General features: G+C 34.9%; 10 protein-coding genes and 2 long non-coding RNA genes across 17 annotated transcripts; 8 read left to right on the forward strand and 4 right to left on the reverse strand.

Annotated features, from left to right (window-relative positions):
* Window positions 1-6618: 6618 nt before the first annotated feature.
* LOC110806033 (uncharacterized) lies at window positions 6619-8110 on the reverse strand. The gene is made up of 3 exons (XM_056834504.1): window positions 8107-8110; window positions 7010-7906; window positions 6619-6698 (listed from the first exon to the last, which is right to left on the reverse strand). The coding sequence occupies exons 1-3, from the start codon at window positions 8108-8110 to the stop codon at window positions 6619-6621; spliced, it is 981 nt and encodes a 326-aa protein (XP_056690482.1).
* A 5493-nt stretch (window positions 8111-13603) lies between these two features.
* On the forward strand, window positions 13604-21270 carry LOC110775217 (protein tesmin/TSO1-like CXC 5). The gene is made up of 8 exons (XM_021979817.2): window positions 13604-14088; window positions 15251-15361; window positions 17324-17501; window positions 17920-18270; window positions 18622-18713; window positions 18828-18922; window positions 19754-20179; window positions 20865-21270. The coding sequence occupies exons 1-8, from the start codon at window positions 13871-13873 to the stop codon at window positions 21107-21109; spliced, it is 1716 nt and encodes a 571-aa protein (XP_021835509.1). The 5' UTR covers window positions 13604-13870; the 3' UTR covers window positions 21110-21270.
* A 7332-nt stretch (window positions 21271-28602) lies between these two features.
* Window positions 28603-32521, forward strand: LOC130466183 (uncharacterized). The gene is made up of 4 exons (XR_008926201.1): window positions 28603-28707; window positions 28904-28956; window positions 29140-29215; window positions 32006-32521. It is a non-coding gene; the product is annotated as an uncharacterized lncRNA (long non-coding RNA).
* Window positions 32522-32729: 208 nt separating this feature from the next.
* On the forward strand, window positions 32730-38691 carry LOC110775206 (uncharacterized). 2 transcript variants are annotated; one of them, XR_002529692.2, is made up of 14 exons: window positions 32730-33113; window positions 34276-34352; window positions 34465-34545; window positions 35072-35203; window positions 35292-35378; window positions 35544-35597; window positions 35909-36002; window positions 36090-36160; window positions 36239-36308; window positions 36390-36442; window positions 36649-36742; window positions 37588-37706; window positions 37797-37894; window positions 38247-38691. XR_002529692.2 is itself a non-coding variant. In XM_021979809.2 (13 exons), the coding sequence occupies exons 1-13, from the start codon at window positions 32795-32797 to the stop codon at window positions 38328-38330; spliced, it is 1314 nt and encodes a 437-aa protein (XP_021835501.1). In that variant the 5' UTR covers window positions 32735-32794; the 3' UTR covers window positions 38331-38691. The 2 variants fall into 2 exon arrangements, 1 of the variants encoding a protein (XP_021835501.1); XM_021979809.2 differs by lacking the exon at window positions 37588-37706 and having other exon boundaries at window positions 32735-33113.
* Window positions 38692-39569: 878 nt separating this feature from the next.
* On the forward strand, window positions 39570-42774 carry LOC110775197 (protein NONRESPONDING TO OXYLIPINS 2, mitochondrial). The gene is made up of 3 exons (XM_021979798.2): window positions 39570-39840; window positions 39989-40107; window positions 42489-42774. The coding sequence occupies exons 1-3, from the start codon at window positions 39701-39703 to the stop codon at window positions 42506-42508; spliced, it is 279 nt and encodes a 92-aa protein (XP_021835490.1). The 5' UTR covers window positions 39570-39700; the 3' UTR covers window positions 42509-42774.
* Window positions 42775-43878: 1104 nt separating this feature from the next.
* LOC110775187 (TOM1-like protein 9) lies at window positions 43879-54055 on the reverse strand. Of its 3 annotated transcripts, XM_056843164.1 has the most exons (11): window positions 53686-54055; window positions 53481-53608; window positions 51182-51260; window positions 49676-49774; window positions 49456-49569; window positions 49118-49278; window positions 48511-48592; window positions 47600-47685; window positions 46586-46777; window positions 45440-45909; window positions 43879-44835 (listed from the first exon to the last, which is right to left on the reverse strand). In XM_056843164.1, exons 2-11 carry the CDS (start codon window positions 53579-53581, stop codon window positions 44222-44224), a joined length of 1998 nt encoding a protein of 665 aa, XP_056699142.1. In that variant the 5' UTR covers window positions 53582-53608; window positions 53686-54055; the 3' UTR covers window positions 43879-44221. The 3 variants fall into 3 exon arrangements, with proteins under 3 accessions (XP_056699142.1, XP_021835483.1, XP_056699144.1); XM_021979791.2 differs by having other exon boundaries at window positions 53481-54054; XM_056843166.1 differs by lacking the exons at window positions 53481-53608; window positions 53686-54055 and having other exon boundaries at window positions 49676-49815; window positions 51182-51236.
* A 2078-nt stretch (window positions 54056-56133) lies between these two features.
* On the forward strand, window positions 56134-72296 carry LOC130472401 (uncharacterized). Of its 2 annotated transcripts, none has more exons than XR_008932562.1 (2): window positions 56134-56527; window positions 67673-72296. It is a non-coding gene; the product is annotated as an uncharacterized lncRNA (long non-coding RNA). The 2 variants fall into 2 exon arrangements; XR_008932563.1 differs by having other exon boundaries at window positions 68170-72296.
* Window positions 71312-74223, reverse strand: LOC110775167 (D-amino-acid transaminase, chloroplastic). Its single transcript, XM_021979775.2, has 5 exons — window positions 73984-74223; window positions 73776-73819; window positions 73327-73505; window positions 72531-73207; window positions 71312-71744 (listed from the first exon to the last, which is right to left on the reverse strand). Exons 1-5 carry the CDS (start codon window positions 74168-74170, stop codon window positions 71650-71652), a joined length of 1182 nt encoding a protein of 393 aa, XP_021835467.2. The 5' UTR covers window positions 74171-74223; the 3' UTR covers window positions 71312-71649.
* A 1185-nt stretch (window positions 74224-75408) lies between these two features.
* LOC110775159 (uncharacterized) lies at window positions 75409-81430 on the forward strand. The gene is made up of 3 exons (XM_021979767.2): window positions 75409-76057; window positions 79807-79887; window positions 80521-81430. The coding sequence occupies exons 1-3, from the start codon at window positions 75676-75678 to the stop codon at window positions 80943-80945; spliced, it is 888 nt and encodes a 295-aa protein (XP_021835459.1). The 5' UTR covers window positions 75409-75675; the 3' UTR covers window positions 80946-81430.
* A 1142-nt stretch (window positions 81431-82572) lies between these two features.
* LOC110775153 (uncharacterized) lies at window positions 82573-89943 on the forward strand. Its single transcript, XM_021979760.2, has 7 exons — window positions 82573-83224; window positions 87333-87664; window positions 87745-88084; window positions 88867-89015; window positions 89101-89194; window positions 89464-89535; window positions 89642-89943. The coding sequence occupies exons 1-7, from the start codon at window positions 82694-82696 to the stop codon at window positions 89684-89686; spliced, it is 1563 nt and encodes a 520-aa protein (XP_021835452.1). The 5' UTR covers window positions 82573-82693; the 3' UTR covers window positions 89687-89943.
* A 1287-nt stretch (window positions 89944-91230) lies between these two features.
* Window positions 91231-101966, reverse strand: LOC110775142 (putative disease resistance protein RGA3). 2 transcript variants are annotated; one of them, XM_021979747.2, is made up of 4 exons: window positions 98328-101966; window positions 97625-98218; window positions 97440-97524; window positions 91231-91370 (listed from the first exon to the last, which is right to left on the reverse strand). In XM_021979747.2, exons 1-3 carry the CDS (start codon window positions 101795-101797, stop codon window positions 97494-97496), a joined length of 4095 nt encoding a protein of 1364 aa, XP_021835439.1. In that variant the 5' UTR covers window positions 101798-101966; the 3' UTR covers window positions 91231-91370; window positions 97440-97493. The 2 variants fall into 2 exon arrangements, with proteins under 2 accessions (XP_021835439.1, XP_021835446.1); XM_021979754.2 differs by having other exon boundaries at window positions 97400-97524.
* A 14328-nt stretch (window positions 101967-116294) lies between these two features.
* LOC110805864 (kirola) lies at window positions 116295-118126 on the forward strand. Its single transcript, XM_022011490.2, has 2 exons — window positions 116295-116537; window positions 117673-118126. The coding sequence occupies exons 1-2, from the start codon at window positions 116348-116350 to the stop codon at window positions 117948-117950; spliced, it is 468 nt and encodes a 155-aa protein (XP_021867182.1). The 5' UTR covers window positions 116295-116347; the 3' UTR covers window positions 117951-118126.
* Window positions 118127-121774: the final 3648 nt, after the last annotated feature.

Raw genomic sequence — 121774 nt, forward strand, 5'->3', positions numbered from 1 at the left:
CAGAAATAAAAAAAGTCGTTTATTTTATTAGCAAGTATTTCCTCTTGAATTGGTGCCGTTTTTTAGGGGTTTTTTTGGCATGGCTTTACAAGTCTCAATTACTTATGGTTCAATATGATTCATATGTGGTCAAAGTGCTATTCGCATTGAGCTTCAACTCGTGGTATGTATAAAACTCTTAAGAGATATTCTCCGTTATACTCCAATATGATACAAAAATGTATCACAATTTTTAAAATTGGAGTAGACGGGGACTTATGCATGCAATATTAGATACAATTCCACTTGCATGGACCCGGTCCACCATAAGATTACCATGGACCAGGGTAATTAGGTAATTTTAACAATGAGTAATTATAGAAACTGTAGGTTCTGTAAAGTAACTATATCTCCAGAATAATAACAATGAACATAATAATGATAAGAATAACTATTCTATCCAAAGAGTAACTATATCATATAGAAAAGTAATTTTAACTGTAAAACAATTACTACTATGTATTCATTCTTGCAGACAAAAGGAGTAAATTATAGAAACTATAGGTTCTGTAAAGTAACTATATTTTCAGAATAGTAACTATGAAATAAATAATAATAATAATAATAATAATAATAATAATAATAATAATAATAATAATAATTTCGATGAGAACAATTATTCTATCCAAAGATTAGCTATATTATATAGAAAAATAACTTTAGCTGTAAAACAATTACTATATTATAAAAATAAACAATATGATATAGATGGTTTAGAGGTTATATAGTAATTTTTTCTATTATATATCACATAATTACTGAAATATAAATATGTAGTTACTATTATACATGATATAGTAACTCTTAATATTAATGATAGTCATATACGAGCAAGGTTGTAGATATAGTTATTGTTATGATCATATAGTTGTTGTGATCATAACATAGTAACTCTTATTACTAATAACATAGAAGACAACAAAGAACATTATAATATACATAAAAAACTATACCAAACATATAGTTACTATAATACAAGATATAATACCTATAAATATTATTGATGGTCATTTAGTCACAGAGTTGCAGAAATAGTTGATGTGATAATAATATAGTAACTATATCCATAATACAGTAACTATATCATTAAAAATATAGAATAACATAAAAACATGCACATAACATAATAAACTAACATAGTACCTATTTCAAAAATATAGTAACTATATAAAACGTACAATAACTATTAAAGAAAATAAACATATGAACAAATCATGATAAAATAAACATAATATCTATTTCAAACATATAGTAACTATATAAATAATATAGTAACTATATAAATAATATAGTAACTATTGAAGAAAATAAACATATGGTAACAAATCATGATAAAATAAACATAGTACCTATTTCAAACATATAGTAACTAATATAATAATAAAGTAACTATTGTACACATATAGTTACCATTATAATCACACAACTACTAGCTTAACATATAGTGACTATTATTATAATATAGTAACTATTGTACACATATAGTTACCATTATAATCACACAACAACTAGCTTAACATATAGTGACTATTATTATAATATAGTAACTATTGTACAAATATAGTAACCATTATAATCATATAGTCACTATCTAAGAAGCGGACAAATACATACTCTAAATAACATAGTACATAATGTAATCGTATAGTAACTATTATTTATCAAAAAGTCACTATAAACTGTTCATAACATAATAATAACTATCTTAAACACATAGTTACTGTTTTAAACTAATAATAACTTTCTAAAAAATATAGTGACTATTTTAAACTCATAGTTACTGTTTTAAAGTTATAGTAACTTTTAAAAAAAATATAGTTACTATAAAAACTACTACTAACATAAACACAACGAACATTCCAGTGACTATTAAAAACACTATTTCGCAACATAAATTAAAGGTGACTATATCATTTATATACTAACTATGTGAAACACTAACCCTAATTTCAACAAACAACAAACATTTCGAATCACTCAACAAAATAATAACTATTGTACACATATAGTAACTGTTGTACACATATAGTAACCATTAAAATAATATAGTAACTATTGTACACATATAGTAACCATTAAAATTACATAGTACCTCTTTAAATCATATAGTTACTGTATTACTTATATAGTTACTATTTAAAATCATGAAGTCACTGATCGAATTTGCGAAGTGAAAACGATACTTCGGTAAAACACAAACATTAATTTCTTCAAACAACAAATATTTTCAATTTTAAATAAAAGTAGACTTAAAATTCTTAAAAAAACAACAAACCGAGATGTGATCTCTAAAAATTCTTGCGAAAATTTGTAGGCGAGCGCAAATTCTTCGATTCGATTTCGGCAACGACGAACCTCCTTCTTGATCTACTACTTCCTCCAATTTTTCCTCATCTAATAGATCCAATCATAAGAATTACAAGATAATTACAAAGAAAATCGAACAAAACCTAGAAATTTGGGCTAAATTTTGAAAAGCATAGAGAGAAAATGAAGAGAGAGAAAATGAAAGAGAATGAACAGAATGTAGATCTGAAATTTTGAAAAATAAAAAAGTTTAAAACGTATATAAAGTGGGCTAGACACAAATCGCATTAAAGCTCTTCAAAACACATAGTAACTCTTTAAAATACATAGTTACTGTAATACGCATATAGTTACTATTTAAAATTACAAAATAACTGTCACGTGACAGTTACATATGTTACCCATACAAATTACTCCGTTGCCCTGGTCCACGCTAAGTTAGCATGGACCAGGTTTATATTAGTGTAAATGTATTAGATATATTAAGTACAAAAATTGTTGAAAGTATGATATAACGGTAGTTTTAGATGTCGGGTAGATTAGTTGGTGAAAGTCTTTGATAATGTATACAGGATATGAGATCAATTTTTGTATATACATCAATGCTTTTATTGCTCTATATATACAAATAAAAACCGACTACAAAGTAGACACAAGTTAGGGATATATATCCATGTTATTTCGGCATGTGACATAAAAATATCATAAAGTACTCCATGTTAATATATATGTTATGCTGTGTAAAATTAGATATTTGATAATATCAGGTTCTAGTAAATATAGAGAAAGTATGTGAATATTGTAAGAGGAGAAGGATTTAATTAGTTATTTGGTTGCATTGGGAAGCATACAGTTATTTTTGTGAATTGGTTGAGAGTCCGTACCAACAATTTTCGACCTAGATTCGGTTGCATTAAAATATTAATAACCGTATGGTCCAGGTTATACATGGGTTGTTGGATTGGCGGAGCAAGACAGTGACGCTCAATCAACACCCACACAGCCACACTCACTACTCACTACTCTGTAGTCTACTCCTAAACTTGGTCACTTGGTCCAAAAACTCAAAAGTTACTTTGGGCTTGTACTTTGCGACATTAACCCCTTTTTTTTTACTCATTTACCGTAGATACGTAGTTTAATGTTAAACCTATTAACATACGGAGTATGACGAGTTACTCCCTCCGTATTTATTGAATGGATACACTTGCCTTTTCCGGCCGTATTTATTTAAGAGATACACTTGTTATTTTTAGTAACTCATCAACCCCACCATCTAATTAAATAATACATCTAATATACTCTATCACCCACCATCCTATTAAACAAATAATTTCATAAACCCACCCCACCCTCCACCCACCAAAATGACATGGTCCCCACATATTTAATTATTAAAATATCTATTCAACCCCACTTGCTTTATTATTTTATTTCATTCAATTATTCTTCTTAATACCCGTGTCCGACCAAGTGTATCTCTTAAAAAAATACGGAGGGAGTATTAGCTAGACGGAAAAACTAATTAATGGAGGGATCCTGATTAAAATAGAGGCTGACTACATCGTTGGTGGACAGCGAAATAACGATCAATACCCACCCTTTTAAAAATAAATAAATTAGAAAGATGGCCCACCCTTAAATAAATGTGTAAAAGTGTTGCTACCTTGTTATATATTGTCAAGTGTCAACGGTAATATAAGTATTATCATTGTTGTATATATATTGTCATTGTTGTATTAAAATACTGTCACAATCACCCAAAAAAAAGGAAATTATGTATACAACTGTAATGAAATAAAAAAAGTAAAGGGACCACTTAAATGAATGAGTAAAAGTGTTGCATATTACTCCGTAAATGAATGGGTAAAAGTATGTATACAAGTGTTATATAAGTATTGTCATCATTTACATAAATATTGTCATTGTTGACGATACTTAGTACTTTGTTTGACTTTTCAACTCATGAAGTGAAAATACCGTTTTACCCCGGGTATGGGGTAATTGTGCCGCTGTCCACCAACGACGTAGTCAATCTCATTGAAATAGGCTATATGCGCTGCAAGAATGTTCTATTGTACTACATTCGTTTCACAATACAAACATCATTTTTTTTCAAGTATTCCAACACTTTTCTTTGAACATTTATATCTCTAAATGCGTATAAGTAAAAATTATAAAAAGTTGATAGTTGGAATCCTCGCATTAATATGAATTTAACAAGATCTCACTTGACTGTATTTTTTTTCTTACGTAATGATGAAAGGAAGATTTTCAAAGTTGATTGATGAATAGTGCGTAAATGAGAAAATGCCTGTATTGTGGAACGGGGGAAGTACTATAAAGAAGAAGTAAAGAAATGAAGGAAATTTGGTGAAACACTACATTTAAATTTGATGAGACAAAATAAGTTCAGTTAAGTTCAGATAAGTTCAATTAAGTTCAAATAATATAAGTTCAGTAAAAATAAGTTTTTTTAGACATTTTCACACACAAATGAGTGTATTTCAGACAAAATAAGTTAAGATAATTTTAGTTAAGTTCAGATAAGTTAAGATAATTTTAGTTAAGTTCAGATAAGTTCAGATAATATAGATTCAGTCAAAATGAGTACAATAAAATGAAGTTTTACCTCATTTTAAAAACTTTATTAAATTTAACAACTTTATAAGTTTAGTTTGTTCGCCTAGTACTAATATTTGACGTTTTAAACTTTATTACTCCGTGTGAAAGCTTAATGAAATGCAAAATTTGTAGAAGGTGATCGAGTACAAAACATGATAGTTTTCGTTGATAATCCATCAATCAGGTCGTAAACCTTGTTTGGCTGTTGCGCAGAGAAAATAACAGTAAAGGACTGCAAGAGTGGGGCCCACTAATTTATTTGGAGTAATTGTAGAGTAACAATAATGGCCTGACCTGTACCCGTATAAAAGTCGAACAATTCTGGAGTAGATTTCTAGGGCTTTCATTTGGATGGCTACCCAAAAACTTCCTACTCCTTTGAGTCCTTTCTTCAATAGTCTAGCTAGTGCCGTACCGGCACTCCCTTCGTCACCAATTATTTTGAAAATTATTACGTGTTAGGTGTATCGTACATTTAAGGGTATTACTAGTGGTCATTTTTACATTTTCTCCTCATATATAAAAGGAAAATGTGAGATGGTACACGGGTGCATGCACCCGAATATACCTAATATGTTCACAATTATTTAGCTAATTCCAATATTAGCCTTTCATCAACTAATTGGTACGGAGTACATCATTCATCAACTAATTGGTTTATATACCCTCAATTTAACTAACAAGAAATTTCAATTGTGCACGATTTGGCCTCCCATTAAACAAAACGATCTTCACCGTAAAAATAAGGAAAATGATATAGCCATATATAGGTAGTCGTTCGGGTATATAAGAAGCTGAAAATAAAAACATTAACCTATACGGAATAGTAAATAATATTTACTATAAGTGATTTTGTCTCACATTCCTAAATTAATTTCAATTTAAGAAATGTATTCAATCTTATTTTATTTTATTTAACTTTTTTGGTGCCAAAACGAGCTACGAATGGAAGGGAAATAGAATTACAAACGGGGAAGGGGGAGATTCGAACCCGAGAACTATCGTACAACACTTGACGTGTTGAAATCCTCACTTTACATATCATTACCTTCAAAATAAATAAAGAACCAAAAAAATCCAACATGTTTTCATCCATTAAAATGTAAATTAAAAATTGACAAATTAAGCTCGTCGAGACGGCATACTATGATGAATTAAACAATCTATCACATGGGTACGCTGGTCATTTCACGCGCAATTTGAATAAATTAGAACAAAAATCAAATACTATTGGCATTTACGAAGTATTTGACTATTTGATACCATTGGTTCATTTGTTGATAAATGGTATCATAAAAAGAGCAAATGAAGCTTGTAATTTTGGAGGCGATCCCGCAGGATTTTCGTGTAGTGTTATTGGAGGATCGACTTAAGTGGTGGTGCTTGGCCGCGAATGGTATTGAGAGAAGCTGATGGGCTAGGCTAGCGTCTTTGTTTTATTTTCTTTCTCTGGTAGTGTAGTGTTCGTTGCTTTCATTTTGGTTTCTAGCTTGTAATTCTTCTACTTTATTTATGCGGTTTTAACTTTTTATCCTCCTTTTTCACCAAAAAAAGAGCAAATGGTACAAAATAGTGATCTACTATTTATGTTCCACAATGATGTTTCTTTTCTTTCTTTTTCTTTTTTTTTTGACACTGGCAAAATACTTATATTCTATTACTAAACATGAGACCTTCTTTTCTGCATTTGTTTGCGATGTTGTGCGCTACACCAACGTTGTTCCTGTCTGTTTTCAAGAGCATACACGTGTTAAACCTTGAACCTATTTCCTTAATTCCTTGTAGAATCCAGTGAATGTCGGTCGATCGTGTTCCCGTGTTTTCCTTTCAAGTTTGTAATCAGATTGGAAGAGTCCGTAAGGGCCATACTGTCCCTAATTCCCTGTTCCTCGGCCTATTGCAAACTGTGAAGGCAGGCCTTTGCTTCCGCGTGAAGAGCTGTGCAAGTGTAATTAACCATAATCTCCTCCTCCCTCACGAAAGGTATTGTTGTTGTTGTTGTTGTTGTTGTTGTTGTTGTTGTTGTTGTTGTTGTTACTTCTCCCGTCCTTGTAAGCCCAACCCCACCCAGCCCGCTTGGTTTCCTTTTCCCACGAACCATCAACCTGCAGAACAAAGTTAGTATAAAGGTGTTTGTTCTCCCCCAAGTTTACAAAATGAAAGCCTGGAGGGCAGCTAGGATCCTTATCCTCAGCTTCCACAAGTGACCTATTCTTAAATGTTTGCAAACATTTCATCGCTTCCTTCGCTTGAAACAAAACTGACGCCACATGACCCCCAATATTTCTAAACACTCTTCCATTTCTCGTGACCCACAAACTCCAAAGCATGATCACGAATTCTTCTAGTTTCTTGTTATCCACTTCATCCTTGCTATAAAACAACCGGATATTTCTCTGAACCCATTTTACAACACTCATGGGCTCATCATCATCTGTTTGAACTTGTGGTTGATATAGCGTCCAAGCTAGCCTGGCCACACTACAAGTTCGAAAAATATGGTGGGAATCCTCTTCCTCAAAGCCACAATAGTCACATTGACTGTCGATATCAATTCCTCTCCTTTTCAGGTTATAGTTAACAGCTAAAGCATCATACGTTATCCTCCATATAAAGACTTTCCATTTGGGGAGGATATTGCTTCTCCAAATAATTTTAAGGGATTCCAAAGCTCCCTCCTCCATTTTGTCTTCCCCCATAGACCTCCTTTCCAAGAGCACCTCATAGCCCGATTTAACCGTATATTTCCCCTTAGAGTTATGTTTCCAATAAACAAAATCAGAGGTTGGGCATCTGGGAAGGTCCATTGCTAATATATCCTTTGCATCCCTCCACTCGAAACGTTGTCGAATCACAGAGCCTTTCCAAATGTTGTTGTCCTTATCAATGAGATCCTCTACCTTCCATTTCCTTGCTTGAGCTGATGTTTCAATTCCTACATTTCACGTTTTCTAATACACATTTTTTTTATCATTTATATATTTAATTATACATTAGCAAAAATCATAAAATTTTAAGGAATTTTTGTCAGAAAGGACCTTTTAAAATCAAAAAATTGTGACAAAGGACCTTTTAAAAAAAAAGTTGTGAGGTAGGACCTAAATCAGAATTTTTGTTGTGAATAGGGACCAAGACCCATTTTACGGTAGTCAAACCATATTCTCCGGCGTTGACCAGCACGTGCGTGGCACATACCCCATAAAACGATTTTTTTTTAATTTTCCCCTCCAATTCCCCCTTGCATGCCTACTGAAAATCTAAAATTAAAAATCCCCTTTTCTCTCTCCTTCATTGCTCTGTTCCTCGACATTACCTTCTCATGGCTTCTTCATCTTCTTCATCAGTCCGTTGCATATTGCTTATGGAAAATAAAATATATTCATTGCTTCCCTTGATTTTCGTTGCAATTCGTACCAGGTAAGAGTAAAATTCCTAATTGTTTTGGTCCAATTCCTCCAATTTCGTAACTTTCGAAATTAGGGTTCATAAGCTAAATTTATTTTCAGGCCGTAATTGGTTGTTTTTAGACCATACTAGAGGGTTGTTGGGCCCTTCGGAGGCAGCAACGACGACAACTCGAGTGTTAATCCTCTTCAGGCCAGTGGTGTCGGTGGTTGCGTTTGTTTGAGTTACACGGTCTAGTAGGGTTGCAGATGGCTTTAGGCATTAGTGCAAGGATTTTTTAGTTGAGTATGGGAGTTGAAGTATGGGAATGGGGTTTTTTGAATTTTGTTTAGGAAGTACCGAATTTTCTTTTTCCAGAAGCAAAGAGCAGGTAATGTCGAGGAAGAAGAAGCAACGAGGAGAGAGAAGAGAGTTTTTTTTAAGGTTTTCTATAGGTACTTAGTGGGGAAATAATTAATAAGTCGTTTTTATGGGGCACGTGCCACGCACGCGCTTGTCAACGCCGGAGAATGTAGTTTGACTACCGGAAAAGGGGTCTTGGTCCCTATTCACAACAAAAATTCTGATTTAGGTCCTACCTCACAACTTTTTTTTTAAAAGGTCCTTTGTCACAATTTTTTGATTTTAAAAGGTTCTTTCTGACAAAAATTCCAAATTTTAATATTAATAAAGTATTTATTGAGACAAATCAAATAGGACCTCATATAAATATGTTTTTTTTTCTTATATATTGAAAATAATTTAGAAGATTCATTTCAATTAGTGAATAATATCAAAATTCAAAATTGGAACTATCATATGAAAGGGAAGGAGTAGTACGAAGTATTTGCAATTCTCTATAAATATGAGTTGTGATTGAAAAACACGAACCTCCAAATTACACAGTCCAATTCGAACCTCCAAAAATTACACAGTCCAATCCGAACCTAGAAACTAACAACATACACCAATCAATTTATTCACAGTTTTATTTCTTCCTGTAAGAAAAACTATAAATATTTCTCCCGAAGTTGTGCGCTTGTAAGTTGTAACTTTTGACAATCATAACTAGACCTGTCAAACGGGTCGGTCGGGTCGGGTTGTAAAAATTTACTTTCTGGTTCGGGTTGAATCGGGTCGGTCACTTTTGGGTTCGGGTTTACAAATGCTTGTTCAAGACCCAGAACTTTCGGGTTCGGGTCGACCCAACGGGTTGAGAGATTTTAAAACGCGCATTATATTTTCATTAATTTAGGTGAAAAATATACAAAATATTGGCACAAGTTAACAAATTTTCCTACGAAAGTTTATATTTTGTCAAATTCAATCATAAAATGGCGTATAATTCAGAACAATAGTAAAAACAACGTGTCTTTTATACTTAAATTTTCTCATAATCTCATTTATTACTATAAATACAATGATTTTCAATCGGTCGGGTCTAAAACGGGTTCGGTCGGGTTTTGACCCATTCCTTTTCGGGTTGTTCGGGTTCGGATAAAATCGGGTTACGGGTCACAAAATCTTGTTCAGGACCCAGTATTTTCGGGTCGGGTTCGGGTCGGTTTTCGGGTCGGGTCGATTTTTGACAGCTCTAATCATAACTGTATTAGACCTTACGCACCAAAATAATAATAATTATATTAGACTTTTTAAACACCGCAATTTAGAAGGTGGACCATGGTGCACAAGAGCATGGTACACCTTAAAAACATTAGTATATAATTGAAAGAACATCTTGTTACAAGAAAAGAACATGAGTGTTTTTTTTTTAGGTTTTTAATAAATAGTAAAATCATATATTATTTTTATAACAAAAAAATGAAATATTATATCGCATGTTCTTTTGCCGTAGTGTCATGTTCTTTTGCTTATGAGAACACATATGTTCTTTTGGTGCACCATGTTCTATGTGCACCACGGTCCATAGTCCACAGATTGAACAAACACTCATAGTGTAGCATCAAAAGGAGCAAAACATTATTCCTAGATTTTTCTTCTCTTTCCTTTTAAAATAAAGTTATAAAATTGGGATGATTTTCAATTATGTTCAATCAGGTTTAGTCAGGTTGATAAGGTCAAATAACTTTCACGGGTCTAATAAATACTCTCTTGCAATCATATATTACTGGATTCAGTAAGTTTCAATTAAACCCAATTAAACAAGTCAATAAATTCAGATAAATTCATATCTAATCCGGTGAACATACTACAACTCAAGAAAAAAATCATTTAAGTATCTATGGAGTAATAACTCAAGAAAGAAATTAAACGAAAAAATAAAATCTTTTTATTGGTAAAATGCCACCCTTACTTTTATTTATATTTATGTATATTATTAAAGCAAAATGATGAGCAAAGAGCCTATGAGAGAGCTCCAAAACCCTAATATTATCCTCTCAGGGTCTCATCTACTCTCCCATGCATGCATTTAGGAAATAAAAAGGCAAGAATAATAATTTCCTAAGCAAATGAAATAAATAAATAAAATGGAAATATCAACCGGTAAAAAAAGAAGTAAAAATCAAGTAAATTAATTAAATTGACAAGCAAATGAAATGGAAAAAAAAGTAACAATAAATAATCACACTCAAAATCAGTTGAAATAACAATGCATAATACATTTGATTTATAATAATAATAATAATAATAAGGAAAATTTGGTAATATTAATCCAACCTTTGGCCGATTTTCTTTTATAAAGCCCACCTACGACATATTTTTTAATAATCCCACCTATACCACCCAACGACTTTTATTGGGCCTAAAACGTCATAAACCTATTGTAGGCGATAATATGTCCCTACGTGGAAGTACTCTCCCTCGATATATTCAGTCATCATCATCAAATCATCACCATCTCGATGATTTTTTCACCGGTTATCGGTCACTTAAGCCCAATAAAAGTCGTTGGGTAGTAAAGGTGGGATTATTAAAAAATATGTCGTAGGTGGGATTAATAAAAGAAAACCGGCCAAAGGTTGGATTAATATTACAAAATTTTCCCTAATAATAATAATAATAATAATAATAATTCATTAATACGAAGTGTTATTTTAGAAAAATGAAGTTCATATATTCCAATTTTATATGCGGAGTGGTAAATTTCATTCACATTTTCTTAGAGAAGTATCATCTAGCAAAATTAGAATCACTTATACAGTTATACCCTCTATAACATTAACTTAACAATATAAAAACTTAATTAAAAAGTGGTGTATTATTTGCTAGATATATGTTGGATATAATTCTTTAAGGTAAATATTAAAAAATATTTTATGCATAAAACTGTTTATTACGAGTTGCAGTTTGGTTTGGTTTGGTTTCAAGTTCCCCGAGATCTAAACCAACCCATAAATTGCGGTTTGGATTTTTTTTTCCCCATACCAAATGGCTAAAAAAGGGATTGGTATTGCTAAGAACAAACTGTGAACACCCTAATTATTTTAGAGAAGGAGAATAGTTAGGGACAATAACATATCATACAATATTGAAGGTACTTGGTTCAACTATATATGTTTTGTGAACTTTACACACTAGTTTATTAGTTTTATTTGAAATAAGGTAAAATGAATCACTGCAAAATGAAATACATATATGGAGGCGTTCAAAGTAATATCCATTTGCAAGTACTCATTTTTATCAAATAATTTACTAATTTACTAATTGCACTTTAATTTATGTCACAGGCTAAAAGTTATGAGATTAACTTTAAAGGATAGTTGTCACTTGTCACCGATCAAGGTCGTTTATCATTCGATAAACTGAAACATGCATTTCTGGATGCATCTATGTTAATAGTCATAGACTATTGTAGGTAGACTTAATTAATAGAATCATAACTAATACAATTTTCTTAAAATTTGTTTCAATAAAATCATACTCCTACATAACCATTCTCTATTTATAGGCTTACATCTTTTCACACCTAGACGTACTAATATGTATATTGATCCAAATATATAAAGAACTAGTGTTTTAAATGGTTAAGTATATATATATATATATATATATATATATATATATATATATATATATATATATATATATATATACAAATTTAGTGTTGGACCTTTTATCTCTAGTATACCTCTCGAAAAAAAATTCAATTGATATAACATTTTTTGAATAATTTTTAAATGAAAATTATTCAGAAACATATAAATAACATTTTCATTTAAAAGATTCCACTGATGCCAACCTTAATTTGGTCAAATATTTTCCAATTGATAGTACTAACTCACAGTTATCCGCTACTCAACCGCCAAAAAATTCATTTAAGTAGGGTTGCGACTTTGAGACCTCTATTATCAAATCCAAATAGTTACGGAGTAATTGTTTTTGGCTTTTGGGGATGTGACTTGGCCTAAGTAGTGTTTGTTAGCATTTCTTTAGTCTTTGATTCGACTTTTTGACCAATTATAGCTTGACCCAATTCATAATCCGCTTTATAAGTAGCTCATAGCTAATTTGAAGATCTTAACAAAATTAAATTAAAAACACTCTTAAACCCGTTTAACACTTTTCACCATATGATCCGGTGTGCCCCAACCAAAAACAACCTACCGGTTACCACCCAAATACAAAGATGACCATACCCGACCCGCGACCCGTTTACTAATTTCCCATCCCTAACCTCCTCTAACTAAAATATAAAGCTAGTAAATGGGTGGATAGTTATCCGGGCCCACAAACCTGGCTCACCTCCCCGGATCCGCCATTGTAGCCTAAACTCTTTAATTACTCTGTTTCAGCTGCAGGTGGCTTTATGAGTTGACGACAATGTATTTAGACCCCACATCTTATAACTCCCACGTGTTTAAAACCCTCCTCAAAATCATGCAAAGACACGACGTCGTTCCGCCTTTTAAAATTCAAAACAAATTTCCAAAAATAAAGAAAAAAATTTATTTAATATTTTACAAAAGATTTATTCGATTCCCACTAATCAGCATTCCCCACGTTTGAAGAAACATCAGCACATTTAGCGCCAAATTTGTAAGATTTTTTCTTTAATTAAATTACCCATCAAATTTTCGAATAAATAAAATTACAAACCATGACGTCATTTCCCCGGAAAAAAATTACTCATTCATCTTTCAATCCAACGGTTGTCAACACCCTACCCGAAACTACCCGACAATCTAAGCTGTTCATCTAAACATTTCAAGCTACGCCGTTAGATCTGGAAAGTGATGATCTAACCGTCCAAAATCACCGGAATTGAAATTCAAAAGGTCTGGGGTGTACGAAGTGAGGGAGGAAATGCCATGCCCACTTAAAACTCTCTATCTCTTTCTCTCTCATCTCCGGCATCAAACGACCACGTTTTACTCCTTTCCCCTTCGTCTCCGGCGATACTGAATTGCGTAGCGGAGATTTTTCCCGATGCTTTCCATTTATGGAGGTTTTAGCTATTTCAATCACTGAGAAAAATCTGTGATTTTTTGGTTGAAAATTGGATTTGTTTGAAATTTTTTTGGTTTTAAATTGAAATAATTCGAGGTAATTTGGTATGGAGAGAGGAGAAATGGCGGCGATGACAGCGGCAACGACGTCATCTTTATCAGAATTTGCTCCGAGGAAGTTAGCTCGGCAATTGGATTTTACGCCGGTTTTATCAGCTCCGGTTCAGAAATCACCGGCTCAACAGTTATCGGTTCATCAATTACCAGTTCAGGCGGTTCAGCGAGCAGTACATCCCGCACCAAGGCCAGCATTGGCGGTGACAGTGTAAGTTTCAGTGGCATAATCTTCTGATTTGGTGTTGATCGCATTAAATTTGAAGTTATTTTAGGAGACAAGTTTAAAATTTTGAATATTTTTGGAGTTGTGGAAGATTAGATTTTTTTGTTCGTTATTAAATGTTGAGAATATGTTTCCTATTTTGGTAATTAATTGGTTGTTGTTGCACGGGATTTGTGTGTTTGATATATTTAGCAGCAAATGTGTAGTAATCTTAAGAGTGTTTATGTTTGTTCTTCAACTGGAGCTCGATTTTTGTTGTCAAGCTTGCTTTTAACTTGCAATTTTTAGCTAATTCATGATTCATGACTCATGTGTGTTAGACATTCCCTAAATGTTAGTGAGTTTGTATCGCAGTATTGGTTGGGATTGAGGAAAAGTTATGGTCGAATCATGTCACATGATTTTGATTGTGTCAAAACATACAGAATTACGCTTATTGAGCTATTAGAAGGTATAGAATTTAGAAGCATTTGCAGTATTGTAGACACATATCACACATAAGTTGCGCTATTGTCTATTGAGTTTTAAATAATGAGCTAAACACCATTAATTAGGCTCAGGCTTGGCTCATTATTTAGAGCTGCAAAATTTTGTTTGGTGTTCAGTCATCAATTGTTTGCTTTATGAATGAGTTTTTTGACTGAAGTCACTTATAACACGAGTTACTTATGCCCCGTTCATGCATTGTTAAAGAGTGTGTTGATTTGTGTGGAACCGTACATAGAAGTACATTGTCCATCGATCAAAGGCAATAGTAGAATCAATATTCGTCATTTCATTTGAGTTAGTTTCGTCAATTTTATTTATTAAAGAAAAGCGAGGATGTAAAACATTAAACATTCAAATGTAGAAATACTTGTAAAAGTAATGAGACTTATGTATGTCTTCATTTTCTTATTTTCTGATCATTTTCTTATTTTCTGATCATTTTCATATTTTCTGTTATTTATAGTTTCGGTAAATCAACAAATTAGACAAGTTAAAACTATTCTCTTGTTCTCTATGCTTTTTTGAGCTTGTCATTAATAACAATAGTATGCTAAATTGTGTTGTATTTGATTACTTTTTGTTTCTTTTGTGTTTATATTAAAATCCACTCTTCTTCTTGCTTATCCTTGCTCACTTGTCTTCTTTTCTTCTTTGTTAGCAAGCCAGAGCCTCCAAGTTCTCAGCCACCAGCTACTGTTGCTGATGGCAAAGATGGCACTCCAAAGAAGCAAAAGCAATGTAATTGCAAAAATTCTAGGTGTTTGAAACTGTAAGCGATGATCAGTAAACCCATTCTCATATTAAACCTCTAATGTTTCCTGCTATTATGAATCTTGGAGTCCGCATAATATAGCCTGATTTTAGAGAGAAATCTCATTTTTTTCTGTTGGTTATGTCTCTGATACTTATCATTATGTTGTTGAATCGGCAGCTATTTTTTCTTGTAGACTTCACTACTTGCATCAAACCAGCTACTCGTATAATTGTATTTATTTTTAGAACTTTAATGCTCGCTTCAACTATCTTGGTATAATGACTGTGCTTTAGCAACAGATGCTGACTGCTTATGCTGCATATTCGGCTCTTCATTACTCTGTTCAGGATCTACTGAATGATCATGAAATTTCTAATCGTCGATTTTAATTTACATGCTGTCAGCATTCCTTTCCTATCTTTTGGTAGCTGGTATTTTTTCACTTTTCTTTTCTGGCAACTCAATGCAATAAAATCTAGTGCTTCAGATTAATAATTATGCCTTCTATTGTTTTGTTTTGGTTTCTGTTTGAAATATTAAAGTTATGAGCAAGTGATACAAGTCAAGGAGCTCTTGATAGCCTGTGATATGTTTCTTAGTCATACCAAAGTCATTTACTCTTCATTTCCGCCATGATACTTGGACGCTGAATAGTTGGAGCAAAGTGGTTTTGATTTGGTTAGTGATTGAGATTAAGTTCGGGAGGAAAATACTCCTTTTTGTGAAGATAACCAAACTGAAAGGTGTCTAGACATAGGATTTGTGCACGCGATGGTGCAATAAGGGAAATGTACATTTGAAACGCAGTTCCAACACAAATCTACTTTTGAATATGCAGTTAATGAATACTAGAGATCGGAGAGGCCTCTTGTAGCAAGGGGCTTAAGTAGAAAATTTGATGCCCTTCACCCAAAGGTCTGTGGTCCTTTGAGTCACATGGAGGAGTTTGATGGGCTAAGTGTCCACCTTACAAGTTGTGTACAACGGAGTATTGTAAACTAAGTGCTATGGAGCATTTCGGGAGATATAAGTCATGGAGACCATTATAGAGATAACAAACTTTGCTATGTGTTGGAATGATGCTTCTACTGTTTAGGCCTCCAGGGGGTGCCTTGAATTTAATTTATTACGCTCAAGGTCTTTTGAATGGACACTGAACTCCCAAGTGCTTGGCCAACATTAGTTGGTGTAAGGGACTGGATCTGATCAAGGCGGTTGAAAGCATGTAATATTGAGTACACGGGATAGGCTATATCGGATATGCATTGAGGGTCTGGTATGAAGCTAAGAAAAAATCCTCCTTGTAGAATTATCCTGACAAGTTTGTCATGTAAGTTGGCTAGCTAGGAGGCAAGTAGGGGTTGACTTACTCCTAGGCACATGAGCGTGATGTGCTCTCGAGCAAGAGTGACTCTTGGCCATCTCAGATAAAATAATCAATCACCAAGGAAGAGCGAGAGAGCTTGAGATTTGGGACACTTCATCGGATACAGCTACTAGGAATCTAGCAAACCTAGTGTGTCCCTTTCTACTGGCTTGAGCGAGGATGCGAGAAACAAAGTCATTCAGGGGTTGAGTGATGTATTTGGGGGTGAGAACCCTATTAGAAGACGCAGACATTGCCAAATGAAGGTCACTCTATTTTTTTTTAAATCCCATTATGCCTGGCTTTCGAGAGAGTGATACTTATTAGGCACACCTTATGAGTCGTGAAAATTAAGTTGGAGCTTGATCAAGGGTAACCTCGGGAGGTTTAAGCTAGTCACTTTGCATGGCCTATGGTTGCTGCCTAGACTCCTAGAGCCTTAGATGAAGTTACCCATAGTTTATTAATCATGTACTTTATTTCATTGATTGCATGACTTGCAATTATGTGAGGTTTTATTTATAGCATCTGATTTGTTGCCTTGTGAGCATAACATGTACATTTTTTCTTAGAACTACGAAGATCTATCAGATACTAAAATGTGTATTCAGGTACTGCGAATGCTTTGCCTCTGGGACTTATTGTGATGGATGCAACTGCATAAATTGTCACAATAGTATGGATCATGAGGCTGCAAGGCAAGAAGCTATTGTAGCAACCCTGGAGCGCAACCCTAATGCATTCAGACCTAAGATTGCAAATAGCCCACATGGATCCCGGATAAGTAAGGTATGCTTTCCGAGATAAAGTCAAAGAATACTTGAGTGTATCATTTTCTTCTGGTTATAGGATTAGTGTGCTTGGTATCCAGTCTACATATTTTTTTGTTATGAGGAATGATAAGACATGTTTTGAGTGAAGTTTTAATGGATATTAGAATGTGGTAATTTTGATTCCTTATGGTTTCCGCTGTTGGTTAGCTGTCTGTTGTTTATGTAAACTTGTGTATTTTCTGCTCAAGTGCATCAAGAAATGTTGTTTGCCACAGTAACTTTTCAAATGATGGTATCATTCGTAATTGTACTTGAGATGGAAGTTTCTGATTAATGTTTAGTGATGTAAAATAATTTTGTGATATACTGCATTTGATTTTTCAGCTTTATCTTTTTGTTATAGCACTTTTTTGACATATGCTTAATGGATGCAGCCAGAAACAGGGCCAGCACAGCTGTTAGGAAAACATAATAAGGGATGCAATTGTAAAAAATCAGGGTGCCTCAAGAAATACTGCGAGTGCTTCCAAGCAAATATTCTTTGTTCCGACAACTGTAAATGCATTGATTGCAAGAATTTTGAGGGAAGCGAGGAGAGACAAGCTCTCTTCCATGGTAACAGCTACAATTCTATGGTATACCAAGCGGCAAATGCAGCAATCAATGGCGCTATTGGGTCCTCTGGCTATGGGAACCTTCCAGGATCAAGAAAGAGGAGAAGCCAGGACCCCTTTATTGGCATGTACAATAATCAGCCTTTTTATCATAATGGACATTATATGCAGGTACCCTTACCGTTGTTACCATACTAGTGTGTTTTATCGTGGGTTTTCTAAAATTTATTTGCTAGTTTTGTACTGTATAAAAAGTTGAGTAATGATTGAGGGATTGTTTGCCATACTTTTGCACGTGTCTCTGAATCATTGAAGAATCAGTCAGAATTTGGTTTATGGATAATTGACTATCTCAAGATTCTCAACATTTGTATGTATAAGTGTGAACATTGTTCTAATCTAAACACATGCAATTGACATGCATCTCAACAGGAATTAAGCTTGTCAATCCTTTCTTCTAGATATATTTTACATTGTTATTTACCTGTCCTGCCTGAGGGTTATTTCTCCCCTTTCTTTCAGCAAAATCATGTGAAATCTACCACTTCATCTCTTCCATCTGAGCCTGCCTCACGTACGGCTAGTTCTCAAGCTGCCTCAAAAATCACGTACAGGTATTCCTAATGCAGTGTGCTTGCAGCAATGCCCTGTACACTGTCAGTTTTTGCCTTGTCTGGTTTTCTTTTTGATGAAAAAACTACTGATTGCATTTTTTGTTTTTACTAAAGGTCTCCACTAGCTGGGGTTATTCAACCACAGGACGTGAAAGAGCTTTGTTCTCTTTTGGTGATAGTTTCAAAGGAGGCAGCACAGACTTTTGTAGGTACAAGTATATTTCAAGCTCAATTAATAGTACAGTTGACGTTGCGTCATTTGCACTACTGATTTTCCCCTGAAAATTATGATTTTGGTATCACCAATTGAAATTTGAAAACCAATGGATTGAATGGTGATTTTGGAGCTTGATTTGCTTTAAGACTCTGAAAATGTTAATTTGCATCCAACTAAAATGAAAATATTCACTTGCATGCAAGTAAAATATCAACTCACCTGTGAGGACCACCTAATTCTGCAAGTGCTGATGCTATTTGTGTTTAGATAGAGTGATGTAAGATTGGGTGCAAATTTTTAAGTTATGAATACCCGGTTCATTTCAGTCTAATAGAGAGGCTCCAACTAGCCATTTGGTATGCAGAAGAAAGAATTTTTTGGAAGAAAGTAGTTAATAAGCAACTGTGCTGCCTGTAATACTCCTCTTTTGATTTAGAGTATATGATCGTTCAGAGGACAGTTAGATCACTTAGATGTGTTTGTTATTTGCAGTTCTTGCTAATGTAATTAATCATGCTAACCAAACCTTTAAGTTTGGCTTCATTCCTAGTTGGCTTGAAGATCCAAATCTTGGTGGTCGAAACCATGTGGGGATTAGGAAATCTTGGCTGAGATATAACATCTTTACAATCTATTAGTCACAAATGGTAACAATAATGCTATTATTGACACTCTTACAGCAGTCTCTTAGCATCTGCAATTAGGTGTAATTCAAATTTGTCTTTTACGTAAAATTTAGAGTCGAATGTTTTGGCGAGTAACACTCTCTATTCTTCCTTTGCCTTGCCTAACCTATCAAGTATTTTATTTTAAACATATTCAGATAAAAACAGCAACATAGACAATCAAGAGAGGGATGAAGCTAATACTTATGGTTGTATTGAAATAAAAGAGAAGGTGAATGATCAAAAAGAGTCTCAAACTGAGAAAGGTGCTCTGCAGAACGAGTCAACAGATGAGCAAGCCGTTAGAGTTTGTACAGACAATTCTGGGTTGGATGAAAGTGATGCGCTAAATGGAAGGCCAACATCTCCTGGAACAATGGCACTGATGTGTTATGAACAGGAAACTGTACTGATGGAGGAGGGTTCAACAGGACCAACTGCCAATAGCCAAAACATAACTCCTGAGAGGGCTGAGACATCCAGTGGGCAGAAGGCCACAAGTAGTTTTGTGGAACAAGAAAGGGTGGTGTTGACCAATTTCCGTGATTTTCTCAACCGGCTGATAACTTGTGGTAGCATCAAAGGTAAATTTTTTCATTTTAACTGCAGAGTCGTTGGTGAGTTGCCGTGAATTTGACTAGTAGCTGCTTATTGGTGATTCTGACCATCAAAATCAGTTAATAAACTAAGAAATGCTTACATTTTTTTTAAAGATCTGGGAGCACTTAAATGCCACAGCTTCTACTAACTATTTAGCATCTGGTGCTTAATGTTCACAGTTTCTAATTAAAAGAAGGAAAAATTGACATGAATAGTCCCAACTTTCAGTCATTTTCAAAAAGTAATCTCAACCTTGGATTATTTTAAAATAATCCAAACTTTTGGGGTTAATTTCTCAAAATAATCCGAAGTCTTATTTTCTTGTCATTACTAAACCATTTTGGGTCTATTGTACTAGACAAATTGATAGTTTTGATTATTTTAAGAAGATATACACTAAAGTTCGGATTATTCCAAAATAATCCAAAGTTGGGGATTATTATGAGAAGATGAGTGAAAGTTGGGATTATTTATGTCAATTTTCCCTTAAAAGAACCTATTTTAAAATCTAATATCATAAACTGAATCCATGCATATTGATGGTTGCCATTTCATTTTGTCGAAGCATGCATAAATTGAATAAGACATGTAAGTTTGTTTTAGAATATGTGTATTTTAATAAGACAATTTATTTTGTTCCCTGACCAATTTTTTTTTTTGGTTCTGCAGAAACAATTTGTTCTTCCCTAGTGAAAAATGAAGCAGGAAGTCAAGGACCATCCTTAAAGACTGATGCTCTAAATGATATGCCTCTCAGTAATGGCACTGTAAAACCATTTGTTCCGATTGCTAACCATGCATCAGCCACAACAACAGGTGGAGTTGCTTTTAGTTCCGTTAATGCTTTTGCGCAGCATAACCGGCTTCCTATGGAAAATGGCGTTTTAAAACCTAAGATTGAGAAAGCTGTTTAGTTCTTCTAGGCCAAAATGGCAAAATAGATCCCAAAAGTTTCCAGGGATGCTCTCCAGATCAAGGGATGAGCAACTGATGATTAGATAAGATTTGATTCAAGAGTGCCCTTTGTTAATAACTGTTGATTGTTGGTAATAAAATCAGTTCCACTGATCCCAAATATACTTCTTATATGTTCTAATGTTTACAGAAAATACTTCCACGAAACTTCACGTTGCGGTCATTTGGATCGCCCGAGATACATGGATTATTAAGTCTCTATTTAATTGATTTGGAATCAAGCTCAATTCAAATGAACGATTAAATGCTACTCCCTCCGTCCCTTAATATTCGCACCGTTTTGACTGGACACGTTTGCTAATGCACAACTTTGATCACCAATATCTTTAACTACATAATATTAATATTTTGAAAATATATATTAAGAGAAGCCAACAATATATTATATGTCAATATTTGTTTTCATATACTAGAAATAAAATAAGGTCAAAATGAATTAGGTGAATAGTGCAAAAAGTCAAAACGGTGCGAGTATTAAGGGACAGAGGGAGTACTGACTTACCGAGGAAGTGACTAGTGAGGAGTGAAGAATCTGTGTACCATTTCCCTTTGAAAATTCCGTTTGTCTAAGATGTACTCATATTAAGGTAAAATCTATATCTACGTAATATTTAATAGCAGACAAGTTTGCAACAAATGTAGAGTGTCATGTGTCCCTCCTTGAAATAATCTTTCCATTTTTCATGCATCTTCCTTCTCAAATTTCATGTTTCTTCACCACCAATATTCATGCTCTTTCACCTCCAATACTCCCCTCATATTTAAATAGGAGTTACATATGGCCAGACACGGATATTAAAGAATAATAGTTGAATGAAATAAAATAATAATTAATGCATAAATAACTCGTAAATTTTTTATTTGAAATTATAACTAAAACTCATAAAATCTTAACTAAAACTCAGAAATCTTAGATTTATAATCTAAACTAAAAAAAAAAATCATACGTGAAACCATGGTGGTATTTTGTGTAAGAATGCGTTACATCAATGTTTGTAATGTTTCTTTCCAATAAAGTTGATAATATTGAATCTAAATCCAACGCAAGTTAAACACCACGCGATCATGTCGAGGCTAACTTTTCCGAACATCTTCCATTGTTTATCATCATCATCATCATCATCATCATCGAGAATGGTGTTCAATTCTTTGCTAACCAGTCATCATAATCGAAAATGGTGTTCGTTCAATTCTTTGCTAACCAGTCATCATAATCGAAAATGGTGTTCTTTACTAACCAGTAATCATCAATGCCATTCAACCCCAGCGTTTCAATAATATTCTCCAAACAGCTGCCATCATCATCACCATCATCATCATCATCATCATCATCATCATCATCATCACCCAGAACGTCAATGGTAGAGACATCAGCAAAAGCACCAATTTGATACCCTAAGTTATTATAATAATCATGAGTAAATTCGATATTATGAAATATAAAAGACAAGATATCCTCCTTAACACAAGTCCAAACTCCAGGAGTGACATAATCTGGCAAACCTTTTAAACTCTCAGCCATCATAACACTAGCACCAACTCTAGTTGGATCAAGTGGGAACTCTAAATCAACCTGAAACACACTGGAATCATGATCATACTCTCTGGTTATGGAGGAAGGACTATTTTTACAAGGACAATTATCTTTTTGATGAACCTCACGCCAATTGTAAAAAGTAAGCTGAACTCACTAGTGGAAAAAATACCTGTTGAGGGGGCATTTTGGGTTTATTGAGGCGAACAAGGCCCGCTGCGATAGACGTAGCTTCAACAGCTCAGTGATCTGTTGAGGCGGGCTTTGTTCGCCTCAACAGGTGATCTGTTGTGGGGGGCTTTCAAAAGCCCGCCTCAAAAACCTCTACAGAAAGCGCGAAAATAAGGACCTGTTGAGGGGGCATTTAAGAAGCCCGCCTCAACAGCCTCCTCTGTTGAGGCTCACTTCTTAAATGCCCCCCTCAACAGGTCCTTATTTTTGCGCCAAAAGTTCATATGTTGTTGAGGCGTACATTAAAAGCCCCCTTCAACAACATTAATTTTTTTTTTTTCCAAATTCTTTTAAAATATAAAATAGGCGGCAATAACCACAACTAGATATATACTCCATTGAGTATTGAAACCTGTACCCAATCAACACCAAAATAGCAAAGGTATGAATCTGCTTATCTTTGATAAATAAATCATTACATTAACTTCATTTATATTAACCCAACAGAGCAAAGCGTATATATAGTACGTATGTTTACAATTTTTAAACACCTAGCTAGTCTAACAAATTACAACTAATATTAACAACTAAAGACAAAAGGCTAGAGAGCTAATCTAACAAATGTCTCTAATCCAGCCACTTAGGTCCCTTTAGATCATGCATTACAAACCTTAAGTAAGGTCGTGTTGACTTTCTTCCAATCGACTCGATCCCTAGCCTGCAAGTTGCATGGAAGGAAAATATATATGAGTACCAAAGTTTACACTCACGATATTGTCTTTACATTCCATTGAAGCATAAAATTAAAAGATATAGTTGCAGACTATAGAGATAATTAAGTACGTTGTTGACCTATAACGACCCAATTCAATGAGCCTTAAATGTGCATACGTAGATTAGAATGAGTTTTAGAAAGTTAAAGCTATGTATATTAGTAATGTAATAAGAATCAAATGAGTCCTTAGGTTCTTTAGTTCAAAGTTGGGAGCGGAAATGTCATTTTAGCTCTAAACATGACCTATAACGACCTAATGAGCCTTAAATGTGCATAAATAGATTCGAATGAGTTTTAGAAAGTTAAAACTATGTATATTAGTCATGTAATAAGAATCAAATGAGTCCTTAGGTTTTTTAGTTCAAAGTTGGGAGCGGAAATGTCATTTTAGCTCTAAACATGACCTATAACGACCTAATGAGCCTTAAATGTGCATAAATAGATTCGAATGAGTTTTAGAAAGTTAAAACTATGTATATTAGTCATGTAATAAGAATCAAATGAGTCCTTAGGTTCTTTAGTTCAAAGTTGGGAGCGGAAATGTCATTTTAGCTCTAAACATGACCTATAACGACCTAATGAGCCTTAAATGTGCATAAATAGATTCGAATGAGTTTTAGAAAGTTAAAACTATGTATATTAGTCATGTAATAAGAATCAAATGAGTCCTTAGGTTCTTTAGTTCAAAGTTGGGAGCGGAAATGTCATTTTAGCTCTAAACATGACCTATAACGACCTAATGAGCCTTAAATGTGCATAAATAGATTCGAATGAGTTTTAGAAAGTTTTAACTATGCATATTAGACATGTAATAAGAATCAAATGAGTCCTTAGGTTTTTTAGTTCAAAGTTGGGAGCGGAAATGTCATTTTAGCTCTAAACATGACCTATAACGACCTAATGAGCCTTAAATTTGCATAAATAGATTCGAATGAGTTTTAGAAAGTTAAAACTATGCATATTAATCATGTAATAAGAATCAAATGAGTCCTTAGGTTTTTTAGTTCAAAGTGGAGCCGCGCGGTGAGGAGCGGCGACTGTTCTTGCTTTGTTCGAAAAAATTGCCCAGTGCGTGTTTGGCGGTGAGAGATGTGTGTTTTAATTGATTTAAATTTTGTGAATATCTATTGAAGCGAACAACAAGAAGCCCGCCTTTTTTGAATACTACCTATTGAGGCGGGCAAACTAAAGCCCCCTTCAACAGGATCTGTAGAAGCGAACCTAACAAAAGCCCGCCCCAACCACATGCTTAAACTTTTGACCCGCGTTGACTAAGGGGTTATTGAGGCTCACTTATATATGCCCCCCTCAACAAGGGGGCTACAACAGGGGTTTTTTCCCCTAGTGACTTGTATGTTCTTTAAACTTTTATCTGGGTTGCAAGTATGGAAGGTAGTATCGGATATTGCGGCAGGATGACCGTAAATGTAATCCATGGTTACTACTTACTAGCTAGGCAGTAGGCACAGAAACGAATATGGTTATCAATATTGAATTTGATGGATTAGCCAACTCAAGGCACTTGTATTTATAAGAAAGAGAGAAATAATACATTGTTTCTACGTGGATTAGGAGAAGGAACTATGATAAAATCAATGATATTACGTATTAGTGAACCTAATTACATTAGGTTTAGGGAAGTTTTATTTTATTTTCTGGTTATTAATTTGAAAAGATTTTTTTTTTTTTTGACATGAAGATTTTAAAAGAAAATTAAGGAAACAAATATTCTACTCCCTCCATTCCTTTTTGATGTATCCATTTCAGAAAGTGGGGAGTTTTTAAGAAAATTGAAATATCGGATTGTATTGGTATAAGTGTAATGATTGAGTGTAAGAAAGATGATTGTATGTAAGAGATTATAACAATAAAAAAAAATAATAAAGAAATAAGGTAAGAGAGAGGAGTGATAATGATGGGTGATAAAGGAGGTGAGAGACTGGTTATATGGGGAAGGGAAAAGAATTAAATAATAGGGGTGGAGAAATTTAGGTGGGAATATGGGTAGAATATTTAGGTATTTTGGTAATTAGATAGAAATGTTAGAGTATTTTAGAATAATATGTATGTTCAAAAATAGAAACGGATACAACAAAAAGAAACACTTAAAATGAAAACGGATACAACAAAAAGGAATGGAGGGAGTAGTTCATAGTTTCTACTTGGATTAGGAGGAAGTTAACAATTACGGAGTGAGTACTATACTAGTGATAGAACTCCTAACTCGTTTACAACAACCGTAATTTACTTTGTATTTTTGTATTCGTATTAGAATTCACAAATTCTTATTTACAAAGGATGTACAATAAATACACTGGAGTAAAAGTTAACTCAAAATGCTTAAAAGTTAAGCTTATATATGTAAAACAGTAAAAGTTATCTATTTTTTAGTGATAAATTTTTTAATTTTAGTAAAACTTATTTCTTCAAAATGACTAATAATGTATAAAATTAATCATTTAATTAACCCTTTGTAATGTTTATCTATCAACTTTTTTATTACTAATATAAAAGTTAATCAAAACTAGATTAAAGTTACAAAAAATTGGGTAAAAGTTATCTTGATGTACAATAAATTTATTGTACACCTTGTGCGTAGCCCTTTTGATTATAATTAAGTAGTACTAATCAAGATTATGTATATAAGCGGACAAACAGAGTTTGATTTTGGCTTTGCTACGGTAATTTATTAGTATAAGGTTTATGAACTAATTAAGCCCATGACATTGCTCTAGTCCCAATTTTTTTTTTAACATGGACTTGCTGTCAAAATATGAGACTTAAATCCACAAGCAATGAGCCAATGAGTGGTATTCAAAAAGTAGTCAATTTAATTTAATACGGAGTATAATCTAATAAGAAATTATATTTGCTCAATTACTAGAGTACCACGTAGGAAATCATTAGATTTCGGCCAATAAAAAATAAGTTTTCTTATTTATTTTAGAATTAAATAATTCAAGTGCCAAGTATATAATTAAATAATGACAAATCCACATAAATATTTTGATAAATTCACAACAAGAGTTTGTATCTTTAATGACAATCTAATAACGACGGGTCAAAAATCCCGTAGCACAAGCCTTTTGGGACGGGACTAACAACCAAACAAAGATGAGAACAACCGTCGCAAAATGACGAACTAACGACGAGATATTCCATTAACGACGGCCCCTTTTATGATGAGTTGGCGACATGAATCCCGTCATTAATCAACGATTGTTGGTTTTTAGAGACGGAATTTCCCGTCGTTAATGGTACAATTTCTTGTAGTGATTGTACCACGTAAGCAATTTTAATACTGATACATTTTAAATTAAGTATTAAATGGAATATTACAATTTATTTTAGAATTAAATTTTTTAAACATCACGTAAGTGAAAACAACGAAGGAGATTTGAGAGATTTTAAATCTTATTTGGGGTAAGATAAAATTGAGCAACTCGATCATATTGCACAAAAACATCTCTCGGTATATCATTAAAACATCTCTTATATCGCCAAGGCCCTTTAATGAATGGTGAAGGGTAAACACATGTGAATGGTGAATTTCTAAAAGGAAGTTATATTACTCTTTTTTTTTTACATCGGATAAATGTACTTTAATGAAAGGTTCACAAGCTACAACATTCACACACTAGTTACGTATTTACACTACCTAAACTTTGAGGACCATTCAAGACCCTTACATATCCAAAGCTATTAAGTTGAGCTCAACTAGCTCTTACAAACCACTAAAAATGCAACCCTATATATAAACATTACAAAGATATTCGGAAGTCTGGTTTGTTAGCTCTTGATCATTGAAACCATCTTACACATTCGCATTCCCTTTTTCGTTTGGACAATAAACACTAAAGAAATCCCCTTTAACCTTGTGAATCAAACAACGAAGAAAGAGCAAGAAGAGTATGAAGTTACATTACTATGTACTACTGCTACGTACACTTTGTAAATTTTTCAAGTAGGCCGGTAATTGTAAAATTATTACTTCACATTTTCTTATAGAATTTTCAAGTAGGTACTTGTAAAATAATCTCATCCTTATAGAATGGTTACTTTGTAGAAAATAGAATTCCGTTTTAAATTATCTTAAACTATGAAATTACAGAGCATTAGATAATCATAATTCCCCAAAAAAAACAAAAAAAACAAAGTCACCAACAATTTCCTTTAATAATGGACCAATACTCTGTAGTAAAATATTTACCTATGATGTTTGGAAACTTATTTACTTCCTAGATAATCTCTATTCTATAAAGGAATAGCTGAGGTCTTTTAGGTAATTTAATATTTCGTGTCCCCCAATTAAAAGACAAAAATACCCCCCTAAGTTCTACAGTTTATTTGCCCTACAGACCTCAATTTGACTGAAAGAATGTAACGCCCAAAATCAAGAATATATGGGCCCATTACCACAGAATAAAATCCTCTTTAACTCAGTTACCAAAATTGGTGTTGATTGATGGATTAAATCAGGAAAGAAATGAAAAAAAGGAAAATAAAATATTACAATTATAACAGTTTCCAAATGAAACGAAAATTATTACAATACAAAAAAAGAACAACACATCTAAACGAATAAAAAGTTTCAAATTAACTGCAGAAACCAAAAACATTCAAAAAATCTCCATTGTAAACCAAAAGAGGCAGAAAATTTCCAGAAATCTACTGCTGCATCACTGTTCTTCCTTCTTGAAGTCGCCCACACGCAAGTACACTTTTCGTATGAATCCTTGCAAAAAAAATACACACAGAAACTAATTTTTTTTTTATAATAATAATTCATAAATTTTAATACATAACCATAAAGAAACAGAAATTAAACAATTTTTCTTTTAACAAATTCGTGATTTTCTAATTTAATTGTATGGACATATTCAAATCTGTGTATGCATAAAAATACAAGAAATGTTGTACGCATAACAATATCATTTTTATTTATACAAGACTATAAAAAATAAGAACAGAAATTAAATTTGTGAATGTATGCATAAAATAAATGTTCTTTTCTAATATTGTTGCGCTTATTTATTTTGCAGATTTCAAGATACAAGGTAGGTTATATTCTTTGCTTTTATAGATTTTAATTAATTATTTTATATTTTAATTTATGCATTTAGTTAAATAATCTCTCATAATTTTATTATTTTTTAATTGTAGATTTCAACAACGAAGGTTTGTGATAATATAACTTTTTGTTATTAGAATTATGATTTTAAATATAATTGACTTACATTTGTTTTAATGCAGAATTTAATTGGGGTTTGAAGTTCATAACGAGGTGCAACGACCAACGACATACGGTAAACTCTTAATCTTTAAAATCTGGAAGGAAAACTAAATACCTCACATCTATCAGATCTTTGCTTTCCCAAATCTAAGATGTTTTTCATTTTTTGATAAATTTAAGGAAGTCTTGCCAGATGGGTTTGCATTTTTTGTTCATTAAGTAAATCAAAAATCTGAAATAAATTGTTCTTTTGCAGGTTATAATTTCGGTTTTAAGTTTGATTTTGAGTTGGTTGTTAAGTTCATCAAGGCATACTATAACAACGGCATAAGGTATGTGGCCAACCAAGCTCTTAAACAAAATATTTATATGCATGCTTTTTATTGATTTTAATTACTTATTACAGATTACTTTTCATCCTTTTAATTGAATAAGTTGTTATACCCTTCTCATTTTTAATTATCAAGTAACTCAGTTAAACATGTGTTCTATAAAATTAGAAATTGATTATTACATCTACATATAACTTATAAATAGCAAAAGGGAAAAAAAAATACTAAATGTATACATGCGTTAACAAATTCTAATTAACTATTACAGATTTTAGATCATGCTTTTAATTACATGGAACGAAAAGAAAATCATCAAATTTCATTCTAACTAAATCAACAAATCTCACCATAACAACATACTGTCACATTTGATCCAATAACACCCAATAGTCTCATGAAAACAGCAAAATCAGATGAACAAATAAAACATCAATAAAAGTGAAATTCAAATCAGAATATAACCCCATGCACTCAAGCTATGTTATTAAGTCCGTTAAAACATGTCTTAAACCCCAACTAACAATAATATATTCCAAAACTAAATTAAACAAAAAAATCTCAAAATTCAAGCAGAAATCGGCATCAATAGTCAATCAAGAACGAAAAAGATAAGGCTGAAATAACCGAACCCTTCTGCAACGCCTTAGTTTTAACGAGTTCATTCCTCTGTGTAGCGAGCATCCGTAAATGCAGCTCCATAAATGCAGCGTTACGGATTCCATTGACTCGGCATTGTGAGCTACCAGAAAATAAGGAAATATCATTTATAAACTGATTCGACATTGTGAGATATATCAAAATATGAAAAAAGAATTATCTGGCGCTAATCAGAGTCGAGGGAAACAAATCAACTGAAAACAGCCATCCTAAATGCAGTCACCTTAATATGTTCAAACTGAAAAAACCCAAATTCTTTTTTACTCAAATCTAACGTTAAACGCAGTCACCTAAATCCAAACATTTGGTTAACTTATAAAATCAAAACACAGATAATACATCATCATCATAGAGTTAATTAATAAACTGCCATCCTAAGTACTTAAAATGTGTTTTTTAAGAAACCTAACAAACAAACAAACAAAACCCACAAATTCCTCACATTAAAAGAGATTTAAACTATTCCCATAATTTCACATTGATAAGTTTAAAGCATGTCAAAGACCCCAACACTTAACCTCACCAAATTAAAACATGTCAACAATCACATCACTGTTCTATGATCAATACTTAGAAAATTCGCATTTCGTCAAACAGTGCAATTTTTAAATTCTTAACATGAATTTCAGTCCAAATCTAACAATTTGATCATATTTGTCAACCATTTATGGTCAGTCCAAATTAATTTCTACTGTATTTTCCAAAATCTTAAGTTTTTGATTAAAAAACTCACCAAGAATTCAAAAACCAAAATTGATTAATTCAACTGATAAAGGAAACATTCAAATCCACAATTCAAAAAACATGCAGAATAAACAAGAATAAAATTCAACAATACATCATACAAAATTACACAAAAACAATCAGGGACCAGAAATTAAACGAATCTACAACAAACTCACCAGAAATCTAGATGCGCCTCCCATCGTCTCGCCCAAACGCCTCGCCCAAACGCCTCGACCAGCGCCTCGACGGCTTTCTCTCCAACACGACATGCAAATCAAAATTCCCAAAAAAATCAATTAAGCAAAAACTGAGAAAACAAACCCCAAATTAAATTAGCTAAACAAACCCTAAATAACTATCTATTCTACAATTCGATTTTGTGCATGAAGTAAATTTCGATTATTAACCCAAAAAACATGAAGTGCATAAGTAAATGTCGATTTATTAACCCAAAAAACATGAAGTAATCAAAACCTTAAAATTCTAAATCAAGGTCAAATAAGGCAAATTTAAGACGAAAATAAGGGTAATATACCTGTGAAAGGAGAGAGATCCTCCCGATCTTTAGATTTCATAGTGTTGTCGCCATTTTTTTCCTCAAAACATAGAAAGAAACAATTTTAGGAAAAAACATTTTTTGATGAGATCAAAGAAGAACCGGTTAGAGAGAGAAAGGAATGAAGAAAAGAGAGAAGAGTGATGCTGCTGTGAGATCGGCGGTGGTGAGAAAAGAAAGAGAAAGGAAAACAAACTAAAATAGAACAAAGAAGACAGAAGAGGGGATGAGCGGCGGTGAGAAGGAGAGAAAAAGTAAAACAAATCCAAATAGGTTTAAGGAGATATAAAGAGAGCAACAAAAATGAAATAGGGCAGCTGACATTTTTACTGAAATGACCCAATTAATCTATTATCAATATTTGAGAATGAAATGGGCCGGCCTATTATCCGAAATAAGTTTAAAAAGAAATTAATACTATATATCTCTTATTATTCCTTCAAATATATATATATATATATATATATATATATATATATATATATATATATATATATATATATATATATATATATATATATATATATATCTTATTAGCTTGACAAGTTATGTTTGATTATAGACCCGTTATCCACACTTTATTAAAACGCAAATGAATAGACTTTTATTTTCACGGAAAGTAAAATATAAATAGCATCAAACTAAAACATTTTTTTTAATTTAAGTCTTAAATTTTTGTTTAAGCAGAAAAGAAAAAAAAGGAAGCACAGAAAAATAGAAAAGAAAAACAAAAGGCACCAAAATAATAAATTATTTATATTTTAAAATAAAACTTTGTATTAGCAGAAAAGAAAAACTTGATTATATCTTAATTAATTCATGTTGTTTTTATATCTTAATATATTTTTTAGCGTTCATGCAATCTAATGGACGTAATCGAGTGGTGGAAAAAGTATTTGCGTGTTTCGGAAACAGAGCTTTTTCATGGGTGCTACATCCACCAACTGGAGCTTTTAATCCTGAACATTCGTATACGGTTGGTTATGTGTTGCATCTCGATTGGGCGAAGGAGTGCATGTGGTTAAATAAATATATTGCGAGCAACCGAAGAAAGTGATACTTACTATTTTTTATGTTTAATAACTTTACTCCAGTACTAATTTTGGTTTTTCGATGGGATATGTTAGTTGTATCAAAATAATGTTAAGTTTTTTAATAGCTTTTATTGGTCATAAGATTCGATCATTCGTCATGTAAGGCTACGAGTATTGTATGACCTCAATATGCAAAATATGGACTTTTTGGTGCCTAAAATTTGTAAAATTCTGCACGCATCGCTTGCATGAAACACTAGGCACAATAAAATTTCTAAAATTCGCGCACGCATCGCGTGCATAAAATACTAGTGAACTTTAGAATAAACGGAAAATGTCTCACAAATTTTATTTAGAAAGAGGTACAATATTTACACTGGACTAAAAATTAACTAAAAAAGCTTAAAAGTTACCCTTTTATAGGTAATTTTTTTTTTTTTTACATTTTAATTTTTTTTTTGGTTATATACTTCGTATTATTTAGGGAAATCGTTGTCCAAACTACCAATAAAATTCTACTCCAGCATATTCAATTTAAATTTTAGGTACAAAATAAAGGCGAAAAGTTTATGTGCAATCTTGTCGAGGAATGTATTCCTTCTAATAATGGCGTGCTCTTCCTCTTATCTGCTGGAGCCATTGTCACACGTGCGAGCTCTCTCTCACCTACGACAGACGTGCGGTAAAAGCGTGTCAACTCACCCGCCAATATTCTCTCTCCTCCCTCACAACAGTACCATAATAGCCATTTCCAATTCCACCTCCAAATACCGATTTATCCACCAAGTTATCTGCAGTCGAGCTGAGTCAACTCACTTCACAGAATCGTCGGAGAAGAAGAAGAAAATGGAAGAAACACCATTCAATCCGGACAAGCGGCGAGCCGATTTCCTTCACCTTCTTCGCAGCCGTCGATCTTCCGAAGGTCTCTCTTTCTCTCCTCAATTAATTAAGGTCCCCGTTCAGTGTCTTCAGCTTTGCATTTTTTACACTTCAATGCAATGATGTGCTCTAGATTTTGATAATTTTCGATTGCATTGATTTTTTTTAATTTCTGAACAATGAAAAGTTACAGCAGTTGACTTGATCAGGTTTTTTGATAGCAGAACTAGGTGTACAATTTGATGAAAATGCACCTAATTAGTTATTTTCTTTTAATGGAAACGGCACCGGCTACAAGTTCTCATCAGCAATTACACAGAAATGCAAAACAATTACATCCTCAATTCGAAAATTAGTAATTTTAGCTGTTTTTGTCGTTAAAGATAAATTTGAGGATATGGTAGTAATCGGAGAGAGATCAATCTCATACACATAAATTGTAAAACTGTTAACGATTGTGATTTTTTTACAAAACCGTTTTGTTGTTAGTTTTCAATATTAACATGATTAGTATGCGTTTGACGAAATTTATGTACATTATACAAACTATATGAGGAAGTATAGGCTAAAGACAAACGCTAAAGGATAAAATCAATCTTTTTTGAAAATGGCATCGGTTTTTTAAAAATGGCATCTGTTTTTTAAAAATGGCATCCGTTCTTTGAAAAATGGCACATGTTTTAATGTTTGTCTTATTCCTATTTTGTCGTTTTGTGAGGTGATATGTATCTTGAAATACATATCAGATATTGGCCTCTCCGCCCTCCAAACTATATTATGTATAAGAACGGAAAATTTGCAAATGAGCCCTATGTGTGTGATGGAGTGATTCCATTGCCTATCAGTGGTCTTACAGTTCACGCATGTGAGATTGATTAATCTTGGATATTAACATAGACTTTCACAGATTGATATTACTTCAGACTGGAAATAATAGTCATATAAACTAATTGGGGTGTTCAGAAAAAGTGTCAATTTTTCTTAAGATAGTTTTGGTTTATGCATGATTTCCTGTAACACATTCCATTTGGAATGAACGGGGAAGAGAGGGTGGGAGAGACACAACTATTACAAAGGTTGTTTTAGTAAAATCAGGTTAATCTGGAAATGTGATGGTTTGGGAGTTGGGGTAATATGAAAACCCTTTTTAAAACAAAATGAGTACTTTGGATGCAAAATGATTTGTGGTTTTCCCCTCTTTGTAGTTCCTTTGACAGTGGAACTTGCAAAGCCTGTGACGAACCCAATGTATCAACAGAGTCCACCACCAACTTTCAGTGAGGTTCAATTACTCATTGTCTTCACCCCTTGACTTGGAAGCGAGTGTGTTATCTTCTTACATCTTTTTTTTTATTACATTTCTTAATGCTTAATCCATTTCCTTATTTTTCCAGGCAATGGAATCATGTCCTAAAGCAGATATCGAAAATCTCGAGGATCTACTGGTAGAAGAAAACCTTTACTTGTATACTGAGGTATTGTGCATTTGTGCTGGGGTGGGAGTTCTGTCCTTTTTACAGAGTATGAGTTTTTGACATTTGTTGTTAGCATTTGACTTCGAGCACATTTTCAAACACATCTATGTCATGTCCTTAGACCTTTTACTATCAACCCGACAGCAATGAAAAGATAGGTTGAGTTCAGATGGATGAAGTTTTAATATATCTGCATACATACATTCTTATAAGTTATAACTATCTAGAGGAACTTGTGAATCGATTTTTAAAATGTTGGGGAAAGTGTAAGAATTGGAATTTGGAATGAGTTAGAACTTCATTCACAGGGGTAGGATTTTTTTGGAAGCCAATATATAAGGCAAACAGTGTCATATGGAATAACCCTGCATTAAGAGTTTCCTTCACCTGTTATATAAATATATAAATAAACAAATAAAGTAAAAAATAGGTGTTTCTTCAGCTGTCTTATGATTGCTGGCTTTGCTGCAGTCTGCCATGATTATGATAATAGGGGACTGATTTGCTGTTTCATGATCTTCCATAGGCCTCTGATCAAGGACGTTTACCCGTTCTGATTCTGAGCATGAAGCAAAGTGGTTGTGTGTCAAAGAGACCAGCTATAGTTTTCCTGCACAGCACGCACAAGTGCAAAGAATGGTTACGGCCTTTGCTTGAGGTGGCTACTGCTATTAACTGCTGTGTTTTGCTTGAATTAATCTTGCATTGTTGAGTGCAAGCGTTATAACTGTTCTCATATGTTACAGGCATACGCCTCACGTGGTTATATTGCTGTTGCTATTGATTCACGTTATCACGGCGAACGCGCAGATAGTCTAACGACCTATAGAGAAGTATTGTCTTTACCATGCAGCTTCAGTTGGCCTTTCTATTCCCCCTAGTTAGGCATTTTTTCTTATGGATGGTTGAAAAAGTATTGCGCTCCAGGAAAATGAACCCTTTGATTAGAAGACTCTTGACTAATCCATTAAGAATTCTCATTGATTAATCAATTGCAGGCACTTGTATCGTCATGGAAAAAGGGTGACACTATGCCGTTCATATTTGATACGGTAAACTCATCCCTTCTTATCTCCTCCACCATGAAAAGAGGACATTGAGGTCCTAGATAAGACTTCTCATCTTGTGGAAGGAACAAACAACACATATTAAGGTCTCCATATGGAAGACATTAGTGTTTTGATATAACTATGAACTGTTATTTTAATCATATTTAGGTAACTCTATTTGAATTTGTTTAGCTTCAACTTACCTTCTATCTTTTGGTAGGAAGAGGGTTGGTGGGATAACGAAAAACACCTCAAAGTTGGCTCCTGTTTTGTATGTTTTGTGAAAGAAGCTTAAGAGGGTATAAATATTGCAGGTGTGGGATCTGATAAAGTTGGCTGATTATCTTTCTAATCAGAGGGATGATATTGATTATGCAAGGATTGGAATCACTGGCGAGTCACTTGGAGGTTTGTTAAATCAGTTCACCTATCTGAACTATGATATTCTATTTGATTTTATTGAAACTCATATCATTATGGACTTATGGTACTTAGGAATGCATGCGTGGTTTGCGGCCTTTGCTGATACACGCTATGCTGTGGTTGCACCTATCATAGGAGTCCAGGTGCAATTAGTGAAAGCTACTTCTTTTTATTTCTGACTTTCCATAATCCATAGCTGAGTAATCAAATGATGTTTGTAGGGGTTTCGGTGGGCCATAGATAATGACAAATGGCAGGGTCGTGTAGATAGTATCAAGGCTGTTTTTGAAGGTGAAAAGAAAAACCCAAAAGTTTCACAGTAACTGTATATGGGATAACTTAATCTGATTTTTTCAAACTTTGCATTTTCAGAAGCTCGTGTTGATTTGGGAAAAAGTGTTATAGACAAAGAAGTTGTAGAGAAGGTCAGTTGCTGAGTTTTATTCATCTACTTGTTGCATGTGATTGGTGTTGTCGATCTCTGTGTTTCCACAGTCCAATAGGAGTTGTTGAAAATCTCAAGGAAGGCACAGCACTGAGCCACTGAAACATACTACTCTTACGGAGGTGTCAATTTATCGATGATTAACAGGAAATTTATTAACACATATTATGCTTCTGTATAAACCAGGTTTGGGATAGGATTGCTCCTGGTCTAGCTTCAGAGTTCGATGCACCTTACACAATCCCAACAATAGCTCCTCGTCCTATGCTGATTTTGAATGGTATTGCTTTTAAACTTCGGACATGTTAATAATTTAAATTGACAGCAAAGATCCCTGCTACTCAATTTACTAAAGATTTGATCTGGTTAAGCTGTTTTTATTTTTAGATACAGAAACTTTAATACAGTTGTACTGTAACTAGGGCTAGGGGATAGATACAGACAAGTACTGTTTCTAGGTGGACTGTCCTCTAGTAAATTAGAGGAGGATCATTTGTAGTGCAACCTTATCCGAAAGCATGAATGAGTGATGTAACTCTTAGATCAATAATTGCCATTGTTAATCCACCATCCAACATATGAATTCATTGCTAACCGTCTTGACTTCTTGCCATGTCTGGTAGTATTATCTACTAGATGAAGTGTTTTTCTTTCTGGGAAGCAAAGATGTCAATTTTTTAAGTCTGCCCTACAATTAGTCAAGGAAAGAAGTCCAACTGTGCAAAACTTGATTAATAAATTAAAGGACTTAATATCCTCTTGATATAGATTTGCAGGAGAAGCGCGTAACTTTAGATTTAAAGCATGAACCGTAAACTTCTTAGTCTTCTAATAGTTTGACAGCTTAAACAATATGCCCACTGTTCACTTAATATGTTTGTGTATTCACTAATTCTCATCATTCTTTCATTTATTTAATATAGTGAAACTAGTTTTCAAGTGTCCAGACATTTGAGAATATGGTACTTTGTACTTGTATGCTCAGTACATGTGTCTTCTGGTTGTCTGAGAGCTCAAAATAATTTTGGTATCACTTTGATCTTGTTAATTGTTTGAGTCCAGAAGAATTTTAACTATCTGCTGCATAAGATGACTATCTTACAATGTGTATACCTCATGCTCAAGTCACGACCAAGCCTCTTGTCACCACATACTGTTCTTCAGCTCTAGTGTTAATATCTTCTTTGACTCGGCAAGATATGGTGTTCGTCTTCGTATCTTTGACGTTTCAACTTTTCTTTGAGGTGGCCAAAAACTGACTTTTTTTTGGGTTTTTGAACTTAAGTAATTTGTGTTGGCATTTCATTGGATTAAATCACTTGGCAAATATACAGGTGCTGATGATCCTCGATGCCCACTTGCCGGTCTAGATACGCCTAAACTGAGAGCACAAAAGGCATATGAAGCATATCATCATTCTGATAATTTCAAGGTAATAAATCGAATCATGATAAGCATATTTGCATAAAAGAACTCAGAATTAACTAAGTTTCTTTTGCATGATTTCTTCGAAGTAAAATTGTTAGAAAGCATTTTCCCATGAATGATGTATCAACTAAATGGTTATTATTTTTTACCCCCAAATCCTTCCTGTGGTTCTTTCTGTAGTTACACTCTATTTTGCCCATTTACCTGCAACATTGTCTCATTTCCATCTCAAGAAATGCATGGAAATGGCACTTTTAATTGTCTCCGTAAATAAGCTACCAAAAGCTGCCATCTCCGTCTTTAATTAGCTCATTCGCTCTGTATATATCGACATCTTATAGTGTATGTTCTTTCAGCTCCTAGCAGAACCCGGAATAGGACACCGTATGACACCATACATGGTCAAAGAAGCTAGTGAGTGGTTTGACAAATTTCTCTAGAGCGAGCATGGAGGGGTATGATGATTCAGTTTTATAACCTTTTCTTAATGGTAGAGACGAGCAGCTCAGATTTCACACTAAATAATTTGAAATAATAAGTGACACCACCTCAAATGATGAAGCAGCCGAATCTGCATCTTAAAGCTGTGTGTTTCTCATTGATCAAGATTTGCTAAGGGAGCCGTATTGTCATTGCTGTCAAATGTATTAGTATGGCCTGAAGGTTCCATTTTCTTGGTTTTACATCTTTTGTATCTTCATTGTTGTTTCCATGTAGTTTGCATTTGGTACACTGACATAAATAATGAACTTTGTGTGTAATCTTAATTTCATTATTGAATAAACAAGGGAATCTGATCTAGTTCTTCTGTTACAGCTCTGTAATCTACTTGATTTTATTTTGGGCATTTATGTCTGAAGAAATTTTCAGAGGAACCTGAAGGATCTTCAGAGGATTTAAAAAAAGAGGCCTGCTGTATTTCTAGAGTATAATAATGTTTAGGGTACAAAAACATGATCAGGTGGATGGGTATGGTACATGGAAGTTTAAGGCAGAAAGTAGAGTAACCTGAGGCCCTTCTTTGCATAACAATCCCTAATAAATAATAATCCATACTAACTGAAGGCTTACTTTTTACATGGATTAATGGACACCAATATCAATACCTAGAGTATTGTATTATGGACAATGATAGTCCCAAGTCCCAACTTAACTCATGGTAAAGATTTTATTTTAACAATGTATTTTCTTTGAATATATACGCTTTGTGACGTCCAAAATTATTCTCTTTCCTTTTGCCTGTATTTTGTATTGGTCATTTACTTAGATATATGATTCACCTCTTAGTTTTGGCTGAGTCCAAATTATATGATTTCATTTATTTCAGTTCTGGTTCTTCAGTTGAGTCAGTTTTGGGCAGGTTCACAAATAAATAAATAAATAAATGACATCAACATCCAATATTCAATTCCAAAAGTATTGTAGATTTGTAAAAACAGTCCTCGAAGTAGTGGCAAACGAGTGTAACAAATTTATCTCAAATTATATTTCCATGTTCCACCATTCAATTAAGGTCAGCTAAAAATCGAGTCGTACTAGTGTTTGTTTTTTGAAAATATTAGTGTTAATAATATAAATTTTGAAGTCGATTCACTTCATGATCGGTTAGGTCGGATTGAAAATTTTGAGTTGGGTCTATTTTGCCAAGACTAAACATATGCGGCCCGTAAGCTAATAGGCAAGCCAAGTAGGAGGCACAAAAAAAAGAACTCAAAAAACCAAGAAAAAAAGACTGCGTTTCTTCCAACTTCTTGGTTTTCCGGCTTCTCCCACAGTGAAACACAGAAATTCTGGAAATAGGGCAACAAAAATGAGCTCAACAGCGATTCTTTCCAGATTATCAACTGTGCGAGGAAGATGCAAATCAATTTCCCAAATTTCTAACATATTCAAATCAACCTCCCCTTCTCCAGTTTCTTCTTCTACTAAGCGCATTCCTCGTATTTCAAGGTTTTTACTTCTTTTTTTCATTCAATCTATCGTTTGAATGTTTTCTCGTGCTTCTTGGATTGTTCATTTGGATTAATTTGGGTGATGGGTTTTGATGATTTTGACATTTTATAATGTTGATTGAATCTGGGTTTTTGTGGGGTTTTAGGTTACCAGTTGAGGCGAGCTGCTTACTCACAATGTTGCCGTTGCACAGCGCAATTGCTTCTGCTAGATTACAGTCTATATTATCTGTTGATTCCCAGAGTTGGTGTTTAGTTCCTCAAGGTTTTCTTCATTTTCTCTCTCTTATTTACATAATGATGTTTGTTATAGTTTGATTTTGACTGAGTTCGTGTGGATGTGGATGCAAGCTAGCTTATTGATAAACTTTTAAGACCTGGAATTAAACCCTTTGCGTACAGTTGTACACCCAGAAATTAAAAATTGACCAAGTGTATGGGTTTTTATCTGTTAGCTTCTATTGATTTCTGTTTGTAGTTCAAAATCTAGTAGTTGCTTGGTTTAAGGCACTTATGGAGGCTCTATGTTATTGTTTCTATGGATGATCGAGACTCGGAGGGACAAAAATGTAAAAATATAAAATATGAAAGGGAGGTGAGATTGTGTGGAGGAATGTCTTGATTAGCTAAAAGTGCGAAAGGTTTACTATAAAGAGAATTTGGGAAAGTTGTACGGGTCTTGTAATTGTTCGACTATGCCATTTTGTATCAAAAACCTCAATTGAACTTTACTGGTGTGCCTCACAAACAAAGAAAAGCTATCTATGCGTATTTCTTCCTTCAATGTACAGAGTGTACACTATTGGGTGTATATTTAGTTGCTCCTTGCTCTTGATGATTGTAGATTGCAGGTCCACATTGTATTGGTTTTTGCACATAGTTACATTGGGAAATGTTGGTTGGTAGTGGTCTCCTGAGGTTTTCTAGTAGTTCATTGCGCTGATTAGGTTGTTATGCTAAAAGTTTCGAGGAGTGCTTGTTTACTTGAGTGCTGCAGAGTTGCGGAAAATATCCATTGTTTCTTCAAGGCCTCAAAGGACTAAGAAACTTAAGCTGTGCTTTAGAATTACCATGTGTCTGAATTAGGAATGGAAGTCCCCTCTCTCCCACCCTTTGAGTAGGAATCTTCGCTTTGATGTAAGTTCAAAGTACAAAGCACTTTTACCGCCAGAATTACACCACGACTCCATGAGTTGGGGGTTATATGATGTGATTTCCTGTTCCTTTTCTTTCCGTGTTGCCCAAAAGGGGAAAGGAGAACCTTTGAGAAATAGATGGTCTATGTCATATGCTTAGTGCTCTTCTTTTTTCTCAAGACAGGGACAAGATGTTATTTACTGGGTTCTTTAGGTTTTAGTAAACGTTTCTGACCAGTCAACTGGTTTTGAAGTTGTATCCCCTGCCATTCTTATCTTGACATGGGGCAACAACATTGTTTGTTGGATGGGGAAAATTGAGTTCCAGTAGTGGAAGAAGCCTAAATTTTAAGATGGTAAAAGTGACTTGTTCAGCTCTTTAGTCACGCTAGTCAATGTTGATCAACATAGGGATGATGTGATTCCTTTATGATATTTATGGGCAGTGTGGAATCACATGTATAGCAAAGGCAATGAATTATACAAAGACGAGGAACTAAAGCATGTCGAGCATCTGTACTCTTTCTTTGGCATATAGACAACCTTTGTGGGTGTGGCTATGTGTATACAAGTAATACAACTTGAAAAGCCTGCAGTTTAGCTTGTTCCTGATGTTTGTGGGATTCATTTGTACTGGTAGTCACCAGTGACTTAATTAGGACGGCTTTTTTGCTTAGGCTGAGGAGTTGGTACTTGATGATGGTAACTTATCTTTGAATGTCTGATAAGACCTAACTTTAGGATGCTAGATTAAGATTGAGGGTTTTTAATTTGTTATGTATTTTTAGCTCGATATAGTGAAGTTCGTGTTGTTTTCACTATCAAATGGCTGTAAGGTCATATTTTTCATGTCCTCACCAGTCCAAATTAAATGAGAAGACTGTCAAATCACATATTTGCTTTGTTTTCTCGTGCTACCTGAGAACATATCTTAAAGTAGGCAAGGTAAAAGGTAAGCTTTCTCGCATCTGCCATAACCACGCTTCCAATACCACTCCGAAAGAAATCAGTCGAGGGAAGTAACCCTTATGAATTACAACTGGCAAGATTCTAGACAAACATCAGTGCGAACTTAGTAATCAAATTCAAAACATTTTATGCTGCTATTAGCATGATTTCTCTATGGGATCCACATGAGAGGTAGTTTCTCTTATGAAATTAACGGACATGTTTTGGCACTTTTTTGTGATAGATGAGCATCTTGTTATTTTGAATTTCATAGGATAACGCCGCCGTTGTATTGCTTGAAATATCAATCCTTGCTCTTCTTGAAATTCACTGATTCATAACTTATATCCACATGAGAGGTAGTTTCTCTTATGAAATTAACGGACATGTTTTGGCACTTTTTTGTGATAGATGAGCATCTTGTTATTTTGAATTTCATAGGATAACACCGCCGTTGTATTGCTTGAAATATCAATCCTTGCTCTTCTTGAAATTCACTGATTCATAACTTATATACTCTTGAGTGTTGACTAAAATCTGGGTTGTTTGATTCTTATTGCAGGCATGTCAATGCCTTTATGATAGTATCTTCGTCTGTTTTTGGATCATACCCAGGGGACCCTTCAAGTGGGAAAACATGCAGAGGCACCCCCTATTTTTCTTTTATGTAGTTTCAGGGAGAACATAACGTTCCATGTTTTGGTTGGTTAAATCCTAATTGTATGTCTTCTAAACTCCAATACATATGGAAAATCATGTTTGTTGCTCACGTCACACTCCTGTGATCATCAAAGACCTTTCAGGATAACAGAGTACAGTAATCTGCCAATGATTTTTCTTGCCTGTCATTCAATTTTGTGATTTCTGTTCTCATGGGTCATGCTCAGGAATCAAAAGAAATATTTGAGTAATTGTCCCTGTTTGCCTTGAATATGATCTTGTAGCTGAAATCTTGTTCACTTTATTTAATTAAAATTGACTTTTTCCTCTGCTCATTTTTACTTACTGATCAAATTCCCCGTAAACACAAGCTGGTTGCATGAATAATCTGAGCCCCTTTTGAGCATTATGGAATTTACAAAATTTCCTGCTTGACCATTTGGTGCAAGGTCATGCATTAAAGTTTTTTTTTTTTTTTGACAAAGGGACTACCATCGAACAAGCAAACAAAACTAAATAAAAGAACTAAAACCGATGCCTAAGAGTCTGACGCCTCCGAGCTGATCGCTGATGGTTAAAGCCCCGATGCAGCATAGGCCTCCTACCCAGCGCGAAATATTCCATTTTGAAAGGAGGGGTGGATGAGATTTGAACCCGTGACCTTTGCATCATGCTGGCTCTGATACCATGTCAAAGGACCAACTCAACCAAAAGCTTAAGCTGATGGTTGAAGCCCCAAGATTAGTTTTATACTCTATCAAAATGAATACTTGGAAGTTGGAACATCCTATTTAAATTTACATATATACACAAATACTACTACGTTTGGCTTCTTTTGGTGAAAAAAATACAGTCTGCTAGCACCATTGTTAACAGCGTAGCAATCTAAAAGATAAATCTTCTGGTAACTAGATGGGGGTTGATCTAATATTCGCACATTGATTCTAATTTTAGTTCATAAAACATAGTAGACGAAACGTATGGAGAAGAATTAGTAACTTTTCCTAAATTCTCTCTGAACAGAACATGGTTAAACAGTATTACACCAAACATTAGTTTAGTGATTTTTCTCCTCAATATTTCTGCTAACCAATTAAGTTACTTGTAACGACTCATTGTGCCTCATTAAATGAAATCAACAAAATGCTTCTATCCACCTACCAAATTCAAGAAAATATAAAGGCGAAGAAAAATAAGAGGCAAATAAGAGAGGCAAACTACACCAATGCACATACTGATTTTACACTACACAAAAGATTATTACAAAAAAGATAATTTATGAAAAAGAAGCATTAACAATCACCTTATGCTGTCATTACAAGAAAAATGTGAGAATGTGACTACAAGGAATTTATTTAAAAGAAAAAGTAGAGACCTCAAATCAATTCAACCTGACTACAAGATGATGTACATCAAATCCAATGCCCATATAGAGATACGCTCAAACATGGGTGAAACAGCGAAAAAAAGACATATATACTGGAATAACTTTTTAGTCGTTGGGGAAGACAGAAAATTACCCCGGGAAAAAGAAAAGGAGGGTGGAAGAAAAATGCAACGAAATGAATCAAGTTAGCAAAGCCAGCTAAATTTCCAAAAACATCTAGATTTAAAATGCAATAACACCCCACCACATCAGATACTCCCAGTTCTACTAGGAGTAGATTTTCCCGGCTTCAATTTCGCCATATCAACAAGATCTCCAAATAACTTGTCCTCTCCCTTAGACTGCTGCCTCATTGGGGGTAAGTATGAAGCCATTGAGTTCTGGTTGGAATTGTTCTTCAGAGAACTGTCATCCCTCATAGACAATCCATACATTCTCTGATCAAGATATTGAGCATCAGGCTGCTGTTGCGCATAACCATAGCCATAACCCGCCATTTGATTTCCATACATTTGCGCGGGATACATAGAGTTCATCTGGCCACCTGGCATTTGCTGGGGAACCATACCCATCATTCCCTGATAAGGCTGCTGAGGGAACATGCCGCCTGGCATTTGGTTCTGCTGCATAGGTTGCACATTCATTCCTGGCATCTGGCCACCTGCCATGTGTTGCGCATACATTTGATCATTTCCAGGTTGAGGGGTAAAGGGATGCACGCCACCCTGGAAATTCGCTGCTTGTTGACCCGACATTGGAGGGGGCTGCATTGATGAAGAATATTGAGGAGTGTATGACTGATTGATATCAGCAGGCTGAGACTCCCATGGCGGTGGTGGCAATGATCCTCCGTTTTGAGAACCTGAAAAGCCAAATGCAATGACATGTCAGTGACAGGCAATAACAGCAATGTAACTGCATGTCCGATCTACAACCTATACATTACTGAGACTTGGAATACAAGTGTCAGAAATTTGATGAGGAAAATTATATAAAAGTAAATGTGTGGAAACATGTGGAAATCCTTTGAGTTATATTTTGATTTTTGACTATTTAGTTTTCCACAGTTTTATTTTCAAAATCAATGGAAAAACTGTGGAAAACTAGGGATTTCTTAAATTATCTAATTAATTTCAACAGTTTTCCTCATTAAACTAACCGAACAATGGAAAACTAGGTAAATTTAACTTCTCGATAGTTATTCTCATTAAACAATCAAACAAATGAAAACCGTAATTCCTTCAGTTTTGCTTTTCCACACATTTCCATAGTTTTGATTTTCCGTACATTTCACCACTAATTGTATTCTCAAACAAAAATCACCCTTTTATTCCAAAGTGAAACATCTGGTGCTTGTATCCATGCCACAGAAATTTGATAAATACCAGACCATTATACTAGAGGTAAACTGAAGAGTCAGAGTAACACAAATGTATTGTAAAGAACAATAGAGAAGAGAAAATCACCATAGACAGGGGATGCTGGTTGTGGCTGCGGCTGGGAAACCTGCGGATTCCAGGAAGCACCTCCAGGTTGTGAATATCCCGCCTGTTCATATTGAGGCATCCCCATGCTTGTAGTGATTCCGTTTGCAAATGGTGTTGGTTGTAAATTATGCTGCTGTTGAAGTTCTGGTGCTAAAGGATATCCTTGCCCTTGTCCAGCAAAGGCAGGCTGAGAATTTGAGGATTCTGGAGAGTTGTCCATTGAAAACATATCAACAAGAGCCAAAGCATTATGCTCGGAAGGAATAGGACTTGAAGGCTGAGGTGCAGACACCGGAACTAGAGCCAACGAGTCCTGTGCAGGTGATGTACCAAAATCATCACCTAAAAGGTCACCACTCAAGAGGTCAATTTTGGAATCCGCTTTACTTGGTGTAGTAGTTGTAGAGCCATTTGCTTGGGGAGCTGGAAGAGTTGCACCTGAAGCAGAACTACAAAATAGTATTTCATAAGAAAAGTATATTTTTTCAACAAGTAGAAAAGAATGTTGTTATTTAGAATGAAAAACACTACAGTATATATACATTTGTCTGACACCGATTCTTCAATATATATAGTTCAAATGTAATTTAAACACACAAAGGATCAAGTGGTTGCTCAATGATAAATAGAAATAGCTCATTTCTAGGTAACTTTGACATTAGAGTATTAGACCAACTTTCACATTTACAGTGAATCAGTGATGCATGAGAATGCTCAAAGTCACCAGTATAATATTAAAACTAGTATTTTAAGCAAGACCAAGTTTCCAGTAAGTTCCCAGTCAAAACTTTGTTTTAACCAGCGTTGGATACAAATACTTCTTGGCCCTCCATCAGCCAATTCGGTAGGTTACTGGATGATCCAGTCAACATAGTCGACAACCTTAGTCCAATGTGTTAGTTTCATAAAAGTATACCACAAAGCTCAAAGCACAGAAAATGTGATGACCAGTAAGGCATACATGTTAGTTTAAGTCTCTACGAAGTTCAGGAATGGCACCAACACCAAATTATTAACTCCAAAAAACACAAACAGTAGCAATTGAAGTTAAGTTTCAGGAAACCCAGAGATTCCAAACAATATAAGTAACTAGTTCAGCCAAACAGATCATAAGAACATATATACCTTCCATCAGCTTGTTTGCTGGTTTCTCCTGTATCAACCAGAGGAGCATCAACATCAACTAGAGCTTTATTGGATTCAGGCTTAGAATTCTCCAGTGACAAGACAGTTCCCGAACAAATAGCTTCATGCTTTGCAAGTACTCTCTGCAAGTCATCATTTAAAGCCAGACCTTGACAAAGCAGTGACTCATCCCTGAAATCATAATGGTGTTTAACTCAACATAAGTGAACAGAATCTAAATAATCTTACTTCAAGGCACAAAAATTAAACAGATTAGTAGAAATCGCAACCAATTCCACTGGGAAAATAAAATATCAACCATACAGACACTAGCACATTTTGTCCTACGAGTTATGAGTGTGTAGTATCCAATGACAGTTTTGGTTTTGTATTAAACAAGTGATCATTGATAAAACCTTACTACCGTATCAACATCACATTTATCACATAACTAGCTCTTTTATTTAGAGAGCCAAGACTAAGAGCAAGTCAAAGGCAGAACGTAATATCTGTTACTGTGTAAACTACACCAGATTATCTTGATGGACAAATCAAAGGCAGAACTAAGGAAGATAACTTAGTTGTAAGTTGTAACTGCAATTTTATCAGGGAAAATAAGCTGTATAATTCGCTTATAATAAATCCATTCAGATATTACTGAACGAACTGATTCTATCTTGCTAAAGGCCTCTTTATACGTGCATAGCTTGTAAATTTCACAAATCTAGAGTTCTAAACCACACATTATTTCCCTTAAAATATGCAAGTAAAATTAAATTGATGAACCAATGTTCATGCGTTAAAATCCAAGAAAAGGAGAAAACATAACTACTTAGTTTCTTTGACACGTTAACATATCTGAGTAAGGTTACAAACTCTTCAATTAAGGGACTATATTTAGTTGTTTTGACATGTTAACATATCTGGAAAAACCAAATAAATGCTTCCCTTCCCCCACCCCACTCCCCAAAACTTCTTTTCCGAGAGCAGTATCAGAGAAGCAGAAGGCCTTACGAAGTGGAATTCACTAAATGCACGACTCTTTGCTTGTATGTTCGGCATTGTTCAACCAAATCAACGATTACCTCCTGCCTTAGACCCTGCAAAGATAACCAGGAAAAGACCAAAAAAAAGCATAAATTGCCGAAACCCGACAAAAGCAATAGTTTTGGAAATATGTCGTTAACAATTTAAACTCAGCCCATTGCAGTTGGAAGACAGTCGAAGATTCACCCTTTTTTGGCTTTGAATTCTAGTAACATTTTAACTAGCTATTCATAATAATAGTTATTTATTGTGATGTAGCAGTGTAGCACATAGTTGTTGCCTTTCTGATCATAGGTCTAATCACTAATGAAAACAGGCTATCTGTTATTAAGCAAGATAGTTTGCATACAACTGCAAACTATCTTGCTGACTTGGGTAATGTTTGCCGCTTGTTCAAAGCATTAGGATAATGTTGCATTGATGACGTTGATCACTAATTCATCATAAATAACAATCTTTTGAAATTATGGATAAAAAAGAACCATACAGCATCAACGATTGTCCTCTCAATACATTTTATAGCTACCTCAACAACTAGTTCTATTGAACACTTTTTAGTCAATCTATTATAAGGATCAACTAACATAGATGGATCTACCCCCTTAAAAGTACTAACCAACTTTTAGTAGATAGTAGTATGACTAACATTTATGTGAGTGCAAAACCTGCCCCCTGACTCTGTACTACTACTAACCAAAAAGTTTAACGTATTTTCAAAGAGGTGCCTTCTATTCTAGCGGAAGACCATATTTTCCAATGCCAAAAGAAGCGGCAGTGTCGACCGTCCTTTTAATATTTAGTTGTCAGTTTGACCAAAGGGATACTTTCAGCTGAAGATAATGGCCACTATAACTGATGAGAATGATAGACAACATTACCTCTTTGTTCGCTGGATCGATTGCACTTAACATTTCAGTCAGAACATCCATAATTCCCCGTGCATTCTGAATTTCCGACAAGCTAATCAAAAGGAAAAATTTAGTAAGTACAAATAATAAACGGTAATCTGCACACAAAAAAATGAACACATACTTATGCTGCAAGCCCATCAATAAATAGCAAAAGTATATAAAATAAAATTTATTCTATGCGCACAGCAGTCTGTCAGACGATACAAAGAAAATATTCTTTGGTAACCAACAAATAAAAACTAGAAAATGGAAGAAAAAAAAATGTTTTCCCTTGCTCAGAGGAAGAACACTATGTGCTCACAGGACACGAGCATGCTAGAAAGACTATAGTCCTCTGGCCCTAAATGATTTTCTCATTTCCAAAATAGTTTGGAGCTTTGGGACAGAAGGAAGAGCTGTTAACAACTTAACGTGCATCACTTGAAAGTTGAAACATGTAAAACTGCTTGTACTACAACATCAAAGCTTAAATTCTTGAAACTGGGGATCAAAACAATAAAACCTAAGGGAGATGAAGAACAAAAATTAAAGATAGGTCATTCAAAACTATGGACTGAAGAGATTGGAAATAAACCTCAAGGTGGGATACTCAGCCTCGGCAGAACCCTCTGCTGATTCTTGGCGCTGCTCTGAATTGCGCACATTTGGAGGATAACTAGATAGAGGTTGCGTTTGTGGTGGTGTAAATACAGGAGCTGACCTTTCTGTTCTCTGAGGAAAAACTGCACCTGCGCGCTGATACAAAAGGAGAAAATAATCATCGAATGAATAATGTTGGAGCATTAACATCAGGGAAGTCTCATGGAAGTATGAAACCACTGCATGGCAGAAAAAAATACTGCACCATACTCAATTTAGACCAAATTTCCCCTCTTGAGCCTAAACAAGTGAAGTCCCCAGAAAAAAACATACCAATAACTCCTGGTAAGCAGCATAGTACTGTGGGTATCGACCTCTGGGTCCGCCGAAAGCTTCTTGCCAAGTGTCTATAAGAATCAATATCTTCTCCTTAACATGAAAATCCGGCTATAATAAAAAATAAATGATAACATGAGCCAGAACTAAAAAAACTGCTTAGTAAGTATAGCAACATTCAACAGTAGTTCTTGAAAGTAAAAAAGAACTTCCAGACCTTCTTTTTAGTAATTTTCACCATCTCGTGAGGAAGATCTTTCTCTGCTACATGCATATGTACGATATCCCCACAGTTCTTTACTATTGTCTCCAGCAGCTATATTTGCAGTATGCAGACAAAATAACCAATTTAGTTTGCTGCAATAGATGAAAGACAACGTATAAACAGACATCGAGCTTTTTTGTAACTCGAGATCATATACTAAAACAAGAAAAAAAAACTTTGAGACAATCGAAATAATAAATAATCCCAACTCCTAAGAGTCTAAATCAAACAAAAAAATAGCTTATGTATTTCAGGTACATGTCTCCTCCGAACAGAAGGATACACGACAGGAAAAGCATCAATAATTGCATGCCTACACATGTAACAGGCTAACAGCCCCTCAAAAATTGTCAACAGAAAATTGTTTGCTACTGAAGACTTTCTACTCACATATGCCATTACAGTTGCAATTTTGTGATAAAGTTCACACTTTCTACTTTCTAGGTTTACACCCTCAGATTTGCCTTCCTTACTTTACAAAGGATGCTGGCATTCTGCTTTCCAAAGAGTGAAAGAGAACAACAAACATCATCTTGCCACCCCAGACTTTACACTTCTTGCTTTACACCCTCAGATTAGCTTTCCAACAAGTATAAAAAGACACTGCTTCCAATAAGCCACCATCCTGCAGCTCTTGAGTGCCACGTTAAAAGTGCTAAAAAAATATATAGCTCTGACAAAAGAGCTCAACATTCAGAATATTGTAGGTCAATTAGCAAACTCAGTGTTCAGATTTCATTTTAAAAAGTTTCAACTGAGTGGCATTGATCTAGAAACTCTAACAAGCTAAAAACACCCAGTACACTCATTCAGCCCAACAATGAAAGTACTTAACCCTGAGTTACAAAATTCAGATATTATTTGATAAACCAATCCAATAAATCTAATATTGAAGTGTCCCCAGAGGATGTTTAGCACCAAAACAAGACAAAATAAAAATCACCAAGCCAGAAAAAAGATTTTAAAAAAAAACACTATCCCAAGTAACCTAAAGCGCAGATGATACGGTGTACCAGAAATTGATACTGCCAGAGAATTTAAGATAGAACTCCGTTTCATGAGATAATTTCAAATTTCAATTTGTAAACATAAAGAGACCGACATGGAAAATTAAAAAAATCAAACAATCACTAACATACAAATTAGCCGGCAAACAGTGAACATCTAAATAGCTCATCTCTGTTCCCATGTCAATCAAAAGGCAAAATAAAATCAGAACCAAATATAAACCATGAGACAATAAATAAGAAACAAGTAGAAGGTTGTAGAACAACAAGCCAATAATAACCCCATAATTTTCCTTCCTTAGGTAGCATGAGAGGAACTACACAGTCTATCCCCTAACCATCACTACTAAAAAGGCTAGAAAACAAAAACAGACATGGGAAGAAATTAAGCAAGAAAGTTACAATTGCTCAAACTCAAGAATCACAATTAATACTTCCATAAGGAGCTCACCGTTAGAGCTAGCAGCTGAACCTTTGAGTTCTTGCTCCCAATACGCCTCTTTATGCCCTTCACAACATCCTTAGCTTGCCTGAATAGGCAAAAGCAGCAACAATTAACACCTGATTATTCATTTTAAACAAATAAAGCCATTCACACAAGAACTATGAGTAGATAGCAACAGCAGACGGTTGGACCAAGCTATAAAACTCTTGCAGCACACTGACCTTGGTGTCAAAAGCTATGCCTAAACTGCCAAGTGAAGGAAATAATTGCCACAGGAACACCTGACAAATGATGTCCTTTTAGCTATTTACATAGATCATATTACATTATTATGGTGCCTAGTTTTCTTCTAAGTGTTCTCTAATAATAAAATTAATATAATATCGGAGTATGATGCATTAATCTGAAAATGCTACTCATTCTTTTGTTGTATATTTTTAATCTGCAATTAAGCACAGAATATACTCTAAAATGAACGCCAATATTTTTTTTATTATAGAAAACTCCAACTTATCCCTTAAACTCTTCCCAGTAGATGCTAGTAGAAAGGCAACAACCACCACAATTTTAAAACCAGTTGCAGGCCTTGTAGCTTCAAAGATGTAAAATCATACATTGAACACGCAAAAAAGAATACTTCATGAATCCTAGAGTGCCATGTTTTCAAACCAATGGCAACAGTTTCTCTCCCATACCTTCTTTGGTCTACCTCCTTCAGTTCTTAGGTCGCTATTCGGACCAGTAACCAAACACACCACATGATCACCATGAAAGCATTGTCCGACAGTCTATAAGCCTACACAGCTGATAACCAAAATTAACCGAGCATTCCTCGTCCTCACAGTATTTCATGTTCAACTAAGTAACTAACCAAATCATATCACTGTAATAATATGTGTTTCATCTCTAAATGTGATGGTATTACTCCATCCCAATTCTAAGCAACTCCAACCAGAGAAATTTCCAAATAATCTCCTTGATTGGCAAAACAAGCCAATCAAGTGGCAAAGGTGTAATAAACAAGAAAATATGGGTAGAAGGGGAATTGCAAAGGGAAATCAAATTTCACAGAGTTAACGCCGATATTATCAAATTGTCTATCTCTCTTATGTATTTTTCATCCATGGCTTCTACTTTTCTGAGTTTCTCTCACCTCTCTAGTTTATATCATCAGTGGCTTCTAATTTTCTGGACCCTCTCTCATCTATTTCATCCATGGCTCTCTCATCTCTCGCGTTTGTTTCTCTCCATCTCTTACTTTTTTTCTTCTCATTTACGAACTAACAACATATTGAATATTGTCACAACTTTATTTTATACAGTTTCTCTCTATAAATCTATAATATACAATCTATCCCAACTAATACACAATCTATCCCAACTAGTATACAATTGCCCACAATTGTTGTTTCATATCGCAGCAATATCCTAACAATTACTTGAATCGGCCAAAGTCTTCGACCATCTCACATACCTACTTTTTTGTTGGAGGAAGATGACGATCTACTCACCAACATCGTAAACAAGCTACCAACTCTTTCCAAAACTCCCACCATTGTTCTCCTTCTTTTGTACTTTGTAGCTAACGGCATCTTCACCGTCGTTTTCTTAACTTTTTCTATTTTGCCTTTTATTTTAATTTAGTTTCATTTTCTTGTGCTTCTATTTACAATATTGACACTTGATATGCTTAACTTGTCAATCGAGGGGATTGACTGGGCAGCCCTCCTCCAACCATAGTTCCCTGTCACAGTACCACCTAAATTCCCCCTTGATTGTTCATTCCCACAAGTTTCAGAATCAAAAGGCGCACCCTTACCCAAAATGCATATCAAAGTGTTGGAATGTTCCGATTCAACTAAATACAGTGATATTAGTAGATTTGCATCTAATCTCAAGCACCCCTATCAGAATCTACAGCAGTTACATTACCATTTGCCCCTAAAATCACGCTCCGTTCTATGCTAAAAATAGAAAAATTCCACATAACAGTTTCACTGAATTAATATACTCTAAAAAAGCTCCTCTTAGTCCTTGCCACTCCTTTATTCCATTTACGATAACTGTTTTGCAATCAACCCTAATCAACGAGCAATACAGGTTACAACCACATGAAAATCAATCAAAACTATATCCATTTCCACTTAATCCACCAACTCTACTATGTGAATTTACAAAATGACAGTTGCAAAACTCAATATATTAACTAAAATTAATATTAACCTAGCTCTAAACATTCAAAATAATCTAATTACCAACATAAAACAATCAAACAGTAATTACACCAAAATCAAAATTGAATTACCCAGGATCATGATTCAACATATCGCAGATCTCGATATTCATAGCCCAATCAGGTCCGATCAACATATCGGACGTAGCTCTATCCACCATCGAATTCACCATTTTTTTGTCGAAATTCTTCTTCAACTTCTATAATTCAACTCAAATTTCAATCAAATCAAACTACAATTCAATGAATCAATCAAATTCCGGCGACCTGATTCCACCTGATAAACAAGTATTTTCCGGCGAAATCTTCGATTGAACAAAACTCAACTCAGTGGATCGGTTTATCAGCCCTAAAACTGAAAAAATGGAAAATCAGAGTTTCTAAAAATTAACAACTTTCTCTCTCCTCACACTTCCCTCTCTCCTGTTTTCCTCCCTCTTGGAGGATTCGTTAGGGGTAACTAATTTTGTGAGATCATCTGAAAAACAAAATTCATACTTTAGCTTGTTCAATATAGCACGAAAAAAGGGAGGAGAAGGGGATAAGATTCTGACACGTATCACTTTGTTACGTCATTTGTGCCGGTTATTCTCTTGGTGCCGTTGGATTGGAATGTTTTGCTTTTTTTTTTTTGTTTATTTTATTATCGGTTTTGTAACTATATTTTTGGAAATTGGGAGGCCATGAGTTTGGCATGGTATTTTGTAGGTGATGAAAAGAGGATCATCATATGAATTTAACGAACCAAATAGTAATACAAGTATTAATAAACAAATATGCAGTAGTGTTTTTGTTATAAATCACCTAACAAATATTTTGTTTCTATTCTTGTTTAAAAAAAATATCGCCGTACATGATTTTGTTATTAATGACTGCATATATGAGTATATTTTCTCAAATGTCAATTCAAAATTGTAAACGGATGATAATCTTGATACTAATATGATATTTTTCATTATCTAGGTGTCATATTACAAAATTTTCAATTTACTTGAGAATTAGTTGGAGTATGTTGTATCACGTGTACTTGAACAATCTTCAAGTTGTGTACCCCGGACTGGTAATTGTTCATCAATCCTATCGTGTTCAGTATATTTTGCAATAATAGTCATAATGAAAATTGTGAGATTTGGTTGTACTATATATATAGTTTTCTCGAACTTAACGTATTCTTGTTGAATTGAAATTAAATGTGATTTAATTTATTTACCGACAGCAAAGTATTAGGTGTAGTATTTAATTTAACTAGGATTGTTTGGAATCGAATCATGTATATATCATCGTTCTTTGTGACTTTTTATATTTTTTGTTTGGCTTTCTTGACTTTTATAATCACAGCTAGTTATCCGTTCGGGAGATATTTTGGATCGTTACGTATAATTTGGATTATTTTTCAACAAAAAAAAACCAATGACATATAAATTCATTATATAGCTATGTAGTTTAGGTATAAAACTAGTTACCCAACAATAGGTAAACTAAACTTGTAATTATTTACTTGATTACTTGATATTTTTTTTGTAATTCACATGTAATTTATTAAAAAAAAATCTTAAATTGATTTATATATTGAGTTACATACTCTTTTTTTTGTGTGGTAATTTACTTATAATTTATTTATTAAAGAAATTTCGTAAGTTGATTTATACATCAAGTTACAAGCTTTTTTTTGTTGGGTTGGGGGGGGGGGGTTGTGCACTTGTGCGTGTGACACATTTGGTTAGCTAAAAATTTGCAACGTTGTTCCACTTCCTCCTATTTAAACTTTGAAATGAAGGAGAGAGAAAGAGATTTATGAAGCATTAAACTATAATCACCGGTTGAGGACACGTCAGAGTTTGTTTGTCCCTACTTTTCATAGTCTTATGTAACAACCAAAAAAATATATTGCATATTTGAGAGTATAAAGAAAATTAAACAAAATGTTGTTATCATACATGCTACTCTTGTGAACATACTTTCTCCTTTTTTTATTGCTTTTGAGTTATAATTTGCTTTATTGGAGCGGCGGTTAAAATATTACACTAATGAACGCAATGTAGAGATGTCATGCATTGTCTTGGAGTTTTAACAATACAATGTATTATGCATTGTCTTGGAGTTTTAACAATGCAATGTATTATACGGAGTATTATATTAGATTAAATTAATGGTGCATTTGTTCTTAATGTAGCCACATCTCCTCTCTATTATATAAAGGATATTTTGAGCCAAAATATGGTTTATGCACCTGGGTGTACAATGCTCAATTGCTCACCCAAAGTACATATAGGCTATGAACATATAGTTCAAATCTATAGAACATATAATTTATATATTTCACTAGTACATGTACATTGAAATCATGCACCATGTTCATTAGATTTTCAATAAATGTTCAACAGGGTGCACAATGAGCACTGTGCACCCGAGTATATAATCCAAATTGCGATTTTGAGCATTTTGACGTCAATGTAAAATGTGTATAATATCCTTACTAAGATTTAAATTGTTAAAAAATATATTTTAAAAGTATTAAAATAATGCTTCCATATAAACTAGGGTTTTGAAAATGTTAGCACATGCACCAACCTAGTCTTTTATACGGAGTAGAAAAGAAAGAAATACGGAGTACTACGTACACATATACGCGTATAATACGGTAACTACAGGCTGTCCCTCCTGTCAGAAAAGCGTGTAAAAATAAAAATACGCGTTGCAAACATTCACCGCCATACTGCGCCAAACATATCACCGCCAATAAAGCTCTCTTCACCGGAAATATTTAACCCTAATCCCTCATTTTCTCTATCCTTTCTATTTATGTAACCTTCATCCCAGAACTTGCGATCAAAATCCAAAACCTAACCCTAGATTATGATTACTCTTCCTACTCTTCGTGCAAATTCTTCCTCAAAACTCATCAATTTGGGGAAGAATGCGTCTACATTCTCTTATTTAAAGCACCGGATGAGTGTCGATTTGGTTTTTGAAACGAGAATTGAAAAAATCGATCTTCGAATCTAATTTTTCCTCAAGTGAAGATCGATGTAAATCTTCACTTTGGGAAAAATCAGTAATGCGAGGGTTTTGACGGAGCTTCTTGATGAAGAAGTAGAAGTACGAGGAACTCACCGAAGGTAAGAGAACTTTATACAGAGTATTAGGCTTTAGAATGATGTGTTTTTACCTTCTGATTTTTTAGTTGAGTCATTAATCTTAATATGTAGGTTAATTTCAGTTCAATGTCTGAATCGAGTTTAAATTTGGGTGTGTTTGCAATTTGTCTTGTTATTTTGTGTTTGGAATGATGGCCTTATGAAAGACGTTGTCATTATTTTTTGGAGGACAAGAGTGAATAAGTACCGTAATTGTGAGATATATTGTCAGTATGTTTCCTGTCGTTTGAAGTTGATTTTGATGATTAAGAATTTGTTATTGTTATTGAAGCGTAATGGCAGGTTACATGAACATGATAGTAGTCTATAATTCCTTTAGCGGAATTAGGAATGTCGGACTTTGCATATCTCCATGGTTTTGTGTATTTAATTTGCGCGCGTGTGTCTGATTGGAGAGAGCCGCTGCTTTTAGGATGGAAAAATCTCGAGAAGGAAAGAATGATGTTACCTTTGCAGTTTGGATTGGGTTTACCACTGTTAGATTAATATTTCCTTAGTGAATGAGAAAAACTCAGGAAGTGAACATGATATTTCAGGTATATGCCTTTTTTTTCAAGGTCCCATGCTTGGCCTTGTCATCCTTATTGATGTTTGTTATTTGGTTTGATCTTTAGGTCTAAATAATTAGATGTGTCAGACTTAAGAAGGACATGTGAATCATGTGATGTTGAGGACAAAAGTGAATAGATGATATGACTTTGCATATCTCCATGGTTTTGTGTATTTAATTTGCGCGCGTGTGTCTGATTGGAGAGAGCCGTTGCTTTTAGGATGGAAAAATCTCGAGAAGGAAAGAATGATGTTACCTTTGCAGTTTGGATTGGGTTTACCACTGTTAGATTAATATTTCCTTAGTGAATGAGAAAAACTCAGGAAGTGAACATGATATTTCAGAGATAAACGGAATCTGAATTCAGAAGTGTTGTATGTTCCGAAGGTGATGGGAAGTAGTTGAATTATGATCTTTTTGTTTATTTGACTAGAGGTTCCAAGTTAAAATGGCATTACATTGGAGCGGTCACTTACTTAATGTGGACTTACATTTTGAGGGTACATTTATGGTGTGAGAAGATGGAGATTTTTAAGGTTTACAATTGTGTTTATTTTGTGGTTAACGGGATATTCGGTTTTGGAAATTGACATCGAACTTTGAGTAATCTTGTGAAGATAATTGTGATATTAGACAATTTTTGAAAGGAGTAACAAAGATTAGTAGCTTTGATCGTTGTTAGTGTGAGTGATTTTGGGCGCAAATAAAGAGACGCGTTCACTCGTTTTGAGTAGATGGTGCTTTTGAGTTTTTAGTGACTCTTTTTCATTTTGTAATTTATAGATGTCTATTTTTAATTGAAATTTCCAGAAGTAAGTGATAATTCTCGTTTACATTAGGCATTGTTTGAGGGGAGTATGAAAGTTAACTTCACTAATTTTGATGGTTTTTGTTTGTGTGGTACTTGTGTGTAATTGATGAGTGAGGCGTATTTAGAAAAGAATGTTATGTCGAGAATACAGTTTAGTTGATGAGTGAGGTGTACTTAAGAAAATAATGTTATGTCGAAAATACATTTTAATTGATGAGTGAGGTGTACTTAAGAACAGAATGTTATGTTGAGAATACAGTTTAATGACTTAATCTTTGAGATGTTTTGAACGGAATGATTGGATGATTGGCTATATTAATTGATAATGTAGGTGCAGAAGTTAGAAGTTGTATACAAGGATTTTATTCTGGAAGGATTTGTAAGTCATAGATTTTATTTATTTATTTTAGCTTTATGTCAGGAAAATTTGCCAAATACAAATAAGGTGCAGAAGTTGGAAGTTTGCCAAATATTGGTTTAGTATGAGGATTTTATATTGGTTCTGTAGGTGTTGGTTATTTTAGTTATAGTGTACAATATGTTAATTACTTCAAGAAAGGAGCTTTTTTAAAGGTCAGAGTGGGAAAAAATGTTATAGATTAACCGTCATTTTAGGGGAATCTAGGTTGCTGAGTTCTGTGTGTTTACTATTCGTGGTTGTGTGCTGATTTGTTTGTTCATTTCATCAGGGGTTTCTTGCTTTCGTCTTAAAAGGAATGTAGTACAATGCTGCAAGTAATTTTAGACAATTAATTGCTTTTGTAGCCTAATGGGCAGGGTATTGGTGCTCATAAACTTATATGCTATGTCCAACATTTGCTATGATTTAGATCGAAAATTCTTTTGTGAACTTTGGAGAAGCTGAAGTCTGCCTTTTAATAGATTGACTTAAAAGATAATTGTGTATGTGTAGATAAGATTTTCTAGGGACTAGAAAAAAGGACAGACCATACATGAATTTCTTTCATAACTGGTAATTCCTTTTTATGCCTTATCATGTTGTCTTAGCAGAATGCTTGGGGTTCATATAATTTCTTATTAGGCTGCTGTCCAACTTTGATTTGTGCCAAACCACCTTATAGAAAAGAGTTTCTAATTAAATTTTTGGTTTGGAAGCAAACTTAAGTATATTCATATCAATTCATGGTTGTTAAGGACTTAAGCTTATATTTATATTTTTAGGGTAATTGAGTTTTTTCTTTTGAGGTTCTAGTTGTTGTGCAAGTGTATTTACTGTGTGGTTACAGAGAGTTCTACTTCTAAATTATACTAGGAGTAGTCTTGTGAAGATGCCTTTTATATTACGCAACATTTTTGGGAGGAATTGGGAAGCAAGGTGCTTTATGTTTTGATGGTCGTTATCATGTGATTTGTGGGTCTAAATGATGGGAAGTGCTGACTTATGGAGGGGATTTGATGTTGAGAAAAGAATATTATGGGGAGTTTGTGATGCCTAAATCTAAGAGATCTTTTAAATGGAAAGAGTGAATGGGAAGTTGTATAGGTAGTTGATTTTCTTTAAGGATTTATAGGTTCTTGAGGTCTTTGAGGATTTTGTTTTGGAATTACTTATTGGTGTTTTAGTTAAAGTGTATTACTTGTTAACTACGCCAAACAATGTGTTATTTTTAAGGTTTGAGTGTAAAAATCTTATTGTGGATTAATTAACTCAAATTGGAATTTAGGTTATTGACTTTTGTGTGTTTTAAAGGTATGTTGGAGTGGCTACTTGCATTCATATGGACATATATTCTGAGGAAAGATTTATGGTGCGAGAGTAGATGGCACTTTTGAGCTTCTAGAGGTTGTATTTATTTTATGGTTAACGGAAATCTCTGTTGTGAAAATAGACATCTTTGAGATCTTTTAAGTGGAACGAATTAAACGAGTAATTGTATTAATTATTGAATAGGTGCATACCCGGAAGTCATCAAGTTGTATAACTTTGAGAATTTTTTCTGGAAGGTTTGGTACTGAGTAGGTTTTACTGTTTAGCTATACTACATAAGTTGTTAATTGGACTACAGGTTACAGTTGGAAAGGAATTTTATTGGTGGCCACTTTGATTTATATATAGACTTGTATTTTTTTAAAGATACTTTTATGGTGTGATTCGCTGGGTCTTTTAAAGTTGTATTGGCTGTTTTATTTTATTTTTTTGAGTGGTTAACATAAACTTCTGTTTTGAAAACTAAACATTGTACATTTGTACTTTGAGTAATCTTTTGAAGACATCTTCTATGTCAGCCACCTTTTGAAAGGAAAATGGGAACTGGGAAGTTAAGTTTATTTGTTTTGATGCTAGTGTGTATGAGATCTTTGAGTTTAAATGATGAGAAGCATTTACTTAATTTGTGAGCATATGGTGCTTTTGAGGTTCTAAAGGCTGTGTTTATTGTGGTTTTTGGGAAGTTGTAGTTTGAAAATTGAAATCATACTTGAGTAAATTTTGTTAGATGTCGTTTATTTAAGGCAACTTTTGAGGGGAATGTGGAAAACAAAGTTCATTTAATTTTGATGGTTTTCACTGTCTTTGATACTTTGGTCCAAATGATAAGAGGGGTGTCTTCTAGCCTTCTAGGTTATGTGTTGATTTGTGAACACAATATAATGGAGGCTGAGAGACCTTAATCTTTCAGATCTTTTAAAGGAATGAACGGAATGAGCGAGGAAATTAATCGAGCCTTTTTGTTGTATAGTATGTTGAGTTTTATTTTATTTATTTATTTCCTTTTTTTCTCGAAGGTTTATTAGTCTTATATTGTTAGGTACACAGTATTCGAAGTAATGTTGTATTTTGAAGGTTTGGGTGGAAGAAGCTTGTTGTAGACTGGCTGACTTCTAAAGGGAATCTAGGTGGTTATGATTTGTGTGTTCCAAAGTAAGAGTGAAAGAACTCTTTGTAGATTGAAGGAATCTGAATTATTGAGGAATCGATTTGCTGAGTTTTTGTGTGTTATGAAGGTGAAGGGCATCAGTAGAGTTATTATCTTTGAGTTTATTTGGCTAGAGTTTCCAATTTGAAAGTAATTATATTGGAGGCCACTTAGATTTTCAGGGACTTGTATTCTTTTAAATATACTTTTATGGTGAGAGTCGCTGGATCTTTTGCGTGTGTATGGTTTTTTTTAGGTGTGTGGTTGACAGGAACTTTTGTGTTGAAAACTAACGTCGTACTTTGAGTTATCTTTTGAAGATGTCTTATTTATTAGGCAACTTTTGAGAAAAAGGGAAGTGAAGTTTATTTGTATTGATGGTTGTTAGCGTGCGTTGACTTGTTTGTGAGTATTGCTTTTGTGATTTAGGCCGGTGTTATGTTTATTTTGTTGTTTACGGGAAGTTGTATTTTTGAAATTTAATATGTTCTTGGAGTAAATCTTTGTAGACACCCTTTCTTTTAGGCAAATTTTGAGAGGTAATATGGAAAGCTGAGTTTATTTTATTTTTGATGTTTTTTATTCCGTCTTGATACTTTGGTCTAAATGATGAGAGGGCTGTGTTTGAGGAAGGAGAAGGACCCTTATGTTGTGAACACAATATAATGGAGGAGTTTGAGATACCTTAATCTTTAGATCTTTTGAATGGAATGAGTGAAATGTGTGACGAATTAAATGATAAATTGGTGTTACCGGCTGGAATCCTTTTTGTTGTAGTAGTCTTCTTAGGTTTTTTCCTGGAAGGTTCCATATGTTTTACTATTTAGTTATACTGTATAAGATGTTAGTTATGTAAAGTACTGTGCTATTTCAAAGGTTTCCGTGGAAACTTCTAAATGGAATCTAGGTTTCTAAGTTTTGTGTGTTCCAAAGGAATTTGTGGAGAACTTTTCAGAGATAAAAGGAATTTGGATTCGCGTGTTTTAAGTGTTCTGGAGGTGATGGGTTAATTTTCCTTGGGTTAGTTTGACTAGAGGTTCCACTTTGAGATTATATTTGAGTAGCCACTTGCGTTTTTATGGGTTTATATTTTCATGGTACATTTTGGGTGTGAGGGTAGATGAGAATTTTCGGTTCTAGCGGTTGTGGTTTGTTTTGTGGTTAATGGAAATTTCTGTTTTGGGTAATCTTGTAAAGACATCTTTAATATTAGACAACTTTTGAAAAGAACAAGGGTAGTAAGTTTATATTTGTTGCTGGTTGTTGGTGAATGCAAATTTTGGGTGCAAATGATTAGATGGTTTGACTTATCTTGTGAGTAGATGGAGATTTTGATGTTCTAGGGGCTCTTTTTATGTTGTAATTTATGGAAAGGTCTATTAGAAAATAGAATTATAACTGGGGTAAACCTTGTGAGTATTCATTTATATTAAACAACGTTAGAGAGGAATACGGTAAGTAAGTTCAAGAACTTTTATGGTTTTGATTGTGTGTGATGTTTGGGTCGAATTGACGAGTGAAGCGTACTTAAGAAAGGAATGCTATGTGAAGAATACTGTTTAACGGAGGAGTGTGTGCTAGCTTAATCTTTGAGACGTTTTGAACGAAATGAATGTACGATTGACTTCAAAATATTAGACTGGTGCAAAAGTTGGAAGTAGTATAGCAAGTTAAGGATTTTATTCTAGAAGGATTTACAAGTCTTTAGTTTTATCAAGTAACATGCTCCATGAACAGATTAAGAGAAAGCATAATGGAACTTTTAGCTCTGCTGAACTTTTTGTTCTGAAGGTGTGAGTAGAAAAACTTTTCACATGTTTTTTTGGGTGTGGTTTTAAGGTGGTGGAAAGTATTTGTCATGATCATTGAGTTTGTTTGGCTAGAGGTTCCAGTTTGACTGGATATATATTAGAGTGCCCAATTGTATTCATAGAGATTACATTATTGAAGATACATATTGTTTTGGAAGAATGTGGAACTTTCGTGGTTCTAGGGGGTTGTGTTTATTTTTGGTTATTGGAAACAATTGACGTCATAGTACGAGTGATCTTGTGTAAGTGTCATTGATGTTCGTTCTTCTGAAAGGAACATGGGAAGTGACGTTTATTTGTTTTTAGTGTGAATGATTTTTGGGTTGAAATGAGAGGTGTTTCTTATTTTTTGAGGAGATGTTTTTTTGAGGTTTATCGGGGCTATGTTTTTTATTTTTGAATTCACGTTTGGAGTAAACATTGTGAGTCGTCTTTTATATGGGGTAACTTTTGAGAGTAGTAGATAGTTAAGTTAATAAAATTTTGATAATGTGTGTGACCACGGAAGGAATGTTATGTTGAGAACAGTATAATCGAGGACTTAGTGATACCAGTCTTTTAGAGATTTTGAACGGATATGAATTAACTATTAACTACATGATATAGGTGCAGATGAAGTCGTCAAGTTGAGGTTTTTTTAGGTCTCTAGTGTATATTTGGAATGTATAACTTGTTATGCCTCATTTTAGAGGGTTGAATTGAAAAATCTTGTTGTAGACGGACTTCTAAAGGGAATCCAAGTTGTTTAGTTTTGTGTGTTCCAATCAGGTCTGAGTAGATGAACTCTTCAGCGATGAAGGAAATCTGGATTGCTAAGTTTTGGGTTTTCTGTAGGTGATGGGCAGTAATAGAGTTACGATATTTGGGTTTATTGGACTAGAAGTTCGGAATGGCCATTTACATTTACGTGGATCTTTTTTTTTTTGAGGATACATTTATGGTGTGCGAGTAGATGTGTTTTTGAGGGTTTAGGGCTGTGCTTAATTTGTGTTTTAAGAGTAAGTTATGTTTTGAAAATTTACATTGTACTTTGAGTGATCTTGTCAAGACATATTTGGCATTAGATAACTTTTGAAAGGAACATGGGAAGTTAAGTTTATTAGTTTTGATGGTCGTTATTTTTTGAGATATTTGGGTTCAAATGATTAAGCGTGTTGGCTTATTTTATGACTTGATGGTGCTTTTGAGGTTCTTGGGGTTGTGTTTATTTTTTGATTTATTGAAAAGTTCTATTCTAAAATTGGAATATTATTGGAGCAAGTCTTGTGATATTTCATTTATGTTAGGTACTGTTTGAGGGGGATATGGAAAGTGAAGTTCAATAATTTTGATGGTTTTTAGTGTTTGATATTAGGGTTTAAATCATGGACGGGGTGTACTTAAAGAAGGAAGGTTTATAATGAGAATACAGTTTAATTCACTATATTTATTGATAATTGGTATAGTATATTTGAGGATTTTTTATAGAAGTTTTGTATGTGATACACTTTTTAGTTGAAGTGTATGACTTTTTAGTAATGTGCCGTATTAAAAAGGATTAAGAGGAAAGATCTCGTGGTAGATTATTCTACTCCTAAAGGGAATCCAAGGTTGCTGAATTCTGTGTTCTGAAAGTGTCAGTGGACAAACTTCTCACAGATAAAGTAAATTTGGGTCGCTATGTTTTGTCTGGTTTTAAGATGATGGGAATGGAAATAGTGTCATAATAATTGGATTTATTTGATTGAGGTTCCAGTTTGAGAGGATAGTAATTAGGTTCCAGTTTGGACTTATATTTATATGGATTTATGTCTTCAATTTGAGGATACATGTATGTTGTGAGAGTACATGGAGCTCTTGAGGTTTTAGGTGCTGTGTTTTTTTTTGGTTAATGGGAAGATTTGTTTTTAAAATTGACATCAGACTGAAAGCGTCTTGGATATTATCCAACTTTAGAAGGAACAAGCGAAGCTAAGTTTATTTGTTTTGATGGTTGTCAGTGTTGTGATTTTTTGGGTTTAAATTATGAGGGGTGTTGACTTATTTTGTGAGTATGGTTTATGTAAAGTATTTTGAAAATTGAATTCACACTCAGATCATATCTTGTGTGACGTTTCTATAATGGTCTACTTTTGAGAGGAATAGAAAGTTTAGTTAATCAATCTTTGATAGTTTTTGTTTTGTGAGATTTTGGGTTTGGATGACGAGGAGGTGTAGGAGCACAATGTTGAAAATACCGTACAATGGTAGAGGTTGTTATACCTAAATCTTTTAAGTTCTTTGGGATGGAATTAATAACTGACCTATATTTATTGATGATATAGGTGCAAAAGCTGGATTTTTTAAAAGCAAGTTGATAATATTCTGGAAGGGTTATAGTTATATTGTATATGTTGTTAATTATGCCAAAGTATTATGCTATGTAAAGGTTTGACCGTTAGTTTGAGTGGAAAAAGGTTGTTCTAGAATGACTGATTTCTAAGGGGGTTTAGGTTGCTGACTTTTGTTTTTCCTAAAAGGTCCAAGTGGAAGAACATTTTAGATAAGGGAATCCGGGTTTAAGTTTTCCGTTTTCTGATGGTGATGGGCATTAGTTGAGTTCTGATGATTAGTTTATTTGATTAGAGGTTCAAGTGTGAAAGAAAATATTGGAGGCCACTAACAATTATATGGACCTTGTATTTTTTGAGGCTGTGAGAGTCGATGGATCTCTTGAGGTTCTAAGGGGCTATTTTTTTTTTGGGTCAACAGAAACTTATGTTTGAAAACTAACATCATACTTTTGAGTAATCTTTCGAAGATATTAGACAATTTTTGAAAGGTGTAAGAAAAATTAGTAGCTTTGATCGTTGTTAGTGTGTGATTTTGGCCGCAAATAAAGAGATGCGTTCACTCGTTATGAGTAGATGGTGCTTTTTAGTTTTTAGCGACTCATTTTCATTTTGTAATTTATAGATGTCTATTTTTAATTGAAATTTCCAGGAGTAGATTTTGTGAGAATTCTCGTTTACATTAGGCATTGTTTGAGGGGAATATGAAAGTTAAGTTTACTAATTTTGATGGTTTTTGTCTGTGTGATACTTGGGTATTATTGATGAGTGAGGCGTATTAAGAAGAGAATGTTATGTTGAGAATACAGTTTGATTGATGATTGAGGTGTACTTAAGAAAAAAATGTTATGTTGAGAATACAGTTTAATGACTTAATCTTTGAGATGTTTTGAACGGAATGAATGGATAAATTGGCGATATTAATTTGATAATGTAGGTGCAGAAGTTAGAAGTTGTATACAAGGATTTTATTCTGGAAGGATTTGTAAGTCATATATATATATATATATTTTTTTTAGTTTTATGTCAGGAAAATTTGCCAAATACAAATAAGGTGCAGAAGTTGGAAGTTTTACGGTATGAGGATTTTATTTTGGTTTTGTAGGTGTTGGTTATTTTAGTTATAGTGTACAATATGTTAATTACTTCAAGAAAGGAGCTTTTTTAAAAGGTCAGAATGGGAAACAATGTTATAGATTAACCTTCATTTTAGGGGAATCTAGGTTGCTGAGTTCTGTGTGTTTACTGTTCGTGGTTGTGTGCTGATTTGTTTGTTCATTTCATAAGGGGTTTCTTGCTTTCGTCTTGAAAGGAATATAGTAAAGTTCTGCAAGTAATTTTAGACAATTAATTGCTTTTGTAGCCCAATGGGCAGGGTATTGGTGCTCATAAACTTATATGCTGGGATATGTCCAACATTTGCTATGATTTAGAACGAAAAATTCTTTTGTGAACTTTGGAGAAGCTGAAGTCTGCCTTTTAATAGATTGACTTAAAAGATAATTGTGTATGTGTAGATAAGATTTTCTAGGGACTAGAAAAAAGGACAGACCGTACATGAATATCTTTCATAACTGGTAATTCCTTTTTATGCCTTATCATGTTGTCGTAGCAGAATGCTTTGGGTTCATATAATTTCTTATTAGACCACTGTCCAACTTTAATTTGTGCCAAACCACCTTATAAAAAAAGTTTATAATTAAATTTTTGGTTTGGAAGCTAACTCAAGTACATTCATATCAATTCATGATTGTTAAGGACTTGAGCTTATATTTATGTTTTTAGGGTAAATTGAGTTTTGTCTTTTGAGGTTCTAGTTGTTGTGGAAGTGTATTTACTATGTGGTTACGGAGAGTTCTACTTCTAAATTATTCTAGGAGTAGTCTTGTGAAGATTCCTTTTATATTACACAACATTTTGGGAGGAATATGGGAAGCAAGGTGCTTTATGTTTTTATGGTCGTTATCATGTGATTTGTGGGTCTAAATGATGGGAAGCGCTGATTTATGGAGGGGATTTGATGTTGAGAAAAAAAATATTAATGGGGAGTTTGTGATGCCTAAATCTAAGAGATCTTATAAATGGAAAGAGTGAATTGGAAGTTGGAAATATAAGTGCCCGGGTTGGAAGTTGTATAGGTAGTTGATTTTCTTAAAGGATTTATAGGTTCTGTGTTCCAATTATTGTGTATAACATGTCATGTTTTTTTAAGGATTGAAATCTTGAAGGTATTAAAAGAGCTTTATCTAACTCTATTATTGTGTTGTCTAGACGTATGAGTAGAAAAACTTCTTGCATATCAACTTAATGGTGGTGGACAAGTTATTTGGGAATAATTGACTAAAGATATTGGTATTGATAGGAATACGTAGATATGTTTTAGAAAATAAGTAGTACACGAACTTCAGGGGTTCATAAACTAATTATTATTCGGTTGTCCAATTTAATAGCACCCCCTTTATGAAAATCCTCAATTTGGATGGATGAAATATTCGGTTCCTAGCAAAATACTTGAGCACTTATAATTGTATTGCTTTGTAGCTTTTGAGTTCAACATATATATGTTGTGAGATTAGATGGGGCTTTTGGTGTTTTGGTGTCTTCGTTTAGTATGTTTTTCATGGGAAGTTATAATTGGAAAGCATACTTGGATTAATGTCATCAATTGTGCAAGTAACGTCTTTTGTATTAGGCAACTTTTCAGAGGAATTTTGATGGTTGTTATTGTGTGTGTGTGTTTTGGGTGTAGATGATTAGAGATGTTGACATAAGGAGGGAATGCTATGTTGGGAATACAGTGTAATAGAGGAGTTCGTGATAATATAGCTGCACCAAAAGAAGTTTTACAGTTGACGATTTTATTCTGGGATTATTCGTTTGCTGAAGTTATGTGTAACATTTTATTTATGACAATAATGTACTATTTTAGAGTCGTCTCGGTGTGAGTTAATGGACTTTTGAAGGAAATCTAGGTTGATTGATACATAATAGAGCGAGTGATGTTAATTAGAGAGCTGAATGTTGTTGTAAGAAACTGTGTGGGCCGTGGGGTATAATTTTACAACTTCGTTTCACGAATCTCTTTAAAAATACTCATTTGGATCAAACGTTTAGTTTTTTAACATAATATTTTTGGAGTGTCCACTTATTTTTTGTACTTTATAGAGGTTATATATATATATATAGAGAGAGAGAGAGAGAGAGTAGATTGAGCTTTTGATGTTATAGAGGTTGTGTTTGTTATAGGTTTATGGAAAGTTCTTTTTTGAAAGCTATCGAGAAATTGTGAAGTCTTCTTTAGTGGACATTTTGAGAGGAATATGGGAAACCAAGTCCGTTATGAAATGCTGCTTGGAGAAAAGAAATGTAAGTAATTTTTTTTGTTGATGGCTTATGAAGCAGGTGTTGTAGAGAAAGAGGGGATTTTGTGGCAGTAAATTACTATGGGGCGAAAAGGTTTGGATTTTTGAGATCACCTGTGAGAGCGTAATGTATTAAAGGCTGTTGAATAGCCAGAAATATGTTGAAAGGCTTGTTATTGACTAGCCGAAGTTTGTGGTGAATATAGGATGCTCAGTTCCATTTACTTTGTTGGTTGTCAATCCTTGTCATCGTGGAGTGGCTTTATATGTCTATTGTGTAACTGTATCATGTATAGCATGCAAGTTGTTATTCTCATGGCATAAAAAGAGCATTCTTGTGAATGTCTATTGTATGCTAGGTGTTTTCTTATGGATGTAAAGGATGCTCCGTTTGGATTTAAGACAAGGAAATAAAATTCCCCATTGGTAGCGGAAGTTGTCCATTTAGCGGCGACAATTCTATTTTAATAGCAAAAAATATCTTGCCAGTTTTACAAGTGACGGACTAACAGGGTCATATCCGGTGAACCTTCAAAATAAATTACGTCGCTGTATAAGTGGATCTCATTGTGAAAGAGCTAATCCTATAATGGTTGTTGCATATTCGATTTCTAGGTTTTGGTTGTTGATAGGTGTTGACTTAATGATGAAAAGTTTCCACTTGGAGCATAGGTGAGAACTGAGAAGGGGTTCATTGACTATTGATACTGAAGATATGACAGTGTAGACCTGTAGTCGAACTGTCAAACATGCTTTAATGTTAACTTGAATGTAGAGCGTAAGGAAATATTTCCACCAAGTAAAAGTCCTTTGACGTTGGCTTACAGAGTCACAGGGGTTTAAAGCTTTGGAGTCAGATTTCCTTTTGTTCTTTGTTACTCGACTTTTTATTTGCCTCAGGTACCCGTGTCTGATTCTCAACCCCCCTACATGGTTTGGACACTTAAACACTTACAATATGGGGGAAAACGATGGGAACTTTCAGAAAATAGCCGAATCGGACACTTTGAACACAAGTACCTGAGTCCGAGTTAAATTATGAAGAACATTTCAAGGTGACCGCATACTTCTTTGTTGAATTGTAGTTGTCGACTTTGGAAATTATAGAAGCTACAATGGTGGTTTCTTTTGTTGGAGTTTTTGGGTGATGTTCATGAAATTAATTGCAGACCCAAGTCTAGTATTTAATTTTGGTTATACTTATACTCCTTTAACATGGAGCCTGGGAACTTCCAATGTGTAGAGCTCTAAATAGATTTTGAATATTTAAAAAAAAAAAAAAATTGAATTATTTTGTTTAGTTATAGTAATATTGTGGCAGAACTAATAAAGTAGCCAAGGAAATTGCTTGAAACCTTGTTTAGGGGATAGTTAGGTAGAGACGTAGAGTACTCGAGCTAGGGTTTTCTGCTGTTTGAAGTTTCATGGTGGTTCCAAAATCAGCTCTGCTTGCTTGATTTTGCAGTAGTCACTTGTGCTTTGAGAGTATGGAACAGTGAACTTGTAAATTTCATGTTTTCCCAATCAAGCCAATTATTTTGGAATACAGGTCTAAATCAAAGTTCTACTACACTTTTGGCTTGAGAATGTGTGAATTTGAAAATTGATTTGACAAGAACCTTTAATTTTTACGTTCTGGAATTTTCTCAATGGAATTGTGGATATCAAACTCATGCAATTCCCCCTCCCCTTTTAGAGAGCATATGTTAAATATTAAATATTGAATCCCCATGCGAGAGCTAAAGGTGGAAATGATTGATGACTGTAAGAGTTCACTGGGCCTTAGCAATATGACTTTATGAGTACATGAGATGTCTCTGGACAAATTACTCCGTATTTGATTTCAGACCCGGCAGTAATGAAAGGGAGTAAGGGAGACTCGTCACCAAGACAGTGCTTCTTATTTTGTCCCCGTAAAGTCTTTCTGAAATATGCTGGTGTATTGCTAGATGTTTAGTTGTCCCCGTAACGTAGTTGTTGTAAGGAAATTTTTGCTGAAAGTGATTTAACCTTATTGCTTGTCCTTTTTGTGATTCTGAGATGGAGACCATTGAACAACATCTCTTTTTTGCTTGCGGATACTCTAATACGACTGTTTGGGCTTAAGCTTTTGTTTCTTAAGACCAATAGGAGCCCTGGGGCTTGCTGAAGAGTGGCAGCTTGTTCTGAGAACGGAGTAAAAGGACTTCCAGCAGAACCAGTAAGGTGTTTTCGGTTTTGTTCTCTAAAGCTGTGTCTACTGTTTGTGGATTCAGAAAAATACAAGAGTTTTTGCTGGCAGGGATTAGACTGTGATGGAGATTGTTTTCAGGGCAGCTTGTTGATGCCAAGATTCAATCCTTGGTTTTCCTATGAGTCATTTGTTTACAGTTAGTCTGTAGTCATTTTTGTAAGGCTGTGTAGTTTTGGTGTTTGTCGGTAAGTCGACGCGGCTGTTGTTGCTTGTACTTCCGGCGTACTTTTTGTTGTTGTTGTTGCTGCTGCCTTGTACTCCTGCGTTTTTTGTTGTTGCTTGTTAGGAAGGTAGAAGAGAGATTTGGTGGGGTTTGTGTAAGAAAATACGAAGTAGGAGGAAAGAAAGTGAAACAAACGGGATTTGGTGGGGTTTGGTGTTATGAAGGAAGAGAGGGAGAGAAAGTGGGAGCCATGGAGGAGATGAGATAATAAGGGGTTAAATATCTCTTTTAGATGGAATAAAGGAGTGAAGGCAGGTGAAGCTCAGCTGAGTTCACAAGTGTTGATAAATAAAGGCGGTGGTTATATGAAGCAAATTAAGATGCTAGTGTTTTCTCATCTCCAAAAGCAACTCTTTACATTCGAACTGCCTATATATTTCCAGTAATGCCTCTTACAACTAAATCTGGTAGGACTAAGGCTGGCGGGAGGGAATTGTACTGGACTGTAAACCTTTAACCGAACTTATACAGCTATGCTTGGAGTTATAATTACTGCACCTGTTATGACTAGCCCTTCTTTGAATTTGTCTAACCTTATTATTCCCGTATCTTTTTTATTGGAGGTAAAAATAACAAAGCTGCATGTTCTCGTGGTAAATTATAAACCAGAGCAGGAAGTAGTTTTTACAGGACTTGAAAAAAAAAAAGGGGATATGAAATTCTTTTTTCCTGTGACTAATGAGGCGTAATGACCTATTCATCCACTGAATAACTGGATGCATTAACCACCAGTACACCATCCATTTCCTTGGCCTTTTATTTTCAACCAGTGGAGCTCTTTTATTTACTTTTTCCTTTAGGGGATCGGACCTGGAGAAATAGCACAAGATTTTCCAGCCTTTTGATAATCCCAAGTGCTGTACGTTGATGTACAAATAACAGAACCATGCTCTTCTTGCGAATTGTGCCTAGTAAGGAACGGCTGTCCGAACTGTTGATGGGCCTGATATCATGTCCTCTAGGAGGAGGTCGAGAAGTGCTCGAGCAATAGGACCTTCATTTCCTGCACAATATCCATCACCACGAAGACACAATCATATGTTTAGAAATATACTCCCTCCGGCCCTAAGGCTCTGTTTGGTAAGGCGTAAAACGTTTCATTGTAAAACAATTTTTCATGTAAAACAGTTTTCAAGGGAAAATACAATTTCAAACTAGTTTTCATTTGTTTGGTAACTGGGAGAAGATGGTGAAGATTGAGTGGAAGAAAGGAGAGGAGGTAAGGAGGAAAGAAGGAAAAGTGGTTTCCCTCCCTTTCAAATGGAAAAGGGTTTTCCATCATTGAGAGAGTAATAGAAAATTGTTTTCCATCCCTTACCCAACCAAACAACGTGAAATGATTTAAAAGGGGAAAATCGTTTTCCATGAAAACCTTTTACGCCCTGTCAAACGGAGCCTAATTGTTTTTACCGTTTCCTTTTAAGGTGTCTGAAAACGATCTTTCCATTTCTTTTCTTTCCTTTTTAACGTTGTAATTTTATTAGTTTATTAGTAAAAGGCTTTGTAATCTCATTTGGTTGGTTTTAATTTTGATGGATTAATGTGTTGTACTTTATTTCCTTAAATTCTATTAACTAGGGACAGAGGGGCCATATCAAAAAGACTTATGTTCTCTATAAGGTACTGACACGAATACAATCTACTCGTCGTAATTGTAAAGAAGGTGCAAATGCTAAGATGCAGAGTTGTATACATGTTCAAAGCTTGGGTTTTTAAGCTGTTAGCATCTCAACTTCCGTCATTTTACTATAAACTAAAGAGAGCATTTAAATGTAAGCAAAATTATTACCATTGCCTATGATCTTGTCATCCCATTGAACAACTGGACGCACTAGGACGCCGCTTCCAAAAAGCATCATCTCCTCAGCCCTTTTCCCTTCTTCCACGGTCACGTCCCTCGTGCTTACTCCGCGAATGTCGCCCTTCTTAACCAGTTCCTGTGCTAGAGTACGCATTCTCTTGAGTGTACATCCACCAAGAACTTTATCAAACCTCGGCATCAAAAGCTCTTTATCATACGTGACAAAGGCCACGTTCATATTCGGACCCTCTGCAACGAATCCTTCAGTGTCCAACCAAACAGATGTGAAGCAACCGTTTTCTTCAGCTTCCATTTGGCATAGTGCATTTGGAAGGTAATTGACACTTTTCATTGTAGCAAACACAGGAGGCTTTATTGGGATGGAAGAAGTAATTACTTTAACACCCTTGTGATCGGGCTGTGAGGCCGAGGTTTGAATTACAATGGCGTAAAATGTTGGCTCAGCACACCCAGACGGAGAGAGAAGAAAGTTGCCGTATCCTGCCGAAAGCCAATATCTTAAAGATCCATTTTTACACTTGGAAGCAATTACTGTCTGTATAAGTATGTTTCTCATGGTTTCGCTATCGAATGGTAGTCTGATTTTCGCCATAGTTGCAGACCTCACACAACGATCAAGGTGTTGATCCAACTCGTATAGATGACTGCATACAAGAAGTAATCAAAACCCGGGGCTGAGTCCAAATTATGCCACACCATTATTTGTAAAAAATACAAAAATATTTCTATAATTTCAATTTTATGAAGCATCTCAAAATGATACCCGTCTACAATAGCAGCGGTGTCAAATATACCATGCCCTCTATGTACCATGTGATCGTCCATGGGGATCACCATCGCCGCGGGGTCTGTTGTTATCCCACCAAATATACTGCAGTACATAGCCAGAAATTGTTGTTTTCCCTTGTGCCTCTCTTTACTCAACCTTAACCTCTCAATTGCCTGCAATTTTTGAACACATTGGAAAAGTGATCATTCATTTAAATAATACGTGTATAATACATTTTGTTGACAAGAACTAGGCTTGCTTCTGGCATCACATGAAACGAGACTATTACTTTGCCCATGTTGTACCTAGCATGTGAACACATTGGCGAAAGAAATAGATCCTCATGATCTCCGTATTACAGACTTAAACCAGATGATACTATCTAAAAATGAATAACGTAATTTATGATATTGAAACAACAATTCAGATAAAATGTATCAAACCTCTTCACGTGACAAGAGTGGAACTTCCGAAATTGGGGTTGAATCTGTCAAAATTAAAGTTTTCAAGTAACCAAACAGCCAAATTATGATCAGAGATGAGTGTTAAACTGAATGAATATCAAGAATAAATAGATTATAATACAGTAATCGAGAATTTTAAAAGCTGATAATGGAAGGAAATTAAAGAAAAAAAAAAGAAGGAATTTACTAATTAAAGACTGAGCTTGATTTGAGAGTCTAGGAACCCCAAGATTAGACGATTGAAGCCCAAATAAAGTACTTGGGGGATTTCTTGTAACAAGAAATTGAAAATTATAATGTTTAGTAAAGGATTTTGCATATTTATTTTGGTTTTGTAAGCTGTGCTGTGGGGGAATGCAGAGAGGAGCAGCCATGGAAGCAATGACCAATTATTTGTAGAGCCGTAGAGGATAATGCAAGAGGGTGCATCACTATACATTCTACATCAACATACTAGAAGTACTAAAGCTGATAGTGACCATTAACCAACCTTCTACGGAGCTTGTTAGTGTTGTAGAAAGTAGTACTGCAAAACCCGAAAATGGTTACATAAATGTGGGCCGAATACTTTGATTTATGTAAATTCTCCTCGACTATGGTGCAGTCGGAAAAGGCATTAACAATCCGTCTTAGTATACCGCGCACGTGCCATGAATTGGTACCGAACCACACGGGGGCGGCGCCGTGTAAGGGAAAGCCTTCTGGGCCACAACACAAGAGATACCACTTCAAACATTATAAAGCTCGCTATACTATTTAAACAAGGGGGAAAGTTACTTCTCTTCCAACGTGGACAAAAACCTTTCCCAAAAAAGTAAGAGTTTTACGCACTTTTTGCATTTTATCCAGCAATTAAGAGCACTTTCTCGTCCATTTTCTTAAAATTACAACACTTTGATCGTTAAATTTGTTGGTTCATAACTTTAATTATGAATATTTTTAATATAAGATAGAAACTTTGATACATTGATGTTTTACATTAAGATGAATCTGAAATGTCTAAATAGAAGTAACGTTTACGTAGTACTAGTTTGTATGAGTAGAAATATGCTAATTGAATGGTGTAAAATGTCAAATTATTGCAATTTTTGAGGGGTAGTCAATTTTCATGGGTGTATAATTACCAAAAACAAAAATAAACAAAAGAATGAAAACTGTATTTCGTGTTTGAACATCATAAGAGGTAGACACAAGAGAAACATGAACCCGACACAACACAAAATCAAACCCGCACCTTACAGGAATCAAACGATAAATTTTCATATTATGTAACTTTCACAAAAAAAAAACATATTTAAACCAGTGAACTGGATCAGACATACCCTTAAGACACACAAGCTTAACACACCACAATCGAATTGATTCTGGTGGTTCGAACGGTTTGGATTGGGTCGGGCTCAGTTAATTTGATTCGTTAATACACTTTGTTGTCAAATCAGTTTGATTTTGAACCGATCAAAATCAGATCATGTACTATGTAGATCAAGTGATTTTGGCAGAGATCGGATCTGGTAATTTGGGTCGGGTAATTGAGATAACATCAACCTTCCAAATAAGCCAAAACTTATCGTGCATTCTACATTTCTACGTTGATAATGATATGATGAGCTGATGACTAGACTCACAATAATCCCCATTTTCTAGAAATTCCCGCTTTCTAATTCGTTTTTTTAAACACTAATCAACAACTTATTCCAACTAATTAATAACTCATCCTCTTCAAATTTCCAATTAAACGAACCTCACCGGCAGCTACCACCAGCAACCGCCACAACTCCCACCCTCTCTTTCTCTTGTTCTCCTCAATCATCATTCGCCATTGTTAGGGTTTCCACCTTCAACCTCAATCAAATCCCCCAAATCCTAGGGTTTCGTCGTTATGGATTTAATCGGCGATGCTCTTCGCCAAGCATTCATGCCCAAACACGAGTACCAAAACCTTAGAGACGAAGATAAAGCTTGGATTAAGCTCCAGCGACCGGTTTGTGTGTCAATTGTGTGTATTATCTCTCTTGCGATTGTTGTCTCTACTGCTATTAGCTTGAAGATAGTGTTTCCTGGTGACTCTGGTGATCGGCCTTTTTGCTACGATCTTCGTCTTCAACCTTTGCCAATTAATGCTAGTACTAGTTCGAGTGACTCAGATTCATTTCCTGGTGCTTTTTATCTCACGGATCAAGAAACTGTTGATTACTATTATATGGTGTTGTTCCTTCCTTCGTCGATCTTGTTTTTGGCTTCCGTGGTGTACCTTATTGCAGGTTAGTGAAAATGATAAGTTTGGGCTATTACGCGGCCTAAGTATTTGTGTTTACATGTTGAAATTTTGGTGCTTTTTTCATTTTTGGTTGTTCTCTGTGAGATTGTGACTGCTGGCTCTGTGAAGGTTCTGCATTTTTTTTGAAGCATGATTTGTTGTTGATATTTATGTGTAGACAATGTAAAAACTCTGTACAAACAATTGATGACTACATTATGCTTTGATTGGGTTTATCTTTGTGCAGTTGGGCTTATATGACTTGAGATTTATCATCAGTGGGGAGACTGGGGACAGTTTGTGCATTGAAATTTATCGTGTTATATTCTATATTAGTGATTGTGATTTTATCGTGGTTTGAGATGCTAACTTTTTTTTGGTGAAGAAAGAGTGGAGAATTGGAGATTCTGGTGGCAAGAAAGTTTAAGATTTTGCTCAAGTAAAGCAATGACGGGGGACTAAAGTATTAGTAATTGGTGGAATACCCTAATTGAAGTCTTTTGGTGATTGTGGTTTGATTGAAATTTTTTAGATGCGAGGTTTATTTAGTGATGAAAGGATGGAGATCTTGGTGGCTGGAAAGGTAAAGGTTTTACTCAAGGACAGCAAATACAAGATTATAGCATAAACTATTAGTATGTGACTATCTGGTGGGAAATTGAATTTGAATTACAAAGGGTTTGTTCCCTTAGGAGATTATTGAGTACGCATATTCCATATCCGACATCCCGTTATTGTTTCTGTTATTGCTAAACTGATACCACATACAGTTGCTCAGGAGAAGGCACATAAAAAATGATGTTGTAGTCTGCCAAAATCAAGCTCTTGAGTGATCACTTTCTAATTTATGGGAATATATGTAAAAATCCGTTTCTCTCACCACGTGGTTTTTAATATTTTATGAACATTCACCTCTGTTCAGTGTTTTGCAAAGGGTTATGTTGGATAAATTGGGTTTCATTGGAACCTGGCAATAGGATAGGAGAATGCATAAAGAAGTTATATGCCACAAGAATGCTGCTTGTTTTGCTAGAAATTAAGGAAAAGAAGTTGAAACTCAAACGGATAAAATAAGGCTGACATCTGCTGGAATTACAGATTTACAGCCTTCTTTTATTCGTTTTGTACATTTTTTTTGCGAGGTTTTGGAGATTATTCTGAGAGATGTAAAAGCGATACCAGGTGAAGCATTTTTCATGATCCACTGTATTAGTTTGAGGTGGTTGTAGTGATGATCCTGTAATGGTTTTTGTGAATGTTTTTTTTGAATGGTGAATGTTCCCTTTGTGAGTGTTTTTATGAATGGTGAATGCTTCCACCACTTGTGGTGTTTACTGAAGTTTGGTTTTGTTACTCATTCACAATTTGGATCAAGCCAGTGATGACAAGTCAACTAAGCTAAGTTTTGAATTGAGGGAGTTTGTATATGGTAAGTACTCTTGTTCTTTGTGAAAGAGCAGAGGATTGGAATAAAGAAACTAATGAACTTAAAGTTAATGATCTAAGAGAGAATTTTTGATTGAAATCTATGTTAGATTTGAAATGGAACTCACAAAATATGAATCGTGATTGACCTCTAAAATGTGAACAAATTCTTTTTGGAATGATTTTGAAATATTTTAACATGAAAGAGAGTCATGATGGGTATAGTTCAGATTCTAATGGTGTTTGTGAGTTTAGTAAGAAAAGTTGTGGCTTATGAGTTGGTGTGGCTGGAAATGTCCTCAGAGAGAAGTTTTGCAGTAACTGCGTTCCTCTTTTGGAGTAGATTTTGCTTAATTTGTTTAATTATGTTATTTTTGAGAAAAGAAAGTTTTGCGGCCACTAAGAATTGGAGATTGAATAGGTGGAATCTGGTTCTAGTGTATACTGGTTCTATAGCGTCTGTAATTTTTATTTTCTAGCTGTGAATCAAAAGAAAAGGCCTAAACATTACAATAACTCAGAACTTGCAGCTGCACTGTACAACGATGACATGCTTGTTAACTCCCTTTTGTATACTATCACCCATTAGATCCTTGACTCCTTTACAATGTCTAGCCTTCACAGTGGTTCTTTTTAATAGTTTGTCACTTTTTCGTATGGATGGTGATTATTTTTAGCAAGTATTGATGTTCTTATGGCTAACTGAAATCTTTAAATAATATTGTTGGTTTGTGGATGGAAGTGGGATGTTGATTGGTGCCTACTGTGTTTGTGAAATGGCATATAGAACCAGTTTTAAGGGCTGCATGAAGTTTTTGACTTACTTTTTCTTTTGTTTTGCAAAAATCTTAGTTTGTTGTATATCATAGGCTGCTATTGTAAACTTATTTGGTTAACAAGTTCATATTCCTTCAGCCTCAAATCCCATGAGAATTTTAATTTTCAAGGAACTACTGATAAAAAGACTTTATTAACCACAATAGCATATACCCCCGCTGTTTCCAAATAATAATATAATCGTATTTGCTATGAATTAACATAGCTTGAACACCATTAATGGCAGAAAATAAGGAAGAAGAAGATGATTTGAGTAGTAAGATGGAAATTACATCAAATGGGAATGGCAATTCCACTTCCGAGAGGTGGATTTTCTCCCGATTTAGCTTACTAAGCTAACCCAGATACTCAATCAATATCCAACATCCTCTCCATCTCTCTAATGTGCTCTATATATAGCACTTCTTCCCTAACTAGCTTCTTAACTTATTCCCCAAGTCACCATAACTAACTTATAAAGATACTACATAAAGTGCCACTCTCCCTAGATCGATTCGTAGCAAATCACCCACATCTGATTTGAGGTAATTTTTTAGGGATTTAGCTAAAATACCATAACTATGCTACTCCTTCAAACCACCGCAGTCTTTCTTTGGAATTCTAGGTAAATGTATCATTAAGGGTGGGAAAGTTCAAAAATTAACTTAATAAATTAGAAAGTGTCCTAGTTGAGAATGAGTAAATTAGACATGGTGGCGAATTCTTTTCAGTTGGACTGAGTATTAAATAGTGGGATAAGGATACTTTTTGTATACCATGAAAGAGGGAAGTTAGAATTACTCACCATAATATGCAACTGCTCATATTATATTGAACTTGGTTAAGAACTTGAAATCATAGAAGTGAGTCAACTAAATGATGTATTTTCCCTTCCTTTCACAGAACTTGAAGTTCCATGGCCACTTGTCCTGAAAAAAAGTTTCCATGCCTATTTATGAATTATGGCCAAGCAAACGAAGTATAGATTATAATTGTAGAGGGACACAGCACAAGCAAGGTTCAAGGGGCCTTAAAGTGGTTTGAAGTATGGGAAGTAATCGTTAAATAAATATATCTTTCAACCTTGGTTGTGTTATTTTGTGTTATCTTCAAATAACTCAACTATAATGTATTTTCGCTTTCTTCCATTTATTGTGAAGTCCCCATGGCCACTTAGCTAATATAACACCAAATAACTTACATCACGTTATCCAACCAAACAAAATCTAGGTTATTGTTGAAGATGGAAGCCTGATAAAAGAGGTGCAAGAGGCCTTAACTTCCTCTGAAGCATGAAAACAGCTGTTAATTACATCATCTCTTTCAATCTCGTGGCTGTATGATTTGCACTCGTATTGTAATATGAATTCTTGTCCGAGGACTCTTAACCATGTTTCATCTCATGGGTACTACTCATTAGATCTTACTATGATTCTGCTTGCCTGTTACTTCATATATTTGTCTTTAGTGTCCAGTTCGGTACTTCGGTGACTAATTTTGTTTGTGGTGCAGGTGTTATGGTTGCTTACTCTGCACCTCAAAGGCATGGTTGCTTAAAGGTGGTCGAGAACAACTATTGTGCTTCAAGGAGGGGTATGCTACTTTCTAGTTCGTTCTGATGATATATCATTTGATTCTTCATAATGAATTAACTTGTGAAGGCCAATAACATGAGTAGGGAAAAGTTTGTGGCTTAAAGGGCTTAGTATTCAAGAGGTGACAAACCAGCTTATTCTCAAGTTTTCCAGATCTGCTGTAGTCCCTCTCAATTCTAAGCTCTCTTCGTATTTCTTGGTGAATAGGACTCGACTAGGTATACCCTGGTATCAAAAACAAATGCCTGCTTTATAGGTTAGGAAGTTGTTCACTTTGAGATGTTTATTGCATTCTTATCTAATCTTTAGCAGTCTTGGACTCTTGGGTAATAAAATTATGTGATTGTGAAAAAGTTCCCCCTTTTGAGTTATGTTGTGAAAAGATTTATGTGTCACAAAGTAAGTTTTAGACCTTTGCTGATAACTTACTTTTTGTTTTGTTGGTTGGGAGTAAATGTTCCTTAACTGTAATTTTTATACTTGTACACTCTTCTTAATTTCCAGATTTGCCTTATCAAAGTTTTATATAAAAATGATTATCGTTATGAATGCCCATCAGCCTATGTGATGCTCAAGTATGTAGTATGCATTTCTTAAAAAATGATGTTTAAACTTTATACTCTATTTGCAGGTGGAGTACGCTGTCTAGCCATCCTTAATATGGTGTTTGCCATCATCTTTGGTCTTCTTGCACTTTTTCTGGGTTCTAGTCTTCTGACATTGGGGAGTAGCTGTTCTGTGCCATTGTTTTGGTGCTATGAGGTTGCCTCATGGGGGCTTGTGATTTTATTTGGGGTCACTGCCATATTCCTGAGAAGGAAAGCTGCCACAATTCTGGATGAGGGCAACTTCTCTGGAAGAAATATTGGACTGGAAATGTTGGAAGCAAATCCTTGGGAAGTCACGCCAGATATTGAGAGACGCGTCAATGATGGCTTCAAAACGTGGATGGGCTCTTCCCTCTTATCCTCTGACGAAGAAGAAGAAGAACCCGATGAACAAGGAGAAATGCCACGCACAAGTATCAGTCAAAGCAGACAAAGACTATTGACGTAATATGCTTTTCTGGCATCTTAATTAGTCGAGGATTTTGGCAATATAGGGATTATCTCTGCAGATATACACAGACGGATTCTGATGGTCTGAAATGAAGGTTCTGTTAAAATTGCCTCAGCTGTAATCGGAACTTGGGTTGGACAGTCTCTCTTAAAAGTATAAAATCAACGAAGAGTAGCAGCGTCAAGGGGGGTCTGTACAAAGGGAAAGCACTGTTTATCTGGATTTGGCTACACTGACTTGTGAATTTAAACTAACTGTCGGTCTCCTGCACCGAGATTACTATGGTTTTGGTTTGAGAAAGTTGTAAATTGGTCCTATAACTTTTTAATATAAATCATGTATACGAGTCAAGAGAAAAGTTGATCACATAGAGTTGATAGTTTTATACTGTTGAATGCCACTCTGTTAAGATTTCCTTGATGGATTCATGATTATATAGTTGCAATGATTTTCCAAAGTAATGTTCATGATTCATTGTTGCATTCTTTGCGAAGGTGAAATGGACGAAGGTTCTTGTTGGATTCATGCATGTTCTCCGGTTGTTGAACCAAGTGTATAAGTTGCCAAAGTTACTGTTAGATGATACTAAATGATACCCAACAATCTTTCTGATTCAGTGATTCATAATGCATTTGAATTTGAAACGGCTACCCATCTTTTTCAGGTGGGAAAATCATAAAGAAAGATAATACCATTAATATTTGAAACTGAGATTCTTTACTTGTAAACTCAACTAAAAAGCAAAAAATTAAACAATATTGCTTCTATAACAATCAAATTCACCACAGTAATCTTATCTAGCCTCAATAACTGTATACTTATCGAGTTACCTCATTACTGTGTTACAACCAACCATCTACCACTATGTTTTTTGTTGTTTCCCATCACAACCCAAGAGCCCGATATAATAATGAAGCATCTATCGTGTTACAACGAACCATCTAAGGTGTACCATTAGTCTATTTGTTTTTTCACATCACGACCCAAGAGTCCAAGATACTAATGAAACATATGTACTTTATCTAGCACACTGCACACATGCTCCATAGGGTACGAGGGTGTGTAAAATAACAAACTACTCCGTAAAATTTCAAGCTAAGTTTGACTTAATGAAAAGGAGAGCACTTAAAGCATGATTAACGCTAGTATGAGCTAAGACTTCCACATTAGTTTTTTTTTATTAATTTTTATTTATTTTCAATTTCTCGAATTCTTGCCCACATCCTTTCAGACTTCCTTAATTGCAAGACTTTTGCTCATACTTTTTTCATATTCTCCCACTTAAATAGTAGGTCTTAGGTTAATTTTCAGTAAGATTATTGCTCAAACTAGCGATAATCTTACTCTTAACCCTCAATGTTAATGATTCAATCCTCACTAATGACACTTTAAATGCCAAATTGACTCAAAAATGATTTTGTACTGATAATACTCATTATCTTACTTAAAAAAATAAAAAATAAAATAAGGAATAATTGCTCGAGATCTAAAAAACCCAATTAGTATATAAAATAATTTTTAGAGAAGGTAAAATGAAAAAAAATTGGTGGATTCAAATCAAGGGCAACCCGAATCACACCCCGGGTCAACTTCTCACTCTCATCTGCAGAATCAATCACACTTTATTCACTCTCCTCCCACAAACTAAACCCTAAATTCTTCTTCTCTCCCTTCGCAACTTTCAGAGGAGAGTGAAAACCACACACCCTATTCTCCTTCCCTATCTCTCTCCTTATCCCGCAACAATGGCGGCCACCTACGACCACGACGACCACCACCACAGCAACGCACCTTCCACCCTGTCCTCCACCGACTACGACCCTAACTTTGTCCCTGATTCCGTCAAAACCTTCGTCGTCCTCCTCTACCGCCACATCCGCGAGAAAAATGTCTACGAAATCCACCAGATGTACGAAACCACCTTCCACACCATTAGCGATCGCAAATTCAAGGACACTCCTTGGCCTTCTGTCGACGCTATCGCCCCGTCTGTGGATAACGATCATGTTTTCTGCTTGCTTTACCGCGAAATGTGGTTCCGTCATCTGTACGCGAGGATGCAGCCGACTCTGAAGCAGAGGATTGATAGTTGGGATAATTATTGTAGCCTTTTTCAGGTTGTTCTTCATGGTGTTGTCAATATGCAGCTGCCGAATCAGTGGTTGTGGGATATGGTTGATGAGTTTGTGTATCAGTTTCAGAGTTTTTGTCAGTATAGGGCTAAGATGAAGTCCAAAACTGAGCAGGAGATTGCCTTGCTTCGTCAGTTTGATCAGGTTCAATTTCGGTTCTTTATTTTTTGTTGTAATTTTAATTTGAATGTGGAATTTCAGTATTTGGAACTGTCTCAATTCGATTTCAATTGGGTAGTGTTATGAATGAGAGGAATTGTGGTCCATATGTGGAATTTTCTGCAATTTTGGATGAGAGGAATTGTGTTATGTGATGTTCTTTGTAGGATTTACGAGGGGAAGACTTGTGGAAGGACTTTTATGGGGTCTTATTGAGTAATTTGTCCGCATAGTGGGTAGTTTATAGAGAGAGAGCTGGAGACTTTTACTCTGTTGTGATGATTTTGTGTAGTGTGAGTTTATATGGACGCCTTCTTTTGTTTTGGATTATAGGGGATTTGAGTTATAAAGCTTAGAACTTTTCTTTGGAAGGCGGATAAATTTATTCTTTTATAGATTGTCTGTTTGTTTTAAGTCATAGAAGTGTGTTTAGGTTGCTTGTTAGTGTTTGAGCTGCTTGTTAGTGTTTGAGCTTTTAGAGTTCTGACTTGCTGTAGTTGAAACTTTATGTCAAGTTGCTGGTGTCTTTACTTAAGTAAGTTGAAATTGTCCGAATTCAAGGGTTTGCGTTTTCGGTGTTCTTGTGTTTGGGGTTACTTAGACAAAGATTGTGGATGTTACATGCTCACCAGGTTGTAAAGCTGGGAGCTTTTTATGCATTGTCTACAGTTTCTTGTTTTAAAGAAGGACTTTTTTTGGGGGGCAAATAATAAGATTTTTGTTTTTATAATATTGTGATGGGTTGTTAAGAAGTTAAAGAGACTCTCAAGAGCTAGTGGCTTGACAGAGTACACATATATATTATTGTTACAATGTGTTCTGAATTTTAAAGATTTTGGAAGTAGGACATCAGAATTGGAACTACGAATTTGGGTGGATGGGGGATTTTGCATTCTTAAGTTGGAGGTTGATGTCAATTCTTTGAAACCTGGAACTGGTAGAAATCAGATTTTGCGGGCGGATTGGCTTAGGTCTAGATATTCATAAATATCCCCTCATCATTTGAGGAGCTTGGGTTCCTGATTGTTTTCTTATACTTTCATTTTTTGTGAAGACTTTGGGTTCTCCTTATATTTCCCACTTATTAGGATGTGCAACATTTTCTAGAGTTTTCCTTATACTCGCATTGCTGTTGGATTTGTTTGAGGAGGGTTGAGGTTTAGGAAATTCAAATTTTGGAGTTTGAACTTTACTTCTAATTATGATATTTCGTCTTTTTGTCCAGTGTACTTTTTTTAGAATTATGGTAGTGTGTCTATACAGCTTTCTGTTGTGTCATTTTGTAGTTGAGATTTTAAAGAATTGACGTATAGGCTCTGGAATCATATCATATTGATGGTTACCCTTCCCCCATGTTTGGGTTGTCTGAGGAAACTTAATTGAGATTGTATAGGGAATGGTTGCTGAATTCATGCTGCTTGTAGTTGTTCAAATTTGCTACTGGGAGCTGTGAGTGCCTTCGTGGGAAGAATGTCTTATTATTTTCTGTTTTGGAACTCTTAATTCGTGGGACTTGGGTGTTAAGGTTTGGCACTTAATATGATATGTACTTTTGGGCTACTTCTGGATAGTAATTTTTGTGCCGGACTTTACCTAAGATGGGTTTTTTAAGCGTTCTTACAAAATCTCTTGGTGTGGCCATCATATGTTGGAGTTTTGTTGCTCATGATTTTATACTCTTGTTCTGTTTGTGGATTAGATTTTTTTCAGTTTGCAGTTAGTTAGTCTGGGGTTGTTGATTGTTTTGCTTTTGTGTAATTGAGGAATCAAGATCCATATTTTTCTGTAATTAGGCTTGGGACAAGGGAATAGATCATTATTCTTTATTTGCTGCCCAGTTCAGCACTTAGCTTAAACTTTAGTCGGGACTGCATTGTGATTCACATAGACTTTAACCTAGAATGTTTGCATTTTGGGTTGTCACTTTTGGTTCACGAGGAGATTTAGTAGTTCTTTGATTTGCTTGACATCATTTGTGTTTCTCATAGTTTTGCTGATTTGAGTATCATGCTTGCTTGAGAAGCCGCTTCGTTGTTGGATCCCACACTTCATAAATAAGCTGGCTTTTTGAAAGTGTACTTATATCCTGTTTTTTCCTTATTATGATTGATTTGTTTGAATGTGATTGTTAATTTGTTAGTTTCTTCCTTGCCATTCTCTTCCTTGTTACAGAAAAGTGCTATTTTTTCGCTGATAAAGTTCCTGTTAACTGGAGACATGGTTCTTTAATAAAACCAAAAGAGTGACTTTGCATGATCAGTTTCTAGTTGTATGGAAGTGTACATTTTAGTTAGTGACTTCCTAGAGTGGATGGAGTTCGAGATTTTGAATTTTCACTGTTTCTTACTTCCAGATTTTTATTTTGCAACGGGTTTAATGTGGTTTTGGAGTTGCTTATGAATACACACTCCGAGTCATTGACAATGCCTTAAATTTGGGACAAGCTGACAGGAAGTTTTCCAATGGATTGATTATGGTTTGGGTTAACCTAGAATTTTCCCTTGTCATTTGAGGAGCTGGTAATCTTAAAATTTTTAATACTCCCTGTGTTGCTGGTTGATTACATACAGTGTATAAAAAGGCGCAAGGCGATAGGGGGTCCTGGTGCCTAGGTGCAAGGCGCAGGCATAAGGCGCGCGCCTCATCTAAGTGAGGCGCATATTAATAAAAATTAAATAATCAGCACATAAAGATAAATCAGTAAAAAAAATTGAAACAGTTTATTTTATAAAAAAAATTAAATAATCAGTACATAAAGATAAATTAGTTTATTTTAGTCCATAATAAAAGATCTTTATGAATCAAAAGATAAATGATAGAGAAAGAGAAGTAGAAGATAAAGATAAGATTTGATGAGAAAGAAAAGAGGTAGAAGATAATTATAAGATCTGAAGAGAGAGAAAGAGAGTGTACCTGGGTGGCTGGGCAGCAAGGTTTCTTCAAGGAGTGATGATGATGATGATGCTAGGGCCGGCTGAAGACAATTATGCTTTCTTCTTCTTTTTTCTTTTCTTTTTGGACTCTTCCCCGGTGCATTATAAGGACTATCAAAATTCCATCTAAAATAGAAAAAAAAGCAGAAAAAGACATTTTAAAACAAATTTGATTCAGGCGCACAAAGGCGTCGCCTTAGCGTCTTATGCAGCTCTTTCTCGCCTCATTCAAATCGCCTCGCCTAGGATAACTTAGGCAACACAGCTGTGCGCATTGAGCCTTATCACCTAGGAAGGCGCGCCTTTTTATACACTGATTACATATCAATTGTGTTTCATCGATATTATAGTGTTGTTGATACACTTGTGTTATTGCGTTATTCCATTCTGCATGTTGGGTGGGAGGTGTCGGAGGGTTTGGAGTTAGTATGCTTTCATGTCACACATGCATGTGAATAATACTGTTTGACTCAAATATGCTTTCATGTCACACGTGCATGTTGTTGATACACTTTTATTCCATTCTGCATGCTGGCTGGGAGGTATTGGAGGGTTTGGACTTTGGAGTTAGTATGCTTTCATGTCACACATGCATGTAAATAATATTGTTTGACTCAAGTATGCCCTTTGGACAATTTAGGCGATTTAGTATCAAGGACCTTTGATTTTTTAAATTGCAAGTCTTTTTAGCCAAAGTTCGGATGACTATCTTGAAGTTTGATCTAGCATTTGTTATAAAGGTAAACTTGTTAATGGAGATAAGGAATTATTTTGAATAGTTTCGGTGGTGGTTGTCGAAGTTGGGTTTTGCATTGTTTGATTTTCTTGAGCTGTCCATCGATTTGAGATATTCTTCCACGTTTCTTTGAGACTGGATCACTTGAACTGAAGCTGCAACAAACTAGGTGAAGCCTGGTCAGATAGGCTCATTGTTGTTGCTGGAGGGACTTGAATTATAGAACTCGTGGAACTATTCCCCCAGTCTCTGCTGTTTTACTATTGGTTATGTTATTGTCCTTCTTGTCCCTTGGTAGTTTTTTATTAGTTTTACTGATCTACAATGAAAAAATTGTTTTTATTTCCGCCTGTCACTAATTTCTTGTATACATATGCTTTGAAGTTGAAATCTTCTTTGATTGTTTGTAATTTGTCTGTTCCAGGCTTGGAGTGTATATGGTGTTCTCAACTATCTGCAAGCACTTGTTGACAAGTCAATGATCATTGATATTTTGGAGCGGGAGAAAGAGGGTCTTGAACAATTTACTGCAGATGATGGCTATGATTATAATGGTGGAAGTAATGTTTTGCGGGTATTGGGGTACTTCAGCATGGTGGGATTGCTTAGGGTTCACTGTTTGTTGGGGGATTACCACACTGGATTGAAGTGCATGCGTCCAATTGATATTAGTCAGCATGGTGTGTATACCACGGTAATTGGAAGCCACATCACCACTATTTATCATTATGGTTTTGCCAATCTTATGTTACGAAGGTAAGTTTGTTCCTTTCTCTGATACATTTTAACTGAATTTATGAATGTTTTATAAATCTATTGAGACTTATTCTTGGCAGATATGTTGTGGCCATTCGTGAATTCAATAAAATTCTATTGTATATCTACAAGACCAAACAATATCACCAGAAATCTCCACAATATGAGCAAATACTGAAGAAAAATGAGCAGATGTACGCTTTGTTGGCAATTTGTCTTTCTTTGTGCCCCCAGACAAAGCTTGTTGAGGAAACTGTAAACTCTCAGCTTAGGGAGAAGTATGGTGAGAAGATGAGTAGGATGCAAAGATATGATGACGAGGCATTTGCTCTCTATGATGAGCTTTTCTCATATGCATGTCCCAAGTTCATTACTCCATCTCCCCCAAACTACGATGAGCCTCTTGTCAATTACAATCAGGTTGGTTAAATGCTAGAGTTATTTTCATATATTTGATATGTTGCATCTCTTTACTTCATATAGTGCAACTATTTTGATTGGACAGTGTTCTTGTTGAAGTGTGTGTACTGCAATGTGTGGTAAGAGAGAAGGTAGGTATCAGTCTCTTCTGCTGGCTTGTTCGGAACTACGGACTAAATGTTTATCTTGTTGGCTGCTTAATCAACAAAAACAGTGATTGGAATTAGTAGCTTCAACCTAGGCATTTTCTTTCAAATAATTGATGGTCCTTCCCCACTCAGGATTGTTCTAATTTTCTATAAATGAAAGTGGATTTCATGTCGATTGTCAATCTATCGTACACTTGGGTTAGGTGCACGCCGTGCATCAAAGGGTGATTTTTTACTCATTTTAAAAATGCTTGTCATTTAGAGATTCAAGTTTATTTTTAAAGTTAATGGCAATTAATCAAATTCTAGAAACAGATTTTTCAGAACTCGTCTGTTGACCTTGGCCCATTGTTTACCGTTATTCAGCTTATGGTTAAGTGTAGCATAGTAAAACCCCTTCCTCTTTTTTGTCCTCTGCAACTTCATAGTGGCTGTTCCATTTTAGACCTTGATTAATTTGGACTATGTTGTTGGTTTGTTGCATGTCCATAATTTCTGTTGCCTGAGCAATGGCTTGTGCGTAGTGTGCATACAACCTTTGTTAATAATAGTTGCTGTTTCTATCTCATCTTTGTGCACTGTGTATTGGTTGCTGTTAATGCGGGGTTATATATATGATATTGTCCAATGCAGGATGCTTACAGACTTCAACTGAAGCTTTTCCTTTATGAAGTGAAGCAACAACAATTACTTTACGGTGTTCGCACCTTTTTGAAGGTGTATTCTACCATATCTCTTGGGAAACTTTCTACATACATGGAAGTAGATGAAGCTACATTGAGGTTAGACTTTATAAATGTTTTATTACTGTCACTCATGATTGGAGATTTCTAAACCTGCTTGCGCAACTTATTCCCTGCATGTCAGGACAATCTTGATGACATACAAGCACAAGACACATACCGTTGATGCTGACGGCAAGATCATATCCAATGCTGACATCGACTTCTATATTGATGATGTAAGTTTATTCTAGTATCATTCGGGGGATAATATCTCTGCATGCAGTACTCTCTTCTGTTTCTTATGCATAAAATTGGGAAGGGCTTGCTTCATGTGGTGGAGGTTTTGGGTTTCAAGTGTTCAAATTTGGAAACAAGTATTTAGGATTGATTTATTCTTACTTTTGATATCATTAAAATACCAAAACATTTTGTTACATCAATTATTATTATGTTTCTGTTGTAATTCTTGGTAAGACTTCAGGAAATTGGTTTGCTGTTATTTCAGGATATGGTTCATATTATAGAATCGAAAACACCCAAGCGATATGGTGATTACTTCATGCGCCAAATTGCAAAGGTGAATTTTACTTGCAGTAGCTTTTAAATTATTGTCCTTAATTACTGTCCTTATTGGTATGTAAATTTCTTGATAGAGGCTGATAAAATGATTTTATCTTCTGCAGCTCGAAGGCGTGATGAATGACATGGATAGGATAAAGTTGGAGTAGGTCACAGTTTTGTTTATTTGTAGAACTTACTTTCTTCCCTTTTCCTTTTGCTCGTATTTTGTGATGGTAACAATGTACCTTTTTTTGGATGCATTCTTTTCTCCTTCCCCAGTTTCGGAATCTAGTTAGATGGAAATTTGGCTTTCTTGAGATGGAATCTATATTTTAGAAGTATAAGGGGAGATAATTCTGATTACGAGCAATTTTGATTTATTTGTAGTACTGCCTTGGTGAAATGCTTTTCTTTTGAATGCGTACATTTTGCATGAACTTGTCTGGTCAAAACATGCCACGTAGTATAGTATACTACATTGGTGTATTTTTTTTTTTTTTATGCATAGCACACCCGGTTCATTGGAGCTTAACTCAGGTTACATCCGGATCTGATTTGTGTCACACACCTTGGTTGTGGTGGGTGAGTCTGCCAACAGAGGCTTGAACCCGAAAACCTCCCTTAAGCGGCTTCAAGTTGCTTACTACTTGAGCAAACTCTATGTTGGTATACTACATTGGTGTGTTAGAGTGCTTGAAAGGTTCATGAACAAAGAATATCGTGGACATCAAATTTTGCTGACGTATTAGACTAAGACTTGCCGTGCGTTATACAAGATGATAGGGGAGAGGAGTTAAACCAAACATAACATGAGCAATTTGTAAATAAAGAATAATAAGATACACAAATACACTTTTTTTAACATAAAACGGAGACAATTTTATTATTTAGGACTCAAGTCCATCATTAAGTTTGTTACAAAAGGGGTGACACCAAAAACATACAACCCATCTATACACAAAATAAACTTGTTTATCCATGAAAGTTCGCAAAATAATAGGTATTGTCTCCATGCTACTCCAGCCAAAACGTGAAAAACCGCAAAATATAGTTATTTTATCCAAACTGAAGAGCTTCAACTTCCAACTATCTTCATTCCTTCCTGGTGGAGACTTCAGTCTCCTTATTAACATCAGCACTGTGACTTGCATGTAACTCCACATTCCCACCTTCAGTGTCTCTATTCCCCATTGGTACATCAGCAGGCATTGAACCAAACATAATTTGAGTAGTACTAGCACGTAAAGCAGAAGTTGTTCTTGAGTTGGCCTCTAAATCGATGACTTGTGGAGGTTCTCCTTCAGTTGCAAAAGTTCTGACCAGACCTTGTAAATCACCATGGTACGCAACTCTAGTAAAAGGAGGAGCATCCGCGAAAACTTTATGCCCCACAGCCATAGAGATAGAGTAAGCAGCTAAACAGTGAGCAACCAAATTTCTTGCACGAGGGATGTGATGTATAGTGAGAGAAGTGAATCTTTGCATCAGACTAGCAACATCATTGAGGACAGAAGATAATTCATGATGTGAGTGATCATCCAAAGTGTTGAGCATCTTCATTAAGGACAAAGCATCTGTTTCCAATTCCAAATTATCTACCTTGTATTCGATTGCCATGATCAGACCCTCCCTAATAGCAAACAGTTCAGCAGCAAGGGGAGTGGAAGCATTGAACTTACTGGAGAAACCCATGAACCAGGTTCCAGAAGATCTTCTAAATACACCACCTCCTCCAGCAATAGTATGAGCAGTCCAAGCTCCATCGGTATTCAGCTTCAAATAGCCAGACGCTGGAGCAGTCCAAACATGCTTGGCACGAGTCAGTAATCTCATTGGAGCCTTTCCTTTATCCTGCAAAATGGTAGAAGTGGAAATCCAATCCACATAAAAACTGTTATAAACTGAAAAAGGTTTTATCATTTTTTGATCAAACACAGCCCTGTTGCGAGATTTCCAAATATGCCATATGCCAACAACAAAAATCACTTTCCAGTTCATATCTTGTTTTAAATTAAGAGACAACCAGTCCAACCAACTAGCATGAAAAAAGGTTGACAAATCCAAACCTTTAGGAGCTGATAATCTTTGAAAAACAAAATTCCAAAAAATACTGGATTCCCAACAATCCCTAAACAGATGTAGGTGAGATTCAGATTGATTTTGACATCTGCAACAGATTGGGGAAATGAAATCTAAAATATTAGAAAGTTTTTGAGCTACAGGGAGAATTTCATGACAACAGTTCCAGAAAAGCATTTTGTATTTAAAGGGAGTTTTAATCTTCCACAAACCTTTCCAAGGAAAAACAACTGAATTCACAACAGATTGGGAGGCTAAATTTGTTTGAAGAGAATAAGCTGATTTAATAGTAAATGATCCGTTTTCAGAATATTTCCATCTAATAAAATCCTCTTGATTCTCATTCACAGATAACGGAGTGGAAAGAATTAAATCACACAAATCAGAAGGAATAATATGCCTGACATTATCAAGATACCATTTCCCATTTCTAATTATGTTACTTACATACCAATGGGCCTTCGACTCCAGAATATCTTTTTCAATTAATTTATAAAGAGGGTCCGAACCAACCCAATGATGATACCACAACGAAGTGGTCCTCCCATTTCCTATTCCTATTATTAACCCTTTTTGAAGGAGAGCCCTACCATGAAGAATGTCCCGCCATATAGGAGAATTATACGCATGAGGAATACAATCAAATAAATTAGTACGATTTAGATACTTGTCCTTAAAAAGACGAACCCAAAGCTTATCCGGACTAGTCAACATTTTCCAACAAAGTTTAGCCATAAAAGCAATGTTCCAATCCTTAAGTCTTCTTATGCCAAGCCCCCCCAATCCCATAGGTCTAGTAATATTCCTCCAAGAAGTTCTGGAAATATAACGAGATCGATCAACTTTATTCCAAAGAAACTGCCTGCAGTTTCTTTCAATATTCTTTATAACCATAGATGGTAAAACAGTGGTCTGCATAGAATACAAGGGATACGTATTGAGAACTGATTTAATTAAAGTACATCGACCAGCCATGTTTAATAACTTACTTTGCCATCCCCTAACCCTATCTAAGGTCTTATCTAGTAGGCCCAAGAAATTTGAAATTTTCAGTTTATGGGGTCTTATATCCACTCCCAGATATTTACCAAAACAAGAGGTAGTTTTTAAACTATAAGAGGAAGCTATAGAACTACGAATTTGATGACACATTTTTGCAGGAAAAATCAGGGAAGATTTATTCATGTTAATATTAAGACCCGATAAGGCACTAAATTTATTAAGAGTATGCATAATTACAGACATGTTAGAATTAGTAGCTCCTCCAAATAAGAACACATCATCAGCATAGAAAACTTGAGAAATTGAAACTGAAGAAGAGATTTTAAGTGGTTTCCAGTTCCCATTATTCACCTCCTCCTCAATTAAGGTTGAAAGCCTATTTAAACATAACACAAAAATATAAGAAGACAATGGATCTCCTTGTCTTATTCCCCTAGATGGAGTAAAATCATTAGTAATTTCCCCATTCCATAAAACTGAAATTGTAGGAGTAGTGATGCAACACATGATGAGATTAACAAGATTATTAGGGAATTGAAAACCAATTAGGGTATCCCGAATGAAACTCCACTCAAGACTATCATAAGCTTTAGAGAGATCCAATTTTAAAGCCATGATGTTTTTTCCTTTCTTGCACTTATGAAACATATGAGCTACTTCCTTTACTAAAATTACGTTATCCTCTATACCACGACCTTTGATAAAGCTTGATTGAAAAGGACTGATAATTTTATCCAATAGTGGTCCTAGACGGGACGAAATAATTTTAGTACTAAGCTTATACACCGTATTACACAAACCTATTGGTCTAAAATCAGACATGAATTCCGGATTGTCACATTTTGGAACCAAAGTAATAAATGACTTATTAATATCTACTGGAATAGAACTGCTAATAAAACAAGACTCACAAAACCTGAAAAGAGAATCTCCTATGACATCCCAATATTTTTGGAAAAAGACAGGTTGTATTCCATCCGGTCCAAGACATTTAATAGGATCCATCAAACACAAATTGAGGTGAACCTCTTCTTTAGATAAATCCCTATTCAAAGTCACAATATCAATCTCTGAGAGAACAACGGGGAATTGCAGTTTAATACTTCTCCTACTGGTCAGGTGAGTGGTTTGGAACAGGAATTGAAAGTGATTTCTTGCTAAAGTTTTTAACTCCTGCTGATCAGTGATCCAATGTCCTTCTAAATCTTTTAAAGCCAGAACCTTTCCTCTACTCTTCCTAATCTTTGCCAAAATATGGAAATATTTTGTATTATAATCACCAAATTTTCTCCAATTTATGCCCGCTTTTTGAGCCCAAATTATTCTTTCCTTCTTAAAGATATCATTTAACTGAAATAATAACTCCTTTTCCAGATTAACCAAAAACCCAGAATAATTATTAGCTAGGGATTTTTGGATTCCATCAATACGAGCAATCAGTTTACGTTTTTTCACATTTAAATTCCCAAAAATATTATGCACCCAATCTCCAATATTAGCGAGGAAATTATCCCTACCCATAATAAAATTATTCGAGGTATTACTCCAAACATTTGAAAAAAAATCCTTAAAATCAGGGTGCTCCATCCACACCTCCTTACATCTAAATGGAAAAGGACCCTTCATTCTAGGATTATCCAAAGAAATAATAATCGGGGCATGATCTGAATGAGTTCTAGGGAGATGACTTATCTTGGTATGAGGGAATTGCTCCAACCAGCTCGCATTGAACAAGGCACGATCCAATCTTTCCTTGATCATATCAGCTCCATCTCTCGAATTTGTCCAAGTGTATGGGTTTCCATTAAAACCCAAATCCACAAGGCCAGCAGCATTAATGAAACTTTGAAGGTCTTGACACTGAGAAGGTCTGAAAGCCCTACCCCCCCTTTTATCAGCTTGAGAGATGACCTCATTAAAATCACCCATTACCATCCACGGAGTTTGAGAAGGTGGAAGGTTATCTTGAAGATTTCTCCAATTTTCATGCCTAAGTCTTGGAGAATTTGAAGCATGCATACCCGTGACCAAAACCTCAGAAGAAACATTTTGAAAGTGGAACAAAGCATGAAATTGATTAACTTCAGCCATATACAGCACCAGATAAACCACCTTTTTCCAAAAGAGCCAAATACCACCACGCTTTCCATTAGGAGGAATGGCCTTGAAAGCATCAAACCTTAGGAGCTGCATGACCTCCCTTGCTCGATCTTCACCACATTTTGTTTCCAGCAAAACCAGAACAGCTGGATGTTGAGAATCAATAACCTCCCATGCATGGGGCAGAAAATCATCCTTAGTAGCTCCACGAACATTCCAGATACCAATTTTCATTGAAAGATTTGGAAGGGGACGCTGAACCGTCACTTTTGGAGCATCAATAGGGCCTGCATTAAGAGGAAGATAAAACTCCTCCCAGTCCTTCCATTCCTCCGTGATTCCCATCATTCCCAGATCCTCCAGCCGAATTGGAGTTAAGTACGTGAATATTCAAAGTGGTTCCATGAGTTTCTGATAATAAGTTGTCTGGATCTGAACTCCCACCACCTCCTGTTGGGTGATATACGTGGCTATATGGCGAAGAGGATGCCCCATATCTCTTCCTTCTGTTACGAACAATAAGGGAATGTGCTTGTCCTCTTTTAGTTCCACCGGTTTCCGATGCATGCCCAGATTCGGGGGATTGAAATCCGGACTTGCTCCCGTCAATGGTGGTCTGATTGATGGTCTTGCTGATGATGGAATCAACAACTCCAACCTTGGTCGAATTTGCTGCCTCTGGATTTGAATTTACTCCCTTTGTTGAAGCGTCTCCAACAAACCTATTGGTTCCTTCAGTTCCGACTGTGGTGGACATGGTGCCCTCACTGTCGCACATAAGTTCATCGACGGCTGGGTTGGAAACAGATTTAAAGTTTTCGACTGAACATTCGAACCCAAGGAGGTTCTTGTCTCCGATGGCGGCTTGGATTCCCTCCCCTGAGCGAGACGGGGTCCCCTCTGAACCCAAGCTTGTCTTGGTCGACGCTGATGGGAGCGACGAGGTGATTGGGATTGCATGCATGAGCTCCTTTTGGGTGGATTGTTCTCCATTGGGAGAGGAATTGGAAGGAGGAGTAGAACTGAGAGAATGAGAAGAAGAGAGAGAATGTGATTGAGAAGACGGAGGTAAGAAGTGTGGAGTGTTATCTTGGTTAACCGCACTTAAATTTACCAACTCGGGTAAGGGGACGTCTGTTGATATTCCATTAACTGCCAAGTGTTGGGAATCAGCAGCCAAGTGGCTCGAGACCCCCAACCTACTCCTGTTCCCACTTGTATCCTTGCTTCCTTCAGAAGCTGTATTAGTAACATGATTAATTGAATCTCGGGGCTTTAAAACTGAATCAATGTTACTTAGCTTTAATTGGTCAGACTGATTACTCTTAATAATATCAACCCTAGAGCTGTTGTGAGCACTTATACCACTTCCTATAACACCCATTGATCTTTTGTAATCATTAATACGCTTATTGGTAACTAAATTACCATTATTAGATTTTCCTTTTTTATTATCCATGCGTGACCGAGAAGCCTTTTTAGTTTGGACTAACGTCCATGGGCCATAAGCATCCATATTATTATCTTCAATAACATTCTTACTTATGACCTTATCCTCCCCTTCCTTTTCCTTAATAATGGAGCCCAAAGGATCAGGAATACTAATGTCGTTGTTAGACTGTTCAATTACATCATTACCCATAGAACATACTTTAAGTCCTGTGTTAGAGGGATCCAATTGAACACAGTTGGCCTTCAAATGCCCAATTTTACCACATCCAAAACAAAGCATCGAAATATTCTCATACACTAACGCTTGCCACGCACCCCCTACCCAAACCTTAGTGACTAAGGGTTTCCTAAGATCAATTTCAACACAAACTCTGGCATAACAAGCTCTAGATATTCTATCAGTGGCATAATCAACTCTAATTGGTTTTCCAACCATTTTTGCAATTTCAAAGAGAGCATCCTTTTCATAATACTCCACAGGGAGTTCCTCGATACGGATCCAAACAGACATAGTATCAAAGGAATTAAGAGATGGACGGAAATTTGGTTTCCAAGTGGACAACATCAAGTAATGATCTAAGATAAACCAAGGTCCCCCAAATAGAGCTTTTTCATAATCATCAAGCTGAGAAAATCGATATAAATAAACATTCTTACCCAAATCTATGATCTCCATAGCTCCTTTTGGTCTCCACATCGCTCTGACTCTTTGCTCCATGAAACCAGGTCTAATATTTAAACCCAAACATTTGCCCATTAGTGTCATCTTCCATGGTGATCTTAGCTTATCCAAGGTTATTTTGTTAAATTGAACTGCTAAGGACTTTTCCGGAGCAAGCTCCTCAACCTCATCCCATTCTTTCGAAGTGGAGATGATTTTTCTAGCCTCTGAAAACCATTGGGTAGAAGACGCAACCACCTCTCTGAAACTTAGACTTACTCCCTTATTAGTGGGAGAAGAAGACTGTTCATTACTATCTATCATGGTACTATCCCTAATTGGAGGAGAAGGAAGATTAACTTCCCCCTCCATGATACAAACAGGAAGTAGAAAGCAACTTTGCTACGAAAACCAACTTTCTCTCTCTAACTTTCTCGGGAGCTCTGTATGTTGTAAGATACACAAATACACAAGATGTAATTTCGTACACTTATAATAAAACCAAATGACGTAACAAGATACTATATTATTTAAGCTAGTTGTAACTAATTTATTTTATTAGGTGCAAAGTAAGTGGAAAACTGACTATTTATTGAGCTCAGTCAAGGCAAGGACTCATCACCAACCATAATCATGTGATCCCGGACCAATTTTGAGCACCATTAAGCCGCGATCTCCCTTTAATCGAAGTATTTGATCAGTTTCTCATAACTGAAAGAAGAAATAAAAAATGAGCTTCAACAATAATAGAAACAAATAATGTCTAAATAAATTAATAAGGAGAGAGATGGTAGGGTTAAAAAAAACTCACAATTTAACGTTGGGGATATGTTGAATAAGGTGGCAGTCTTCTCCATCCGGCTTCTCATATCTTTTTCTAAGATCTGGACAGTTTCCAATTTCAAGGCTGTGTAAAGAGGTAAGGGCTAGTAATGATTGTGGAAGTAACACTAGTTTTGGGCAATCATAAATCTTAAGCAGGGAAAGATTCCCCATTTCTTCTGGGAGTTGTGTCAACTCGGAGAGAGACCAAATTTTAAGTGTTTCAAGCGTGGTTAGGCAACCAATGCCTTTTGGGATCTTCTTCAGTTTGGTGATGCTAGATAATTCCAAGCGACGAAGACTCTTCAATTGTTGCCACATGGATCTGGTAATCTTCCCTGGTTCCTTTTTCTCTTCCAAATTTTTACTGCAGCTAATTTTCAATGTCTCAGGGCCTGACATATTACCCATATCGAGATCCTCAATGGAATTTGGAGACTCATATTCCACGTACAAATTTTCACAAGAACCCTTGATCACCAGTTTCTCAAGGACTGACAGATTTCCCCCTGATATGTTTTCCAGTCTGTTGCAATAGTAAATATTGAGATGCCGAATGGAACTTGGAAGCAATATAGAGTTCCTAAAATACGAGTGAGAAAGTAATGTCATTAATTAAGTTATCATAAACACATGAATACCATTACCCGCCCTTGTTTCAATTTAGGAAGCTAATTTTATTAAATATATACCTGTATGGGGCCGATGATCCCAACGTTATACTCCTCAGTTGGTCGCAATGCCTTAATTCCAATGTCTCCAGATTACACAACCTACAACTGATGCGCAAAGAAACTAGTCCATCGTCAATCCACCTCATTTCCAGGTGCTTTAATGACGTGAAAAGACTTGACGGAGATGAAGATTGTGGTAGTGATGATGATGCTTCTTCCTCATCTTCAACTGATGCCAGGTTGGACTCAAACAGCTTACCATTGATAAAGTAAGCCTTCAGTGACTCAAGCATTGGTGCTAGAGGCATTGACATCAACTTGGGGCATGCTCTTACATCCATTTTCAAAAGACGAGGGAACAACTGTCTTTGCTCAGCATAGTCCTTTGATGGTCTTTTCCACCCCTTTAGTTCTCTTAAATAATGCAATGTCAAAACCTCTAAGGATGGGAAGTACACATTGTGGGCTGCAGAAGCAGAATCACCAACCCAGATGTCGTCCTCATCTTCTACGTACTCCAAGGTATCAAGTTCTTCGAGATGAAGATCTTTGAGGTGAAGCAGCCGACTCATGTGAGGAACAACTCTGCAATGCTGGCACCCCGTAATATTAATGGAAACGAGCTTATCTAAACCATCTAACCATCTGCGTGGCATTTCAACTCCTTTGTACAAATATACTTCTTCCTCATCTACGACTGACGTCAGGTTGGATTCAAACAGTGTACCATGGATATTGCATGCCTCCAGTGACTCCAGCATTGGTGCTAGAGGCATTGACATCAACTTGGGGCATTCACTTACTTCCAAATTCAAAAGACAAGGGAACAACAATTGCCTTGGCTCACCATCGTCCTTCGATGGTCTTGTCCACCCCTTTAGTTCTCTTAAATTTTGCAATGTCAATCCCTCCAAGGATGGGAAGTACACATTGTTACCAACCCATATGTCATCATCTTCTACGTACTCTAAGGTATCAAGAAATTTGAGACGAAGATATTTGAGATGAAGAAGCCGACTCATGTGAGGAACAACTCTGCAATTATTGCACTCCCTTATAGTAATGGAAATGAGCTTATCTAAACCATCTAACCATCTACGTGGCATTTCAACTCCTTTGTACAAATATACTTCCAATTTTTCAAGATTCGGAGGCAGTTGCAAGCACATTAACATTTTATCCATTTCACCCAATGCTGCTTCTTCCATTTCAAAATTAAAGGAAAATTTGAGACAAGTCAATTGATGATTGTTTTTCAAATTTGCCCCCTTCGCTTCCAAAACACTTTCACTGCCCCACTTGTTAAATTCAATATCCAGATTTCCCACAAGATTCAAGGCTGGCAAAGAGTCTATACCATTGCCCTCCCCAATCATGAATTTACTTAACTCCTGCAAACATGTCAATTTCCCAAATCCTGATGGCAAATCAGTCAAACCGCTCTTAGAATTTATCAAGTACCTGAGGTTGGTCAATTTACCAAAATTTCTTGGCAACTCTTTAAGCCGTCTGCACCCCATAATGTTCAATGTTTGCAGGTTGTCTAATTTTGTTATGGCATCAGGAAGACATTCAATATGAGTATGTTGAAGATTAAGGTATCGTAGATGTACCAACTTCCCTATTGAATTTGGGATCCTTGTTATCTCCATATAGCTGAAGTCTAAGACACGTAAAGACTTGCATTTTAAAACCACCCTTTCAAGAGACAATGCTTGTTCAAGACCCATATCAAATAGTAATGACCGCATTCTCCTTGCATTCAGCAACGTTGTTACAGCTTTGAACACATCATCCCCGTCACTTAAGGCACCTTTCGTAACACCTAACCTTACATGTCTAAATTCTCTAATTAATGGCTCATTCAACTCTATGTTCTCACCACCAGCACCAACTAGTACCATGTAATCTTCATCATCATCTTCTGCATCTTGGCCCTGCAACTCCATAATCTCACCACCAGCAACGAATAGTGCCAAGTCATGCACTAAGTCGTGCATTTTGTATGTTTCGATCCCCCTGTAATCTTGTTCAGGATCTTGAAATAAATTCCTCCCTAACAACTCTGAAAAGTACTGACCCCCGATGTCTTCATTATTTGATGGCTCAAAATATCCTTGTGCCATCCACAAATGAACCAAATTAGCCTTTTCATATCTGTAATCCTTTGGGAACAATGAACAGTAAGCAAAGCACTGCTTTAATGCTGGTGGTAAGTAATCATAACTTAACTTCAACACAGCCATGAGTCTATCGCCTTCCTTCAACTTTGCCTTTGAGAGTTGAGAATTTCTAATGCGCTCCCACTCTTTCTCGCTATATTTAGAGTAGAGGAGGCTTCCAACAACTCTGATAGCTAGGGGAACATTTCCACAGCTGTCAACAATCTCCTTTCCGATCCGAGTCAAATCCGGATTTCTCTCCTCTTGTCCCGATTCAAATGCGAATTTTTTGAAAAGATTCCAGGACTCCTCTTCTGTTAGAAGTCCTAATTTGTACGTGGCTTCTTTTGTGCCAACAACTCCCGCAACCGTAAGAGAGCGTGTAGTTACAATAACTTTACTCCCTTTTCGACCACATTCAAGCAACCTTAGGAGATCCAACCATCTATCTCGGCTTTCATCCCATATGTCATCTAAGACAAGAAGATACTTGTTATTGTTTATTGATTGTCGGATGCCTCTTTTAATCTCATCTACTAAGAGTCTGCCAGAATCCTTATCACGAGTGAAGGCCTGGTAAACTCTTCTCATTACTGCGTCTTGATCATCCACCTCAGGTACACAAACCCATGTAGTAACATCAAAATGCTTCTGAACAGCCTCATCATTATAAACCAATTGGGCAAGAGTGGTTTTTCCGAGACCCCCAAACCCCACGATTGGGATCACAGAAATCCCTTCCCCTTCCCCTTCCCCATTATATTCACATTTGGGATCAAAAAGCATCCCAATAATTAATTTTGTATCATTTTCCCTACCAATGATGTCTTCTGTTTTCACAAAAGATGATGTTTGTCTTTCCTTGATTAAACGCATCATTAAAGGTGGTAGCTCCTCTGCAGGAAAGAACTTCAAGTTCAAAACATCCATATCGGACTTGATATCATTGAGTTCTTCCCTAATAGAGTTGACCTTATGAGCCAATTTTATATTAAAAATGGGCCCAGATCTTGAGAATACCTTTGCCATTGAGCTCTTTTCCATCCGCAGATTCCGGCGATCAAGAGTGATGATCTCATCAAACAAGTCGTCAGCTCGGTAGAGAACCTGCTTCAGTCTGGAAAGCCAGAGATTGATGCTTTCATTGTTCTCCGCTTCTTGGCGCCGCTCAGCATCACGAACTCGAGCTTGAATCATTCTGATGGTATCCTCAAGCTTCTTCAGATCAGATCGTGCACCCCACCAAGAAGAACCCTCTTCAAGAGCTGCTTTGCTCAAGGATTCCAAGGCTTTTGAAGCTAACTCCCACACTATTCCCTCTGCCATTTTTTTCCCTCAAGAACCCTCTGTCTCACTCTCTGCCCCCAAATCTATGTATGAGAGATGATACTGAGCTGTTCTAAGTCTTGTCCACATATTTCTTAATTCTTAATTTCTTATCCAAATCAAGTACAAAAATACCTAAATACGCCTTATACTGTATCAAGTGAGTAATCTACAATTAAGGCATTGTTTTATTTAATTAAAACACTATTACAATTTAATTACAAGTTGATATTACCAACAACAACAACAACAACAAAAAGCAATTACTTGACTTTTACAGACAAATAAAAAAGTGCAACTTCATAAATCTTTCTAAATTTCCAATAAATTTCATCACTTGCATATTTAAATTTCACTACGAACACTGAATTTCATCACTTGCAGCATATCCCTAAATTAATCTGGCAAATTAACTGATAATAATTTGATTTCATTTCATAATGTGAGTTTAATTTTGGGTGGAACAAGTAAATTGACTCTGAAATAAAAGATGAATTAGAAAAAAATAAATAACTGAGAAATAAAGGTAGAACTACAAATATTGAAATTGGATTATTGCAAGAATGAGAGAAGAAGGAAGCAAACCTTTGTTTGGGCTATGGGCGAGATTCCTTCTTCTGTCTGCTGCGGAAAACGAATGAGCGTTAGGAGTTATTGCTATATGCCGCCGCCGCGCCGCGTGTGGTGGTTGATAGGCGGCGGGCCTGGTGGATGATTTTTTGGTCTGTAAGAAGAGAGAAAGAAGAAAGAGAAGAGAGGGGTATAACTGGAAAAAAAAAACAAAAAAATTAACGGTGTTTATAGACAAGTAAGTTTTGGCCTAAAGTGGCCTATTGATACCTATAACGCTATAACCAACGGAGTATTAATTTATACGGAGTACGAAGTAGTATACTAGTATGATATTCAGATATTGGTATACCAATATACTCCGTATTGTTAAGAACTACTCCGTACGAAGTATTAGTACTAATCATTTGTATTTTTGGTACGATATATGTTGTGTTGGTACTAAAAATAGTTGTACTTGGATCACTTGTGTCTATATGGATACAATTCACTTGAGGTTTAGCAATCCTCGCTTATGAATTATAGAGTGATTGTTTTGCACTAGAACGGTAAAAAATGACCTGATCTGAAAACTTGACCTGAACTGATCAAATTTGTAATTGATCATGACCCGAATTTTTAGTAAAACAAGTAACTTGTAACCCCACCTAAGGTTGTATGACCCAACCCGACACCCGACTGAAAGACGACCCATAACCGATCGAGCTAACCGGAGCGGACAATGTGCGAACCCGATTCGATACCCAACCCGACAATAACCTTAACTTGATTACTATCCGACATAATCTGTTAGTGACCCAACATATGAAATAAATATTTTACGCTTGAATATTTTGAGATGACCAAAGTTATTAACTCACTTTAAATCACCCATCTAGAACAATAGAAATGGGAAGGATCGAACATCAAACCTCATGGATTAAAGTTTCGCTTCTTACCATCTTAACTAGCTACAATGTATGTTATATTTTCCCATATAAATGTAACATACATCTTTAAACAAAAAGTAAACCCTACCAAAAGTAAAACCCGGAGCAACGCACGGGTCACACACTAGTTTGTTCATATATGCGGATGCCAAGTTGTCAACATATTTATTCTCCCTTTCTAACGAGATTTTGAAGAAAATCCGTAGTTGTCAATTCATGTTTTTCTCTCTCTTATTCTTTAGTTTTCTAATTTAGTAAGTGTAGGCACGGAAAATTTGTTAATGTGCCACGTCGAATATTATATAGGTCAAAAGTCAAAGTATTGACTCGAAAATCATTTGATGGTCCATTAAATTAATTGACTTGGTTTCTCATATTAATTTAGCCCATTTTAGTTATTTTAATCAAACCCGAATATTTTTAATGGTTAAACCTAACAAAATAAGTTAAACAGTTATAAACGGGTCATGACTACCAAGTCCAAACAAAAAGGCTCAAAGCATATTGAAAACCCTAGAGGTCCCCTAACTCTGTAAATATAGTGTTTCAGTTCATTTGCCAGGGGAGGAGAAAACAAACGGCAAACCTAAAACTCTCAAATATTCTCTCTGCCAGTCAAGTCACGACTCCCTCCCTAGAAGAAGAACATCAAGCATCCAAATCGACGTGCAGTTCCATTCTAGAAGATCAATCTTGGACGAGATCAAGCCCGAAGTCCCTTATTCAAGAAGATCAAAAGTCGTTCGTGAGCAACACCAAATCGACATCAATTCAATCCGGTGGAAGAAGAACAACAAGCATACAAAACTGACGTGCCGTTCTATTCTACGTCAACATCCTTGAACGAGATCAAGCCCGAAGGCCCTCATTCAAGTACAAATCAAATCAGTCCGTGAGCCAAGTTAAATTTAAAGTGGAGATCGAATCAGAGGAGCAAATATTAGAGATTGTACCCAGAAACTTCATAAATCAATAAAATATATTTTTTCCACATATTTTAGCTTTGTTATTTTGCAGACTTGAAATTTGTGTTTACAGTAAGCTCTATTATGTTCGACTTATTTTGACTTATTTCAAATAAAATAAGTTCAGATAATATAAGTTCAACAAAAATAAGTATTTTTCAGACATTTTCACACACAAATAAATTTATTCCAAACAAAATAAGTTATTTTTCAGATAAAATAAGTTCAGATAATATAAATTCATTCAAAATAAGTCTAATAGTATGAGCCTTAAATTCAAATTCAATTAAGCTCAAATAAGTTCATTTCCACATTGCACATTATAAAACCATGTATTTTTATTCAATCCATGGAGTACTTAAATACTCCTATTTTTCACTGCACACATCAATACGTACATAACATCATACATTTGCACGCAGTTTAAAGCTAGCTAGCAGTAGAATACAAAGAATATATATGCATGTTGCACCAGGACCACGAAACAACTTGTTTAATATATGCGAATGCGAATGCCAAATTGCCAACATCATATTGGTCGTACTTTAGGACTTTGGTTTTGAACAAGATAGGGAAAAAGAATAATCCTATCAAATTACAGTTTAGTGAATATCTAAGATGTTGCAACTTGATAGAGGATTCTCTTTGTATATATATTCTACAAAGATAGATTTTATATACTTACGTAAAGTTGTAGTTCTCGTAAAATTATTACAGAACTCTCAAAGAGAGTATTATATATATATATATATATATGCATGTTCTCTATCACAACTCTTATAGTTTGAGCCTATAAGAGTTGAGTCCAAAATATTTCATAAAATTGAGGTGTTAAATATAAAACTTACATTTTATAAGGAAGTAAAATGAAAAAATGTGACTAATCTATAAGGCGATAAACATTTAAAAAAAGAAGAAGACTATGCCTTTACTTTAGGGTTATCTAATTCCATTGTTCTATCGATCCGTAGTTTAGAATTTTCTTTACAAAGTTAAAAGAGTGGTTCATAATGAACTAGTGACGCATATATACTCGTTATCTTTTAGCCCCCGAAACCTGTATGTAAACCATGCTGCGCACCCTCTTGCCTAACTTCCAACGCACTCAACTATAAACTCAAGAAATCAAATATTTGAAGAGTGCGTATAAAATGGCTCAGCTTCAACGACTTGAAGGGCAAACACAACTCAAATGTGATGCTGATAAGTTCTTTGATGTTTGGGCTCAAAAACCATTCCTTATTTCCAAAATGTCCTCTAATAAGATTCTCAATATTGAGCTGTGTAAGGGAGTCATCTGTTGGGATACAGTTGGTTCCGACCTGATTTGGAACTATGTCATTGGTAAACCATATACCTCGTGTATATATATATATATATATATATATATATATTACACTCAGATCATTTTCTCCCTTAATTAGCTTGTTTTCGTGCAATACAGTCATACAATTGTTCAACTGATGGATTTTCACTATCTTATCTTCAATTTTATAGCAGATCACTCCTTACACTACAAGAAATTGTATCATTAAGGACGGGAAATTCCGTCGCTAAAGGTCAATTATCGTTGATTAACGATGGAATTTTCTGTCGAGAACTCGTCATAAAAGAGGGTCGTCACTAATGGAAAATTTCGTCGTAAAAGACATTTGCGACAGTTGTTTCCGTCTTTGTTTGGTTGTTTGATGTGATCCGTCGTTATTAGTTTGTTATTAAAATACAATTTTTTGTAGAGTTATGATCTTCGACAATATGCTTTTTTCCCCTAACATAATTTAGCTAGTCTCAACGTACTCAACCGTTAATGATCGACTATGGTATTTATACAGACGGTGGCAATGATATCATCTCGACAATCAATTTTATTTCTTTTGGTTTCATTTGGCTTCATATATTTCTTACAAAAAATATTAGGAAAAAGTTTAAGCTAGCTTATAACCCATTTAAGGTATCTTATAAGGTGTTGAAACTTTTTGAATAAGACAAGTATAACACAATTCATGGAAAATTGTACGTGCATAAGTGATGATGTCATACAATTAATTAGCTCCCTCAGAGTGAATGGTTCTGAACTAATTTAATTTCATATTCTGAATCTGTATACAGTATACTAACTATTTTGATATATAAACCTGGGTTTGTAGATGGTGTTGGCGAAAATGCGACAGTGACGACTAGAATTGAAGAGATAAATAAAGAAAAGAGGTATATATATGAAGTATAGCTGCCACGATGGACTTGTGATGAAGAAGTACTACAAGAGCCTTACGGCGAAGATTGAGGAGGTTGTTTTTTCGGATATCAGATATGTGTGGCAACACACATATCAACTAAAAGACAAATAGCTAAAAGACAAAAAAGGAAGTACCATTTATGTTAAAAAAGTACCATTCTGTAAAAAAAAAGTACCATTCAGTTAAAAAAAGTACCATTTTTGTTTAAAAAAGTACCATTTAATTTCTTTTTTGTCATTTTTCTTATTTTGTCTTTTGCTATGATATGCATTTGCCCACACATATCTGATATCCGAAAATACTTCCTCGAAGATTGAGGCAACACCAAATTTAAAGGGTGAAAGTTGCAGTACTGTCAAGTGGAGTTTTGAGTATGAGAAGTTGAATGAAGATGCTCCTTCACCAAATATGTACATTCAACTTCTGCTTGCTACTGCTAACGATATCGCTGCCTGTCTTTGATTGCCATGCCTGATCAATGATCAATGATCAACATGTCTAACATCTGACATCTGTTGATTACTTCGAACAGTCGATCTGCTTCAATTCCATTATCAACTACTCCCTCCGCTCCTAAATAAGTGTCCACTTTGAACATTTACGCGGTATTTAATAAAACTGAATCGTGTGTAAGAGATAATGATTGAGAATGTTTTTTTTTTGGGAAAGGAAAAAGTAGATAATTGTTTATTGATAAATTATAAATAAAAGTGGATGTGGTGATTGAAAAGTGGGAAAAGTGTAGAATGTGTAAGAAAAAGTAATAATGATTTATAGAAAAGTGGGAAAAGTGTGTGGAAAAGTGTAAAGAAAAGTGGGAAATGTGTATGTCCAAAAATGGAAACTGGACACTTATAAGGGAACGTTATTTACGGAAACTGGACACTTATTTAGGGAGTAAATAGGTCTGGAGGTCCCTTAACTTTGCCAAAAGGAGCAGTTAAGTCCCTCAAGTTTCAAAAGGAGCATTTAGGTCCCTCAAAATGGATGGAATAAGCTATTTTTATTAACACCGTTACATTTTTCGTTAAGTTCAATTAAATAATAATAAAACTGATTTTAAATAAAGGGAAATCAATTTACATGTGTATAAATGATTTAAAATAGCTTCTTTTGATTTTGACTTAGCTTTTTCAAGTTCCTTAGCCTTTTCATTTGCTTTTTCACCCTACACATTTCATCATAACAGAGCAATTTAACCCTATACATCTACAATAAAAAGTAACAAAATATATTAAAAGAGATGCTAAAATATTTGATCTTGATTAATTCCGAGAAAGAAAAAACTGAGATCTAATCCCCCCAAACAAATAGATTGATCATTTGGTGGAAGATGGCAGTGTATTCCATTGAACAATGATATAGGGATTACAATATGATCGAGTCCTAATTCATTAATATGACTAGAACTCTAATATACATCAAATATCCCAAGGCAAAATCCTATGAGATATCTAAGTAGTTAAAAATCAAGTGTCGATGTGATTACAAATAGTTCTTACACTTAACTTATTAAACACAAAATCACAACATATATTAATAAAGGATAATCTAGTTACATGACAATGGTCCTTCCCCACTGTACAAGGCTAGTAAATACCCGTTGCCAACCCAATCCTCAAAAGGGTAATACACTTGAACCATAACATAAGACCAACCGAGTAACGGATACCATTTATGCACAATTTGATCCGACTCACGTTTGTTCGGCCCGGGATACAGACATTATGGGATACAGACCAACTGCCTCGCGTACCTTCTGTTCACATGCCATCCATTCGTTTCATGTACTGCTTGAAGCCTTGGTTTGATGGCCATCATCTAGAACTCTCGAGGTGAGGCCCCACGAGGTGGATCCCTTCACAACACGCCTTTGTCGAACCCAAGCTTCACTTCATCGAAAAATGATTTCCTCACCATTCGATGATCTGCTTTTCAGGATTCTCCAACATTCACAACCCCTTTGAGAATGACTCAACAAGGGGTCATGGAAGCATGACATTGGAAGGCTACTTAGACAGAGAAACTACGGTCGTGTTTTTTTTATGACTAATTTTTATTTTCTGATATGGGGGGTGATATTTGTATACGAAATCTTCTATGGTTAAGAAGATATTCATTGTGTTGTGATGAATTGAAAGGAAAAAAAATTGGGTTGTTGAGTAGAAGAAGAAATATATATGGAGTATTGAATACAAACCAAGATATAAGAGATGAATATTGTTGTAATGCTTTAAGCCAACCCCCTTGTGTTTATATAGTCAAGGAAGACCAATGGAAGATAAGCTGTTTCTCACATCTCAATGCTCCTCATTAAATACTTAGGAGTAGTTAGTAGACCAAGGAAGACCAAATTAAATATAGTCTTGTTGTAATGCTTTAAGCCAACCCCCTTGTGTTTATATAGTCAGGGAAGACCAATGGAAGATAAGCTGTTTCTCACATCTCAATGCTCCTCATTAAATACTTAGGAGTAGTTAGTAGACCAAGGAAGACCAAATTAAATATAGTGCGTCTGAAATGCAACTTGTATCTAATACAAATGTTTAAATTTCCAGAACAGTGGATACATACTCCGTATATGTGCCTAGTTTGAACACATACTCCGTATTAAGGTTCATTACCTTACTCGGACGAAGCTCTTTTACGTCCTCTTATCTAACGAGTATGACCATTAATTGAATTTCGTTAAATAATACTCTGATGAGCGAGCTTAGCTTTGAGACGAGATAGAACACAAAATGAGGCTCATTAAACAAATCAGTTTGGACATGATCTGAACACAAACATGCTCGTTCATGTTACAAGCTCGTGAACAAGCTCGTTTATGTTCATTTATTTAATTAATTAGACGGGCTTGAACACACATCTAAACTTGATAAATAAATTAGATTCAGGAGCATGAAATATTAAGACATATCGGTAAGTGCAACGTCTAATTGTAAATTGTAACAAAATTCATAATTCACGTTCTACAAAATTTTTAAGTGTTTTATTTGCCATGGAATGTTAAATACTCTGTTTTTTAAGAGCCTCAACGGCTATATTTTTGTAAAAAGCTAACTGAAATGAATTTCCCTTTATTTAATTATTGGTAAATGGTAAATGTAACTGTTTTTTTGTCGTTTAGTGCCTTTTATTTAGTTTCCTTTTAATTTAATTGAATTTTAACGGCCGTTAGTAACAGAAGTCAAAAAGAAGCGGTTTCCATCCATTTTGAGGGACCTAAATGCTCCTTTTGAAACTTGAGGGACCTAACTGCTCCTTTTGGCAAAGTTTAGGGACCTGCAAATCTATTTACTCCTTATTTAGGAACGGAGGGTTTACTATTATAAACTTTCAAGTATTATTACAACGTTGCTGATCACGTGTATTGCTTATTACTACTTTTGATTCTAAGCAGTGCCTATGTTTCACAATAAATGCACTGTTTTGACTTTTGACTTTTATCTTTATCAATATAATATTTATATTTGACCATTACTTTTTATAACTATCTACCATTACAAAGTTGTTAAAAAAAATATTTTGAAAATGCACGGTAGAATTTAAAACTATTCTAACAATATTTTATATATTAAAATTTATTTTTTAATGTATTAGTAAAAAGTAATTTTAATATCACAAAAAGTCATAACATTATATCTATTGTGAAACGGATGAAATATCAAAGACCAACAATATCAATAGTAGTCTCAATTTTTCATTTGGTATTAATTACTTTTTTTATTTGTTAAAGGCAGTACAATTTGGTTTCCCGATCATGGTAGCCGATAATAAATGGTGGTATGAAAATAAGTTTAAGTAGTACTATTATTCGACAATAAAATAACATCATAATGTCTATAGTTTTCATAAATTTGTATTTCCATCCAATACCACTCTCAAATGGTAATGAATGGTAATGGGATTTATGAAGAAAAATACGGAGTAGATAATTTGGAATTAAATATCATTACCTTGGAAATTAATATTGATTTTCAATTCCTTTCAAATTTACATACAAATTTATTCACATTGATACCATTTCTGGTCGGCTACCAAACGAGTCTTTAGTAGATGGTGGGCTACAACAAATTACAGCTCCCTATAATATTTAATTTAAACAATTTATTTATTTGAGCTACCTTTTTTTTTGAAGTTATCTGCCCAAAATAAGTACTCCCTCTGTCCAGGAATACTCGACCTGGTTTGACCGGCACAGAGTTTAAGGGACTTGAATTGACTTATTTAATTTAATAGGTAGTAGTTGATAGTGGGGTATTATTTTAATGTAGTTAGTGGGAGGTGGGTTAAGAGGTGGGGTTGGGGGAGAGTAGGGGTTGAATTTTTAATTATTTTTTGTATGGAGTAGGGGGTAGGTGGGTTAATATGAGTGGAGTGAGAAATAATATAATATTGTTAGAATATTTTCATTTTTAGAAACAGGTCAAGTATTAAGGGACGGCCCGATAAGGAAAACAGGTCAAGTATTCCGGGACGGAGGGAGTACAACGTACGTTTTAACAGCTGTTTATATCATTGTTATATCAATGGTGAGCTACCTGGTCATCACATGTTTTTTTTTGTGAACAAGTCCTTTTTTAACCATTGGAATTTCTCTTGAAATGCACTAAAAACAAAGCATTTAGAATGTACTTATTTCATCCATTTAGTACAATAGAAATACTGTATGTACTAGTATGTATAAAGAACATGATGCACCAGGACCATCTAACAATTTGTTCATATATGCGGATGCCAAAGTCAACAACCTATTTATTCTCTATTTGGACCATTTCTAGTGACATTTTAGAAAAAAGAATAAAACAACGATAATATCACCATTGCACCTGCTCGTACCGGCCTATGCTGGTCCATCTCATTTTATACTCGTTTAATTAATTACTCAATTGTACGGTTTCCTATAAATATAATCCCCGGATTACATTTCAATTCACGAAGTTTCATAATATCTAACAATATTGTTAACTACTCCGTAAATAGTACTACACTACATTATATTTGGGCCTAGACAAAATCTCGTATTAAAAATATGGATAACTGTACATTACTACCTCGAATCCTAAACGACATAAAATTCTTGACAACGTTAAATGGCCATGTTGAAAGGATAGAACTATAGAAGTAAGTGATAAGTATAAAAAGAATAATACAATAAATATCTTGATAACTTTATTATACTTTAGGGTTACATATATTCCTTGGTTGTATCAACCATGCATAATAATGGGGAATAGTATACAACAAGTTGAAGGAGTGGTTCATAGTGAATTAGTGATGACTACTTGCAACTAAAAACTCTTTATCATTTAGCCTCGAGAACTTGTATTTAAACCACCCGGCCTCTTGCTTAATTTCCATCAGAGTCCGATTTGGAAAATGGCACAACTTCAAAAGGTAGAAGGTCAAACACAGCTCAAATGTCAAGCTGATAAGTTCTTCGACATTTGGGTTCATAATATATTCCTGGTTTCCAAAATGTCCCCTCTTAACTTTCCCAAAATTGAGCTGAATGAGGGAGTCTGTTGTGACAGAGTTGGTTCCGACTTGATTTGGAACTATGCCATTGGTAAGCCACATACTACTATACTACATACAAGTAATTATAGCTTGCTTAACCTTTTTTTTTTATATAGGATAAAGTTACAAGAATTTAAACAAGCAAAAATCAACCAACAGGCCTAATGCCAAATGACGAGACAAAATGCAGTAAATTAAGGAAAATTTAATATATATATATATATATATATATATATATATATATATATATATATATATATATATATGGTGACCTTGTGTTTTAGGTTTTTCTACTTGGTGAAAACCTTTTTTCTTTGATTTTCTAAATTGGCCCTACGGTATTTGTTATTAAGATATGTTAAGATATTAGATATTATTCTATGAATATTTTGTAGAGTCCTAACTATGGTATGTTACCTAATGTGTACCTAGGGTTTAGGTAACTGAGTTGTACTATATATACGTGTGTGATTAATGAGAATGATACGAGATTACACAATATTTGACATGGTATCAGAGCCTAGGTTAAAAATCCTAGATTTTTCTTCCGCAATAATTTGAGAGAGTGTAGCCGAGTATTGAGAACAAAACCGCGCGGTTTTGTAAGAGCTATCTAACTTCTTCTGATTTGATTTTGTTGTGTTATGTTAACCCCTGAAATGACGGTTCATTAAATACATAAGCCACTATTTCAGATAGCGGTTTACCCCTTTAAACCGATGTTTCAGATAGCGGTTTATCGTAGATTTTACAAATAAAATTAGACCGGCTTTTTTGCTGACGTGGACGATAGATTGAGAAATAAGTGAAAAAGTAGCGTATTTTAAAAATTTATGAATCTTCAAGCATTATTGAAGGAAATCACTCACGATATTGTAAAACAATTTTTGTGAACTTTTTTTTGCCAACAAATGATCAAACAACCCAAAAAATGAAGGGAAAAAAAACAAAGATGTTTTCCCAAAATATCAACCCCTCCTCGTACACTGCGCTCTTTTTTTTTTTTTTTTTTATTTTTTATTTCTAACATATTTGAATTAACTGCATATTATTAAAAAAAAAAAAAATTGATGGGGGTTAAATAGTTAACTTTATACATTAGTAGTGATTTTGAATGAGTAGCTTTATAAAAAAAAATTAAAAGAAAAATTAAAAAATAGATAATTGTCATGTTTTATCGAGTTTGAGTTAGAGTTAAAATTAAAATTTATTTATTGTACAGCAGCTTTAAGTAAGAAATTGTTATTAATTATAGGTGAATGTGGTGAAAAAGCGAGTGTGACGACTAGAATTGAAGAGATAGACAAAGAAAAGAGGTATGTGAAATATAGTTGTCATGATGAACTTATGATGAAGGAGTACTAGATTGAAGCTTAATGTCGAAGATTGAAGCAACTCCAAATTGTGAAGTGGAGTTTTGAGTACGAGAAACTTAATGAGAATGCTCCTGAACCAGATATATATATATTGATCTTCTGCTTGGCACTGCAAGGGATGTCGATGCTTGTCTTTCCCCATGCATGCGCATGCTCGATCATCATGCATGAATTGAAGCATGGTTTATCATCTTGTTGAATGTTGATTACTATATCCAACAGTTTGCTAGCTCGATCCCCGTAATATTTCAAGTTTAATTACAACGTCCCGGCTCGATCGGATCACGTGTATTAATGTGTCACTTTTTATTCTAAGGTTTAATTATGTACCGTATGTATCATGCACGTACACTCATGTTTCATAGTGTACCTATAAATAAATAAACTTAATTTCCATTATGTTGTACTAATTTCGTTTCAAAATTATCTTTACGGAATTACGGTTATTGTTTATACAAATATTAACCAAAAAATAGGAAAAATGTGTAAAAAAGTTAAAATATGGATAAAATATGATACTCCCTCCGTCTCTTTTTGTTCTTTACATTTAATGTTATTCACGCGATTTAACGACTATTTAATGTGCATTCAGATTACTCTACTTTTTTTTATTTAAACAAGAAAAATTACGTTTATTTTATAATGTTTTCACCTTTATCAAAAATATGGCATTGGGAATATGAGAAATATTTAATGTCCAATGGATTTAATTGGTCAAAATAATATATATTTGGGCTCAAATTCTGATAGAATATAAATGCATTATGTGATAATATAAAAAGAAATGTAAAGAACAAAACGAGACACCCAAAATGGAATACGTCAAAAACAAAAAGAGACGGAGGGAGTAGATGAGTAAAAAAGTGGGTGAATGTAAGAAAAAAATTAATAAATTAAGAGAAAATGTGGAAAGTTATTATAAATGTTGTGGGAAAATAGGGGTAAGATAATAAATTTTCATGTCCAAAAATAGTATTTTCTCCGTTCATTTTTACTCGCAACGTTTGTCATTTTCACGCATGCCAATGCACAACTTTGATCATTAATATCTTTAATCCTCTTTAAGTAAAAATTATAAAAAGTTAATATTTTGAAAATACACATTAAGACGAATGTAACAAGACCCCACATGACCATGTTTTTTTATCTTATGTATAAATCACCAACAATGATCAAAGTATAATATGTGAATAGTGTAGAAATCACAAACGTTGCGTGTATTAAAAATCAGAGGAAATATAAAACAAAGTGTAAATAACATTATGAAACATACTAAAACGAAAAGTGTAAAAAACATTTTTTGAAACGGATGTAGTACGTACTAACGTATTGTTGTAGATATTATTGGGTTTTCAAGGCAAAATCTATCTATCTATCTATCTATTACTATATACTAAAAGACACACCAGGAATGACACGTGTCACGTGTCATTCCTGTTGAGTCCTTAATATTTTTATCTTTTTAAAAAAAAATTAATTTAAGAATCTTTTAAAATATTTGATTTCCTATTTTTTTTCTTATTCTTTCCTTCTATTTAATACTTCGTATAATAGAAGTACAATTGTATACATTGATTCGTTCCCTAAGGTTTATACAACTCTCAATACACAAAGGCACTAACCAACATAAGTTGGTGGAGTTGGTGGGGAACTCACTTTGTGACTTGGAGGTCACAAGTTCGAGTCCCATTAACTGCGAAATGCTTGGGAGTGGCTCAAGCGATGACCTGCGGAGCTGGGCTGGTTAACCTGTGCTAGGTGCTGGTTCAGTTAGGGTCCCTTCTTCTTACAAAAAAAAATAAAAATACACATGCACTTTTAGGTGATGAGATGGATCCACATAAACTTATGCCAAAAAGAACAAGGAATGAAAACTTGAAAATGGCTTAAAGAAAAGTATGGATCATCTAAAGTTTGATACCTTGATCTCATGAACTCAAAAAGGTGTACGTGTTTTTCTCATGTTGGTTTTTCATATGAAAGAATATACATGTATATATATATATAAGAGTTTGGTGAAAACCAACCACCAAAGTATGTCCAAAGATCTTAGGAGATAAGTGACAAATTTAATAAGGAGAATCAATTCACAAAAGATGAGGAGTTTATGTTATATCCTTTACCAAGGATAATAACCATCCATTAACCCATCAAAATCAGAAAATGAAGAATAAACAGGCTTAATGGAGGAGATAAAACAGTCCAAGGAAGTCAAGAGACTCAAAGGAGTCCCCTGACCATAATCACCACAATTAACCCTTGATCATAAGAGTTAGTAATCCCATTAATCAAGGAAACTTAAACCACTTCAACTAACCATAATAAGAAGAGTTAAAAGTTCTTAAAACGCATTTAAAAGGCTGTTACAAAAGGAATCCAAAGGAAATAAAGCAAAACCGCAAAACAGTAACTGTTGGTCTTCGCGCGATTAAACCAGGCAAGGGCGCTAGTGTAACTCACCAAAACTTCACAAATTCGCCCAGTCAGACGAACCCGCCCGGTCGGGTGCGAGTGCATCATAAACTTTAGAGTTTCTTCTTTGTACTTGCGCTCGGTCGGATGCCCCTTTTCCAGCTTTATTTCCAACATGCACGTGATTCATCAACGGCCATATTACACCCTAGTACTCTTGATTTTTTATCTACTTTTATTTTTATTCTTTGACATCGGATAAAAAAAAAACGTGCATAAGTAAATAAATAAACTATATACTCCGTGTGAAATATATATATTCCTCTATCCCCCAATAATAATGTAGAATTTTCTTTATGAAGAACTAGTGGAGAATCGTACAAAATAAAGGAGTGGTTCATACTTTATTCTACAACAATCTTAACTCTTTATCTTTTAGGCTCCAATTAAAAACCTCTATATAAACCACCCTCACTACATCAAAGATTTCATTATATATTTCAAGAGTGTAGTTTTAATTAATTTAAAGCAAGATAAAATGGCACAGCTTCAAAGGGTTGAAGGCCAAACACAGCTCAAATGCGATGCTGACAAGTTCTTTGATGTTTGGGCTCGCAAAACATTCCTTGTTTCCAAAATGTGTCCTCAAAAATTTCCAAAAATTGAGCTGAAAAATGGATCTTGTTGGGATAAAGTAAATTCTGTTTATGTTTGGAACTATGCCATTTGTAAGCACATCTCACGTAGCCTCGTTTTCACTTGATTTTCATTTATTTATTGATCGTTGTCCGGGCCTATATATTTGAATGTTTGCCTTATTTGTAATACTATCTATCAGTGGCGAGGTTAGGGGGTGCTTGGGTAGGTCATAGCCCCTCCACCCCCCTAAGAATTGGTTATATAATTCTAGGGCTTATTTGGTTGACATAGAAATTTAATTCTTATAGGAAGTTGTAATTCAAGGGAAATTACTTCCCTTGTTAAATTTATGGGAATTTCCTTAATTTGTTTGGTTGACAACATGGGAATTAGAAATTCCTATGAATTTTGATTGACCATGGGGGAGCTAGGTAATTAACTTCCCATGTTTTGTAGGAATTCCAACTTTCTCCATTTTTACTTTTTTATGTCAACCAAACAACTACACTATCTATAAATTCCCATGAATTTTCACTTCCCACATTTTTAAATGTTGAGGACAAATGCCTAAAACAAAGCTAGTTGAGTTGGTAGATATATTTGATTTTTTGTTGATAAAAGTGTCATAAGGTCTAAGGTTCGAGACCCAACGCTTACTTTCCTACAATGTTTTCATTTTCTTAATTTTATTTCACTCACAAACATTTTTATTTTTCATGATTAATAGACATTTTGATATTAGTCGAATGATATAAAGACTATAAATAACTAAAATCTCGAAAATTGAAACTCTAATTGTTTTATTTTGGTGCTTAGGATATAGTTTTCATACGATTCTTAACCCAAAGACGCATAAATATAGTAAATTCAATTCGATCATATTAGAGCATCTCCAATAGTAAGCTAATTTGATAATTAGCTTGTTATGCCACATAAGATTTTAAGCTATTTTATTGTTTAGCTAATTTGTGCTCCAATGGCTAGCAACTAGCTTATTATTTAAATTTGTCTCACTTGTCCACTTGTCAATTAATTATTTGGCAATTTTGAGAGCTAGTTGTCAAGCAAATTAGCTTGTTGGCTAATTTATTAGTTTCACTCTAATGGTCTAGCTATTAGCTTGAAACTTTTATAAATTTCAAGCTAGTCCCTAGCTAGTTAGATACAACCATTGGAGATGCTCTTATTAACTTAATCTCGAAATCTGCCTGTCTAATTAATTAGGTGATATTGGTGAAAAGGCGAAAGTGAAGACTAGAGTTGAAGAGGTAGATGAAGAAAACAGGTTCGTGAGGTATAGCTATCACGGTGGACTTATCATGAAGAAGTATTACAAGACTTTTAATTCCAAGATTCAAGCAACCCCAAATTGTGAGGGTTGTAGTGTGAAGTGGAGTTTTGAGTATGAGAAGATGAGGGAGGATGCTCCTGAACCAAATATGTACATTGATTTTCTGCTTGCCACCGCAAGGGATGTCGGTGCTTGTCTTTGCGATGCTTGATTATCAACATACCAGGTTACCGTATGTGTTCATTGTGCAATCGGATGTACAAGAATATAAAAAATTTCTGATGACGACTATTATATATATTGGTTGTAACTTTTGATTCCAAAGCTTACATGCATAACATGCATATATGTTGTTTTATACCCTATAAATAAAGGAACTTTCCGCTACTAGATATTTCCCAATATTACATTGATTAGTGATTTAGTGATTATGCGTTATGTTTGTTAATTTCTGCGGAAAATGACTTCTAAGGTAAAACACAATATATTTGTGAAATTGTAGAAAAAACAAGAACTCACTGAGTTGGTTTTCTGGGTTCAAGTTGAACCAGTTTTCTTTGTATTCTGTTTCTATGTGTATTGTGTTACAAGGTTGCGTTTCTCCCCTCTGCAGCTTAATACAAAGGCTAGCCAAACTAACCTAGATCATGTTGTCCCATTAGATAAAATAACGGCTAAGAATCATCCTATGATCAATACAAAAGTAGGTACCTAGGAACAAATAAGAAAAAAAAACAATAAAAACTATATACAATTCCTCTACATGTGATTCATTGTTGATGTGGAACTGTGGAAGATGGTGCTCATATGCATATTCTCAATAGAAATAGTTTCCTTTGTTCTCTTCCTAGAATGGAATGAAATAAAAATTAGTGAGATGATGGATGGGGAAGAGAAAAGGGATATAGGGGAAGTATTTTCTTCTTTACAAAACGAAAATATATAGTTTTGACTTTAGAAAGTGGAGCGCTAAAACATGCTCCATATTACTCAAAACAGCCCTACTATTTTTCCTTATTTTCCATTATTAGTTTAGTACCCTTACTTAATTTTACTTTTTGAAGAAACTCAAACCAATTTGAGAGAGTTTTAGCAACAACAGAATTCTGTTGTTAAATTGTATTTTTTCACAAATGAAAACAGGCAGCATAATTGTTTTATATACAAGTGTGATGCCACCTCAGCTAACAACCTAACTGAATGAGGAACTAACTCATATTATAAAATATAAATAAATAAAAGTAACCACTAGTTCCTATACTCCCCCTTCAAGCTGGACCTTGGATATAAGTCCAAGCTTGGCAGAAAGGAACTTATGTTGAGTGGAAGAGAGTGGCTTGGTAAGAACATCAGCAAGTTGTTGTGAACTGGAAACATGAATAGTTTGTATGAATCCAGAAGCCACCTGCTCTCTTACATAATGCATATCCCTTTTGAGATGCTTCGTTTTGTCATGAAACATAGGGTTCTTAGCAAGATGTTCAGCAGAAACATTGTCACAGTATAAATTAACAGGCAAAGTAAGTGCAACTTGAAGATCTTCTAGTAAACCTTGAATCCATACCAACTCACTTGCAGCAGCTGACATACTTCTGTATTCAGCCTCTGCTGAAGATTTACTCACACTTCTTTGTTTCTTGGTCTTCCAAGAGATCAGATTAGGCCCCAAAAAGACTGCATAAGCACTGAGAGATCTGCTACTGAATTGGCAAGAACTCCAGTCAGCATCACTGTATGCAGAAAGATGGAAATCATTGCTTGCAGAATACCAAATGCCATTATCCAAGGTACCCTTAAGGTATTTAAGAACATGAAGAGCAGCCCTGAGATGAGGAACTCTAAGAGAATGCACAAATTGACTTAGGTGTTGTACACAATAAGAAAGATCTGGCCTAGTAATGCCCAAGTAGAGCAGCCTGCCAACCAATCTTCTGTAAACATCTGGTTCAGTGAGTAAATCCCCAACATCAGTGGATAATTTGAGACCACAAGATAATGGGGCAGAAACTGAATCACAATTTTCCATACCAGCATCAACCAGTATATCTTGAATGTATTTCTTTTGAGAAAGAAAAATGCCTTCAGAACTTCTATGAACTTCAATTCCCAAAAAATAAGCCAATTGACCAAGGTCTTTTATGGTGAAAGCTTGATCCAAAGCCAATTTGACATTTTCAATCTGAGAAGCTGAAGTACCAGTGAGTAAGATGTCATCAACATAGACAAGTGACAGGCTAAATCGCACTCCTATCAAAGATAAACCTAATTCCACTAACAAGGTAGCAAGGGAAGTCAGGATCGTATCCACAGGGAAACAAGCGTTCTTTCTACTATTAAAACTAAGGTCTAAACTATTGGGAAACAAGAAAGTTGGTTGATTTGTATATTAAAACTAAGACAATAATAAAAGAGGAATAAATAAGATATTAAGAGGTCTAGGGCATAGGTTCACCAATGAACAACAATCCGGGATGATAAACAATATTAATAATCAATAGAACAGTTAATTAGATTAGCATGCTCTCTCGAATCGATACTAATCATAGACTTAGAATTAACGGGCTCTCGCTACGTATTAATCTCAGTTCTACCTATTGACACAAGCCTAAACATCAAATTGCATCTCTCGAATCTTAACTTGATATTGCTATACTAATACAATTAGACCTGCGCAAATCTAATCGCATAGTAAATGAAATCAATCAATAGGAATTAACCACAATACCAACAATCAACAACATTCAATCATCCCTTCATATTAATTCATGGATTCCCAAAACCCTAGAATATAAACTACTCACAAATATTTAATTTAAACAAAGCAAACATGATTAATGAAAACATAATTAAAATTGAATAAAGAAGGAAAGAAATAATAAATACCAAATTGAAGAACAAAGGATGAAATTTAAAGTTTGAAACTTGAAAGCAATAATAAAAGTAATTAACAAAAGTTTAGAAAAAGAACAAAAACTAAGCAATAAACTAAGGTACAAGAAAAATAAGATCCCAAATAATATGTCTAAGGGCTATATTTATATTCTTGCCCAAAAGTAGAAGAAAAAAACCGGAAACAAAGCAAAAATCCGCGCCCAGGGGTTGTCGTCGCCCGATCGGGCAATGGGCCGCCCGATCAGGCGATCTGCTCGTCAAACTGCACGATCCCGTATCTTAAAAATACCATATCTCCTTCGTTATAAGTCGGAATTAGGCGAGTGACAACTCGTTGGAAAGCTCTTGAAGTCTAGAATCCAACCCAATTTGAATCGCTGCATTTGGAGTTGTATAACTCGAGTTATGATCAAAAGAGTGGACGATATTCAGTTTTCTACTTCTTTCACTATTCGCTTTGCATGAAAATTCTTCCAACTCAATGTTTGCGCTCTCGAAAGTATATAATCTCTTGTATTGATTCAAATAAGTAGGAAATGCACAAAAATATGTTAATTCCTACAATGATGAACCTGAAACTACAAACACACTACAAGGAGCACATTAGTACTAAAAATCGCTCCGAAGAGCTCATTTGAGATCAAAAAGTACTAAGGGACGGGGGTAAAAACTCTATATAAAACGCATACATCAAACTCCCCCAAGCTAGATCCTTGCTTGTCCCTAAACAAGGAAATCATCGATGAATACAAGATCAACTTCACCCCTAACATATTTCAAAACGAAAGACATAATTCAAGGCAAAATCTAACGAGCATGCATCAATGTCAACCAATCAAATCCACCAACCACAAATCCTCCCTAACAATCCTCACGCAAAGCGAACCACAAATGCACAATGGAATTCAAGACTAGTGCTCACACACTCGTCACTCATTTATGTGGCGGATAAAAGATGTACCCGTTCGCTCTCCTCCCAACATATAAGTGTACAATGCCCTCCCAAAACTCACAACACTCGTGTGTCTAGAAAAACATACACTCAACCTAATAGTCGACTCGGAATATGTCATGTCATAACTTGCATTGATAAACAACTACTTTCACATTAATATGACTCTATGCACAAAGGTCGGAAGGTCT

Source organism: Spinacia oleracea, chromosome 1 (assembly GCF_020520425.1).
Source record: "Spinacia oleracea cultivar Varoflay chromosome 1, BTI_SOV_V1, whole genome shotgun sequence".
Classification (NCBI taxonomy): domain Eukaryota; kingdom Viridiplantae; phylum Streptophyta; class Magnoliopsida; order Caryophyllales; family Amaranthaceae; genus Spinacia; species Spinacia oleracea.

Bases quoted from the DNA above. Each gene is read 5' to 3' on its own strand.
- LOC110805864 (XM_022011490.2), top strand. From the start codon at position 116,348: ATGGCACAGCTTCAAAGGGTTGAAGGCCAAACACAGCTCAAATGCGAT. The intron at 116,538-117,672 runs GTAAGCACATCT...CTAATTAATTAG, and splicing joins TGTTTGGAACTATGCCATTT to GTGATATTGGTGAAAAGGCG.
- LOC110806033 (XM_056834504.1), bottom strand. The intron at 6,699-7,009 runs GTAACAACAACA...TCTTGAAAACAG, and splicing joins GGCTTACAAGGACGGGAGAA to ACAGGAACAACGTTGGTGTA.
- LOC110775206 (XM_021979809.2), top strand. From the start codon at position 32,795: ATGGCGTGCTCTTCCTCTTATCTGCTGGAGCCATTGTCACACGTGCGA. The intron at 36,003-36,089 runs GTTTGTTAAATC...TATGGTACTTAG, and splicing joins CACTGGCGAGTCACTTGGAG to GAATGCATGCGTGGTTTGCG. The intron at 36,161-36,238 runs GTGCAATTAGTG...TGATGTTTGTAG, and splicing joins CACCTATCATAGGAGTCCAG to GGGTTTCGGTGGGCCATAGA.
- LOC110775197 (XM_021979798.2), top strand. From the start codon at position 39,701: ATGAGCTCAACAGCGATTCTTTCCAGATTATCAACTGTGCGAGGAAGA. The intron at 39,841-39,988 runs GTTTTTACTTCT...GTGGGGTTTTAG, and splicing joins CGCATTCCTCGTATTTCAAG to GTTACCAGTTGAGGCGAGCT. The intron at 40,108-42,488 runs GTTTTCTTCATT...TTCTTATTGCAG, and splicing joins TTGGTGTTTAGTTCCTCAAG to GCATGTCAATGCCTTTATGA.
- LOC110775217 (XM_021979817.2), top strand. From the start codon at position 13,871: ATGGAGAGAGGAGAAATGGCGGCGATGACAGCGGCAACGACGTCATCT. The intron at 14,089-15,250 runs GTAAGTTTCAGT...CTTCTTTGTTAG, and splicing joins CCAGCATTGGCGGTGACAGT to CAAGCCAGAGCCTCCAAGTT. The intron at 15,362-17,323 runs GTAAGCGATGAT...ATGTGTATTCAG, and splicing joins AATTCTAGGTGTTTGAAACT to GTACTGCGAATGCTTTGCCT.
- LOC110775167 (XM_021979775.2), bottom strand. From the start codon at position 74,170: ATGGCTGCTCCTCTCTGCATTCCCCCACAGCACAGCTTACAAAACCAA. The intron at 73,820-73,983 runs GTAAATTCCTTC...TAATTTTGACAG, and splicing joins TCAAGCTCAGTCTTTAATTA to ATTCAACCCCAATTTCGGAA. The intron at 73,506-73,775 runs GTTTGATACATT...CAAAAATTGCAG, and splicing joins CACTCTTGTCACGTGAAGAG to GCAATTGAGAGGTTAAGGTT.
- LOC110775159 (XM_021979767.2), top strand. From the start codon at position 75,676: ATGGATTTAATCGGCGATGCTCTTCGCCAAGCATTCATGCCCAAACAC. The intron at 76,058-79,806 runs GTTAGTGAAAAT...TTTGTGGTGCAG, and splicing joins CGTGGTGTACCTTATTGCAG to GTGTTATGGTTGCTTACTCT. The intron at 79,888-80,520 runs GTATGCTACTTT...CTCTATTTGCAG, and splicing joins CTATTGTGCTTCAAGGAGGG to GTGGAGTACGCTGTCTAGCC.
- LOC110775187 (XM_056843164.1), bottom strand. From the start codon at position 53,581: ATGGTGAATTCGATGGTGGATAGAGCTACGTCCGATATGTTGATCGGA. The intron at 49,775-51,181 runs GTGAGCTCCTTA...CTGCAAATATAG, and splicing joins TTCAGCTGCTAGCTCTAACG to CTGCTGGAGACAATAGTAAA. The intron at 47,686-48,510 runs GTAATGTTGTCT...TTATCTTTGCAG, and splicing joins TCGATCCAGCGAACAAAGAG to GGTCTAAGGCAGGAGGTAAT.
- LOC110775142 (XM_021979747.2), bottom strand. From the start codon at position 101,797: ATGGCAGAGGGAATAGTGTGGGAGTTAGCTTCAAAAGCCTTGGAATCC. The intron at 98,219-98,327 runs GTATATATTTAA...CTCGTATTTTAG, and splicing joins GGATCATCGGCCCCATACAG to GAACTCTATATTGCTTCCAA. The intron at 97,525-97,624 runs GTGAGTTTTTTT...TTCTTCTTTCAG, and splicing joins CATATCCCCAACGTTAAATT to TTATGAGAAACTGATCAAAT.
- LOC110775153 (XM_021979760.2), top strand. From the start codon at position 82,694: ATGGCGGCCACCTACGACCACGACGACCACCACCACAGCAACGCACCT. The intron at 83,225-87,332 runs GTTCAATTTCGG...TGTCTGTTCCAG, and splicing joins TGCTTCGTCAGTTTGATCAG to GCTTGGAGTGTATATGGTGT. The intron at 87,665-87,744 runs GTAAGTTTGTTC...TATTCTTGGCAG, and splicing joins GCCAATCTTATGTTACGAAG to ATATGTTGTGGCCATTCGTG.